The sequence below is a fragment of the Hylobates moloch genome, unplaced genomic scaffold (genome assembly GCF_009828535.3).
Source record: "Hylobates moloch isolate HMO894 unplaced genomic scaffold, HMol_V3 SCAFFOLD_5, whole genome shotgun sequence".
In the NCBI taxonomy this organism is placed as follows: Eukaryota; Metazoa; Chordata; class Mammalia; order Primates; family Hylobatidae; genus Hylobates; species Hylobates moloch.
The window spans coordinates 72,371,542-72,515,720 of NW_026652280.1; the positions used below are offsets into that span (position 1 = coordinate 72,371,542).

Consider the following 144,179-nt stretch of genomic DNA (forward strand, 5'->3'; position numbering starts at 1 on the left):
ATCATGATTCTTTTCCCAATGCTGGGTTCTACACAGGTCATTCAGACAGTCATCAGGTGCCCTCATGCAAGGAGTCCCCAGGGAAACTGCTCACCCCGCCTGAGGCGCCCAGGGAGGACTTTCTAGATGCCTTAAAGTCTTTGGGTGGCTGTCACACAAAATGGAAATGCTCAGCCCTAAATATGAACAAGATTCCTAACAATGACAACTATTCCACAATGGAACAGATCCCCTCAGTGTGTGTTTTAAATTCCTTGGCATTGGAGGTCTCTAGTCAGTGATAATGTAACAACAGAGAGGCTCTAAATTTCCTACACCGAGAGACTAGAATAGTATTATCTCTACGCTGTAAATAAGAATATGGGTTCATAGATGATGACTGTGTGTGCACAAAACCCCACACAATCTACCAAACTACTGAAGTGGATTTAGCATGGTTGCAGGATATGCAATTTATTTTTGCATTTCTATGTACTTATAATGCGCAAATGGAAACTGAAATTTTGAAAATACCATTCAAAATGGTATGGGCCCCAAATTCTGGTATGGGCCCTAAATTCTAATGGGCCCATTTTAGATTCTGAATTAAATTCTTTAAGATTATTTTGGAAAGGGGATTTGAAGAGAGCTATAAGAAGGAAGAGAGCAATAGGAAAGTTTCTTTCCTGTCAAACAGCAAGTAGTCACTAATTAACCACACCACACTCTGGAATAAATTCTGTAATCTCTGAATTTAGCAAACCATTAGAGAAATATTAAAGATACCCCCCAAATTTGCTAACGCTAACACTATGCCAACTTTGTTCCTGGAGACAGCTCTGCACAGAAGGAATGAGGGGAATCCAGGCGTGGGATCCCTGCTTATGCAGACCACAAGCAGCAAATCCAGTAAAACCTGGGACTGGCTTCTCACAATGGAGACACAGGGCTCCTCTCTCCCCCACTGTCCCTGGGAGGCTGTACCAGCTGTCACTTTGGAAGCTGTCTCAGAGCCAAGGATGTGGGAACTGTTAGCAGAGGAAACAGGCAAATGAGAGAGGAGAGAGAAAATACAAAAGGTGTAGGCTGAGCTGGTTCCCACTATGGGCCAAGGGGTTCAACCACACTCGAGAAACCATGCAGGCTGTGCCTCTGAAGGACAGGAGGCTGGGACATCTCATCTGCCCACTGCTGAGGAGTGCCCTTACAGGTTCATCTTCCCAGTCACCCTGCCTGTAGACTGAGCAAGCTCAGAAGGCTTCAGCAAAAGACCTGAGACAGAAAAACAAAGGCTTGGAAGTGCTTGGAAACTGCTGGTGCACAAAGGAACCACCCGCTCTGGCTGGAGCTGAAGTGTGGCGGCCAAGAAACACCCGGCTCAGATGCCTCGGAGACAGTGCAGACCAAGCGACAGAGAGAACGGGCAGGGGTGGAGGGGATGATGGCAGGGAGAGAGGGCAAGCGCTATGTCCAATGCCCACACCATTGCTTTCTGTCTGAACCCCCTCCTTGACGATGGTCTCGACACCACCCTGCCCTGGGCCTCCTTAATGCTCCAAAGCTGGTGAATTTGGGTAGTTCTCCATTGTACTTCAGTGCCACCTGACTGTCCCCAAACCCCTCCAACTTCTGAAGCTAAGCAATTCCTGGCTTTCTTTCACCCACTTATTTTAGTCATTTGTTTTGCAAACAGAAGTGTCAACAGCTGAGCAGAATCCACCTGGCCACACACTCACCTGGTCGCCCTCTCCCCACGGCCCAGGGAGACAGTCAGAAAGGCATGCTTGAAATAATCCCTTGGAACCTTCCAGAGACCCACCCAGAGTGGGCCATGGAATAAAGCCCCCATTCTGCTCTCCCATGATGACAGTGCACAGCATATGAGTCTGTTGCTGAGAACATTCTAATTAGATTTCCTTCACTACACTGTCTTGATGTTTTGTTTGAATGGATTCTAATTCAAACACACATTTTAAAACAGCTTCCCAAAAGTCTTAATGTCATGTTTCTGTCAAGACTCTAGCTTTTGCCTTAATAATGCAAACCTCATTCACCCAACTTTACACTTTCATGCTAAAAAAATCAGAAGTGCAAAAGCTCAGTTTTTGAACATAGCAGAGTGGTGACTAAAAATACTTTCAAAAGGACTTACTAGTAAGCACATACATTTTTTTTTATTATTCTAAAAAAAACTGCAGCTGTATATAGCGGCTCTTATATAACTTTCCCTGCTTACAAAGCCATTTTCATTTACAGAGTTGTATTTGTCTTCACTGTTACCAGTCATCTATAAGCACAAAACGTTCTGGCAACCTACACCAGCACCTAGAGCAAGCCACTCCATGCAGGCCCCAGGGGCCAGGGCTTCTGCGCAGTAGGTGAGACACTTTCTTTGGCGTGGGATTCCCAGGTGATCTGGCTCCTTGAATATTTCCTGCTTACAGTTAAAGGGCAGCACAGGCTTTGAATCTTACTAGATCTGGGTGGTCCGAATATTAGCTTCATCTCAAGTTAATTAATGTCCCTGACAGGTTTTAAAGTCTCATCTACAGAACAGCAACAGCAATACTTACCTGGCAGGACAGTTGTGAAGACCCAAGGAATGTGCACGCCATAGGGCCTGACATGTGGGGCTCCTCATGAACCATGGCTTTTATCGCTAAAACTTTTCATGTTCTAGGCTGGGCGTGGTGGCTCACACCTGTAATCCCAGCACTTTGGGAGGCCAAGGCTGGCGGATCACGAGGTCAAGAGATCAAGACCATCTTGGCTAACACGATGAAGCCCCATCTCTACTAAAAATACAAAAAGTTAGCCGGGCGTGGTGGCACGCGCCTGTAGTCCCAGCTACTTGTGAGGCTGAAGCAGGAGAATCACTTGAACCCGGGAGGTGGAGGTTGCAGTGAGCCGAGATCACGCCACTGCACTCCAGCCTCAGTGACAGAGCAAGACTCCGTGTCAAAAAAACAAAACAACCAAAAAAAAAACTTTCATGTTCTAGATTTAAAATTTTTTTGCCTGAATACAACAGATTTGTAAATGCCCTTTGCCTTTGGAATGCCCTCCACACTAAATGGCTGCAGCTTAAAATCTCAATGAAATAATCACAGCACTCTGGGAGGCTGAGGGGGGCAGATCACCTGAGGTCAGGAGATCAAGACCACCCTGGCCGACATGGTGAAACCCCGTCTCTACAAAAATACAAAACTTAGCTGGGCATGATGGCGGGTACCTGTAATCCCAACTACTCAGGAGGCTGAGGCACGAGAATCGCTTGAACCCGGGAAATAGAGGTTGCAGTGAGCCGAGATCATGCCATTGCACTCCAGCCTGGGCAATAGAGGAGACTTCATCTCAAAACCAACCAAAAAACAAACAAAAATACATCCCAGTGAAATAAACAGGTGCTGATTTTATGCCCAGCAATGAGTGCCACAGGGGCTTAGAGCACCGAGTGACAAGGCAAAGACCAAGTCACTGGGCCCAGAACTTCCTTTCCATGAGTTCAAGATCAGCCTGGCCAACATGGTGAAACCCTGTCTCTACAAAAAATACAAAAATTAGCCAGGCATGGTGGCGGGCGCCTGTAAGCCCAGCTACTCAGGAGGCTGAGGCAGAAGCATCACTTGAACCCGGAAGGCAGAGTTTGCAGTGAGCTGAGATGGTGCCATTGCACTCCAGCCTGGGCAACAAGAGTGAAACTCCATCTCAAAAAGGGCATTCCTAACTTCTGAGGGAACACCTATCAATTATCAGAAAGCCATTAGGAGATTATTATTGGCTGTACAGAAACCTAAAGAGGTGGCAGTCTTACGCTGCTGGGGTCATCAGAAGGGAAAGGAAAGGGAAATAGAAGGGAACCACCAAGCAGATATTGAAGCCAAAAGAGCCGCAAGGCAGGACCCTCCATTAGAAATGCTTATAGAAGGACCCCTAGTATGGGGTAATCCCCTCCGGGAAACCAAGCTCCAGTACTCAGCACAAGAAATAGAATGGGGAACCTCACGAGGACATAGTTTCCTCCCCTCAGGATGCTAGCCACCGAAGAAGGAAAAATACTTTTGCCTGCAGCTAACCAATGGAAATTACTTAAAACCCTTCACCAAACCTTTCACTTAGGCATTGATAGCACCCATCTGATGGCCAAATTATTATTTACTGGACCAAGCCTTTTCAAAAATATTAAGCAGATAGTCAGCGCCTGTGAAGTGTGCCAAAAAAAAATCTCCTGCACTGCAGACCGTACATTACGACCCCTGTATCTTTAACCTCCTTGATAAGTTTGTCTCTTCCAGAATCGAACCTGTAAAACTACAAATAGTTCTTCAAATGGAGCCCCAGATGCAGTCCATGACTAAGATCCACCGTGGACCCCTGGACCGGCCTGCTAGCCCATGCTCCAATGTTGATGACATCAAAGGCACCCCTCCTGAGGAAATCTCAACTGCATGACCCCTACTATGCCCCAATTCAGCAGGAAGCAGTTAGAGTGGTCATTGGCCAACCTCCCCAACAGCACTTGGGTTTTCCTGTTGAGAGGGGGCACTGAGAGACAGGACTAGCCGGATTTCCTAGGCTAAGAATCCCTAAGCCTAGCTGGGAAGGTGACCGCACCCACCTTTAAACACAGGGCTTGCAACTTAGCTCACACCCGACCCATCAGGGAGTAAAGACAGCTCACTAAAATGCTAATTAGGCTAAAACAGGAGGTAAAGAAATAGCCAATCATCTATCGCCTGAGAGCACAGGGGAGGGACAATGATCAGGATATAAACCCAGGCATTCAAGCTGGCAATGGCTACCCCCTTTGGGTCCTCTCTCTTTGTATGGGAGCTCTGTTTTCACTCTATTAAATCTTGCAACTGCAAAAAAAAAAAAAAAAAAAAAAAAACTCCATCTCAAAAAAATAAAATTAAAAATAAATAAATTCTATGTTTCTTCTACTTCATTACTTTAGTTATATAGTTGTTGTTTTAATGAAGCACACTGCAGTGGGGGCAGAGTTTATTATAGCCTTTGTAACAAAATGTGAAAACCCAGAAGGACCTAGGGAGAATAAATGGTTCAAAATCATTAGGCTTCTTGCCTTGCTTCCCCCACACCCTCTCCTGCCCTTCCTCCTTTCCTCTGGCTTTCCTTGTCTGAAGGATTTGGGGAAAGCACATGTGGATCTGGACCCTGTCACTCACCATTCTCTCCACTTGCCTAGCTCAGTCCTGAAGCAGCCCTGGATGCACCCAGGGTCCTCAGGCAGCCTCTCCTATTGATGGGCCTTCTCGTTCTGCATTCCCTCTGCTGACACTGGCCGATCCACCTCCTTCAGAAATGGTATGTGCAAGCACTTAGCCTTGTACCTTACTGACAATTCCACTCTAAACCCCAGAACACATTCTTCCTGTCTCTCGCTCTGATACCTCTTTCACCATCTGCTGGTCTCCTTCTGCGAGGGTTCCAGCCAAGGAGAACCGGAGATGGGAGAGGCAGGGTGCCTCAAACTGCTGGGTCCTCAGCAGCCTGATGGAGGGGCCACCGCTCCTACAGGGTTCTCACCACACTTGCTGTTTAACCACCATGAGTGACAAAGGCAAATGCCACACAGCAATTCTAAGCCCATCAGGTGCATGAGACACCAAACCCCGCTCACAGACACTGCGGAGGGCACAGCAGAACTGCCCACACAGCGTATGAGGGGCCAGGGTTTTTGTTTGATTTGCATTTTATTGTGGTAAAAATACTTAACATGAGAGCTACCCTCTTACCACATTTTTAAGCATATAATACAGTACAGGTTTTGTTTTAAGGTTGGTAATTTTCATGGAATTCAGAAGCCAACCTCTATATTTTGGTGAAAACTAACAGTTCTTAATCTGAACTACTCAGCACTAAAATTTTCCACAAATGGCAGCTTCTGATCACTTCAGATGTTCCAGTGATTGGTAGCAATTAAATGGAAAATTCCATCCTGAGCTGGCTCCAAGTATGCCACAAGTACAAGATCAGAAGCTATGACCACTGTCTGACCCTCCTCACAGCAGCAAAGCAGGAAACAGCAAACTCAGTTTGTACCAATGGGGCAATGGGGAATTTCCTGAGGTCAAATCCTCCTTGGATGTGTGAAGTATTTAAGCTTAGACGCAAAGAAACTAGATTTAATAACCGTTTCCATTATTTGCCTTCTAGTACGGATTTGGATGTTTCAAAGTAGTGGCCGAGCACAGCGGTTCACACCTGTAATCTTAGGGAAGCCAAGGTGGGAGGATTGCTTGAGGCCAGGAGTTCAAGACCAGCCTGGGCAACATAGTGAGACCTCCGGCTCTACAAAAAGCAAGCGAAGAAACAAACAACAAAACTGAAATTAGCTGGGCTTGGTGGTGTGCACCTGTAATCCTAGCTACTTGGGAGGCTGGGGTGGGAGGACTGTTTGATCCCAGGAATTTGAGGTTGCAGTGAGTTACGATCCTGCCACTGTGCTCCGGCCTGGGCAAGACAGCCAGACCCTGTCTCTAAAAAAATAATCAATTAAAAAAAAAGAAAAGGGGCTGGGTGCAGTGGCTCACACCTGTAATCCCAGCACTTTGGGAGGCCGAGGCGGGTGCATCATGAGGTCAGGAGTTCAAGACCAGCCTGGCCAAGATGGTGAAACCCCGTCTTTACTAAAAATATAAAAATTAGCCAGGCATGGTGGCAGGCACCTGTAATCCCAGCTACTCGGGAGGCTGAGGCAGAGAACTGCTTGAACCTGGGAGGCGGAGGTTGCAGTGAGCTGAGATCGCGCCACCGCACTCCAGCCTGGGCGACAGAGCAAGACTCCATCTCAAAAAAAAAAAAAAAAAAAAATATATATATATATATATACACACACACACACACACACACACACACACACACAGATACGTAATTTATATATGAAAATAGCTACATAACGGCTTTGCCAACGCCAAGCCCACCCAGAAAGTGACAGACATCACTGAACTGGCTCGCATAAGTCTCCCATCTCACAGTCCATCCCAGGTGAAGGAGAAAATGAAGCTGGAGCATGAGAAATTTTAATAAATACATGTTTCCTTCCTGCAGTCAGAAACTGAGGTCACAGAAGTGACTATCGTCCCATCCTATCACTTTAAGGACAAAAAGATGAAAAGAGATCTAAAAGAAGCTGAAAGCCAAAGAAGATGAAAGCACCAGCAGAGGAGGAAGGTAAGGAATATTTATAATAAATTGACTTGAGCTTCTGTCTCCAAAAATACAAGGGATTTCAGAAGTCCCAAAGCCTGGCCTCTTACCTGAATAAATGGCACCAAAGGAAAGCACTAAACTGGAAGTTGAGATCCCAATTTTAAATCCAGTTCTTTTGTCTTTCTTCAACTAAAAATATTGGTTCTAATGTGACCCATGAAATGTCAAATTCATTGGTTCTATAGGTGTACGGTTTGATTTATGTTGCAAAAACCTATTAATCTAAAATGTGTTTGAAATGCAATTAATGAATGTTTCTCAACAAAAATTGCATTAGGTTTTGTGGACATATTTGTTCAATAATATTCTCAACTTTTTGTTGGAATATGAGACTTTTATTTCGGGACCAAAAGAAGTGACCAAAAACTGCGACCCACTGTATCCTGCATCTTCTTGAATAATGAGAGGATAAGAAGCGCATGTTGATGCAACACTATGGCAACAAAGCCCTGTAATTCCAGCTCCAGGCTGCAGCTGAGCACGTGAGGACTTTTGGCACCCTTATCATAAGCAAGAGAACCAGAGTCACCACTATTCTTAGAGAAGCAAAGCAACTGCACTAATTAAGTCACCATATTAAGTGTCCAAAGAAAATACTGACTCAAATGGAATAAAATACACACTAGTCAAAATATGCTTCAGCCATTATAAAGTCACAAACCTTGTACACAGAGGAGCACAGACGGTAAGGCTGAAATACACATGTATGAGAAAATGCCATGTGTTCATTAAAAGAAAAAATCACAGGTTTTAGAGTTAAACATCTAATTGGTATAACAGAAGATACAGAATTGCCATGATTTCTTATCACATGCTTAGAATAGCCTTTATGGAACTATTAAAATAGAGGATAAGGCTGACTTTTGCCATATATTTGATTAAAAAATGAGGGGAAGTTAGTTTTATCAAAATAAAAAGGATGAAGTTTAGGTTTTAACGTTGTTTTTCTAAGAACTAAAAATGGCCTAGTATCAGTCAAATGCAGCTGGAAGTTCACTGTCCTCTTTCTGGAGACAGCGTGCCTATCCTCCCCTAGAGACTGCAACAGGGAGGCCCACACAGAAACGTCAAGCAGAACGTGTACCTGACATGCTCAGGGCAAATTTGTCTTTTTCTTTCTCACTTCAAAGTTTTTCTAACATTTACATTGTTCAAAATCCAAAAGAGAAGAAGCTGGACAGAGGGAGGGAGAGGGAAGGAAAAGAAGAGAGGTTGTGTTCAATCCTAACTTTCAAGGACAGTGAAAATCTGCTTTGGCTGCAGGCAGGACGTGTCTAATTGTACTCAACTTTTCTTATGGGGCACGTTGTCCCAGAGAAAATGCACTGAAACATGCTTCTACACAAGCACCCTTCATCTGTAGAGACTTGATACTCTGAGAATGCCTCTGGCGGCCTGTGCATCTCTCCACTATGACTGTCCAATCAAGTCACTGGAATAAAGAACAGGCTTCATGTTATATACACTGCCCTGGAGGTTTCTGAAATCAGGATGCATTCTTTCTACTAAGAAAATAATTCTTATCATAATTGCCATGAGATAATTACGATCTATAATTATTATTGTTGGTGACTGTCAATGATGCATAAAGAAGAATACAGCTTGATTTTCAAAGCCTAACCCTGAAGAAGCAAGACAATTAAAAGCTTGTTTTGACTAGTTAAAATGAACAAACTTGACACAAAAGTCACAAAGGAAAAATTCTACAGAGGGAAAATATCATCAACTGGCCTAACTCAGCATTTCTCAAACACAAGTTACAAGCGCCAAGTGCAGGGGAAAGATCTTTCAAGAACCAGAAGGTCAGGCCAAAATTCATAATTGCAGATGAATTCTGGGAAGAAGGTGTGGTCCCCCAGACCATTCAAGTCCAGAAAGGAAGAATGAGGTCTTGACTCCCATTGTCCTCAGGGAACATGATGCAGTATGTTCTGAAATCTCATTTAATACTAACTTAATATTACATAACATACAAATGATCCAAAAGAGAACAACGTTAACATCTGCAAAATGAATAGGTAAAATTCCCCACCTCTGGTTCTGTAGATTTCTAGTTCAGGTGGTTGAATTCCAAGGCAGGCAGCGAAGAGGCTCCCACTTCCCTGAGTGCACATGTGCCACTCAGTGCATCAGTATGATCTGATGCACTGAGACACCTCCATGCTCATAAGGACAACTGAGTAGTGAGCTTTCAGTAGCAAAAAATATAAGTGGCTTGCAAAAAAGATATTTAAACAGGTGCAAACAACTTTGATAACATTTAATCTATTTTATTTTAGGCCTTATAGAAACTCAATTTTGAAAATAAAAAATAAATGAAGGCCCCCATTTCAAAAAATGAACTTTGGCCAACAGAAAAAATATGTCCACATTACCTAACAAGTTATATTTTCAGAAGGAATCCTTTAATTCAGAAATGCGTATCTCACAAAAACATCATCTCAACGTATCATTTCAGAAAAAGCAGGAAAGATGACTTTTTTTGCCTCATTGGCTAAAAATCATCTTCTGTCCATTCCATTACAATTACTATCTTCTACAGCAGCCTGATTCACATCTGAATTGGTTAAGAAATCCTGAATGACCCAAACCCAACACTAAGAACACAGAAAGAAGCCCAATGTGTCAAATATACAATTTCCTTCTTTTCTTCAAACACCTTTCTGCTCATACTATTAAGATCTTTAAGGCCAGGCGCGGTGGCTCACGCCTGTAATCCCAGCACTTTGGGAGGCCAAGGTGGGCGGATCACAAGGTCAGGAGATCGAGACCATCCTGGCTAACACGGTGAAACCCCGTCTCTACTAAAAACACAAAAAATTAGCTGCGCATGGTCGCGGGTGCCTGTAGTCCCAGCTACTCGGGAGGCTGAGGCAGGAGTATGGCGTTAACCCCGGAGGTGGAGCTTGCAGTGAGCCGAGATCACAGCACTGCACTCCAGCCTGGGTGACAGAGTGAGGCTCTGTCTCAAAAAAAAAAACAAAAAACGTTAAAATTCCTGGAATTATCTTCTAAGATCATTGAAACAAGAGAGCCAGTATCTCCATTTCATCCTGAGCATAAAGCATTTGTAAATAAGTGTAGATTCTGTGACAAATAAACACACGATTCTATTTCAAGGGATAAATTTATTATTTTTACTACTGGGAGGTAGGTAATCTCAATATATGCATTCTTTTTCTCCTTTCTTGAAATCTGTAAACAGCACCCTGTTGTATGTACAAAAGGCTGTCTCAGTAAAATACATTTTTTGATGTGGTTGGTTTTGCTCTTATTCCTGAATAAACTAAATCTCTCACCTAATCCATCTTTCATTTCAAATATCAATTTGCTTAGCAGACCCTTTTTGTGCATTTTACATAGGCGAATCTCAGTCCTAGCTCCCTCCCCACCTGGTCAACACACCTTGCATAAATGCAGACATGCGTTTAGCCAGGCATGGTGGTGTGCACCTGTAGTCCTAGCTACTCAGCAGGCTGAGGTGGGAGGATCACTTGAGCCAGGAGTTCAAGACTGCAAGTGAGCTATGATCATGCCACTGCACTCTAGCCTGGGTGACAGAGTGAGACTCTGCCTCAAAAAAATAAATATAAATATAAATATAAAGGTAGATATATAAGACATGGGGCTGCTTCTGCCCAGCGCTCGCAGTTCACAGAGGTTATAGGTGAATTAATCCCAAGTGTAAGGTGTACTGTAAATGAAATGAGGTCTATTATACATAGCAAACTATACTGTATATATTCTCAATTATTTAACTTGACATATTGGTACTATATTCTGTTAGCCTGCTATTAATACTCCAAACTCAACATATTACAGGGGTCCCTGAAGCTTAAGGACTAGGTTAGCAATATGCTAGCAACAACATTTTTGTAACATTCCTGGTGCCAAGTAATACAACAGAACTTCTCACATCTTCAGAGAATTTTTTACTAGAAAATTTCATATCACTCAAGCAGTAACTCATTGTCTATTAGATAAACACAACATGATTATGAAACTGGATGGCAACAAAACTCAAATGGACTAACAAAAGATGTCTATGCAGGAAAAGCAAATTTTAGTTTCAGGATTATTAGTAATAAGAACCTCCAATTTATCCCCACTGGAAAATATGCAACATGAAAAGTAAAAGGAAATTGTTTTAGAAGAATTCCATATAACACAAGATTTTCACATAGGTAGTCTCCAGTGGTTAAAAAGAAAAAAGAAACAAGGAACGTGTTTAATATCTTAAAAAATAGCACTTAAACCTGCAAAAATGTGAATTATTTGATAAATACTTAAAAAACATGTTAATCATGTTTAGATTTGAAAATGTGGCATCAATGTGAAGCAGTGCATTCAACCTTCTGTATGAGGAGACAGCGGTGCTGCCTGCCCAAGACTGCAGAGAGCAGAGACACAGCTGCATCTCTCAGCACTCTCCCCGGCTCCCAGGAAGAAAGATTCCAATCACAGCATATTCATTTAAAAAGTATTCTAAATATAGTAATTAGACTCATCAAATGCAAACTTTTTTCCCCCTTTAAACTATTCTCTAAATTTGGCCAAACCAAGTACTTGATACAAAAATCCTGGCAAAGAGCAGGGGTCCCTGCGGGACTGTGTGGCAAACCCAGACATTCTCTTGCCTTAGCAGAGAAGTCATAACAAGGACAATCTAAAAAGAGGCCATTCCCTCATCCAATTAGCAACTGAAGGGTTAGAACTGAAATAATCACTGTTAGAGCATAGGAAACAGACACATACATACTCAAACACACCCCCACCACCCCCCGCAACGCTCACAGCTGACAATGGCTGAATTTCATTACAAGCAAATGATTTAATGATAGCTTTGTTAAGATGGTGAAACCCCATCTCTACTAAAAATACAAAAAAACTAGCCGGGCGTGGTGGTGGGCGCCTGTACTCCCAGCTACTCGGGAGGCTGAGGTCAGGAGTTGGAGACTAGCCTGGCTAACATGGTGAAACTCCACCTCCACTAAAAATACAAAAATTAGCTGAGTGTGGTGGCACATGCTTATACTCCCAGCTACTTGGAAAGCTGAGGGGGGAGGATCACTTGAACCTGGGAGGCAGAGGATGCAGTGAGCCGAGATCGCACCACTGCACTCCAGTCTGGGAGAAAGAGGGAGGCTCCATCTCAAAAAAAAAAAAAATCAACTAGAATGCTCAAACAAGGATATTTCCCTTCAATGTAAGACAAAAAGCAGCAGCCACAATTTAAAACTTGACTCCATAATGAAATCAGCATGAACTCTGAAACTAAGACATTGGGAAATTGCACTGGTTTGCTGAGGCAAGGCCCATGTCTACCTCAAGGAGTTAGCAGTCTCCATGACTACCTGACTCCATTTTTAGTCTCCCAAACCTTCTTCTGCTTGAGAACCATGAGCTTGAGTTACTGCTGACAAATATTTGATTTTAACCATGAATTTAAGGTTTAATGATTTTTTACCTTTCCTCTGAAAGACTAGTTGAAAAGGACACAAATGATTCACAACAGAGGTTTATGTTTGAGGTGATCACCACCAATACACACTTTGAAAAGTACCATCACCATATATATATTTGCTTTAAAAAAATTATGACAAGCTTCAGGTAAAAATAATTTTCAAAGGGTCCATTTTTCATTTACATACAATCAATACATCTTATTTACATATATATGACTGAATCTTTATTCTATTTTATTTTCTTCATATAAGATATTTTAACTGGTAGGTAACTGCTCTATTCTGTTTTTATAGAAAGACTAAATACCTTCTTATTTACAGGCAGTTTTGATGATGCTAGTTTGTCTCCAAATTACGTACTGAATATAGTTAAAATCTTAATGAATAACATAAAAATTAAGATCCAGTATTAACAGCCTATTTTATGGGTCACATTGGATATTCAAGGAGTCAGCTGCCTAGTGTGTGTCAATTACAGCTGCAACAAACAGAAATCAAGTGTGGTTCTGAAGACCTTGAAAAAGAAGTCTGACATCTAAGACATTAACCACTGCTTAATACTGCTACTGATGGGAAATTCTTACACTGGGTTCATTTCTTCCCTTGTAATAACACTGATTTTTCTAGTGATATTTAACTTTAAAAAGGTATTTTACTTCTTTAACCCTCAGAGAACTAGTATATTTCGGCAACTAACCAAAAAAATAATCAGACACGTATCTTTGCCCATAGTTTCCAAAGGGTTAAAGTGCAGGAATTTTCTATACTGCTATATAAGGCACCTTATTCCACTTTTTTCTTAAAGGAAACTTTTTCTTTGGTTTCTTGTAACTTTTCAGTGAGTCTATCTTTTGTTTCTTCCATTTTCTCTGTGATAAGCTCCTTTGTCTCTTCCATCCTGTCCTGCAGATACTCCTTGACGGGTGGTGGCGTGGACATGTAGCCATGACTGCGCAGATACTTCACAGTGACAGATGTTCCTCCCAAAGTCACGGTATACCGAGCAGGTGTTGCAATCTTAAGCAAAAAGCAAACAGAGGCAAATCAAAACCTGGCTATTACTGTCATCTTAAGCAAAAACAAGTTAAAATTAAAATTCTTGGTAATAACCCATCAGAATAAATTGCCTCATTGTTTCACAAAGCTAATGTAGTAATATCCTATATGGTTTTCCCTCCTAACAAGAGATATTTCTTCTGTAAAGTCATTTTATGAATCTTTGTCCTCTACACAATCCTGACTCAGATAACAGAATCATAGCACTGATGTTCCTAATCGCATGCTAGTAAACTTGGGGGACAGGTCAACCTGGAAATCAGAAAGAGGGCTCAGTACCAGTAAAAATAATAAAGGAACACGTTTCTATTCCTTAAAACCCCTGCCATCCTGCCAAATGCTTTCTATCTGGAGCTAAACTAGAACTGAATGTCTTCAAATGGTGACAGGCAGAGCATGAAGCCACTCTCTGTTGGATTTAGGTTAGCTTCACTTCCAAATCCCTTTCCTTTGACTTTTCCAAACCTATGCTACCTTCTCATCACAATCTACCCTGAGTCTCAAATCCTAGCCAGTAATTTACACGAGGCCAAAAGTAGTGAAATGGCACACCTGCTGCAGACATGCACAGGTTTAACATTAATTGGAACTTTTAGGACCAATACTAAATAGCAGATGACTGGTCAAAGAGAACCATAAAAGTAAAAAGACTGCATCACATTCTAAGTCAAAAATCAGGCTGGGTGCAGTGGCTCATGCCTGTAATGCCAGCACTTTGGGAGGCATAGGTGGGTGGGTCACCTGAGTTCAGGAGTTCAAGACCAGCCTGGCCAACATGGTGAAACCCGGTCTCTAATAAAAGTATAAAAATTAGCTGGGCATGGTAGCAGGCGCCTGTAATCCCAGATATTTGAGAAGCTGAGGCAGGAGAATCGCTTGAACCTGGTGGTGGAGGTTGCAGCAAACCGAGATCGTACCATTGTGCTCCAGCCTGGGCAACAAGAGTGAAGCTACCTCTCAAAACAAAACAAAAAAAAACATAGGTGTTGGCAGGTACAATGGCTCACGCCTATAATCTCAGCACTTTGGGAGGCTCAGGCGGGAGGATTGCTTGAGCTCAGAAGTTCAAGACTAGTCTGGGCAACATAATGAGACCCTGCCGTCTCTTAAAACAAAAAGAAAAAGAAAGAAGAAAAAGAAAAGAAAAATAATTAGCCAGGAGTAAGTGGCATGTGCTTGTAGTCCCAGCTACTCGAGAGACTGATGCAGGAGGACTGCTCAAGTCTAGGAGTTCGAGGCTGCAGGGAGCTGTGGTTGCACGACTGCACTCCAGCCTGGGAAACAGCAGGATCCTGTCTCAAACAAAACAAAACAAAATGCATAGGTGTGCTGTATAACAAAACTCTGAAAGAGCTGTCTGCTCTATCTCTAATTTCTCTCCTAAACTCACGTTAAGCAAGCTTTCACCCATACCACTTCACCAAAACTGCTTTCAAAGTCACAGTGACCTCTACAAAACTAAATCCAGTTATCAATTTGGAACCAGCCCCTGAACCACTGGAACCATCTCACACAGCTTTCACTTCCCTTCACTTGGCTCCAGGCCCTCAACTTGCTGGGCTTCCTTCTAGTTCATGGCGGCTTCTCATTTTTGCCAATTCCTCCCCTTTCACCCACCTCTGAACATGGTGTGACAACAATCAATCCCTGGACCTCTTATTTTCTCTACCTATCTCACTCTCTGGTCTTTAGTGCCATCTATACATGGATGATTCTTAACTTTAATCTCCAGACTGAACTTTTCCCCTGAATTCCAGTATATACAACCACCTCCATTTGCATTAAGATCTCAAACTTAATGCAGATGAGTCACTTAATAGGGATATGTTCTGAGAAATGTGTCATTAGGTGATTTTATTGTTGTGTGAAACTTCACAGAGTGTACTTACACAAACCTAGATGGTGTAGCCCTCTGCACACTCAGGCCACAAGATATAGCCTATTGCTCCTAGGCTACAAACCTGCACAGTACACTGCTGCACCGAATACAGTAGGCAATTACAAGACCACAGTATTTGTATACCTAAACTATCTAAACGTAGAAAAGGTATAGTAAAAATATGATATTCATAAAAACACGGACCTATGGGACCATCACTGTCTGCAGTCCATGGTTAACCGAAATGCTGTTGGGTGGCACATGACTGCACGTTCAAAACTGACCTTCGGATCTTCGACTGTCCTACTTCAAACCTGCTTCTCTCAAAGTCTGACTCATCTCAGAAAATGGCAATTCTATTCTTCCAGTTGCCCAGGCCAAAAACTTACAAGAAAGCTTCAACCCCTCTTTCTTTTCCATAATTTATATCCAAACCATCAGAAAACCCCAGCAACCACGTCTTTAAAACATATCGAGAATCCAACTACTTCCTGCTACCACCTAGGTTCTGGCCACTATTGCCTCTCAACTAAAATACTGTAATCACCTCACCTCACACCAGGTCCCTTGGCTTCTCCCCTGATCCTGCCATGGTCTGTTAATAGAGCAGCCAAAATGATTTTGATGGAACAGAGGCAGGATGCTTAAAATTGTCCAGTGGCTTTCCATGTCCTCAGGGTAAAAAACAAAGTCCTTTTAAGGGCCAACAAGGCTGTCCTGATCTGATGACACACCATTCTCTGCCCTGTTCACTGATTCCAGCCACACTGGCTTCCCTGCATCCCTCAAATACTCCCAGGATCCTGCAGCCTCAGAACTTTGTCTTTCGGATTTTCTATGTTTGGAATGCTCCTCCCTCTTGGAGGAGCAACTCTCTTACCTTCTCAGCAAAGTGTATCATCTCCCATTGAAAAACAAATACCACAAACATACCCCCATCCCTGGTTTCCTTTCTTAGCAGTTACCATCATCTACGTACACATACTTTGTGTGTGCATGCATTTCTAACTTCATCTTGTCTCCCCAAACCACTACCACTCACTACACTATCAGCCCTACGAGGCAGGTATTTTGCACTGTCTTCTTTGATTTGTTTATTCCCAGTACCTAGAATGGTACCTGGCACACAGTAGATGCTGACTAAAACTCTGGGTGTATTTCAAAGAGATTATGAGGCAGTCAGTGAATACATCCCGTAGCCAACTGCCACCAGACCATACATGCCATACTTCATTTGGGGACTTTGTCTTGTTGAAGCAGTAAAATCTGTGTCTGTTGTTCTATTTGAGCAACTGTGGGTTACAGATAATACATAGGAGAATCCCCTCCATATCTCCTACTTCACAGAGAAATAGTGAGGGGGAAGAAACACCACTGGCACTCATCTCCCTACCATGACGCCTACAGCTTCATTTTCAATCCCAACTCCACAAACACGCGCTGAGCATTTTATTCACCTACAAAACACAATACCAGGTGCAGTGAAAAAAAAACAAGAAAGAAGACATGATTCTGAATTCCTGGGAGCTCCTAATCAAATAAACACTTAACACCTAGCACAGACTGTGCTATCAACTGTCATGCTATGGGAGTGGGATAAGGAGCAATTAAATTAGGGAAGGTTTACATCAGCATGACAGTTTGACTTACTCGGGTTAAAATTATACCCACCATAATTAGAAACTTGATAATTTTTAAGTTTAATACACTTTAATGTAGAAAAACTCAACAATTAAATGTTAGCCCTCTGCATCAAAATTATAAGAGGAAATCTACCAAGATTTCAGAGGATGCTAATGAGGATGACAGAATGAAACAATGCTACTTTTGAGTAATGCTATAAAACTGTAATTCTTAGATATTCTTATACAACAGAAGTAAAATAAAACATCTAGCTTCTAAGTGTTTTCAACTTTCTTAGGTAGAAGTTTCATAGACCCTCATAAATGTTTGTCAGTTTAGAAAACGAGATTAATATGGCTAAACTCCACAATTTACAGTGAGTCTTCCCTTCCAAAATAAAGACCCATAGGCATAGAAGCTATCAAGATGATGCTGTCAGGCCGGGTGCAGTGGCTCTCGTCTGTAATCTCAGCACTTTGCGAGGCCGAGGGCGGGCAGATCACCTGAGGTCAGAAGTTCGAGACCAGCCTGACCAAAATGGAGAAACCCCGTCTCTACTAAAAAATACAAAATTAGCCAGGAATGGTGGCACATGCCTGTAATCCCAGCTGCTTGGGAGGCTAAAGCAGGAGAATTGCTTGAACCCGGGAGGCAGAGGTTGCGGTAAGCCAAGATCGCGCCATTGTACTCCAACCTGGGCAACAAGAGTGAAACTCCGTCTCAAAAAAGTTGTGTAAATCCAGAGAATAGTTATAAAGATTATCAACGTTTAAAATGAAACATGTTAGGTTAAAATCTAACAAAAAAGGGTTTATCATATGAGACAATTTGGATTAAACCTATTTTACTTGCTAATAAAAGATGAATTATTAAAAACAGTAAAATGGGGAGACCTCCTCTTTTGGCTTTGGAGGCCCCCCTCCTTCCGTCTCTGTACAGGGGAGCTTCTTCCTTCTCCCTTCCTTCTTGCCCCTTCTTGCCTATTAAACTCTCTGCTCCTTAAAACCACACACAAAAAAACAAAATAAAACAAAAAACAGTAAAATAAATGCTAAATTTTGCTAACAAGTCAGGTGGCATGCAGATCACTGAATAAGAAAAAACAAATATAATTATACTTAAAATAATTATATCTTCATTTATCAATGGGAGCAACGTCAAACAGATGACTACCACAGAAAATCACACAAGTCTAACAATTATCTGATCACAGCAAGTTATGAATGATCTACCAATTTTTAAGGCATTTCTTCCTAAAACCACATTTTTACTTCCACTTTATTTTGTTATCTTGTACTCCCAGATACTCGGGAGGCTGAGGTAGGAGAATCACTTGAACCTGGGAGGCGGAGGTTGCAGTGAGCCAAGATAGCATCACCGAACTCCAGCCTGGGAAACAAGAGCGAAATTCCATCTCCAAAAAAAAAAAAATTATCTTACATTATTCCATTATTCACCAGACATATCAGAGATGAAATACAGTGTTTCAAGTTACAAAATACAATTGGAAGCCAACGTGCAGTCTCATGGGAAAGTGAGCAGGTCACTGGTGAGTTCTGAGGAGCAATGGGTTTGTTACAGTACCCACCTTAAACAAGGCATATGCTGTGAGTGCATTTCCACTCTGGGAGTTTTTCAGGATGCTTACCACACTGTCAGGTAACCCAATGAGTTCTAGAAAAGGAACGACATTCACTCCTCTACAAAAAAAAAAAAGTAATTTTCATATGTACAAACTTTGAATGATATTTTCAAAAATTATCTGAAAATACCAAAACCACACTACAATTTTATTAAATTTTGCTTAAAACTTGATTCTACATCACTTTACCTTCACTCTAAGAGAACATCTTACTTGATGTACAATATGCAACATGCACACAAACATCACATCACACGGTATTTTACCACCTACAACTTCTATTTGCTTCATGTGGGCATCCTAGTATGTTTAGAAAAATAGAGGCAGTTATTAGAATAAAATTAACAGCTTTAAGTAAACTATGAGAAAAGGATCAGAATCATTTGCCTGGTCTTAGTTTCCTCAGCCAAATACCACTTCCTTAGAATGCTCCAACTCACATTTTAAGACCTAAAATTTTTACCTTTAAAATTACATGTTTTGTTTGTTTTGGTTTGTTTTGAGACAGAATCTTGCTCTGTTGCCAGGCTGGAGTGCAGTGGCGCAATCTTGGCTCACTGCAACCTCTGACTCCCCGGTTCAAGCAATTCTCCTGCCTCAGCCTCCCGAGTAGCTGGGATAACAGGCACGCAACCACCACGCCCAGCTAATTTTTGTATTTTTAGTAGAGACGGGTTTCATCACGTAGGCCAGGATGGTCTCCATCTCCTGACCTCGTGATCCGCCCGCCGCAGCCTCCCAAAGTGCTGGGATTACAAGCATGAGCCACAGTGCCCAGCCAATTACATGTAATTTTACGTGTAAAATTGCATTGTAAAAGCAAGAGATATTTTAACATCACTTTAGTGTGTTATTATGCAAAGAATAAATGACACTATGGGTTTGATGAAAACTTCAATTACTCTAAAAGGATGCTTCTATTCTATTAACAGACTTAAGGCAGGTGAAGGAGCAATTAACATATACCGTGACAAATTTCTGGAGACAGGAGAGAAGGCAGAGAAAGTCTCTAACCTGAGCCGTGACTTCTTTATTTCCAGTTTCCTGAGTATTAACATCCCTGAGCCTGGCTTCTTTATTTCCAGTTTCCTGATTATTAACATCCCTGAGCTGTGACTTCTTTATTTCCAGTTTCCTGAGTATTAACATCCCTGAGCCTGGCTTCTTTATTTCCAGTTTCCTGAGTATTAACATCCCTGAGCCTGGCTTCTTTATTTCCAGTTTCCTGATTATTAACATCTCTGAGCCTGGCTTCTTTATTTCCAGTTTCCTGATTATTAACATCCCTGAGCCCTGGCTTCTGTATTTCCAGTTTCCTGATTATTAACATTTTGCCACAATGGCTCTTGCTCTCTTTGGACACTGTGACCCTTCACCCCTAAATCAGAACGAAGACATTCACCTACATAAGCATCACATTTATAACATACACAGTAGTCTACAGTTAACATATAATCTAGATTACAGTTTCCTAAATTGTCCCAGTATGTCCCTTATGGCTATTTTTCCTGTCTCTCTAGTCTGCTTTTCTCTAGAAGTGCTTCTCAGCATTCTGTGGTGGAGGAGGGCGGGATGTCTTTCTTGACATTGAGATTTGTGAAGCATGCAGGCTGGCTACTTGGAAGGACATCTCTCAGCTTGGGTTTGTCTCATTGTTTCCTCAAGATGAGATTCACGTTAAGTACTTTCCCACGGGAGAACGACAGAATGGACACTGTCCACCTCAGCACATCACAACAAGGGACACATAAAGCCAGTCTGTCCATCCTTAGTGCAGTAGGACGAGCCGCAGACAAAACCCCTCAGACACTGAGTTAAAGAAGGAAGGGCTTTATTTGGCCGGGAGCATCGGCAAGACTCACGTCTCAAAAACCGAGCTCCCCAAGTGAGCAATTCCTGTCCCTCTTTATTTTTTTTTATTTATTTATTTTTTGAGACAGAGTCTCACTCTGTCGCCCAGGCTGGTGTGCAGTGGCACAATCTCGGCTCACTGCAAGTTCCACCTCCCAGGTTCACGCCATTCTCCTGCCTCAGCCTCCCGAGTAGCTGGGACTACAGGCGCCCACCACCATGCCCGGCTAATTTTTTGTGTTTTTAGTAGAGACGGGGTTTCACCATGTTAGCCAGGACGGTCTTGATCTCCTGACCTTGTGATCCGCCCGCCTCAGCCTCCCAAAGTGCTGGGATTAGAGGCGTGAGCCATCGCCCCCAGCCAGTCCCTATTAAGGGCTTATAACTCTAAGGGGGCCTGTGTGAGAGGGTCGTGATCGACTGAGTAAGCAGAGGGTACGTGACTGGGGGCTGCACGCACCGATAATCAGAACAGAGCAGAACAGAACAGAACAGAACAGAACAGGGATTTTCACAGTGCTTTTCCATACAATGTCTGTAATCTAAAGATAACATATTAGGTTCGATCTTTAACTACCAGGCCCAGGGTGTGGCGCCGGGCTGTTTGCTTGTGGACTTCATTTCTGCCTTTTAGTTTTTACTTCTTTCTTTGGAGGCAGAAATTGGGCATAAGACAATATGAGGGGTGGTCTCCTCCCTTATTAGTATTACTGACACTGCCTCTTGGTGAAGACAGGGTCGGTAGACCTCCACTGTAAAAGCAGCTTTCCCTATGTCATTAAGAAAGAGCATTGCCTAGATCTATTATGATTACGGTAGCGGTAAACTCTTAATTTATTTTTAATATTAATTAGGGAAAAGATGTCCCACTCTGACTTCACCATAATACTAAGCAGTCAGGGAGCACCCTCGGTAGATATGGCTGATCATCCTCAAGAAAAGACTATTAAAATTACTTATCATCAGAAGTCAGAGGAAACCAGAACAACTTAAGGAAACTTTAAAGAGATGAATTAGAAAATAAACTATGAGTCCAATCTCATTTCTTCTATCTTCATTCTTTCTTCTATCTTCAGTTTCAATTCTTTTTCAAATCTCTTTCTAGATAACAACTAAATCTCATTAAGATAACGTTTAGGCCAGGCGTGGTGTCAAGACTTGTCTCTATAAAAAACTAAAAAATAAAAGATCATACAAACAACAGACTGAGACTCCAAGCACAAGCTGTTTTGTCACTGGCCTGCATCCTTTGTCAGATAAAGAAGCAAGCATCTAGTTCCAATTTTTTTTTTTTTTTTTTAGGTGGAGTTTCGCTCCAGGCTGAAGTTGCAATGGCGAGATCTCGGCTCACGGCGACCTCTGCCTCCTGGGTTCAAGCGATTCTCCTGCCTCAGCCTCCCGAGTAGCTGGGATTACAGGCTCTGTAATTCTGTAGTGTAATGCACCACCATGCCTGGCTAATTTTTGTATTTTTAGTAGAGATGGGGTTTCTCCATGTTGATTAGGCTGGTCTTGAACTCCCGACCTCAGGTGATCTGCTTGCCTCAGCCTCCCAAAGTGTTGGGATTACAGGCGTGTAATCCCGCCCCCACTTATTTCTAAACTGTTGATGACTTTTCTTAAAAATAACTTTCATTTCCTCTGGAATTACTGAACGCGAAGTATTAATGAGGGTCTGATTCAAACAGAAACATCTACTGTTTGTCACTTTCTACTCTGAAGTGCCCACAGTCAGCCAGGAATCTGTGCTTCTCAAACTGCCAGCTTTACAACTGTTTCCATAGATGAAGAAACACACAAGGACAAAAGCACATTCACCGTCTGGATAAAGTGCAGTAGAAATCAATCAGGGTTTTGCCTCACAGTGGATCTGTAACTTTAGGAACTTGAGGTCTCAAACACAAGGCATCTAAATGCAGGGACCACATCATCATTGCTGAGCCACATTTGACCAAACTAAAGCACTTCTGGACATAAGACATCAGATCTCTGCAAGGCTTTGCCAGATAGGAGCGGCAACAAAGCTCAGTTTAAAATAAAATCTATTAGCATGCGCAATGTAGAACTCCCTGAAGTAAGTATTTCAAAAACCTGAGAACTTCATCACTCTGTTAACTAAATATAGAATGACATTTTGCTCTACGGTGCCTAGAAAGGCAGTAATGCGAGCTGTCAGAGTAACCAAGACAAACACTGGTCAGTAATGAGGCATGATGTCAAATGCCCATCTTTCCAGCTACAAACTATTTTTCTCCCTTTCTTTTAATAGTAAGTAGGCAACAGGCAAATAACACAGAACTTTTTCCAGCTAAAACAAACAAACGAACAACACTAAAATATAACTAGCCTCTTGTCAGGTGAATTGACAATCTGTATTTAGTATAATCAACTTCAATTTTTACAATACAATCATCCTACAGTGAAATATTCTAATTTCTTTTTCTTTCATTCATGAGTTTGATTTTTTTTAAGGATTACTTGTGATTAAGATCTTCATTTAGAATAAATCGACTTTCAAATTTTGAAGGATCTAATAACAACCTCAAGGAGGACTGTTCTGGAAAGCAACCCATCCTGCCCATTATAAATTCTCTATGTGATGCTATGACAGAATTGACCCAGTGATCGTGGTGGGGCAGTAGTGGTGGTCTGGCAACCCGATTCCTATGCTAACAAATAGCACCAAAGCAAGGTGTAATGGGGAAGGGTATTATTTTAAAGTAGACAGTTGTATCACCATGTTTACATATAAGCATTCTGCAAAAAAAGAGGGAGGAAAATAAAACTAAGAAAGTTGCATTTTACAGGGGATGACAGAGTATCACCCACAACTGCTTTGGATGCCACACAGCACTGAAGAAATCTTAAGCATTATTAAGATCACTAGATTATTCTGGGTCTACTTTTTCAGTTACAGAACTTTTACCAGAGAATAAGGAAAAGTAAAAGGAACAAAAATATTATTCTTAATAGCCTAAATGGGAATCTCATATTCAATTAATTAAAAGCTTGAATTTCTCCCTCTAAGGCCAGCCAGGAGGCTGAATGCCTTGCCTTATCATACATGGGCAACGTGACGAGGGCAAAAGAAACACATATGTATTTTTCATGTCATCTTTCACAGACTGAATCACAAAAATCCTCCATGACGCTAAAAAGAAAATTTAATATGCAGAAATCCATTCATTACACAGCAGGACTGAATGCCTACAATAACTTTTGATCAAAATGGTAACTTTATTTTCTGTCAAAAAACCAAGGGCAGTTTTGAAGACTTCTATAAATATTAAACATGTCCAAAAATGTCATTAATAAACAAAGAAACAATTCCATAAAATATACACCTAAAGAATCTTCTGCAAGGAAAGATACAATTCTTAAAGAAAATGATATGCAATGAAGAAGGATATAATTAAATAACAGGAACATAATGTAAAGATACAAAGTGAAACAGAACAGCATCAATTACACAGGTGAAAAAAAAATCCTTTTAGAAATTTTGTCAAGAAACCTATGTGATCCTGTGTTCCCAAAAAATAAGTAGTTTCTATTCCATCATCCTGGAAGAGCTACTTATAGCTTAGTCTGCAATAGGCTGCTTCTAAGGAGTGAGCTTTATGTACAACACTAACCATATTTTGTTAATGTCTTGATATCAAGCCATTAAATATAATCAAGCACTGAAAACCACTCAACTCTGGAAAGTATAAAATAATTCTCAACCCATTAGGAGAGTTTACTGAAGTGTCTAAGTCCTTCATGCACACCACGCCCGGACACTGAGGAATGGGCACTTGGCCGACTAGTGGCAGAAATGGGAAATCACTGGTCCTCCTGCGCCTAAAGCAGTGTGAAGCAAATAACTTACTTTAAGGGGAAGGCACAGTATTAACAAGAGAGATGCACTTTAAATTGTATGTTTCAAAACGCTGGGAGGCTAGACCTACTAGATTCATTTCTGATCAGAACAAAAGACCTTTCCTTGACACTTACTGGACTTCAGTAATATCAATACAAACAAATTAGCCGGACTTTGGCAAAATCTTGCGAATTTCCCACCAAAACCATACATAGGGCAAAATAGATATCTTTTCACATTTATGAACATTCTAAGAAATATATAATTATGGAGTCATGGTGCTGCCAAATTTCTGAAATTTGATTATTTTATATCTGTGCTCTCCTGAATGCCAGGATGAGATCTGCAGATAGGAGAGTGTATGCTTTGAGATCAGATGCACCTAATTGGGTTTTTAGTCCAGGCACCACTTCTTAGCAGCTGAGTTATTTTGGGAAAAGCTGAACTATTTTTACTTCTTCTTGCCTAATCTGTTTTCTCATTCATAAAATGGGTGTAACTGTAACTTGCTTTTTATGGTTGCTGGGAGGATTAAATAAGATGAAACAGTTAAAAACTGCACCAGTTGCTTGCTCCAAACAGTAAGCAAATGTTACCTATTATTATTAAAATGTGAAAAAAGCTATGAAAAACAGTTATCCTCTACTGATGAAAAACAATAAAGCATTTAAAAATCTAAAACTATCATTAGTACAATTAAAAAGATTAATATTCTGGTAAGACAGGGAAAGACATTCAACTAAGCAAAAACTTACTTCAAGGCTGCATAATAAAATGTTCCAAACCAAACACCAGAAGTTATTAGATGCACTGGAATCAGAACTTTTCCATACTGTCTAAACGTCTTCTTGAATCGTTGATAAAGACTAATAGATTTGTCTTGCAAAGGATCAGGCTCTTCCTTTTTTTCCGGAGTTCCCTGAGCTGTGGCACTGGATGAAAAAACCCTCCTGAACGAAACATGTTGCTTCCCTTGCTTATGGCGAAGGACTCCTGGTTGGGGTGGATGAGCATCCAATGGCCTCCTTTCCTTTGCAACACACTGGGCAGCAGATAAATGCAACCATTGTTTTTGAGGGCCTTGTACCAAAACCACTTTGGATTCAGCATTGTACAAAAGTAAAGGTCCCTTTACATTTTGACAGTGTCCAAAGAGACCAGCATTATGTGGTTCCAAGCATGTCCTGCGTGCCAGTCGAGATACAGTCCGTGGTACATTCCATTGCATTTTGAAGAGTGTTGATAGGTTTCAGCTTCTACAAAGACAATTTTTCAAAAAAATTAGGTAATACTTAGGTTTCCATTTTAAATCAATTCATTTGAAAATCAATCATTAACCATTAGGAGGTAAAAAGACAGACACTGCTACATAATCCACAAAAACTGATGTTAGGGTATAGAGTTTAAGCACAGTGTAATATTAAAATCTCATAAAGGCCAGGTGTGGTTACTCACACCTGTAACCCTAGCACTTTGGGAGGCCAAGGTGGGTGGATCACCTGAGACCAGGAGTTCCGAGACCAGCCTGGCCAACATGGCAAAACCCCATCTCCACTAAAAATACAAAAATTAGCCAGGTGTGGTGGTGGGCACCTGTAATTCCAGCTACTCAGGAGGCTGAGGTAGAAGAATCACTTAAACCCGGGAAGCAGAAGGTGCAGTGATCTGAGATCGCACCACTGCCCTCCAACCCGGGTGACAGAGCAAGACTCCGTCTCAGAAAAATAAAATAAAATAAGCCAGGTGAGGCGGCTCACGCCTGAGGTCAGGAGTTCGAGACCAGCCTGGCCAACATGGCAAAACCCTGTCTCTACTAAAAATACAAAAATTAGCCGGGTACAGTGGCGCGTGCCTGTAATCCCAGCTACTCGGGAGGCTGAGGCATGAGAACTGCTTGAACTCAGGAGGTGGAGATTGCAGTGAGTTGAGATCATTCCACTGTACTCCAGCCTGGGAGACAGAACAAGACTCCGTTTCAAAAATAACATAACATAACATAACATAACATAACATAACATAATAAAAATCTCATAAAACACACCATTTAAGTATGATATGGTAAACTAGTCCAGCTGACACCATGGGGAATAATGTTTTGAGGCCTCTTATTCTATAGAAGCAGTGTAGTATAGTGGAGGAAAATTCAAGATCTGGGTTCTGATGCTTTGGGGATATAATTCCACATAATTCCTTTTCAGACTCCAAGCCCAGGTCCACTACTAAAATGAAGATTACAGGATTGTTACCAGGAATTACACAAAATTTCTGATGTAAAGACACTTTTGTAAACTAATGAGCATCATAAATGTTATTTATGATTACAAATGTTAAGATCTGATGAATTGTTGATATTAGTATTATTTACACTATAATGCCTTCGGACTAAGTTATCAAGTTATAAATCACTTATGTTATTGAATGGCGAGAAGAATTGCCTGGTATTTATTTTCTTCCCCACCCCCCCATATCAATGGTGGAGAGAAAAAAAAAGTGTACAGTGATGTCTCACTATTTGATCTGGCATCAGCACAGAACAAAGATTTAGAAGACAGCGAGACACAGCAGCTTTGGCTTGTGGTTCCAGCTACTCAGGAGGCTGAGATGGGAGGACACTTGAGCCCAGGTATTTGATGTTGTAGTGCATTTGTGAACAGCTACTCCACTCCAGCCTAGACAATACAGCAAGACTGCAAGCCTTTTTTTTTTTTTTTTTTTTTAAAGAATTATAGAGACTTCCAGATAATTACTTAGCCTCTCTAGACAAAGGTTTTCCCAGTGGTAAATCTAATTATAGTAGCCATTACCATATAGTCAATCAGTCCTCTTCCTTCAACATCAGGTGGTACCACACATGCCTTCCCACTCCCAACGCCAGCTCTACCTTACTACTAACATGTTGAGAACAGACAATTGAACTATATCCTAAATAACAGACAGTGAGATCTGAACTAGCACCCCTATAAATTAGCACTCTAATAAATACAGATACTCCATTTTACACGAATATTCTTTATCTGGTGTACAAAGTTGACTGGCAAAACAAAAACTGCCATCATATAAAAACATTCAGGCTGGGCGCGGTGGCTCACGCTTGTAATCCCAGCACTTTGGGAGGCCGAGGCGGGTGGATCACGAGGTCAGGAGATCGAGACCACGGTGAAACCCCGTCTCTACTAAAAATACAAAAAATTAGCCGGGCGTGGTAGCGGGCGCCTGTAGTCCCAGCTACTTGGAGAGGCTGAGGCAGGAGAATGGCGTGAACCCAGGAGGCGGAGCTTGCAGTGAGCCGAGATCGCGCCACTGCACCCCAGCCTGAGTGACAGAGCGAGACTCTGTCTCAAAAAAAAAAACATTCATCAGTAATTATCCACCTATAAAAATTAATTCTGACTCATCCCTCCCGAATGAATAATTAACATCAGCTCCTAACAGACTCTCACAGATAATCTGACAACAGTACAAATGAGTTGATAAGGGAAACTGCAAATCTTGCAAAATAAACAGGCTCCCAAGAAGTCTTTTAAAAAGTGATACTGGGCTGGGAGCGGTGGCTCACGCCTGTGATCTCAGTACTTTGGGATGCCAAGGCAGGCACATCACCTAGTGAGGAGTTCGAGACCAGTCTGGCCAATATGGTGAAACCCCATCTCTCCTAAAAATACAAAAAAAAATTAGCCGTGCATGGTTCTTTTCCTCAGAGAAAAAACTGCCATCATATAAAAACATTCGGGCTGGGCGCGGTGGCTCATGCCTGTAATCCCAGCTATTTGGGAGGCTGAGGCAGGAGAATCACTTGAACCCCGGAGGCGGAGGTTGCAGTGAGCCAAGGTCGCGCCACTGCACTCCAGCCTGGGCAACAGAGTGAGACTTGTCTCAAAAAAAGAAAAAAAAAACTGATACTGGAGATTAATTTCAGACAAAGCAGACTGCAAACAAACATTCTTTGATTATAAGAGTTAAAGAGGGCCATTGTATAATAACAAGAATGAAAAGAAGACATAACAATCCTAAATATGTATATACCTAACAAGAAAGGATCAAAATAAATGAGGTGAAAACTGACAGAACAGAAAGGAGGAAAGAAATCCACTCTTAGAGACGTCAATACTCCGGTCAACAACCTTGATAAACCCAGCAGACAGAATGTCTGTAAGGACAGAGTTAAACTAAACAACAGTGTTAATCAATTTGATCTAATTGACATTTATAGAATACTCCATTCAACAACAGCAGAATACACATTCCACTCAAGTTCACATGGAACATTCAACAAGCAGACCCCATGCTGGGCCATTAAGTATACTGTAACAAATTCTAAAAACTGAAAATCATGCAAAGTTATGTTCTCAAACTACAAGAGATACTAGAAACCATTAACACAAAGATAGCTGGGAACTCCCCCCACCCCCAATTATGCGGAATTTAAACAACATACTTCTAAAAAAAAAATCTTCAAACTTCTAAAAAGAAATTTAAAAATATTTTGAAGTAATTGAAAACAAAAATACAACTTAACAAAATCTGTGGGATGCAGCAAAGCATTGCTTTGAGGACTAAACTTTGACCTTTTTCCTCTTGCCCAAATTCCTATCTAAGGGGTCTGGGGAGTCACACCCTGCAAACCATGAAATTCCATCAGAGGGGTTTTATTTAACCCTATATAAATGGCTACTTTCCAACTTGACTCTGGCATAACATCACATGACAGAGAAGGAAATCAAAATATTTTACCCCAAAACATGTTTCTTTGCCATATTTTCAAATGACCCTGCAAAGCCATTTTTTTTTTTTTTTTGGTGGAGAAAACTGTATTTGTAAAGACTCTATTAACATAATCGGATCCCCGCTTCCAGGTCCTCTCAATCCTGAAGCGGTTAACTGGGAGTCTAGCACCTTTTAAAGGTCCGAATAGGAAACATTTGCCATTTATTGTCTCTAAGGGTGGCCACCTTTGAGACTTCATCTTCACCTATCAAGGTTCATCTACCAAGAACCTTGGTATCCACAACCCCTTATCTTAATTCAGACACTCTTTTTCTATTGATTCCAGGTCTTTAGATAGTAACTCTTCCAACCAATTGCCAATCAGAAAATCTTTTAATCCAGTTATGACCCATATGCCCCCACTTTGAATTGTCCTGCTTTTCCAGGTGGAACCAATGTCTGTGTATACCCTACATATACTGACTGATGTCTTATGCCTCCCTAAAATGTTTAAAGCCAAGCTGTAACCAAACGACCTTAGGCACTTGTTCTCAGAACTTCTTGAGACTGCCTCAGACCTTGGTCACTCATTTGGTTCAAAATAAACCTCCTTAAACATTTCATAGAGTTTGACTCTTTCATCAACAGCTTACAGGAGGAATGCACATATTAGAAAAGAAGTAAGATCTAAACTCAATAAGCTAAGTTACCTCCTTAAGAAACTAGAAAAGAGGAGCAAGCAGAAAGAAACAATAAAAATCAGAGCAGAAAGCAACGAACATGAGGAAAAGAAAACAAAAAATATCAACAAAACCAAAACCTAGTACTTTGGGGAAAAAAATGAATAAAATTCATAAATCTCTAACCAAGATAAACTAAGAGAGAAAACAAATGACCAATATTAGAAATAAAAGAGGAGTCATAACAACTGATCCCACAGATATTAAAAAAGCAATAAAGGAATACTATGAATAACTTTAACTCTATGCCTGTGAGAAAAGATCTTATCTGAGGAATGCAAGTCTTTTTAACTATCAGGCCCAAAGAGACATTAAAATGAGACCGAAATCACGCCCCACCTCCCCTCACCAACCCACCTCCTCTGAGCTGTGTATTCACCTCTTGAAACTGCTTGTTATTGCCATAAGTAACTATGAATTAACCTAATAATGCTATAATTCACAATCTATAGCTTAACAACGTATAGCCAATAACTCAATGCTACGTCTGTAAACCAGTGAGAATTCCTGACAAACAACTCTTTATTAGTTCATTCCCTGTCCCCCACAATTTTGCCTTTAAAAATCCACTTACTTATAACTGCTGCTAGTAAGTGTGTATATTCAGGGCAACTTGAGTCTATGCTCCTGGGTTGCAATCCTCAGGCTTTGCCCAAATAATCTCTTTACTTACAATAATTTTGCTTCAGCTTGTTTCAGGTTGACATCCACAAATTTGATAAGTCAGATGAAATGGACCAAGTCCTCAAAAAGACAAACTGCCAAAACCCACACAAGGAGAAATAAAAGACTTTACTAACCTTATATTCATTATTCATTAAAGAAATGGAATCAAAAATTAATATCCTTTCCAAAAACAAACAAAAAAAGAACCCAGGCTCAGACTGACTAGTGAATTCTACCAAACATTTAAGGAAAAAATAATACAATTCAGAAAACAGAGGCAGAGAAGACTTACTAACTCATTCCACGAGGCCAAAAGTGGCCCTAATACCAAAACCAGCTACATATAATCCAAGAAAGGAAAACTACAGACTAATACTTCTTATAAACATAGAAAGTAAAAATCCTCAACAAAATAATAGCAAGTCAAATCCAACAATGTCTAAAAACTATCATACACCCTGACCCAATGGGATTTAATCCAGATATGCAAAGGTATATCTAAGAATCAACTTAAAGGTATATTTAAGAATCAACTGAGAATAAAAATGAAATTGTAATCTCCCAACTGACTGAATGGACCTCTCTTGGCCAAGGGGACCCTGGTGAAACCTTGGAAGCTGAGTTCAGGTCACACGCCTGTTACAGGTAGTTAGACAGGTATGGCGCGGGCAGGAGGGGGCTCTTTCCCACCCACTAGAGATGTCAGGTGATGGTTCAGCAATTATCACACTACCTTTCTAAAAGTGATAAATTGGCAGCAGGGGCCAGAGAGAGGCCATTTCCTGATGGCCCACACCTGTTATACTAAAGCGTTAATTGAATGCACCAGGGAGAAGCAAAAAGGGCTTCCAATAAAATCTCAGGTATTGGACGAGTGCGCCGGGCACATGCATTAAGAGACAAAATGGCAGAGTATGACCTCCCAGGGTCACTCCACAGGAAAAGGGAAGAAAGCCTCAGATGGACGTGTATACAACTTCCTAAACACACTGCTCGTCCTCACTTCCCAAGTGTAAGGAGGGCACTGTACATGCAGGTAGCCCACCCTAAGGAGAATCATGGGAAAAGCGTGCAAGACACTGGAAGTGGGTCTGCCTATAAAGTCCTAGGATCACGGTTAAACACTGCACTTACCCTTCACATGCCCGCTTGGGTCTTTCCCAAGCATACTTTCTTTCTTGTTCTAAAGCTTTTTTGAAAAATCTTCCACTACTTCTCTGAAACTTGCCTCGGTCTCTTTTTCTTCCTTATGTCCATCAGTCAAATTCTATCTTCTGAGGAGGCAAGAAATGAGATTGCTGCAGACCCGTATGAATTCGTCACTGGTAACTTTTGGATACCTTCCACCACTAACACACCCTTCAATATACCCCATCTCACTAACCTCCATTAGGCTTTCTTCCCTAGGAGATAAACAGAAACCAGCTCTCCAAAAGACTCCACACTGATAATGTCGATTACTAGCTTATCTTCCCATGTACAGAACAAAGACAAGATGAGATTAATTATTCTGATACAATGACAGGGACAGGAGGCAGAGAAATTCTAGGCAGACAGGGACAGGTCCCTGGCAAAACCCCACCTTTGAGCAGGAAGCCTGAAATCCACAGCCCAAAGTGAGAACTTCCAAATCTGTGTGCTCGCTCTCTCCCAATTGGTTCGTTTGTTTGTTTGTTTGTTTTTTGAGACGGAGTCTCGCTCTGTCGCCCAGGCTGGAGTGCAGTGGTGCGATCTCGGCTCACTGCAAGCTCCGCCTCCTGGGTTCAAGCCATTCTCCTGCCTCAGCTTCCCGAGTAGCTGGGACTACAGGCACCTGCCATCACGCCCACCTAATTTTTGTATTTTTAGTAGAGACGGGGTTTCACCATTTTAGCCAGGATGGTCTCAATCTCCTGACCTTGTGATCTGCCCGCCTCGGCCTCCCAAAGTGCTGGGATTACAGGCGTGAGCCACCACGCCCGGCCCAATTGGTTCTTTCTGAATGTCTTTTTACCAATCGAATGTTGTCTTTTCCAAAACTACCTACAGCTCGGCCCCATCCTGTGCCTACAAAGACCCCAGACTCAGCTGACAGAGGGGAGAAGTGGCTGGGCATCAGGAAAAAACAGCCGGACCTCAAGAGAGGCACCTTGACTTCAGAGACGATGGCTGGATGAGGCAGAGAGGCAACTTAATTTCAGGGGAGAGCGACCTGCCCTTCTCAGCCCCTTTCCAGCTCATCTCCCTGCTGAAAGAGGCTTTCATCACTCAATAAAATTCTCCATATTCATCATCCTTCAATCGTCTGCATGACCTCATTCCTCTTGGGCACTGGACAAGAATTCAGGAGGTGCCAAGTGTGGGTGCCCAAAAAGGTTGTCACTCTGGCTCTTTGCCCTCACTGGCAGAGAGCAGCCACCCCATGTGACGAGCCAAAGGGTCCACTGAGCGGATAACGCTGCTGTCTGTAGATGGCGGAGCTAAGGCAGCACTGGGGCCTTGGGGTCGCAGGCACCCCCACCTAGATGCTGCCACAAGGCCTGCACGGAGTTTGCTCCAGCTGGTGCTAAAGCAGCTGGTTCCTGCACTCACTTGCCTGGGCGCTTTCTCCTGTGATAGGTGGAGCACAGCAGACCCGAGTGAGCAGAGTTTGCTCCTGCTGGCACCAAAGTGGCCAGCCAGTTCCCACGCTCATTTGCTCACATGCTCCCTCCCGTGAGGGGTTGAGTGCGGCAGGCCGAGTAAACAGGGCACCCCTGTCGCGAGTCCTGTGAAGGGATCAAGAAAATCTCCTGCATCAGTTCCTTCATCCCTCCCTGAGGCATCTGCTTCCTCTGTTCCCTTTTCCTTCAAAGGTTCACCTTATCTTGTGTAAAACGTACATTTACCGGGCACTAACCAAACCCTCACAAATATGCCAGTATTCCTGTCACTAAACCTCCTGAGAACCAAAAAATCAGCCACAGATGTGTCTGTAATTTGTGTTTTTTCCAGGCACGCCTTTGAGATGGCCCAATAAGCCTCCACTGACTGTGACACCTACCTCAGTCACTCATTTTGGTTATCACAATCAATGTAACCCACCATAACAGGCTAAAGAAATCATATGATCATATGAATTAGTGGGGCAGCAAAAGCCTGACCAAATCTAACACCTATTCCCAACACCTATTCATGATTAAAAACAAATTTCTCAGCAAACCTGGAGGGGAACTTCTTCAACCTGATAAAGAACATGTACAACAAACCATTGCTAAACTCATGCATACTTAATTGTGGGAGGCTGGACACTCGCCCCGTGGCTGGGAACAAGGCAAAGATGACAGACAACCTCTACTGCCACCCTGATTCAACATCATACTGCAAGTCCCAGCTAGTGCAACAAGGCAAGAAAAAAAATTTAAAAAGTATACTGATTGGAAAGAAAGATGTAAAACTTTTTATTGCATATAGTATGATGGCCTTTGTAGAATATCCAAAAGAATCTATTAAAAGACTCCTAGAAGTAATTAATTGGCTGTGGTTCCAAGATGGCCAATAGGAACAGCTCCAGTCTGCAGCTCCCAGCATGAGTGACACAGAAGATGGGTGATTTCTGCATTTCCAACTGAGGTACCGGGTTCATCTCACTGGGGCTTGTCAGACAGTGGGTGCAGCCCATGGAGCAGGGCAGGGCATCACCTCACCTGGGAAGTGCAAGGGGTCAGGGAATTCCCTTTCCTAGCAAAGGGAAGCCGTGACAGACGGTACCTCGAAAATTGGGACTCTCCCACCCTAATACTGCGCTTTTCCAACAGCCTTAGCAAACAGCACACCAGATTATATCCCGTGCCTGGCTCAGAGGGTCACACCCCCACGGAGCCTCACTCACTGCTAGCACAGCAGTCTGAGATCAAACTGCAAGGTGGCAGCGAGGCTGGGGGAGGGGCATCTGCCATTGCTGAGGCTTGAGTAGGTAAACAAAGCAGCAGGGAAGCTCGAATTGGGTGAAGCCCATCACAGCTCAAGGAGGCCTGCCTGCCTCTGTAGATGCCACCTCTGGGGTCAGGGCATAGCCAAACAAAAGGCAGCAGAAACTTCTGCAGACTTAAACGTCCCCATCTGACAGCTTTGAAGAGAGTAGTGGTTCTCCCACCACGGAGTTTGAGACCTGAGAACGGACAGGCTGTCTTCTCAAGTGGGTCCCTGACCTCCGAGTAGCCTAACTGGGAGACACCTCCCAGTAGGGGCTGACTGACACCTCATACAGACGGGTGCCCCTCTGAGACAAAGCTTCCAGAGGCAGGATCAGGCAGCAACATCTGCCATTCTGCAATATTTGCTGTTCTGCAGCCTCCGCTGGTGATACCCAGGCAAATAGGGTCTGGAGTGGACTTCCAGCAAACTCCAACAGACCTGCAGCTGAGGGTTCTGACTGTTAGAAGGAAAAGTAACAAACAGAAAGGACATCCATACCAAAACCCCACCTGTACATCACCATTATCAAGACCAAAGGTAGATAAAACAACAAAGATGGGGAGAAACCAGAGCAGAAAAGCTGAAAATACTAATCAGAGCACCTCTTCTCCTCCAAAGGAACGCAGGTCCTCACCAGCAACAGGACAAAGCTGGATGGAGAATGACTTTGACAAGTTGAGAGAAGAAGGCTTCAGACAATCGGTAATAACAAACTTCTCCAAGCTAAAGGAGGATGTTTGAACCCATCGCAAAGAAGCCAAAAACCTTGAAAAAAGATTAGATGAACGACTAACTAGAATAAACAGTGTAGAGAAGTCCTTAAATGACCTGATGGAGCTGAAAACCATAGCACGAGAACTACGTGATGCGTGCACAAGCTTCAGTAGCCAATTTGATCAAGTGGAAGAAAGGGTATCAGTGATTGAAGATCAAATGAATGAAATGAAGCAAGAAGAGAAGTTTAGAGAAAAAAGAGTAAAAAGAAATTAAGAAATCCTCCAAGAAATATGGGACTATGTGAAAAGACCAAATCTACATCTGACTGGTGTACCTGAAAGTGATAGGGAGAATGGAACCAAGTGGGAAAACATTCTTCAGGATATTATCGAGGAGAACTTCCCCAACCTAGCAAGGCAGGCCAACATTCAAATTCAGGAAATGCAGAGAACGCCACAAAGATACTCCTCAAGAAGAGCAACTCCAAGACACATAATTGTCAGATTCACCAAAGTTGAAATGAAGGAAAAAACGTTAAGGGCAGCCAGAGAGAAAGGTCGGGTTACCCACAAAGAGAAGCCCATCAGACTAACAGCTGATCTCTGGGCAGAAACTCTACAAGCCAGAAGAGAGTGGGGGTCAATATTCAACATTCTTAAAAGAATTTTCAACCCAGAATTTCATATCCAGACAAACTAAGCTTCATAAGTGAAGGAGAAATAAAATCCTTTACAGACAAATGCTGAGAGATTTTGTCACCACCAGGCCTGCCTTACAAGAGCTCCTGAAGGAGGCACTAAACATGGAAAGGAACAACTGGTACCAGCTACTGCAAAAACATGCCAAATTGTAAAAACCATCAATGCTATGAGGAAACAGCATCAACTAACGAGCAAAATAACCAGCTAACATCATAACGACAGGATCAAATTCACACATAACAATATTAACCGTAAATGTAAATGGGCTAAATGCCCCAATTAAAAGACACAGACTGGCAAATTGGAAAAAGAGTCAAGACCCATCAGTGTGTTGTATTCAGGAGACCAATCTCAGAGACACACATACGCTCAAAATAAAGGGATGGAGGAAGATATACCAAGCAAATGGAAAACAAAAAAAAGCAGGGGTTGCAATCCTAGTCTCTGATTGACTTTAAACCAACAAAGATCAAAAAAAGACAAAGAAGGCCATTACATAATGGTAAAGGGATCAATTCAACAAGAAGAGCTAACTATCCTAAATACATATGCACCCAATACAGGAGCACACAGATTCATAAAGCAAGTCCTTAGACACCTACAAAGAGACTTAGACTCCCACACAATAATAATGGGAGATTTTAACCACCCACTGTCAACATTAGACAGATCAAGGAGACAGAAAGTTAACAAGGATATCCAGGACTTCAACTCAGCTCTGCACCCAGTGGACCTAATAGACATCTACAGAACTCTCCACCCCAAATCAACAGAATATACATTCTTCTCAGCACCACATCACACTTACTCCAAAACTGACCACATAGTTGAAAGTAAAGCACTCCTCAGCAAATGTAAAAGAACAGAAATTATAACAAACTGTCTCTCAGACCACAGTGCAATCAAACTAGAACTCAGGATTAAGAAACTCACTCAAAACCGCTCAACTACATGGACAGCTTGCTCCTGAATGACTACTGGGTACCAAATGAAGGCAGAAATAAAGATGTTCTTTGAAACCAATGAGAACAAAGACACAACATACCAGAATCTCTGGGACAAATTTAAATCAGTGTGTAGAGGGGAATTTATACACTAAATGCCCACAAAAGAAAGCAGGAAAGATCTAAAATTGACACCCTAACATCACAATTAAAAGAACTAGAGAAGCAAGAGCAAACACATTCAAAAGCTAGCAGAAGGCAAGAAATAACTAAGATCAGAGCAGAACTTAAGGAGATACAGACACAAAAAAACCCTTCAAAAAAATCAATGAATCCAGGAGCTGGTTTTTTGAAAAGATCAACAAAACTGATAGACTGCTAGCAAAACTAATAAAGAAGAAAAGAGAGAAGAATCAAATAGATGCAATAAAAATGATAAAGGGGTATCACCACCAATCCCACAGAAATACAAACTACTATCAGAGAATACTATAAACACCTCTACACAAATAAACTAGGAAATCTAGAAGAAATGGATAAATTCCTGGACACATACACCCTCCCAAGACTAAACCAGGAAGATGCTGAATCCCTGAATAGACCAGTAACAGGCTCTGAAATTGAGGCAATAATAGCCTACCAACCAAAAGAAGTCCAAGACCAGACGGATTCACAGCTGAATTCTACCAGAGGTACAAAGAGGAGCTGGTACCATTACTTCTGAAACTATTCCAATCAACAGAAAAAGAGGGAATCCTCCCTAATTCATTTTATGAGGCCAACATCATCCTGATACTAAAGCCTGGCAGAGACACAACAAAAACAGAATTAGACCAATATCCCTGATGAACATCAATGGAAAAATCCTCAATAAAATACTGGCAAACCGAATCCAGCAGCACATCAAAAAGCTTATCCACCACGATCAAGTTGGCTTCATCCCTGGGATGCAAGGCTGGTTCAACATATGAAAATCAATAAACATAATCCATCATATAAACAGAACCAAAGACAAAACCCACATGATTATCTCAACAGATGCAGACAAGGCCTTCGACAAAATTCAGCAGCCCTTCATGCTAAAAACTCTCAATGAACTAGGTATTGATGGGCTGTATCTCAAAATAATAAGAGCTATTTATGACAAACCCACAGCCAATATCATACTGAATGAGCAAAAACTGGAAGCATTCCCTTTGAAAACTGGCGCAAGACAGGATGCCCTCTCTCACCACTCCTATTCAACATAGTGTTGGAAGTTCTGGCCAGGGCAGTCAGGCAAGAGAAATAAATAAAGGGTATTCAATTAGGAAAAGAGGAAGTCAAATTGTCCCTGTTGGCAGATGACATGATTGTAGATTTAGCAAACCCCATCATCTCAGCCCAAAATCTCCTTAAGCTGATAAGCAACTTCAGCAGGATACAAAATCAATGTGCAAAAATCACAAGCATTCCTATACACCAATAACAGACAAACAGAATGCCAAATCATGAGTGAACTCCCATTCACTATTGCTTCAAAGAGAATAAAATGCCTAGGAATCCAACTTACAAGGGATGTGAAGGACCTCTTCAAGGAGAACTACAAACCACTGCTCAACAAAATAAGAGAGGACACAAACAAATGGAAGAACATTCCATGCTTATGGATAGGAAGAATCAATATTGTGAAAATGGCCATACTGCCCAAGGTAACTCAGATTCAATGCCATCCCCATCAAGCTACCAATGACATTCTTCACAGAATTGGAAAAAACTACTTTAAAGTTCATATGGAACCAAAAAAGAGCCTGCATTGCCAAGACAATCCTAAGCCAAAAGAACAAAGCTGGAGGCATCACACTACCTGACTTCAAACTATACTACAAGGCTACAGTAACCAAACTATACTACAAGGCTACAGTACAGCATGGTACTGGTACCAAAACAGAGATATAGACCAATGGAACAGAATAGAGCCCTTGGAAATAATACCACACATCTACAACCACCTGATCTTTGACAAACCTGACAAAAACTAGAAACAGGGAAAGGATTCCCTATTTAATAAATGGTGCTGGGAAAACTGGCTAGACATATGTAGAAAGCTGAAACTGGATCCCTTCCTTACACCTTATACAAAAATTAATTCAAGATGGATTAAAGACTTAAATGTTAGACCTAAAACCATAAAAACCCTAGAAGAACCTAGGCAATGCCATTCAGGCCACAGGCATGGGCAAGGACTTCATGACTAAAACACCAAAAGCAATGGCAACAAAAGCCAAAATTGACAAATGGGATCTAATTAAACTAAAGAGCTTCTGCACAGCAAAAGAAACCACCATCAGAGTGAACAGGCAACCTACAGAATGGGAGAAAATTTTTACAATCTACCCATCTGACAAAGGGCTAATATCCAGAATCTACAAAGAACATAAACAAATTTACAAGAAAAAATAAACCCCATCAAAAAATAGGCAAAGGATATGAACAGACACTTCTCAAAAGAAGACATTTATGCAGCCAACAGACACATGAAAAAATGCTCATCATCACTGGCCATCAGAGAAATGCAAATCAAAAGCACAATGAGATACCATCTCATGCCAGTTAGAATGGCGATCATTAAAAAGTCAGGAAACAACAGATGCTGGAGAGGATATGGAGAAATAGGAACACTTTGACACTGTTGGTGGGACTGTAAACTAGTTCAACCATTGTGGAAGACAGTGTGGCGATTCCTCAAGGATCTAGAACTAGAAATACCATTTGACCCAGCCATCCCATTACTGGGTATATACCCAAAGGATTATAAATCATGCTGCTATAAAGACACATGCACACATATGTTTATTGCGGCACTATTCACAATAGCAAAGACTTGGAACCAACCCAAATGTCCACCAATGATAGACTGGATTAAGAAAATGTGGCATATATACACCATGGAATACTATGCAGCCATAAAAATGGATGAGTTCATGTCCTTTGTAGGCACATGGATGAAGCTGGAAACCATCATTCTGAGTAAACTATTGCAAGGACAGAAAACCAAACACCGCATGTTCTCACTCATACATGGGAACTGAACAATGAGAACACTTGGACACAGGGTAGGGAACATCACACACCGGGGCCTGTGGTGGGTCGGGGGAGGGGGAAGGATAGCATTAGGAGATATACCTAACGTAAATGACCAGTTAATGGGTGCAGCACACCAACATGGCACATGTATACATATGTAACAAACCAGCACATTGTGCACATGTACCCTAGAACTTAAAGTATATATATAAAAAAGACTCCTGGAACTAATACGCAAGTACAGTGATTTTACAAGATCAAATATATAAAAGTTAACTGTCTTTATAGATACTAGCAATGATACATAAGAATTTGAAGTTAAAAAATACCATTTATATAATAATATACTCTCCCAAAATAGGTAGTATAAACAACATATGTATGAGACCTATATAAGCAAAACCTCAAAACTCTGAAAGAAATCAAAGGTCTAAATAAATGGAGAGATAGTCTACATTCATAGATAGACTCATTATTGTTAAGACAGCAGTTTTTGTCAGTATGATCTACAGATTCAACAATAATATCCGAATCAAAATCCTAGCAAACTGTTTCTTATATCAACAACCTGATTCTAAAGTTTATATGGAAAGCCAAAATACCCAGACTAGCCAACAAAATACTGGAGAAGAACAAGGATTGACATTTGTTAGCAGACTCACATTATTAGACTTCATCAAAAAGCAGGATCTATGAAATAAAAAATTGGTAAGTTGGACTTCACTAAAAATAAAAAACATCTACAACTCTGCAACACATACTGCTAGGAAAATGAAAAGACAAGTCACTACGCAGAAAATATTTGTAAAACATTTACATAATAAAGGACTTGTATCTAATACAGTCATGTATCACATAGCTTCAGTTTTAGCCAGTGATGGACAGCATAAAAGATGGTGCCATAAGATAAGAGAGTGGAAAAATTCCTATTGCTTAATGACATTATATTCACGTGTTTGTGGCGATGATGGTGGAGGTAGAAGACAGTGATACTGATGATCCTGCCCCTGGGTAGGCCCAGGCTAATGTGTGTTTGTGCCTTCATTTTTAACAAAAAGTTTAAAAAATAATATAAAAATAAAAATGTTAATAGGCAAAAGCTTATAAGCATAAAAAAAAGGTAAGCTAAGGTCAATTTATTACCAAAGAAATTTTTAAAAATAAACTTAGTGTAGCCTAAGTGTACAGTATTTATGAAGTCCACAGTAGTATATACAGTTATGTCCTAGGCCTTGACATTCACTCACTGACTCACCCAGAGCAACTTCCAGTACTACAAGCTCCCATTCATGGTAAGTACCCTGGTATAGGTGTATCATTTTTTATACTGTATTTTTACTGTAACTTTTCCCCATTTAGGTATGTTTAGACACAAAAATATTTACACGTTACAATTGCTTACAGTATTCAGTAATGTGCTGTAGAGGTTTGTGGCCTAGGAGCAATAGGCTTTACCATCTATGTTTGTGTAAGTATACCCTATGATGTTCTCACAATGACAAAATTGCCTAACTATGCATTTCTCAGTCCACATCTCTGTTAAGCAACGTGTGACTATATACAAAGAACTCTTAAAACTCAACAATAAGAAAACAACCCATTTACAAAATGGGAAAAAGATCTGAACAGAGCCCTCATTAAGATCTACAGATGGCAAAAACACAGAAAAAGATGTTCAATGCCACATCATTAGAAAATTGCAAATTAAAAACACTAAGACACTACTACAAACTTATTACAATGCCTAATATCCAAAAACATTAACACCACCAAATGCTGGTGAGGACGTGAAGCAACAGGAACTCTCACTTATTGTTGGTGGGAATGCAAAACGGTGCAGCCACTTTGGAAGAGAGTTTAACAGGTTCTTAAAAAGATAAATATACTCTTACCATACAATCCAACAATTGGCCAGGCATGCTGGCACACACCTGTAATCCCAGCTACTGGAGAGGCTGAGGCACAAGAAGTACTTGAACCTGGGAGGTGGATGTTGCAGCCTGGGAGACAGAGTGAGACTCTGTCTCCAAAAAAAAAAAAAAAAAAAATCCAACAGTTAAGTTCTATTTACCCACATGAACCGAAAACTTATGCCCCAAAAAACCTGCACATAGATGTTTAAAGCAGCTTTATTCATAATTGCCAAAACTTAGAAGCAACCAAGATGTCCTTCAATAGGTGAATGGATAAACAAATTGTGGCACCTTCATACAAACAGAACATTATTCAGTAGTGTGCTATTAAGCCATGAAAACACATAGAGGAACTTTAAATGCATACTGCCAAGTCAAAGAAGCCAGCTTAAAAAGGTTATTCTGGGAAAACACACTTTCTATACTCTCACACAACACCAAAATAGTTTTTGGTCAGGTACAGTGGCTCACATCTGTAATTCTAACTTAAGAATTAAGAACTGGCCAGGCGTGGTGGCTCACACCTGTAATCCCAGCACTTTGGGAGGCTGAGGCGGGTGGATCACCTGAGGTCAGGAGTTCGAGACCAGCCTGCCCAACATGGTGAAACCCTGTCCTTACTAAAAATACAAAAATTAGCTGGGCGTGGTGGTGGGCGCTGCAATCCCAGCTACTCGGGAGGCTGAGGCGGAAGAATTGCTTGAACCCAGGGGGCGGAGGTTGCACTGAGCCGAGATCACACCACTGCACTCTAGCCTTGGTGACAAGAGTGAGACTCCATCTCAAAAAAAAAAAAAAAAAAAGAATTAAGAATTAATTCAGATTAAGAGTATCTGAATATCTTAGGATCCTGAGAATATCTGAGGATCCTAAGATCAAGATCCTAAAATCAAGAATTAATTCAGATTAAGAATATCCAAATATCCTAAGATTCATTCCTTTCTACCTCTTTCTTTTTATTTATTGCAGAGACAGGTTAGTCCAAACTGCTTTTGTAAGCCCCCTGCCATTTTGCAGACCTTGGTCAGAGTGAAACATTCCGCAGGGGTTCAGGCCATGAGAAACACCCTGCCTAGCCACCTGACCACAAGGCACAGGAACATTTTTATCATACCCTGTCAGGCAAAGGCCCAACTGAAGGAGCATCCCTAACATATCTTGCTGGGCAAAGGGCCCAAGGAACATCCTTGGCCAAACCGCCAGACCATAGAAACATCTTATCAATATCCTAAGGGGCAGCAAGGTGTACCGCCCAGACCCCTCCCCCCGATACCTATAAGTACTCCAGCCTGTAAGCGGCAGTGAGCACTGGCATTAAACAGGTCCCCAACCTCTCAGGTTTATGCTGGACATAAATGCCTGCAGTTGCTGTAGAGCCGCCCTCTTTCTCTGTGTGTGTGTCTTTCTTTAACTCTCGTCTTCCCTTCAAATCCTAACAATAGGGACTCGCTATGTTGCCCAGGCTGGTCTCAAACTCCTGACCTCACGCAATCCCACTTCAGCCTCCCAAAGTGCTGGGATTACAGGCATGAGCCACTGCCTGGCCTCAATCTCTTTCTTAATCATACTTTGGCTGCTGTTTTAAATCAAATTCAGTTTGCTGCTTAAAGTAAAAAGGTGTGCAAGTTTGTTGACAGTATTTTCTGGGTTCTTACTTTCCTACTCCCTAATGCACTGATGGCTCCAATTTAATTTCTACTATATAATCCATCTCCTTCAGCCTATTCTGCTTTGGGGGCTTTCTAATACCACATTTGAACCACATAAACAAGCTGAATTAAGGATGAAGCCACTACCAAATTCTTAATTTTCAGAAAAGATTAAATTATGCCCCCCTAGTGAATTCCTATGGAAGTTCATTAATAATTCATTAATTTCCAGAGCAGTCTTATATGTCAAGTGTACCACTTATAAAAAAAATCAATGATTTTTCCAAAATCACTAGATAAATCTATTCATTTATACAAAATATTTATATCTTTATATCTTTTCAGAGGACCTAAGCCATGGTTATTATCTGTAATGGTGACATAAACCCAGAATCCACAGTTCCCTTGCATCCTTTCCTTTTCACTTCTGACAGGTTGCAATAAGAATGGAGGCTTTTGCCATCAGAAAGACCTGAGCGCCAACATTTTCTTAGCCTTCTCCTTATCAGTAAAATTAAGTTATCCTTTTATCACATGGTATTTATGAGATAAATGAGCTGGTTAAGTGTCTAGCACTTACTATGCTTTACCAATAATTATTAGTTCTAGCTCCCTTCTTCATCTTCTCATCTATGACCTGGTCAAACCAAGCTCGTATTCTTCCTTCATCTAAACTTTTGCCATTATTTAATTTGGGTGACCATGCAAAATCCTACACTAAGGGTGAAAAAACTCTTTTTCTCTCTCTACTCTCACAATCAATGGAGAATACTTCTACAACTAAATGTGAAGGAGTTTTCTCCACACATCAAGCAATTCCCCAGAGGACACCAACTGGGTACCCTATAATTCAATTCCAACACTGTCTTATTTAAGAGTCAGAATCCACAGATCAAGGGCTCAGTCCCACAAGACTACTCCTACTCCCCACTTCCGATGCAAATCACAACTAGTAAGTTGTTACCCATACCTCTCAACAGGCTATACATTCAAGTTCCCACCTTGGGTTCAATTAATTTGATAAACCTTCTATTGGAGAAACTAACAAGACTTACAAGCCAGATTTTAGGCAGAATTATAGTTAGGCCCTGACTAGGATGCATGCACTGGTACACTCTGGCCCACTTCCCTGTAGCTGCTGAGAGTCACATAGCATGCTGAACCACCTGCTCCCCACTGTTCCTATAGACAGAATCTCTGACACCGGACCTTTTAACCTAAGAATTGGTTAAGGTGTTTTCCAGATCCTGAATTCCAGCAAAACAGCTGACACCAAACTGTCTGAAGACCCCCACCAAGAAACTAACTCAGCAAAGGAATGTAGTTTCTTCATCTCCCTGTCACCAGACTTTACCTCTCACTTCTCGATTAATCAGCAATCCCCACACTCTAGCCCATCACTTGTCCAGAATCCTTAAAATCTTCGTCTCCAAACCTCTCGGGAAGGCAGATTTGAAGTTCTTAAAGCAAAATAAATATGGCCTAAGAAGGACTCCATACTTCTATATTTGAGTCCTTGTGGACGAACTGTAACCTAGCTTAAGAGGCAGACAAGATTGAAAACCAAACTTAGGAGTATGCACCTGTACAACAGCTGAGTCTTGACCAATTCCAGTGGCCAGCCATACTTCAACCACTCATAGACTGCTAAGTGTTCGAATAAGGCAAATGCCAAATTGTAGCCAATCCAGCTGTTTCTATACCTTGCTTCTGATTTCCATATATCATTTCCCTTTTTTTGTCTATAAATCTTCCACCACATGGCTGCATGGGAGTCTCTGAATCTGCTTTGAGCCTGGGGGCTGCCTGATCTGCAAATCGTTCATTGCTCAATTAAACTCCTTTAAATGTAATCCAGCCTAAGCTTTTAACAGATGGTGTCAGAAGTGGGATCCGAACTAGAGCTTCTAATGATCCCCAGGAGCACTGAATGAACAAGCAAGGCACCTGCTAGACCCACTTGTGTCCTTTGATCTCTCAGAGCAGCTGGGGATCATGGTAAGTTCTCTCTCAGATTTCGGAGCTCTACAGATTTGTGTTTTGAGCTCTCGAGTTTCTCTGAGCAAATTTCTGGTCCAAACTGGGTTTGGAAATCGCAACAGAAATTGAACTGGGTTCAGGATCAGATTGGATCTGGTAATTAACTGGTTTGGATCCAGTTAGAGGCCTCTTACATCTGACTGGGTCAGAAAGAAACTGGTAGTAAATGGTAATATTGCAGGGGGTGTAAAATTTGGCTTTTAAAAATTTGCGAGGATTTTTGTGTTCTACCCCTTCGTTTCATTTTTCTTGTGTGTTTAGGTAGGGAAAAAAAAAAAAATCATTGGCTAAGTTAATCAAGGGAACCTGAGACTAAAGCCAACATTTTAGGCAAAAACAGGATCCTTAATTTCCGGAAATCTAAGTTCCTTCCAGCTTATACATTAGGCACAGAAAGCAGCAAAGTCTTACAGAATGGCAAAATCTTACTAAAGCTAACTTACAGTAGAACGTTCTGAATAAACCACAACACACTGAAGTGAATTTAAAAATGAGGGCTCTCAGAAATTAAATCTACTAAACGTTTAGCTTAGTTATTATCTAGATCCAAAGGAAACAGACTGCAGTACCAATTGGCTGACTTTGGATAAGTAATGGGGTACATTTTACTTGAGTAAAGGATGGAACTGGGTTAGAGGCCCTCCCCTCAGTAAAGTCTCTCTTGGATAAAACATCGGTTAAAGATGACAGGGCCCAATCAGGGGCAAATTTGAACCCTGCCAGTTCAGTAATTTGGTGTCCCCATGCAGCTGGTTGGGTGGCAACTTGCAAAATCAAGATACTTTTACCTGTGGTTCCACAAAACAGAAAAAGATGATTTTGCTTTGTGTGGCGGCTTGGCCCCCAGGTCTGTGGTGCAGCCAGCCAGGTCACAGGGCCACTCAGAGGAAGGCAACTCAGAAGCCTGGCATGCCAGCAAAAGGGTAAGACTTTCTTACCAGTCAGACTTCTATCTCTCTCTCCCTGTGCAAACTGGTTGAATGAATGGTAAAAATCACTATTTATCTCCTGTAAAGTTTTGAGTAATGGGAAAAAGGATTTATGAGGCTAGTCTTAAGCTGTAGCCAATTTGGTATGCTTATTTATGTGTCTTCCTGCATCATTCTGTCATAAAGACAGCTAACTTAGAATAGAACATGGGCTTGAAACCCCATAAGCCCGCTGCTCAAGATGGCCCAGTAAGCTGGTCAGTAACGCTTTGCTGCAGGTCCCTCACACAAACAAAAAACTGTACGAGGTCTCCATCGTGTTTTATGTCCTTGGGAGCTTGATCCTGTGACCACATGGCTACACTTACTCTTGGTCTCTGCCTTCCAGGGAACAGGAATTTTAAGGTTCATGTCATAGGTAGCTCTAAAAATCATCCTGAGTAGTTAAAAGCCTTTGCAAGCTCAAAATTAACTACTCTAGACTCCTTTTGGAAAGGGCAATGGAGGCTGCCCAGTGCTGTAGCTCAGTAGCTAAGGTTTTCTCTTTCATAGTGGCGACCTGTGTCCAATACCTGGTTTAGGGAATGAGTTCTTTCTTGTTTGATATCTGCATAACCGTTACCATTTGTTGATTCTCTTCCCCTCCAGGAACCGTGGAATTATCCTTTCTAAGAGCACCTGTGAGGTTGCTTTTGCTAAAGTTTAAATGCCAACAATATCAGCCATTTGGCCTGGCTAAAGTTGGGTAATAGGAAATTTAAAAGGACTTTTAAAAAAAAGAGCACTGTGGTTAAAAGTCAGCTTAATTACAAGCAGATATTCAAGCTCTAACAGCATGGGACCCCTTGGGAAAAACAGGAGTTACCAGAGACCCCATTTTGGGAAAAACTTGTTTTCCTCATGAAATCCCAGGAATTGGAAGTGGATAGATTCCTTTCAAAATCTAAGGCTCTGTACTGTTTTGCATTGCAATATCTAACATTTTTTACTTTTGGGGGTATCAGCAATTACTTCACATTATGAAAGAGCTTTGGTATGTAATAATTAGGTAGGAAATATACTTTAGGGATGTCTGGTGCCAGCTATGGGGAAATACTGAGCTCTGCACGTTTGGATCAGAGAAGCATGCTCTGGGCAACCTAGGAAGTATGGAGATGTCCCCAACCCCACTGAAAGATAAGACTCCTATAGGGGATGGGCTAATTACAAATGGGCTGATTGGTTTTGGGTTGCCATACAATTAAATGCACAGTAAAAGCATTGCACTGTCTTTTCTAATAGTAGCTCCCTCTCTTGGGGGACTCATAAAAATGGGACCCTTAATTTTGGGGATCTGTTTTTGCTTTCCAGCTGTGCCTGCTTATTAGGCACTAGAAACTGCATGTTTCCCTAGCCAGTTCTTCCAAAGAGTCCACCCTAAAGCCAGTAATCCAATTAAGAAACTTAGAAACTAGGAAATAAAAAAATCTTAAAACTACTTAATTTTTTTCCATCTATCTGTGTAGTTATATATGTGTTGTGTGTATACTGTTTACGTAAAAAAGCTCTAATTAATTGGCTTAAAGAAAAACAAGCACTTAAACATTTTGAAAGAAAATAAAAACTGTAGTATCTTTTAGTTCACATAACTTTAGTGATCTTTGGGAAATAAAAACAGCTTGGAAGGTTATTAGTGAAATAAAAACTTTTGGTCTAAATTGTGCAGGTCAGATATTAGGTTTCCTAAATGCTTTAAGGTCATAAACCACTTCTTTGACTTTTAAAAAAGAGATTTTACATAAGAAACAATCTTGTATGGTAAATTCTTTTCCCAAAGTAAAATAACTAGTTGTTTAAAAAGAGGCATGTTTAGGACAGGTCAAAGTCCAAGCATGTCACAGATGGTCTAAGTCATGAAAGAAATTTATGCACCAAAAGTAAAAGCTGCTAAGAGTTACCATAATAACATGTAATTAAAACTACTAAAAAAATAGTTTTACATGCAAGGCGTGTGAGGAAGGTGAAATGTGTTTTCGATAAAAGATTATAAGAAGGCATGGGAGTGTAAGTTTTTGCCTAGAGGGTGAAGGGGTTTTTTAATTAGATAACATAAAACTAAAGGTTTAAGTTGCTTAAGGTTTATAAACACTAATCTTGTAAAAAGAAATTCTGTTTGTGAACATATTGACTAAACTTAAAGGGGTGTTATCCAGCATTCCATAAATTAAACCTTGAAATAAAAACACAATAGGGTTTTCTTAAAGCACTGATTTACTCTTTCAAAAATATTGCAAAGGGTTATATAAGGTTTATAAAAATCTCACCTCATGGTCAAATTGGTTAAGTATAATGTAGTGTTTTAAACCTTTAACATATTTGATAGGCTTCCGCAAATCAAATTTCAGCTTCAAAATTGTCTTTTCTAACTTCCAACTTTGGGATACTACAGAGGGCCCCTGAAGCATCCAAAAGAGAGGTAAGCACAGGATTATTTGACATGTTAAGTTTTAACTTTGAAATGTGAAGAATTGTCAAAATAAAAAATTATGTTTAACTCTTTCAAGTTATATTTTAGTGAATGTTAATATATATTCCAAAATTGTAAGGGATTTCTAAAATGTCTGCATATATGCTATCCACAATTACAGTTATTATGTTGTTATAGACCACGGAAATAACCACATTTCCTTGTCAACTGTGTCTTTATAACTATTTAAAGTCATTTCCAGTTAATTGCTTAATGCTTAATGCGGTTTCTAAAAACTTCATAAGCATGTAAAATCCTAGAATATGGTGTCTTTTAGGAGATTCATGAAAGGATGGAAAGCACCCTAAAAAGCACTCTTGAATACAGGTTTCTAATAACCTTAGAATCATATCATTTAATCTAGGTAAGAATTCCTGGAACTTTAATAAAAAGACTGACTGGTTCATAAAACTGCTAACCCAAGTAGACAGAAATTAATTGAACACCAAGAAAATACTTTGCCAGATTTTCACATTAAATCAGCTGGTACTGAAATTGTTTAAATATACAATTTAAATGAACTCCATAGTCTAAGTCAAATTGCCTATGATAACCCATCAGTTATCAGTGCTATGTACCTAATTTGGAAAAACTGGCATTCAAGAGGACATAAGTCTAATGTTAGTTAAGCATGGACACATGGAGAACCAGGATAGCCACCTTGTCCTTCCTAAGTCCTTACAGCTTTTGTTACTAAAAGTTATGCTTTCCATGACTCATCATGGAAAAGATAAAATAATTCAAATTAAATATATTGGTGTGGTACCTTATACATTGCTAAAATAATTTTTTTTTTTAAGACGGAGTCTCACTCTGTCGCCCAGGCTGGAGTGCAGTGGCACGATCTCGGCTCACCGCAACCTCTGCCTTCCAGGTTCAAGCGATTCTCCTGCCTCAGCCTCCCAAGTGGCTGGGACTACAGGCGTGTTCCACCACGCCTGGCTAATTTTTGTATTTTTAGTAGAGACAGGGTTTCACCATGTTGGCCAGGATGGTCTCGAACTCCTGACCTCAAGTGATCCTCCCGCCTTAGCTTCTCAACATGCCGGGATTACGGGCATGAGCCACTGTGCCCAGCCTGCTAAAATAATTTTATAACCAATGTTTAGTTTGTCAAACCCACGTGCCTGAGAAGACAACAAAAGCTTCAGGTATATTTGGCTACCTGATGGGTCATTTAAACATTTGTAAAGGGATTTCATTCAATTGTCATTTTCAATGCATGTTTTCTGGTTGTATAAAAGCTTTCCCATGCAAGAGGACTGAAGTTATAACACTAAGTTATTATGCCACAGTGTATTTTTATGGTTCACTGAGGAAAATCAACCCTTTCACAATCTAGACCCCAAAGACTGAATATTCTGAGAACATCAGAGAAAGATTGTCCTTGCTATCCATACTGCAGCAAAACTTCAGGACCTTGTATTTTGGCTTCATAATCTCACAATAGAGAAGGGTCCCTCCACAATCTTGGAACTGTACACCCATTGGAACCCTCAAGGTAAAGCTAACTAGGGAAATTTCTCCCCAGAAAAAGATGGCATCCTTGATGTGAACAGCTTTTCCCAAGATCACAGATCAAGAGTTCTACTACCATGAGACTCTTATCTTTAAATACTTTTCCCTTATTTATGCCTCTATGAACAACAGAAATGAAAATGGGGGGGGGGGTCGTCTGTTGTGTGCACTTATGGGGTATACTTTTATTTGAAAATGATTTTGCAGCCAGCCTTATATATGGATAACCTTATACCTTCATAGATAAAACATGAAGCCCCAATGTAGGTAAGAAACTTTAATGGTACATATGTTGCCTCATAATCAGTCAGAAACAGCACATTGATTCACTCCTCTTAACCCACATAGGTTAAAGAGAACATTGCCAGGAGGCCTTCACTCTTCTAGAAGGGCATCGTTTGTTAGGTCCTTTTTTCACAGTTTGGAATAAAAGAGGGAATGATTTAAAATGTATCCTTCATGATAGGCTTTATAGCAGTTTCTACTGTAAAGGCTATTGTTGCACAACAGACTTTAAATTCTCTTGTGAAGGTTATGCTAAATAATAGAAGCGGCTAAACAGAAAAGTATCTGTGCAGCTGCTGGCACTTGTGGCCTATGAAGAAATACATCAAATGTAGATTATAAAAATTCAGTTGTAGGGGATTAACAGAAAAAACCACTTAGTTAAGCGAGTAGACTCTTCATTTAGCTCATTCTTTGATCTATTTGATTTTAGGTGGTTTGGTTTACTGGGACCCTGGGTAAGAAGCATACTCCAAACTCTTGGTATTATCCACCCGACAGTCATGATAACAGTCTCCCTGGTGTGCTGTATTCTCTCAGAGATTTTAAATGTTTGCATGCAGCCATCTCTAAAACGTCACATGGTCTCTCTTCAACTGGAATGACAAGAGCTGAAAGAAATGTGCAGCCATGAGGACACCATAAGCTATAAATGACATGCTGAAACTGGAAACCCAAAATAATGGTAAATGAGAGTGGCACTAAGGCCCTAAGTTTTGGTCACACTCTCACCTAAGTGAGAACCAGAACAGAAGGGGAATTTTTTAAATTATAGGAGGCCATTGTTTTGGACTGAACTCATGCACTAGGCCCCAACAGACCAAACCAAACAAAAGTGGAGCCACTTCTGTTAAATCTGACATAATCAAACTAAAACTTTAAGGAAACACATAGATCCTACACCAGAACAGAACAGGTTTTGTTTTTCTCCTATAAACAGGACATTCCGGCATAAGGAGGTACCCTCTACTCAGTCCTTGTTCCTGCCTTTGCAAAACTCAATTCTACTGTTTCCCAGTGGTTTTCAAAACCAAGTAAGTATATTTATGATGGTAATAGTGACATCAAGGACTAAAGTTTTGGTCAATCTCTCAAAATTGAAAGAATGACCAAAAGAGGGGAACTGTTAAAGCAAACTAAACATGGCCTGAGAAAGACTCTGTACTTCTACATTTGAGTCCTTGTGGATGAACTGTAACCTAGCTTAATAGGCAGACAAGATTGAAAACCTAACTTAGGAATATGCGCCTGTAACAACAGCTGAGTCTTGGCCAATCCCAGTGGCCATACTTCAACCACTCATAGACTGCTAAGTGCTCAAACTGTGTTCAAATAAGGCAAAGGCCAACCTGTAACCAATCCAGCTGTTTCTATATCTCACTTCCAATTCCTGTACATCATTTCCCTTTTTTTTTTTTGTCTATAAATCTTCTTCCACCACGTGGCTGTGCAGGAGTCTCTCTGAATCTGCTGAGATTCTGGGGGCTGCCCAATTTGCGAATAGTTCATCGCTCAATTAAACTCCTTTACATTTAATTCAGCTCAAGTTTTTCTTTTAACGTTTCCTTTCATCTTCTCATTTTGCTGCCCTATTATTACTGAACTCTTTCTCTGCTGTGGTTCCCATTGTTTCTGCATATTGGTTGTCGCCTTGCAATGGGCAATAGAACCTGGTAGTCCTTTAACACTGGGTTTAATTAATTTGCTAAGAAGGATTTACTGGATTATTATAAAAAATATTGCAGAGGATACAGATGAACAGCCAGATGGAAGAGATGCAGACGGTAAGGTATTGGGGGGTGTCTGGATGTCCATGCCCTCTCTGGGTGTGCCACCCTTTCGGCACCTCCATGTGCTTAGCAACATAGAAGTTTTATCAAGTCTGTTGTTCAAGAGTTTTTGTAGAGACTAATCCCCAGCCCTAGCCTTTCCTGGAGGATGGTGGGTGAGTCTCAAAGTTCCACCACTCTAATACTCTGTATTTCTAGTGAGTCGCCCCATTCTGAAGCTACAGAGGCCCTACCCTAAGTTAGCTCATTAGCATAACCTGTTAAGGGGATCATTATTAATAAAACATACTCCCATCACTCAGGAAATTCCCAAGAGTTTTAGGTGCTCTGAGACAAGTATGGGGGAAAAAGACCAAATATATTTCATATTATACTATACCTAGCTTCTTCAGCAATTCATTTCACTGGTCATGCCCTTGGCCTTGAAATCATCTGGTACTGCTCCACAAGTGAAATTCTGAAAACTACACTATCTCACTTTCAGCTACCACCCTCCATTCCCTTCTTTTCTCTAGAGCCTAGTACTAGCACCTTGCCCAACCCTGTCCTTTCCCTAGTTCAAATCTAACAGTTTCTCCTGGTTTCACGCTGAAATCTTTAACCAGCCTAGATTCTACAGCACATTACTTGAATCACTACCTTGCCCTTCAGCAAAATCCAACCTTCAGCCAGTCCTATTATCTGTTTCTTCCACAACCACATCTCAATAACTAATCACTGCTAACAAAACAACAGAGTAAAATAATGCCAGCATACATTGATAGTACATCATCATATCTCAGACTGGCTCTGTCTGCTCCGTGACAGTCCATGACAATTTCTGATCAGATTCCTCTCACACTCCACTCAGAAACTATTCCATACCTTTCCAAATCTCTTCAAGCCTCATATATAAGCTGACCATATATCCGACATCTAAGTCAGATCATGACTCTCCTCTTTTTAAAACTTTCCCATTTTTCTTTGAGTAAGAGCCAAAGTCCTTCAACTGTCAGACCAGGTCCTAAGTAATCTGTACCCCCTCCACACACCCCTACCCATGACGGCATCTCTCTCAGTGTTCTTGCTCGCTCTGCTCCAGCCACACTGGGCTTGCAGCTCTGCCCAAAGGCTGAAAAGGTGCCTGCTTTAAGACTTCTTGCAGTTCCCTCTCCTTGGAACAAGTCATTCTCCAGATACCTACATGGCCAACTCCTTCGCCTCCTACAAGCCTTTGTTCAGTTGCCACTTGCTCTGTAAAGCCTACCTTGACCATCTTATTTAAAACTATAGCACCCCTCATTTCTGGCCCCAATATCCCAGTCTTCCTTACCTTGCTCTATTGGTTTCACTTTTCCTTCACCTCTTATCTTCTAACTTCTTATATAATTTACTTACTTATTATGTTTACTACTTACGGTCCCCCAAGAGTAGAGTTTTTTCACTGTTTTTTTCACTGCATCCCAGGTGCCTAAAACTAAGGCTTGCTGGCACACAGGAGGCACTCAATAAATGTTTGTTGAGGGACTAAATAATTAGATAAAACTATTCCCTCCTCCCTTTGAAAGTGAACCAAAGTTACTGACCCCATTTTCCTTGTATTTTTCTACTGCCATTCTCTTTCCTGTCCCTTCGACTGCTCACTCCATCAAAAGTGCCTGTGCAAAGATTATGTCAGTGAGAGAAATCTAGCATGGCTGACTCCATCGTGCTGCTAGCCTCACTAGCTGGCTGTCTTCACTTGTTCCTGGGTGTAGAGCAAGCTAACCAGGGGAGGAATTTAGTTGATAGTTTAACTTTGAAGCCAAGATAATATCCCTCCCTAAAACTGATGTCCTTCTTGTATGGGGACTGAAATTGCCTTGTAAAACTAATGAAAGGTCACAAGATTAGAATTACGGGAAGGGCCTAAATTCTGATTAAACGTAGGCATAGTTTCTTTTTTCTCTTTTTTTGAAACAAGGTCTCACTCTGTTGCCCAGGCTGGAAGTACAATGGTGTGATCTCAGCTCACTGCAACCTCCACCTCCCAGGTTCAAGCAACTCTCCTGCCTCAGCCTCTCGAGTAGCTGGGACTACAGATGTGTGCCATCGTGCCCAGCTAATTTTTGTATTTTTTGTAGAGACAGGGTTTCACTATGTTGCCCAGGCTGGTCTTGAACTCCTGAGCTCAGGTGATCTGCTCACCTCAGCCTCTCAGAGTGCTGGGATTACAGGCATGAGCCACCGTGCCTGGCCTAAATGTAGGAATAGTTTCTATAACCCCTTACTGTTCAGGAGTCATGGGGCCAGCGGTCACAAGATGTGTGACTTCCCTAATGGTTCCTATGGATAACATCATTATTGTAAAATCTAAGATTGGTCTTCCTAAATATTTTTTATACTGACTCCACCTGGACTTGTGACTCATGACTCAACCAGTCCTACTGCCCCCATCCAGAGATAGGCTGGGCACACAAAGACCGTTTTCCACACCCTATGATTTCATCCTCAAAGCAATCAGCAACACCCATCCCCCAGTCCTGTGCCCACCAAACTATCCTTGAAAAACCCTAACCTCTGAGCCTTCGGGGAGAATGATTTGAGTAATAACTCTGTCTCCTGCATGGCCAGCATGACATTAATAAAACTCTTTGTGTACTCCAATAGCACAGTCTCAGGAAACTGGTTTTTTCCATGAAGCGGACAGGAAGAATCCATTGGGCAATTACACCACTGGCTTCTTTCCTTCATTGTTGTATAGATACGCCATCAAGAAAGTAGGTCTTTATGTGATGTTTGCCCAATTTCTCTTCTTCCTGTTACCAGCAAAGTGTCTTAAAACAACAGCCTTGGCCTGGCATGGAGGCTCACGCCTGTAATCTCAACACTTTGGGAGGCCAAGGCAGGTGGATCACCTGAGGTCAGGAGTTTGAGACCAGTCTGCCAACATGGTGAAACCCTGTCTTACTAAAAATACAAAAATTAGCCGGGCATCGTGGTGAGTGCCTGTGATCCCAGCTTCTTGGGAGGCTGAGGCAGGAGAATCTCTTGAACCCAGGAGGCAGAAGTTGCAGTGAGCCAGGATTGTGCCACTGCACTCCAGCCTGGGCAACAGACAGGCTCAGTCTCAAAAATAAAACAAAAACAAAAACAAAAAACAACCCCCCCAACCAAAAAACAAAATAAAACAAAACAAAAAAACCAGCCTCCTCTTTTTCACTACCTCCCATACCAAAATGCTCCTATTAAAACCAGCAATGAGCTTCTATTGATAACCTTTCGGGCCTTTCATTCTGTTACACATAATTACCCCCACTACTTGCGTCCTACTTGTTCAAAGTCTCTCAGACTTTCCTTTCTATAACTCCAGCTCCTTTCTTCTGCTTTTCTTATCCTGGAGGTTCCTTCCTGGTCTTGTTAATAGACTCCTTTTTTCTCTTAAACCTGAACGCAGGCTCTATACATTTTATCTGGGCAATAACTTTTATATCCATTAGGTGATGAACCCCAATTTATGTTTCCTGTCCAGATCTTTTTCTGACTCTCAGCATCCACCTGGATTGCTCAACATCTTTTGTATCTGGGACACAAAAGATCCTACATGGTACTCAATGACTACCTCTTCCTCCCACTCCCCAAATATGTACCTCCTTTGGAGCCCAAGTCGTCCAAGACAAAAAGCTGTATCAAAGTCAGCCAAGGATCTTCCTATTCCCTTGTACTCAGCAATTTATCAAGTCTCCTAAAATCAGTACTGTGGAGAGTACTGTGCAAACTAGAGAAGCTGTGTAAGAGTAAAGAGAAATGGTCAAGAAGATGAAAACGACAAAGAAAAGTTCACAAATATACAGATTCAAAAGAGATCTTAGGTTTCTAAAACTGTAATTAGAAAAATAATGGTGAAAAGACCCGAGACTGCAAAATCAACAGGTTCAATATGTTTAAGGCAAATTAAATTTCTTACATGAACTTGTTTAAATTATAAGAAAAATATACTATTAAGACACAGGGAAAAACAGCTTGTCTTCATAGACCTAACTATCATGCTGGCCTTAGACTTTTCAGCTTTATTACGAACCAGAAAACAACAGCAATTAGTTGCAAAACTTAAAGAGAAAAGTATGTGACCTAAAAATTGTAAGAAAATTCAATTTGACAGTCATGTTAAAGACATTTTCAAGTATTTAAAAGCTCCCAAATCCTGCACACATGCTATGATCTGAATATTTGTGTCCCTCCACATAGGAAGTCCTAACCTCCAAGTTATGGCATTAGGAGGTAGGGCTTTCGGGGAGGTGATTAGGTCATGAGGGCAGAGCACTTCTGAATGAGAATAGTGGCCTTATAAAAAGAGACAAGAGAGCTCATGGACCCTCCACCATGCGAGGTTACAGTGAAAAGAGGGCTGTGAGCCAGCAAGTGGGCCCACACCAAACACCTTTATCTGCCAGTACCTTGCTCTTAGACTTTCCTGCCTCCAGAACCACGAAAAATAAATTTCCATTGTTTATGAGCCACCCAGTTTACAGTATTTTGCTACAGCAGCCTGAACGGACTCAGACACCACATATCCTTCCTCAGAAATTCCATTGATACAAGGACTCAAAACTAAGTTCTTCAAAACATGAAAGCTGCGGTATACAAAGACTGATAGCAATGTGCTAACCAGAAAAAGGACAGATAGTGCTTGTGGACTTGGAACAGACAGGTCACCTACTGAAGTAGCTCATTTGCCGCCCTGGCTTTCCTCCAGCCCAGCTCTCTTTTTCGTTGTTACAAACCCCGGAGATGTTAACAGCTAAGATGCTCAGATCCTGAAGGGATGACTTGGAGATACTCTTATCTCTACTTAGAAGTTTGAACTACACATCTATAAGAAAGCCTCTTTCCTTACAGCAAAACTTTTTTTACCAATAAAAAATTTAACTTTTTTGATGTTAAAACCATTACCTTGTCCTTAAAGCATAAATTAACTTTTGCTGTTCTTGCCTACGTCTAGAATGTATGTTTGTATGTTGATACACAAATTCAACATAACTTAACAACATAACTTACAATTTCCATACCTGAGATAAGATTTTATGTTCTGCCACTATCATCCTTTATGGCCTTTTGTCCAAGTTAGCATGATACATTTCTTCTATTCTTAGTTCCCCTCTTCCTTACTACTGATTTAAAATCTCTCAACCTTCAAGGTACTTCTTAAACTAGGTAAAATTCACACCAATACTAAATCATCCCACGTGTACATATATATAAATAATCCTGAATAAATTTAAACATGTGAATTAACAAAAACATACTTGCAGTTTCTGAAGGTAATGCCTGGTGAGTGAGCACAGACCATCAAACGATGTCTGAGGACAGACATCTTTCCTATCATCACAGTGAAAGGACAATGATTCCTCTACAGTCATTCCATCTTCCACTGCTTCCGTGATTAGTAGCGGGCAAGTACTTCACTATAAAATACACACACACACACACACACACACACACGTTTAGAGACAGGGTCTTGCTCTGTCACTTAGGCTGTAGTGCAGTGGCACGATCATAGCTCATCAAAACCTCTAAACACCTGACTCAAGCGATCCTCCTGCCTCTGCCTCTCAGGTAGCATACCACAGCTCCTGGCCTGAAATATTTACTAAGCATCTCCCAGTTGCCCAACATTACTCTGGGAAATTTAACTCTTAGTTTTCTCAACTAAATTATAACTCCTCCAGGGGTATGAACCAGGGGATTTTCTTCTATATCTTCAGAGTACCTAAAATCTACCAACGTAAAACAGTTGCAAAAGAACTTAACAGTGGAGCTTTTCACTAACCCCCCTACCAAAGAGTGGACATTACACAGAACTGTAACCCTTTTGGCACCTAGAACAAGTTAGTATAATACATGTTTTCACTGTCTTTAAGTAGTTTACAATCTAGTTATAAAAGGGTAATTAAATATTCCAAGATAGGAGACATGTCAGACATGAGTTACAAGTTTATAAACATACTATGTATTGGGGAAAAAGGAAAAGGCTAACTGAACTGCAGTGATCAGTTGAAGGCTGCAGGATATCTTTGAAAGAAAAACTTCGGAGCATTGGAAAAGAAGATGGAAAGTCATTCTAGGTTAAAGTGGAAATGGTACTTGGAAAGGCACAGAGTGTCAATATGTAAAGATGGGCCTTTTCAGGGTAATGAGAAATGAGGCTGGAATTCTAGAGGATTTTTTAATTCCTAAGGAGTAACTGAAGTTCTGAGCAAGAAAGTGATATGATAAAAGCAGGTTAATATACAGCAAGAAGCATAAAGTGAACTCAGTTGCTTCTGAAACTGTATTTTACTTTATAGAGAAATCTGCTCAAAACAATTATCTGGCTGTTCAGTCTTGTTTGACCTTGGATTTTGTACATGGGAGCCAGCTGAGAACTGCATGAACTTAATTTAGATCCTGGATTACTGCTTTCTGTATTAGATGTAATTTTGCATTCTTTACCATTACCTTATGCATACACCATTAAAGAGTTACCAAAAATATGAGTCTGAACAGCTGGATAAGAAATAATTCATTATCTTGGGGAATTTAACACCCCATAATTGATATGGTTATTCTCTTACTCTTAGAAGCTTAGATTGCCCCCAGTTTTAATGCACTATAAATAGCATCCTCATATATAACATTTTTGTCCATATTTTAAGTTCTTCAAGAAATTCCTAGGAGTAGTATTACCAGGTTATTGAAGATATATTGGTTACTGGATATATATATACACACACACATACATCTCCAATAACCTAGTTATATAATGTGTATATATATATATATATATATATATATATATATATATATATAATCTCATATATAAATATTTATTTTTTTAGAGACAGGGTCTTGCTATTTTGCCCAAGCTGGAGTACAGTGGCTATTCACATGTGTGATCCCACTACTGATTAGATGAAAGTTTTGACCTGCTCAGTTTCTAGACTAGGCTAGTTCACCTCTCTTTAGGCACTCTGGTGGTCCTATGCTCCAGGGAGGTCACCATATTGATACCGAACTTAGTGCAGACACCTGATCAGCACTGCACACTACAGCCCAGAACTCCTGGGCTCAAGTGATCCTCCCACCTCCCCACTAGCTGAGACTACAGGGGGACATAATTATTTTTAAGATACTTAATATAACAATTCTTTAGCCCTAATTCTGGTTTGACAGATACGGCCTCAGAATAGTGGAGACAGGATTATATCAAGCACATCTGTGATTGCACTAATACATATTTGTCTATATTCCCTGAAAAGTTTAGCATACTCTACTAGAATGACAAACTGGGCAGTCACTTTCATTATACGGTGAGAATCATTATCATGGGTATGTTACCACCACATAAAGTTGTTCACATTACAACATTTTCCATATTCTGAACTTCAAGGTATCACCAAAGTTGCAAAGAGTTATTTACACAACAAAAAATAATTTGTACTTTCTTAATGGAAAAAAGTATATTTTTAAAAACAGCTCTGATATTTTTAAGTCCTAAGTAGTATCAAACATTATATTCAATCACCTCAACATGAATGAATTCCTATTTCCCATTTTGGCTAAATTTCAGATCCTATAATCCCCAACATAAGATGAAAACCTAGTAAAGCAGGTGCTATCCTTGTTTCTACTGCAGCTCAATGCTTATGCAAAAACTTTACCTGAAACAATTTAGAGCAGCTCTGTTCAACAGATTTTTCTGAAATGATGAAAATGTTCTATATCTGTGCTGTTCAATAAGGTAGCCATTACACACAGCTGCCTACTCAACACCCGAAGTGTAACTAGTGTGACTTAAGTACTAATTTTTCTATTTTATTTAATTTTAATTACTTTAAGTTACAATAGCAACAAGTGGCTGATGGCTACTGTATTAGACAACATGGCTTCATAGTATACAGAAAGACTTCCACTTTAAGATTTTCTATAGTTACAAAAAAGAACAATAGATAAAACAGTGTTAACTAAATTACTGGTTAGATAAGGTAATGGAAAGTGTTGGCTGCCTACTAAGCATCCACTCCCCTCTTCCCTCTTCAGAGGCCCTGTTCTGCTCAGGTAGCTGTCTACCAGCGCCCCCAGCTCCAATGATGGATCCCGATCAAAAGGATAGGGCTCATAGCATTGTGTGGCTGGCTGACTGTTATTGGTCCAGGGACGGGCATGTGACTTAGGGGAGTCTAAGGATTTTGAGAACTTACATTCCATGGTTTGGGGACCCAATTCCCTCTCCTAAACTGGGGGTGAGCAAGGAAACATATGGATTCTGGGGGTTCTAGCAGACACACTGTAACCTTAAAGTGACATGGTTTGGCTCTGTGTCCCCACTCAAATCTCATCTCAAATTGTAATCCCCACGTGTTGAGCGACAGACCTGGTGGGAGTAACTGGATCGGGGCGGGGGGGGCAGTTTCCCTCTTGCTGATCTCATGATAGGGAGTTCTCACGAGATCTGATGGTTTTAAAAATGGTACTCTCCCCTGTGCCCTCTCCCTGCCTCCTGCTGCTGCCTTGTGAAGAAGGTGCCTGCTTCCCCTTTGCCTTCCACTACTATTATAAGTTTCCTGAGGCCTCTCCAGCCATGATGAACTGTGAGTCAATTAAACCTCTTTTGTTTATAAATTATCCAGTCTTGGGTAGTATTTTTACAGCAGTGTGAGAAATGGACTACCACAGGGAGCCTGCCTAAGGACAAAGCTGACATGGACAAGGCAGAGCGGGAGCTCTGAACTGAGGCACTGAGTGTGCTCTGCTTGCAGACTTCTTGTTACTATGTCCCTCTTTATTGTTAATGCCAACTTGAATCCAGTTTCTGTTACTTGCAGCTGAAAGCAGCTTACTGATGAAGCAAGGCGGGGGTGGATAGATAGCATCCAATACTCTAAGGCTCTCCAGAATGCAGGAAATACCATCTGCCCTTTCTCACATTATATGTTAATCCCCCCAAGCAATGTTTACTATATGAAGTCTTTCATACTTGAACTGATAAAGGATCATTTTGAACTAGAGATTAGTACTCGAGATTAGTGCCACCTGTCACCTACATTCAAGTCTAACTTTTTTTGTTTGTTTTTTTTTTAGAGACAGTGTCACTCTGTTGCCCAGGCTAGTCTTGAACTAGCTCAAGTGATCCTCCCACCCTAGCCTCCCAAAGTGCTGGGATTACAGGTGTGACCCACTGTGCCCAGCCCAAGTCTAAGTTTTGAACTTCACCACTGCACTGCTAACTACAAAGCAGTGTTCGCAGAATTATTTGAATTCTAAAGCACTTTGGACTTACGTTGGTCAGCTGCATGACAGACTCTGAAAGGAAGGAAAAATACAGAATGTTTAGAAATCTACTATCAAAAGTCTGCCAAAAAAATAAAGTACAGAGAGGTGAATAAGAGGAAGATACATTTTGAATTATGGATTAGACAGCAAAAAGCATACTCCAGTGAGTCATTTGTTAACATAAAGGTTAATCAACTTGCACGAAAACTGCAAGGGCCCAATGCACCAGAATGTCAGGTTTAAAAAGCAGTCTAACAGTCTCGAGAAAAGACTTATGGTATAGTAGACTAAATGGTAGAAAAGATGGAAAGGACTCCATCTTAACAGGCTGGAGAGAGAGTCTTCTGCTGGCCTCAAGGAAACAAAGTACCATATGATGAACTGCCTACGGACAGGGCCGCACACAGGGAACAGCCTCTAGTCCCTGAGGGAGGCCACCAGTCAACGGGAAGAAGATAGCGCCCTCACTCATATAGGCACAAAAGATGAACTCTGCCTACAACCTGAATGAGTTTGCAAACAGATTCTTCCATAGTTGAACCTCCAGATGAGAATGCAGCCTGCTTGACACTTTGAGACGCTAAGCAGTAAACCAGCTAAGATGTGCCCATACTCCTGACCCAGAAAAACTGCGAGATAATAAACCTGTGTGAAACCTGTGTTGTTTTAAGCTGCTAAATTTGGGGGTAATTTGTTACACAGCAATAGAAAATACAAGCCTGTTCTCCTTAAGAAACCTTCCCAACCCACTGCATGAGTAAGGATTATTTTCATCTTCTCAAAGTCTTTGTTACAGGGACTACAAAAATGGAAGGCCACACAGACCCTGAGTACAACTGTATAAAAGCAGCAACCTTAGGTTTAGTCATAGTTGTCTGCATTAGAACTACAGAATGTTAAGACTTGGAAGGAAACTGAGAGGCCCCTTAGTACCATCCTTTATGTTTACAGATAAGGAATGCAAGGACATGTAATAGTTCATAACTTGTTCCTGATCACATAGCTGATTAAAGGCCAAAAAAAAAGAGAACTGCTAATCTAGTGAATTTCCCACATCTTCACAAATTGCTCATATGTATAAATTCTGTCTTTTCCCTGAAAATAAAGGATTGAGAGCCAAACTATATAAATTTCATTTCTATCTTCTATCATGAAAATCAGTTTTAACACAAATTTATTGTTACTAGTTAACTAAAACATGCTTAGCGATAGGAATTTACTTGATAAATAAGGCCTATGTTTGTTAAACCAAAAAAAGACATATGAGAAATTATACATATATTTTACACCAAGTAAATCGCAATAGAACCTGTTTCAGCTTGGCTTTGGTGAAAAATACTAGTAACCTTCTCTGTGGGGTTAACTAGTTTTGTCAGTGTTTACCGTATCAAGCATATTTCAGAAAATGTCATTTGATCATTAGAGTACCAGATGCCATGTTGCAATAAAGAGCTCTTGTATTCTGGCTCCAATTTTAAAATATCTTTTTAAAAACTTGCATTTACAGTGATGAACATGGCAAGAAAAGTAAAATAAAAACTTGCATTTAGAACTTGACATAGGTCTGCTTTATTTTATAGAGTGTGCCACACAATAAAATTTTTCTTAACATTATATATGACATTCATTTGGCAAACACTACATTACAAACCCATCACTGTTTATCTAATTCCTCTAATTTTAAGAAATGACTCAAATTACAATGCAGCTTACTAAGCAGCTCAAACTAGAACAAGAATTGCAGTATTTCAAATAGCAAGGAAGAGTGACTATAATTCATGCTTATGTTAAAAATCAAGGAATCCAAATAAAATACCATGTTTAATTCAATTTATCAAGTCCAAGAAGTTGCAATGTGGAAGAAGTAAAAATGGGGAAGCCCTAATTTTTAAGTCTGCCTTGAAAACAATTTTTTCTTATCAATGAGACTTTCTAATAAGACTTATCTTGCCATTGGCATCCACAAAATCTAACCACCCACCTCCACTTCTCCGGGAGGATCCCTTCCTAATGTCTGATGCCTCTTCCCTCACCTCCATTCTTTGCCCACTGCTGCACGTGCTTAAAGCCCAGCCACCCTTTCACCCACAGAGGTCATAGACCACTGCTACCATGGTTAATTCTCAGAAGTAATAAACTCAGAACCTGAAAGCACAAAATGCCTATAAGACTGTTCACTATTTCAAACTTCTGCTCTGGTTTACATGAATTAAAAAAAAAAGTCACTATTTTTTCTGCTGTACCAAGGCAAAAAAATTCTACAATCACATTTAAAGGCATGGACTAATGACTTCACATGACATTGCAGTAGCAGCTTCTGCTGTGTTAAGAGAAGCTAAAAATTAGCAGGTTCTGTGCTGAGCACGGTATCATCTCATTTATTATATAAAATCACTCCATGAGGAAATTAAAACACAAAGTTTGGTCACTTACTCAAGGATGACATACTTAGTAAATACAACATAACCAGGATTTGAACACATGCCATCTGCTTGTGCTCTTAACTGCTGAAATATTCTAGTCATTTTTCTAGACAGGTTGCATAACTTGGTGGCCCATGGTTAAGCGTAGAGTTTCTATTAAGCCCAGTAGCAAGCCCAAAAGCTGTTTCTTAAAAGAGCGGTTACCTGCAAAGGATGGAAAGGCTTTGCGCCAAAATCCTAAGGTTCTATACTGTAATTACCTCCTATAAGGCCTGCCAAAGGTTCCTAACAGCATTTCAATCTGCCACTGACATTTCAAGCACCAGAAGATCTGCTGGGTCATACAGCCTGAGCGGCAGAGCAGTTTGCACAGCAGCCTGTACCTGTTGTAGAGGCGTCTTTTGTTCTGGGATCCACTCAAAACTAGCAGCATTTTGGGTCACTCAGTAAACAACCTGAAGTAGCACACCCAAATGAGGAATTTGTCACCTCCAAAATCTAAAGAGGCCCACTTGACCGTGCTTCTTTTTGTTATAGGTGGGAACATGCCCTACACCACACCAGTGGACCCCTAGAAATTTCACAGGTGGAAGGCCCCTGAATACTTGTTGGATTTCCCACCCTCTGACATGCAAATGTCATACCAGTAAGTCTAGAGTAGTTGTTCCTTCTTGCCCACCAGGTCCAATCAGCATAATGTCATCAATGTGATGAGCCAGTATGATGTCTTGCGGAAGGGAAGGGCAATCAGGGTCTCTATTTGTTTGCTATAGCTGCTGTAATAGAGAACCACAAACTGAGGAGCTTACAAAACAGAAATGTACTGTCTCCAGCTCTGGGGTTAGAAGTCCAAGATCAAGGTGTCAGTAGGGTTTGTTCCTTCAAAGGGGGTGAGGGAGAATCTGTTTCATGCCTCCCCCCTTGCTCCTGATGGTTTGCTGGAAATGTGTGACATTTCTTGGTGTTCCTCTACTTCAGTTTCATATGGCATTCTCCCTGTGTGAATGTCTGTGTTCAAATTCCTCCTGTTTATAAGGACACCAGTTGTGTTGGATTAGGGGCCCAGCCTACTACAGTATGACCTCATCTTATCTAATTACATTTTTAACTACCCTATTACCAAATAAGGTCATACCCTGAGGTACTAAGGGCTAGGAATCCAACACATAAATTTTTAGAAGACACAATTCAACTCATAACAAGATCACAGAGATCTTGTTATGACATAGTGTTGGAGAGTTGACATTCCTGAGGTAGGACAGTGAAGGTGTATTTCTGGCTTTGTTAGTTGAAAGAAAACTGCTTTTGGTGATCTTTACTAACAGATACTAAGACAAAGCATTCAGCAGATCAATAACTGCATGCCAGCTACTAGGGGATAGGTTCTCAAGTAATGAAATGACATCTGGAACAGCAACTGCAATTAGTCACCACTCAGTTAAGTTTATGATAATCCACTGTCATTTTCCAAGATCAATCTGTTTTCTGCACAGGCCAAATAGGAGGGTTGAATGTGAATATGTCAGGAATCATCACCCCTGCATCCTTAAGTGCACTAATCTCTGCAGTTCCTCCGGGAATGAGGTATTGCTTTTGGCTTACTATTATTCCAGGAAGAGGCAGCTCTAGCGGCTTCTACTTGGCCTTTCCTACCACAATAGCCCTCACTCCACAGGTCAGGGAATCAGTGTGGTGATTCTGCCAGTTGCTGAGTATGTATATACCAGTTATGCATCCTGGAACTGGCCAAGTAACCACAGGATGAATATGGGGACCCACTGTGAGGAGGACCTGGGTTAAACTTCCATTGACCACCTAACCTCAACAAGTCCCTACTCTGAATGGCGGGCCAAAATGACACTTTGAGTGTCCTGGAATTAGTGTCAGTTCAGAGTTAAGAGTTCAGTAATCCATGAGAAGTCTAATTATTTCCTCTTCTCCAATGCACACTTACCCTGATAAGCCATAGGTCCCTTCAGGAAAAGCTGAGAAAAAAATTAACGGTACAAATTCTTGGCAGCACAATGGGGTCCTTCCTCAAAAGGATCCAGCCTCCCCTCAGTCAAGGGGTTCTGGGTCTGTAAAATGACTCAAATCTGGGAATTGATTGAGGGACCGTGACTCTTTCTTTGGTAATTAAAGTAAGGCTTCCATTCACTTGACCTAGAACTCTTCTGCTTATAGAGATCAAGCCAGAATTCAGTATACTGCCCATCGAGTTCTCTTCTAGGGACACCATGACCACCTACCCAATGCCGTAGGACCCCCAAGTCAGGCTGTTAAGACTGCTGCTTTGACTCCACTGTCCCCTATGATGGCAACACACCCACTTACTCTTTGGTGATCACATCGTCCCTGCCATCCGAGATCCAACCATCCCTGCTGCAGCTAAGGACCCCCAGTCAGTGTCAACAGCTCCCACTGCAATCTCTGACCTGAAGAGAAGAGCAACCCCAGAGCTCTTTATGGATTCCTGAGGAGAACCGGCAATGTCTTGCAAGGTAACTACCTCAAGGGAGGTCATTACAGGTTCTTCAGGCAAAGCAGAGTTAACCTCCTCAGAGGTGGAAGAATTGCTTCTACTGGCAAAAAAGGGTGAGTCAAATTTAGGAGTTTAACATCCCCAACTTCATCAGGATGTTCCCATATGGCCCTATTCCAAATGTGCGGATCCCATTCCTTCCCAATCAGTACCCTCATTTTAATAGCAGACCAAGGTGAAGAAGGGAATTCAGTTAGCACTGTAATTCAGCCACCTACAGGATGAGACTCTGGATTTGGTTTTCACCAACCCTCAACTCTGCAGCTACAAGAGATACGGATTTCTTTAGCGCAGACACAAAAACTTTTCAGGTCACTTATGTGGAGCTTCAATCGAGAATTTGAAGCCTTAAGCTCCCCTTTTCTTTTCTTTTCTTTCTTTCTTTTTTTTTTTTTTGAGACAGTCTCACTCTGTCACTCAGGTTGTAGTGCAGTGGTGCGATCTGGGGTCACTGCAACCTCTGCCTCCTGGGTTCAAGCCATTCTCCTGCCTCAGCCTCCCAAGTAGCTAGGATCATCCTTTTCTTTTCTCACTTTACCCAGCACAGTTAAAAGCAACCAGCCTATCTTATTATACTCATTAATTTGATTAAAATGTTCTAAGGTATCAAATACCTGATCATTCTGAATCTTGTCTATAAGCATGAGTGGGAGTATCTAATAGTGATCTTTTGCATATCTCTGTTGCCATATCACACCAGGGACTATCAGTGCCCTCTTTTCTACTGGGAATACTCATTATTGCCTTTAAATCTGCAGTTTAGAAAACCAATTCCAGAAACACTATAATCAATTCCGAAAAACTCATCCTTAAGATTCTGCTCACAAGAAGTACTCTCAGCACCCAAATCAGTCAGGGCTCTACAGAGATACAGAACTGATAGGAAAAAATATATAGATGTAGATAAAAACGTAAATATCTTCATTTACATACAGACAGATACAGAAATATTGGTATTTTAAGGAACTGGCTCACACAACTGTAGGGGCTAGCAACTTCAAAATGTGTAGGGTAGATCTACAGACAGGAAACTTAGGCAGGAATTGATGCTGCAGTCTTGAGGAAAATACTGTCTTCTTCAGGACACCTCAGTTTTGGCTTTTTTAGCCTTCAATTGATTGAATGAGGCCCACCCATATTATTTAGGGTAATATTTTTTAGTTTAGGTCAACTGATTACAGATGTTAACCACGTCTTCAGAATACCATCACGGCATCAACCAAACTAGTATCTGATTAAATAACTAGGTATTATAGCCTAGCTAAGCTGACATAATAAAACTAATCATCACACACAGTATTACTCAACAAAATCTTATTTTCAACTGAAGGAAAACCCTTTTAAACAATAATATTTTATTTGTTCCAGAAGGACAATGAAATTTCAGTAGGACACTATCTTAGGAAACTATAACATTGTTTCTACATTTTTAAAGCAATCTCTATGTTTCAAAAATATGATCTTCAACTCTATAACAGAAATCACACTTTAAAATTATACCTCTGAGAGAAGTGCTCTCACTTTCTTACAAATGGGTTGAAATAAATCCTGCACATCCTTTCCTTGTCTTGGTGGAGCTCACATTCCAGCAAGATAACATCCCTACCTACCTATTTTCTCTCAGGACATCATAACCCAGGCATTAAGAAGTATCAAAACACTTTCTGAAAATCTACTATTTGCTAGGCAACGTCCAGTTCTGAGTATGACCTTCTAGCCAGCACTGTTTCATTATTAGCAGAGTCTGGTCAATCAGCCAGACTGCCTGGGTCCAAATCCTGATCCTACTACTTAACAAGCTGCATGATCTTGGCCAAGTTACTTAACCCTCATCTGTAAAATAAACACTCATAACTATACCACTGGGTTCGGTTAGAATTAAACAAGTGCAAATGAATAAAGCACCAAGCTTGGCACCTAAAAGGTACTCAAGTATTAACTATTATTATTTTAATGTCCAGAAAACCAGAGATTACTCAGGTAATAATGAGGGAAAAATAACACCAATGGTAACTTTAAAATCATTTTTATCTGGCTCATTTACTTCTTACATTAACTGCTTTCAAGAATCCTTCCCCTCTATTCTCAAATGAATTTACACGACTTCTAGTTAAGTTTTATAAAAACTAAAAAATGTAATCTCTATATATCCCAACATCGTGGAGTTTTCATAAACACATAGTTAAGAGGCTTTTAATCTAATAACTTTTTTTGTTTTGTTTAGTTTTTTTTTTGAGACAGAGTCTCGCTCCGTCGCCCAGGCTAGAGTGCAACGGCGCAATCTTGGCTCACTGCAACCTCCGCCTCCCGGGTTTAGGCGATTCTCTTGCCTCAGCCCCTTGAGTAGCTGGGATTACAGGCACGCGCCACCATGCCCGGCTAATTTTTGTATTTTTAGTAGAGACGGGGGTTTCACCATGTTGGCCAGGCTGGTCTCGAACTCCTGACCTCGTGATCCAACCGCCTCGGCCTCCCAACGTGCTGGGATTACAGGAGTGAGCCACTGCACCCGGTGTTTAAAAACATTAAAACATGTTTATAAAAGTCAAAATTACACTCATTTTTTGTAAAACTACAACAGCAATTATCTCAAGAAACTTAAGCATCAGGATCAGGGAATGTAATTGCCTGGTTCTAATGCTAGTATATGCCTATAATGCATTCGAGCTCTAAGACCTACACGTTTGCAGTTGTCAATATTCATGAAATGAGATTAATTCTCAACTTAGCTCATTTCATATAATAACAAATACAAGCAGTCATCAGAAATTGATGGCTCATCCTTATTTGTAAAAAATAGGCCTCATTTTTGGTTCAAAATTTGTAAGGGGTCAACAACCTCAGATGGGCTAATGCTCACAATTTAGAAGTGAATAGATTGGAAAGTACAACGCTGCAAATGCTGCCTTCCCCAAAGCCAGGTCTATTCATTAATATACCTGTGTCTACTGACAAGAAGGCAGGCTGGTAAAGCACATTTTCAAAGCTGTTTTATAAATGGATCAATTTTGGTAAAGAGTAATTCAAGACGGATTGTAAATCTGATCAGTTTTACAACCTTGGAAGGTGGGGACTTGACGCATGACGTTAATATGCACACGCTTCAATAATCTATCCACGGATAGTTTTGACCCTGATCTCTGGTTGAAAGTCCTCAACTATGGAGCTTTCGAATTTCAGTACAGTAGGCGCTTTCACTCCCCAGTAGAAATCTGGGGTGATGGCCAAAAAAAGTGTGTCTGTCTCAAAAAAAAACCACACCATGCCAAGTTCAGCCAACGTAGACTAATGCATCCTTGGGTATTTGTCAAGAAGAGGTATAGGCTGTCCCTTTTCTCAGACTCTAACAGGTAAGAATGGCCTCTTGTGGCTTCCCAAATACGGCGGTAAGCACCAATCTGCCAGTCCTTAACAAGAAATTGCTAATTTTTAAAGCCATTCCGACCGCGGGCGCTTCCAGGCCCCTCTTCAACTGGCTTCCGAGGAAGGGAAGAGAATATGGTGACGGGTTACAGCAGAGGAGGCTGAAAAACAGTCCCAAAGCAAGATTTGCCAGGACACTAGCTCGACCCGGAAGGGCGGGGGGACCTCTCTCGGCCGCCGAGGTCTGTGCGGTCGGCGAGTGTGGACGACCCGAGTCTGGCGGTGGTACACCGCCACAGCCCGAAGAGCGGCGCACGCGGAGCAGTTGCCGGGTTCGCGCCGCGCGTCAGCTCCTGGACACACGCCCAGGGTTGAAGGTGCCCTCTAGACCCCTCCCGCTGCCCCACAGAGGCCTGGGGCCCATGCTACCTCTCAGGACGCTGGAGCCGCCGCCGCCGCCGCTTCCCGCCGCGCAGGCTGGACCACAGCTCCTCGGATGCCACGGCGGTGTCACTCAGCAGAGCAGCCCGACCGAGCGTGGGTCGGCGTGCTGGAACCCGCGGGGCTCAGCCAGACGCTAGCCCCCTACCGCCCCCGGCCCCGCCAGCCGCGCCCACTAGCAACGTGCTCGCGACCGCCAGTGCCCGCTCAGCGAAGCTTCTGCATGCCGCGCGCGGCACGTCGGGACTCGTAGTTCCGGCGTGGAGGACGTGCGTCGCGGCAACCCTTGCCTGAGCGTCGCCACGTGACTCTCCCACCCCGGAAGTGACGTAAGCAGACACGCGTGGCGCGGACCGCCGTTTCCGCAAACAGAATCGCGTTTGGCTGTGCTGGTGAGTGTGACGGCTGGAACTCCGGCTCTTCTTTTCTTTGTGTTTATCCCTTGGCCGCCGTGGAGGGGTGAAAGTGGCACTCCAACCCCCGACATGGGCTCACTTGGCATTAGCCCTGTGCTTCACTACCCGCCGCGTGGGTCTATTGCCTTGTGTCCTCAGTCCCAAGCAAAATGGGAACTCCTTGGGATGGGCGGGCGCTGTTCCTCCTCCAGACTGGGCGAGCCCGGGTGGGAGAAGCAGTTCGAGGAGCTGCTCCAGCTCTCGCCCCAGGGCTGTGCTGGGGAAGGGCGTGGAGTCCGCAGGTTTGTCTTCAGCGGCGCCTCGGAAACCTGAACCAGAGGTTGAGTAACAGGCCGCGCGAATGACGGAGGGGGTGAACTTGGCTGGAGAAGTCCCTTCTCGCCTCTCTGTCTCCTCTCGGGCCCCGTAGTAGAGGGTCAGGCGGGCGGGTTGGGGCTTATAAGAGCTTATCCCGCTTGGACTTTATCCCGGCGGCCCTGGCGGCCTGCTCGGTCGTACCCCTGAGGAACTGAAATGACGCAGAGACATAGCTTGCTTCGGAGGTGTGACTGGAAAGTCGGGTCGAAATGTCCGTGTGGTTATTTATCGCGTGTCCATCTCCATGTCGGTCGACCACCTCTGGAAGGTTTCTTCTCCAGGATTCTGAGGGACAGCTCTCTTCCCTTTGGAGTGTTTTCATTATTCCACTTTGAGTTTGGTTTGGTTTTTTTTCCCCCATTTGTTAAATTGATACATAGAAGTTGCACATATTTGCCGGTACAGGTGATATTTTGATACATGTATACAATGTGTAACGACTTAATCAGGGCAATTGGGATATTTGTCATCTCAAACATTTATCTTTATGTTGGGAACATTCCAATTTTTCTTTTAGCTATTTTGAACTACACAATAAGTTATTGTTAACTGTGTCCACCCCACTGTACTATCAGACACTAGATTTTATTTCTTTTGGGGTTTTTTGTACCCATTAACCAATTTCTCTTCTTCATCCCCCTCTTCCTGCTACCCTTCCCAGTCTGTGATAACCACCAATCCACTCTTTACCTCCATCAGGTCCACATTTTTAGCTCCCACATGAGTGACAACATGATATTGTCTTCATGTGCCTGGCTTATTTCACTTAACATAATGACATCCGGTTTCATCCATGTTGTTGCAAATGACAGGATTTCATTCTTTTTAATGATTAATATTCCATTGTGTATATATGCTACATTATCTTTATTCATCTGTTGGTGGACCATTAGGTTGATTCCGTATCTTGACTATTGTGAATAAACTTGAGACTGCAGATATTTCTTAGATATACTGATTTCCCTAATTTTGGATCTGTACCCAGATTTGCAAAACTATTCATCGGACAGGGGCTTAACAACCAGAATATAAAAGAAACTCCTCTCAGTAGCAGTAGTTCTATTTTTTTGTTTTTTGAAGAACCTCCATCATACTTTTCCCAGTATGTAAATTAGTGGCTGTGCTAATTTACATTCCCCCTAACAGTGTACAAGTGTTCCCCCCTTTCTGCATCCTCATCAGTATCTTTTTTGTTTGTTTGTTTTTTGTGACAGAGACTTGCTCTGTTGCCCAGGCCAGAGTGCAGTGGCTTGATCTCAGCTCACTGCAACCTCCACCTCCCGGGTTCAAGTGATTCTCATGCCTCAGCCTCCCGAGTAGCTGGGATTACATGCGCACATCACCACGCCTGACTGATTTTTGTATTTTTGGTAGAGACAGCATTTCACTATGTTGGCCAGGCTGGTCTTGAACTCCTGACCTCAAGTGATCTGCCCACCTCCGCCTCCCAAAGTGCTGGGATTACAGGTGTGATCCACCGTGACGGCCTCAGCATCCATTTTTTAAAAATCTTTTTGATAAAAGCCGTTTTAACCAAGATGAGATGGTATCTCATTGTGGTTTTGACTTGCATTTCCCTGATATTACTGATATTGAGCATTTTTTACATATATACCTGTTGGCCATTTGTGTGTCTTTTAAGAAATGTCTATTCAGATCTTTTGCCCATTTGTAGTAGGATTGCTTCTTTTTTTTGCTATTGAGTTGAGTTTCTTCTATATTCAGGTTGTGAATCCCCTGTCAGATGAATGGTTTTGCAGATATTTTCTCCCATTCTGTAGGTTATCTCTTCACTCTTGTTTCCTTTGCTGTGTAGAAATTTTTAGCTTGATGTAATCCCATTTGTCTGTTTTTGCTTTTGTTGCCGGTGCTTTAGAGGTCTTACCACAAAAATCTTTGCCCAGACCAGTGTCTTGAAGCATTTCCACAATGTTTTCTTCAAGTAGTTTCATACTTTCGGGTATTAAATTTTTCAGTCCATTTTGATGTGATTTTTGCATATGGTAAGAGAGAGTGGTCTAGATTTCCCAGCACCATTTTTTGAACAGGCTGTCTTTTCACTATGTATGTTCTTGACACCTTTGTTGAAAACAAGTGGCTGTAAACATGATGCTTGGTTTTAAACATTCTTACTCATTTTTGTGGTCATCTGGAATGCTGTGTCATTTCTTCTGACCTAATTATGTTTTTGTGATGTCACATCTGTGATATCGTAAAAGTGACAGAAGTAAAATTCATGCTTAAATCTGAGTATTAATTTTAGGTAATAATTATAGCTAAAGATAAGTCACACTTCTTTATTTGAATTTAAAGCCAATTTCCATTAGGAAATCAATGGCGGAGGAGGAGAAATAGGAATTTGATAAGTTGGTAGCCAGTTTTTCTAGATAATCGTTTCAAGTATTTGTTCTGAAAATTACTTTTCTGATTTGTTGTTGTTGTTCTCTGATTCAGTTCTATTTGGTACCTCTTGGTATTTTGTTACCCTCAAATGGTGGGTCATGAAAACTAATAACCATTGAAACCCTTACCCATTCATAGTGACTTGTTACCCATTCCTCTAAGCAACTTGATTTCTTATTCTTTTTGATTATCCAAAAGGCTTTTTATTTGTTTACTTTTTTTTTTTTAAGCACAAACACGTCCTTCGTGAAAAAGCTCTTTTTTTTAAGTGGGATCTCACTTTGTTGCCTAGGCTGGAGTGCAGTGGTGCAATCATGGCTCACTGCAGCCTGGACCTCCTGGGCTCAGGTGATCCTCCTACTTCAGCCTCCTGAGTAACTGGGACTAAGGCATGTGCCACCATGCCCAGCTATTTTTTGTAGAGACGGGATTTTGCCATGTTGCCCAAGCTGGTCTCAAACTCCAGAGCTCAAGCAGTCTGCCCACCTCGTTCCCCCAAAGTGGTGGGATTACAGGTGTGAGCCACTGTGCCCAGCGAAAGCTTAACATTTTAATAGTGGTATATAAGCTATAAACATCTTGAAAACATGATTTACATTGAGCTTCTCCATAGTAGGAGGTCACTAAATTTGTTGAATGGCTTAATAAGTGAACCACCATAATTCTTGCCCAATAGATAGTTCAGTTATTTCTCTCTCTTTCCCATCTTAATGTAGGTCCAAAAACATATTTGAAAGAGACTTCATGGTCATCAAACTGCAGGCTGAGTCCTGAAACTTGTCTAAAGCCATTTCTACTCTCTTCACTTTCTACCTAATTGGAATACCCATTATGAAATATGATTTCAGAAATCTTGCTGTAGAATCCCAAACTTTTTCTGTTCTTGATGCCCTTAGTGTCCATAGGCCAAAAGAAATATAACAGTTCCATTTATTAAGTAGTTTACCCCAAAGAATTTAAAAGTATTTATGATCTAACAACTTTATGTCTGTTTAAAAAATTAACACACATAAATTGGGGGGAAAGGTAATGTTTGTGTTTTATTCTTGATTAATCACAATCCCTTACTAACAGGATGTGTGAACCTATTGGGTACTGTACAACTTCAAGCCTCGAAATCAGATAGGCACCACCAACCTCATTTCCTGTTTCACCTTGATTTTCTGTGATACCAAAATCTCAGCTTCACAAAGTAATTGAAAGGTATGTAGTGCAATCTATTCAGCTGGAACTGTGCTGTACTTAAAGCTGGTAGTTTCTGTGATATCTTCCACATTAGGTTCTGTGGTGCCTGTTTGTTATGGTGCCAACCATGCAGTTTGGGAACCAGGGTTATAGACTAAGGATCAGAACCGAAATGGAACTACTGCATGTGTGTCCCCACTTCATTTGTCAGCTTTAATGCCAACAGTGACGTTTATGAATAAGATTATAGAATTTTGGGGGGATTATAATTAGTACTACCATACTCAGAAATTCATACATAATATCAATTAACATTTTTAAATATTCTCTCTACAATGAGATTTTTTTAAACTCCTAGTTGATCAAATTCCAGTTAAAATTATTTTAGGCCAGGCGCAGTGGCTTACACATGTAATCCCAGCACTTTGGGAGGCTGAGGCAGGCGGATCACCTGGGGTCAGGAGTTAGAGACCAGCCTGCCCAACGTGGGGAAATCGCGTCTCTACTAAACATACAAAAAATTAGCTGGGCGTGGTGGCAGGTGCCTGTAATCCCAGATACTCGGGAGGCTGAGGCAGGAGAATCACTTGAACCCCAGAGGTGGAGCTTGCAGTGAGCCGAGATCATGCCATTGCACTCCAGCCTGGGTGACAAGAGTAAAACTCCGTCTCCAAAAAAAAAAAAAAAAATTGTTTTAAAGTCTTAGTGTTTACAAGTAATACCAATTTTTTCCCATTCTAGTGTTGGTTCATGAAGTTTTACCGTCAATTCAAGTAATCATAAATGGCAAATTCTACAAAAGCAGAGGAATATGAAAAGATGTCTCTTGAACAGGCAAAAGCGTCAGTGAATTCTGAAACAGAGTCTTCATTCAATATTAATGAAAACACAACAGCTTCTGGGACTGGGCTTTCTGAAAAGACTTCTGTCTATAGGCAAGTAGACACAGCAAGAAAGAGAAAAGAGTTTGAAGATGATCTTGTAAAGGAAAGTTCTAGTTGTGGGGAAGACATTCCATCCAAGAAGAGAAAACTTGATCCCGAAATTGTCCCAGAGGAAAAAGATTGTGGTGATGCTAAAGGCAATTCAAAGAAAAGAAAAAGAGAAACCGAGGATGTTCCAAAAGATGAATCTTCTGTTGGAGATGGCACTCAAAATAAGAGAAAAATAGCACTTGAGGATGTTCCTGAAAAGCAGAAAGTATGTTCAGTGTATTTTCTTTTATTCATAATAGAATATGTAAGTTTGAAATGTGGAACACCTGTGGATTCATACTGGTTTTTACATAATAGCTTAAGAATGTTCTATTTTTAATAGATACGGTCTTAAGACAAAGTAGGCTTTTAATTCTTACGATTTCTGTTAAGGTGAAACGTCTCCTGCTAATGAGATAGATTTTTTAGTTTTTGTTTTTATTTTCTAATGAGATAATCTTTATCTTATTTTAGAATCTTATTTAACTAGAAAGTTTTTTTTTCCGAGACAGAGTCTTACACTGTCGCCCAGGCTGGAGTGTGATGGTGTAATCAAAGCTCACTGCAGCCACAGCCTCCTGGGCATAAGCAGTCCTCCGGCGTTTTTAAAAAGACTAGAGTATGAGATCCAAATGATTTACCTATTTTTCTTTTTTATTAGGTGTTCAGCTCCAGTTTTTTTGTCAGAAGTTATCCTTAAAGGGATAACTTTTAAAATTATACCTAGCTTTACATCTGTTTATTAATGTAATTCCTTAAACTGTTTTCAACTTCTTATTAATGTATTTTACATACTGTTTTAGTTAAGTGAATGCAAATGCCTAATATTTAGCAAAGATATTATAGAGCAAGTTGTTTTCATCTGGAAGTACCACATTAGAAAGGAATTTGAGGCAGAATCTGGAGTTAAAGAGTACTTTAATGAGTAAATAAAATTCTGCCGTTGGCCCTTATGAGGAAAGTGACTGATAGTGAGGCTTTTGTCATTAATGGAATGTGAATTCTTGTAACAGAGGGGAGCTTTTTATTTTTCTTTTTGAGACAGAGTCTCGCTCTGTCTCCTAGGCTGGAGTGCAATGGTGTAAACTCGGCTCACTGCAACCTCCACCTCCCGGGACCTCCACCTCCCGGGTTCAAGCGATTCTCCTGCCTCAGCATCCCGAGTAGCTGGGACTACAGGTTCCCACCACCATGCCCGGCTAATTTTTGTATTTTTAGTAGAGATGAGATTTCACCATATTGGCCAGGCTGGTCTTGAACTCCTGACCTTGTGATCTGCCCACCTCGGCCTCCCAAAGTGCTGGGATTACAGGCATGAGCCACTATGCCCGGCTGGGAGCTTGTATTTTAAACATGGTTTTCAAACTTTTACTAGCCCCAGAACCCCTTTTTCAAGTGAAAATCTTACACTTAAACCTGTTATGTAAAATAGGTCAAGGATTTGCTGAAAGGCCTTTCAGCACATCAGTGAGATTCAGCACTTTGGCTGCAAAGGGAGGTAGGAGGATCCGAAGCCCTTTACCGATCATGGCATTTTTACAGGATTCCTAGGGCCTCAGAAAGCACAAATTGAAAACTGTTGGGTTACATATAACATGTATAATAGCGTTATTATAATAGACATCACTAACACTGCACATAGCCTACTGAATTCTAATCTCTCTTTTTTTTTTTTTTTTTTTTTTTTTTGGAGACAGTCTCGCTCTGTTGCCCATGCTGGAGTGCAGTGGCCCAATCTCGGCTCACTGCAACCTCCACCTCCTGGGTTCAAGCGATTCTCTTGCCTCAGCCTCCTGAGTAGCTAGAATTACAGGTGTGCACCACCATGCCCAGCTAATTTTTGTATTTTTAGTAGAGATAGGGTTTCACCATGTTGGCCAGGCTGGTCTCACACTCCTGACTTCAAATGATCCTCCCACCTGGGCCTCCCACACTGCTGGGATTACAGGTATGAGCCACCTCACCCAGGCCTAATCTCTTTATATACATTATCTTATTTAATTTTCACGACAGGTTTATGATAATAATGTAATTACAGCTTATTCCTAATTTATTCCTTTGTAGAAACACCAAACATTGACTATCATTTATTGAACTGAATAAATCAGAACTCTGGAAGAGTACTGGGTTTATTAAGACATTGACACTAAAATTATGCAGATGAAATACCACAATGAAAATTTTGAACCTAGAGATGTTTTTCAAAATAAGGTCATATGGTTTGGGTGTGTCCCTACCCAGATCTCATCTTGAATTATAGCTCTCATAATTCCCACATGTGTGGGAGGGACCTGATGTGAGATAATTGAATCATGGGCACACTTCCCCCATACTGTTCTCATGGTAGTGAATAAGTCTCACGAGATCTGATGGTTTTATAAGGGGTTTCGCGTTTCATTGACTCTCATTGTCTCTTGCCTGCCGCCATGTAAGACCTGCCTTTCACCTTCCACCATGATTGTGAGGCCTCCCCAGCCACGAGGAACTGTGAGTCCATTGAACCTCTTTTTCTTTATAAATTACCCAGTCTCAGGTATGTCTTTATCAGCAACATTAAAATGGACTGATACACAGGGACACAGAAAACAAATCTTAGGTCTAATGATAATTAGTGAGACTTCTGTGGTTAATTGCCATTGTTTAGTGAAGTTTACCAATTCTAATAGTATTTTATCCATTCACAGGTCAAATGTTCTGAGGCTTATTTTTACCATGTTCTGATTCTTGATTTTTTTCTATTCTCTTTTATTTTCAGAATCTGGAAGAAGGACACAGCTCAGCAGTGGCTGCCCATTACAATGAACTTCAGGAAGTTGGTTTGGAGAAGCGTAGTCAAAGTCGTATTTTTTACCTAAGAAACTTTAATAATTGGATGAAAAGTGTTCTCATTGGTATGATTGTGTTTTGCTGTTTAGCTTGCAATTTTTCATTATAGCTTATGTTTCCTTTTTTTCTCCCCACTGGTTTAACCAACACCAAGCTACTGAGTCTTTAATTACTATTCATTTAATTATCAAACCTTGACTTTATAAAGCTAGAGCCAAGACTAGGTCTTGAAGACAAATTCTTCTAATATTTACTTTTGGTTGACTGCATAAGATTTTAATGAGTGTTTAGTTATTATGTTAATCAGGCTTTCAGAAGGCAATATTTTTTTTAATGCACAGAATTAAGGTTACCTAGTACTATTAAGTAATGATTGTATTTCACTCTAATAGTTTTGGAGCAACTGCATATTGTTGGTTAAACATTCAGGTTTCATTAAGTCAAGAAATAGGCAGTGTCTTGATTTGTTTAGGCCTTCAATTAGTTGGTAAAGATCATGTGTATTACACTGAGGAGAGATAAAGACATTCAACTTTTTTGAGCCAACATTTTATCTATGGAAACTCACCTTTGAAATTAAAATGAAAGTGAGCAGAGAAAATATGATTCAGAATACAATTCTTGTCAGCACCATAAGATAGGGTAAAAAAAAGAGTATGATTATTGCTCTGTATATTTAGTGCATTAAGTAGACTCTTAGATAAATTTAGAGAACTTTAAAAAGTGGTTTGTTTTAAAATTTTTCATAATAAAGATTTTTTTTCAAGCCAGTCAAAGAAGTGAGAATGCTTTCTTAATTATGCTAGAAAGAATAAAGTGCTAATTATGGGTACTTCCTACTAGTTTCGATGATAATTTACTAATTTTCAAAGATAAATTACCTATTCTGAGAAGTATTAGCAGTAGGAACTAACTAGGCTTACTTGGAACACATTTTAATATTTTGTATATCACTTGTTTTTAACATTCATGTTCTATTACAAAAATATTTATTTGACTCTGCCATGTGTCAGCTTAGGCTAAATGAGTGTTCACTTTTTTTTTTTTTTTTTAAGATTAATGTAATGGCATTTTCAGTCTCTACTCATAAGTTTCTCTCTCTACCCTAGTCCTAATTTCTTTTCAGCCTTTCTCTTCCTTCATTATCCTCAATGATGCAGATAACTTACTGGATTTTTTATGAATTCTTATTTATTCGTGTATTTTTTTATTGAATAACTTTTTCGAGTCCATATTTTCCACATTGTTACATGTATTATTTCTATAATCAGAAAAGAGGTATTTTTTTTAAAGGACTGAAGTCGTAGTTGGCAAAATTGTCTCTCAGCATATACAGGGTATTCTTTCCTTCTTCAGCTGTTCTAGCAGCTCTCTTGATATGTGCTTTGCACCTGTCTTTAACGTCCTAATACAATCAGTGTGATCTGTGCCAAGCTTTCCTCTGGCATTTTCCTTTCTCAATACTCATTCTTTGTCACTCATTTTCTCTTTCTTCTTGGTGCTTGTAGCTTGGTAAGTAAACAGTTGAGTATAGTTCTTGAATGTGATAAAGGCTTTTTTGTAATTGTTTCTTGATGATTTCCTCTCTCGTTAGTCTTACTGTATATAAATGAAGAGATTTTATAATTGTTTTTCGCTCTTTCAGTATTTTTATGCTATTAATTTTCATGGCAGAAAGTTAAATATTATGGAACACTTGTGCTTCTGTTGAAGTTACTTTAAGTTCCTGCAGAAGGTGAAAGTACTTGTACAGGATATTTTAGCCATCAAAATAATACACACCTGAGCTAGAAAGTGTTCAACTCAGTGATAAAGACAAGGAGAATGTATCTAGGATTCAGTATTGTATCAAGTTTTAGAACTGTTGAATACTTAAACTTGCCTGAGAATATTAATATGCCTTTAATTGACGTTTGAACAATTTGCCTATTGATGTTTGGGTGCCTACTGATTTTATCTGTTGGCTGTTAATGTCATTTAGCAGACTGGGGTCTACCAAATTCTGATGATGCTAAAACTAAAAGACATAGTGCTTTTTTTTTCTAGTTTTTATATTTCTCTTGGTGGTAAGCCTGACGTCTTTGATAATCAGGCTCTTTTATCATTCCATAACAACTTTGATTTACTTATGTGTCTACTGTTAAATGCCTAGCTATGGAAAGAGAAAGCTACAAAAAAATTATGAATAATTAGTTTTTCTCATCCTTACTTAGCTTTTTCTCTCATCCTGAACAAGTGTTGTGTTGTCTTATATTAGAATTTTAAATATCTGCTATTTAAAATTCATTTTTGAAAGTAACATTCAGGCCGGGCATGGTGGCTCACGCTTGTAATCCCAGCACTTTGGGAGGCCGAGGCGGGTGGATCACGAGGTCAGGAGATCGAGACCACGGTGAAACCCCGTCTCTACTAAAAATACAAAAACTTAGCCGGGCGTGGTGGCGGGCGCCTGTAGTCCCAGCTACTCGGAGAGGCTGAGGCAGGAGAATGGCGTGAACCCGGGAGGCGGAGCTTGCAGTGAGCCGAGACTGCGCCACTGCACTCCAGCCTGGGCGACAGAGCGAGACTCCGTCTCAAAAAAAAAAAAAAAAAAAAAAAAAAAAAAGAAAGTAACATTCAAAATGCTGCCTTTATTTTCCAAAACACCAGACACGTACTCTTTAATGATAGAGGATCAGATTAATCAACTCTTAGTCATATTTTTAGTTACTTATCAAAAGTTACAAATTACACAAATGGATGTGTAATAGTTTATGTTACATATTGGGCAAAAGATAGTAGGTTATTAGAGGTAACAGTTTATACTTCAGTAAAATTGCAGAAGAGGTAGTTTATTGTGACTGACTTCTCTCTTTTAGGAGAATTTTTGGAAAAGGTACGACAGAAGAAAAAACGTGATATCACTGTTTTGGACCTGGGATGTGGTAAAGGTGGAGATTTGCTGAAATGGAAAAAAGGAAGAATTAACAAGCTAGTTTGTACTGGTAAGATAAATAATGGTATGGGAAAGAATAATTTGTAGTCAGATAAATGGAAAATAAGAAGGATTGTCTCTAATTGCAAGATATCTGGGACTATGCATGAGATGGGTTTTTTTGGTTTTTTTTTAATTAATTACGGCCCGATGCGGTGGCTCACACCTGTAATCCCAACACTTTGGAAGGCCGAGGTGGGTGGATCACTTGAGGTCAGGAGTTTGAGACCAGCCTGGCCAACATTGTGAAACCCTGTCTCTACTAAAAATACAAAAAATTAGCTGGGCATGGTGGTGCACACCTGTAATCCCAGCTACTCAGGAAGCTGAGGCAGGAGAATCGCTTGTACCTGAGAGGCGAAGGTTATAGTAATACAAGATTGTGCCACTGCACACTAGCCTGAGTGACAGAGCGAGACTCTATCTAAAAAAAAAAAAAAATTAGTTACAAGACTTTCCTGATAGTTTCATAGTAAGATTAATAAGTCTGGGATAACATTTCCTTCCCAAAAGGAAGGAAGCTATCAGAGATAGTTGGAGTCATGTCTAAAGGGCAGACTTGAAAAGGTTTCCATTGGCAAAAATAGGACAATTTTAACATTAAAAAAAAAAATAGCAGTTGGACACATCAAATCAGAAAAAAACATTGTTCACCCTTGAAGGTTGCTAAGAAACTATTCTGAAACTTATAAATTAAGGGGAGGAAATCAAACATTTGTAATCAGATGGTTAAAAAGGGCAGTTCCTTTTTTTAATCAGATAAATCAAAGAGGAATTATAGAATTAGAAAATCATTATTTTTTTCATTCTTTATGAAATAATAGATCTAGGCAATAATTTTTTTTTTTTTTTTTTTTTGCTACCAAAGCCATTGAGGGAAAAGTCGATAGTAACACAATGAATCAATCAATCAATCACCTTAGCCCAGTGGTTAGTCTTAACACTGAAGTGGGACAAGCAGACGTCAGCGTCTTTCCGATGTGGTGAGTTAAAAGAGATACATACCCCCACTACTGAAGTACTGCCCAAATTAGCAGTTCTCAGATTTTTTGGTTTTATGAGCCCTGTACACTTAAAAATTATTGAGGACCCCAGAAAGCTTTTTTGTATGTAATTATGGTAAGTAGCTACTGATATTTACTATATTAGAAATTAAAGCTGAGAATTTTGAAAATATTTTTTAGTTCATTAAAGTAAAAGTAGCAAGGCTGGCTTTTACATTTTTGTAAATCCCTTTAGAGTTTGAAATTACAGGAGACAACTAGGTTCTCACACCTGTTTCTGCATCCAATATGTTGTGATTTTATTTTGGTTGATAAGTAGTTGTAAAATAAAGGAGTATTTTAATAGCCTTTTTTGATAATTGTAGATATTCCTCTTTGTTACTACATCAAAACTCAGTAAGTGGTAGTTTCTTAACGAGTAGTTACAATATGGAATCTGAAACCTTACTGATGAACTTTTTATACTGTATAACATTAAAATCCATTAATCTGTCTTGCACTTCCTGCATGATTTTATAGTACTTGGAAAATACTGTTCACTAAAGTTATGCAGATCTAATTGTTGAGAATCAAAAAATTACGTGTTTAATATCACTGCCAATCAGAAAAGTATTGGGAAGAAGTCCAGCCCACAGTGATCAATACGAGTTTTCAAGGTTGTAATTCTTATTTGAAAGTCAATTTTATTTTTGGCAACAAATACACTGTCGCTTGTTTCCCTTTAAATCAGCGGTCCCTAACCATTTTGGCACCAGGGGCCGGTTTCATGGAAGACTGTCTGTCCACAGAAGTGGGGGGATGGAATTCTACCTCGGATCATCAGGTGTTAGATTCTCATAAGGAATATGCAACCTAGCTTGCCTGCCACTCACCTCCTGCTGTGCAGCCTGGTTCCTAACAGGCCATGGACCCGTACTGGTTTGTGGCCCACGGGTTGGGGAACTTTTAAGTGACAGGTTCACTTTGTTCATTTTCAAGAAAATATGTGCCAAATACTCAAGTCTGCATAACCATAGTTTGTCAGTCATTCAAGTCAAAATGATTTTCTCAGAAAAAAAAGTGGCCAGTACAGCTCAAAACTCAGAACAGTCATATCAGTACTGCTCTTGAAGATGACCATCAAACTTTGTTAGGTAGCAGAAATGTTTTGTTACTTCCCATTTCATCACACAACATTTTAAAAAGTGTGTATTCAAAAGCCCAGGTTTAATAAAATTAATTTTCACAATTTTATCAAGGGCATTCTTAAATGAAACTGTTTTTCTCCCCCTGCGTATTGTATAGTGGTGAAGAATACATGAAGTACTGCCAGTACCATTTAGTGCTGCTACTTTGTATTTGTAATAAGATCCCATCGCCTTTGCATCATCAGTGTGAATCTTTAAACAGGGAAAAGGGCAGGCTGAGCACAGTGGCTCATGCCTATAATCCCCAGCACTTTGGGAGGCAGAGGAGGGTGGATCACTTGAGGCCAGAAGTTAGAGACCAGCCTGGCCAATGTGGTGAAACCCCATCCTCTACCAAAAATACAAAAAATTAGCTGGGCATGGTGGCACACAACCTATAATCCTAGCTACTCGGGAGGCTGAGGTATGAGATTCACTTGAACCCTGGAGGCAGAGGTTGCAGTGAGTGAAGATCACACCACTGCACTCCAGCCTGGGCAATACAGTAAGACTCTGTCTTAAAAAAGAAAAAAAGAAAAGGGCAAATAACATTTTATTATAAAAATATATCCTTGGTATTTCCAAAACTGGGCTTATTGATAGTGTTAGGTTTTATAATTCAGATTGGAATAAAACTTTCTCCTTTTTACTTTGAATAAGCATTTAAAAATCATGATAGAACTTTTCTAGCATCCGTACCTATTGAGACGCTTTTAGTTCCTCTTGAAAACTGTAGGGTATTTGCGTCGGAACAAAGCCCTTTTCTTTTATTTTAAAGGAAATAAAACCTTTTCACTAGTACCAAGGCCGACTTTTATGCCAGAGTTTGTCAGTTGAGATCAATATCTAGATTTCTGGCATTCTGTGTTGCTACTTACTAATACCCTTCCATCCTTCCAGATATTGCCGATGTTTCTGTCAAACAGTGTCAGCAGCGGTATGAGGACATGAAAAATCGTCGTGATAGTGAATATATTTTCAGTGCAGAATTTATAACTGCTGACAGCTCAAAGGTACAGTTTCTTTCTTTGGTCAATTTATTTTTTACGTTTTTAGTTTGGGTAAATAATTTGTTTTAAAAATCAACTCAATTTTTACTTTTTAAAAAAAAATTTATTCTATTTTTTTGAGACAGGGTCTCACTCTGTCGCCTATGCTGGAGCACAGTGGCGTGATCTCAGCTCACTGCAACCTCCGCCTCCCAGGCTCAAGTGATTCTCCTGCCTCCCAGCCTCCTGAGTAGCTGGGACTACAGGCACATGCCACCACACCCAGCTAATTTTTATATATTTTGTAAAGATGGGGTTTTGCCATGTTGCCAAGGCTGGCCTTAAACTCCTGAGCTCAGGTGATCTGCCTGCCTCCCATAGTGCTGGGATTACAGGCATGAGCCATGGTGCCCGGCCACTCATTTTTTAAAATGGATTTTGAAACTTTAAAAACCTTGGGACATGCATTTTCACTTTCGTCTGGAAATTCTATTATGATAAATTCCCTTAAATGACTCACTGAATACTTGTAATTTTTTGCTTTTGAAATTAGCTGTTGCTTTTCTATATGGACATCATTTATTTTCCAGTATTTTGAAATAGGACTGAACTTATACTGTGTTTTGTTCACCTTGTAATTTATTAGTTTCCCAACATATCAGAGCCTGTTTGGTTTTTTCCTACCTTCCACCTGTTTCTGAATTTCTTAAAAAGAACTGCTTCAAGGGTGAAAGTCTCACCATGAACTTTTTGTTCTTCATTGACTTACTGGCTCATTGAACTGTTATAGATACCTTTAATCATACACATTTTGTTTGAAATTTGAAAGTGAAAAAGATAAGTGCGAGTATACTGCCAGAAAGTTGTAATACCTTTAAAACATTTTTGCATTTTTTAAAAAATGCCAAACGCCAGACAGATGTTGTTTTTTAACTCAAGTTATTGTAGAATGTCATTTTATTTTAGCTGTCAAGTAAAGTGATGAAAGGATCAACTTGAAATGTCATAATTGACTAATATATTTTAAACATGATTTCAGAATTCCTCAGTTTTTAAATACTGTGAAAGTGGGAATCAAATTATTCTGTTAAACTAGAATACGTGCATGATTTGTGTGTGTCCTTTATTGTACAAGGGAAAGAATAGGCTGAAGATTGTGAGGGAAAGGAAGAACCTTATATTCTAGAAGTTAATTTACTAAAAAGTTTTTAATCTGTGTTGTAGTTACCTCACAATCATAACTCATTTTAATTTGTTTCAGGAACTTCTGATTGACAAATTTCGTGACCCACAAATGTGTTTTGACATCTGCAGTTGTCAGTTTGTCTGTCATTACTCATTTGAGTCCTATGAGCAGGCTGACATGATGCTGAGAAATGCATGTGAGAGACTTAGCCCTGGGGGCTATTTTATTGGTACTACTCCCAATAGCTTTGAATTGATGTAAGTACTTTTAAATATATTGTGGTTTATAAAATATTCAGTATTAAGTAGCAAATGTTTATCAGAGGTAGATTTTATTAAAATACGCTATTTTAATCTTATAAGTGTTGAACACTTTCATAAGATATTTGAGTAGACATTCAAAATTTAAATTCAATAGACAAATTTACAGATGAACTTTTAAAAGTTCATGTTTTATGTGTTTTAAAAGTTCATGTTTTATGTGTTAAAAGTTTTATGTGTAAGTTAGAGACTGAAGTTATACTGATAGACAAACTGCAGGTCAGATGGACAGGCACAGAGATTAACCAGCTGTCATGAGAGTGATACCTACTTCCAGCTTAATTTTATTGGTGTGACTGTTGGTGATCTTTTAGTATATTGCTTCTTAAAAGTAGCTCAAATCAGGAGAGTGCAGTGGCTCATGCCTATAATCCTAGCACTTTGGGAGGCCAAGGCAGGAGGATTGCTTGAGGCCAGGAGTTTGAGACCAGCCTGGACAACATAGTGAGACCTTGTCTTTACAAAAAATTTACAAATTAGCTAGCATGGTGGCACGCCCCTGTAGTCCTTGCTCAGGAGGCTGAGGCAGGAGGATCACTTGAGCCCAGGAGTTGGTGACTGTAGTGAGCTATGATCACACCACCACACTCCAGCCTGAATGACAGATTAAGACCTTGTCACTTTAAAAAAAAAAAAAAAAAAGGGTAGCCCAGATCTAATTAAAAAGCTAATCAAGTGTGCATCATGTAGTTTTTCACATGCATAATCTGATCAAAATAAGTCTACACTAATCACAATTTTAATCTTTTTATTTTGGTTGGGGGATAACCTTGATAGAAGACGCCTTGAAGCTTCAGAAACAGAATCATTTGGAAATGAAATATATACTGTGAAATTTCAGAAGAAAGGAGATTATCCTTTATTTGGCTGCAAATATGACTTCAACTTGGAAGGTGTTGTGGATGTTCCTGAATTCTTGGTCTATTTTCCATTGCTAAATGAGTAAGAAGTCATTAATCTGTTCACTCTTTTCTTTTTGTCTTAAGGGAAAGAAAAGGGGGGAAAAGCAATATTTCTTTTACTCTTTATTTTAAATGAGGGCCAAAGAAAAAGTATAATCTTGTTTTTTTGTTTTTGTGTTTTTAAAAAAAAAACAACAACAAAAAAATGACTGGCCTCACATCTAGGGGATTATTGCCATAGGTCTCATAGAGCCTAACTTAGTTAGTTTTCTCTCATTCCTGGAATTTTTTAATCCTGTGGGTGAAAAAGGGAACCAGTTGCCTTCAGCTTGTGGCACAAAATGCCTGACACTGCAAATAGCAAAAGTTTTTTTTTTTTAGTGACTGCTGGTAACTTTGATGATAAACAATGAGTCTTCATGAATCAAAGATCCTCCTATTGACAGAGATGAGTATTAAAAGTTGTTTGCATTTCACTATAGCTTTGAAATTGCCTATGTCTCACAGGCAATGTTGATGATAAAATCCTGATTCAGGAATGTATTCTCCCATGTGGCTGAATCCCTAGGAGTCCTGGCAAACTGTAGACACAGGAAAAGCTGGGGGTAACTGGGCCTTACCAGGTAAGGCTTCAAGGCCTTGTGATACACCTTGGTTTCCAGAGTTTGCCTGGTAGGGAGAGTATAAAAGTCAGCTTAAATGTAGGCCATGTCATGATTGATTGAACTTGATTTTCTACTTTTTAGAAACAAAAATCTTTTGTTTTGGATATTAACTGAGAAAAAGAAGAGGTATATTGTCTGCTTACTTCTGCTTGGTGATTATTTTAATTGTAACTCAGTCAGTCTGTAAAATTAGGGTTATAGTATTTTCAGGAGTTCTATAACAGCTTATTCAATAATATAAGAAAGCCAAGTAGCATTGTGACTGAACATGAGGAAAATACTGTGCATAATTTTATAAATATAAACCATTTACAAAATTTAAAAATATCAATTACATTTTGCTTTTTAATTTTTAAAACTAATAAACTGGGGAAACGTTACTGCTCTTCAACTTTATTTAAAAAAGAACTTAATTGTGGAATGTTGTTGAGTATGTTTAATATGTTAGCTTGAGATTTTAGTTAACAGTTTGGTGATTTTAGTATAATCAAAAAGATAACAAAACGAAAGATTTGTTTTAAATGTTAAACAAGACCTAGCGGTCTTTTTTTTTTTTTTTTTTTAACTTAAATTGCCTAATGATAGTAAACCTAAGTCATCAGTTTAATATCTAATTTTTTAAAAGATTATTTATTGAAACAGTATTGGATGAAACAGAATCTGAAAATGTGTGGGGATTTTGAGATGCCTTTTTGCTATTTCATTAAGAAACTTAACAGAAATAAGCTTTTTGTGTGGCAAAACTTATTCAAATTGGGCCTCAATTCTTTGAATCATGATATTTTTTAGGTGTAAAACTTTGTTTCATTTCTAAAGGCTTATTTTAGAGATTTACAAAAGAAAATGAACTGCCTGGAATAAAAGACTTAATTTTGCTCATGTTGCCTTTCCAAGGAGGATTAATTGAAGTAATAGAATCCTGCCTTACATATACCTCTTACATAGAAACCTCAGTGGCCCTTCAGTGTTTGCCCTTACCCTATCCCCTCAAATGCCACCCTGTACACGAGCCCTCCCACCTAATTTTCAGGGTTTCTCCCCTTCCTTCCCCTCTTCCTTTAACTGCTGCCTGAAGTCATCTCCAGGCTCCCTCTTGTTGTCTACAGATATATAATTATAAACTTGGCAAATGCAGTGAGGAAAAAAAATACCTGAGAGTCTAATGGAGAGACCTAATATAATTGAAGATTTAAGGAAGGTACCTGTAAAGAAGCAATGTTTGAGTCAGGATCTAAAGGATGGAAAAGTAGGTGGGCAGCTGAGGACTGGAGGGAAGAATGCCTCTGACAAGAGGACAGCATGTGTGAGGGCCCAGCAGTGGGAAAGCTAGGCTAGTCCAAGATGTTGAAAGAAGGCCCATCCTGACTGACAGTGGGGGCTATCCCAAAATGAGGCAGCATTCCTTTACAGATGAATGCCTTCGAGACCATGTTCTGTGTCCTAAGTGTACTGGAGCCCAGTGGAGGGTGTTAAGGAGGGTGGTGGTGACATGACTCAGGTCCGCATTTCTGAATGCTTAATCTGGCTGCGGTTGGAAAATTCATTGGGGGAGAGTAAGAATAGAAGCAGGGGACAAGCAAAGTGAGTTTATGGACTGGTACCACTGAGTGGTGATGGTGACTGAAGCAGCAGGATGGTGCCAAATGCAGGAGGTAAGAAGTGGACCTATTTGAAATTGAAGTTTTCTAGGTAGAATAGGACTTAATGATGTGTATTGAGCACAGTGGGTAAAAGAGAAGGGGAGATGGCATGGATCACTAGATGGATTTACTGAAATGGCAAAGATTGGCAGAAAAAGAGCAGTGATGTTCAGCCTTAGATGTGGAAAGTTAGAGAGTGCCAGTGACACATGCAGGTGAAGATTTCTAATAAGCGGTAGAATCCATGAGTGATGAGAGACAGCTGAACTACCGATAGCTGGGGGGTGGAAGTGAGTAGGGCTCTGGACTGTACTCTTCAGAACCTTGAAGTTTAGAAGTTGGGGAAAAAAAAGCCTGTAAGGAAAAAGAAAAAAAAAAAAAAAACCTGCAAAGAAGCAGTTCATGATGTAGGGGAAAAATTAATAGTGTATCTTGCCAGAGAAGTCAAGAGATGAAAGTGAATCTTTAAGAAGGAAGTCGGCAGCTGTTTGCAGTGCAGCTGTGAGAGATCAAGTAAAGTGAAATGGAATCAGTAGAAAAGAGTTTCCTACACTTCTTCTTCCGCATCTCACAGCTGTGGAGACTCTCATTTGCTTCCTGACCTTTATGTTATACTAATAGAGGTCTCTGAAACCCCTGAGATTTAGAATGCATGTTTCTTTTAGGTGTGATACGTTACTCTTGATTCATTTTGTATTACTCTGTTGTGAATTTATCAAGGAAATGGTAGCTTTTTTAGTTAAGTCCAGAAGATGTCATTGCTGTACAAAAGTAAGTTGAGGAATTACAAACATGTGGAAGCTTTTTCATTAAGTATTCTTTTTTGGACAGAATGGCAAAGAAATACGATATGAAACTAGTCTACAAAAAAACATTTCTAGAATTCTACGAAGAAAAGATTAAGAATAATGAAAATAAAATGCTGTTAAAACGAATGCAGGCCTTGGAGGTGAGTATTTAGAAAAGATGTAAAAATTCCAGTCATGGTGAACTTGTTCGGCTGTTCTTGAGATCCTTGCAAGGCCATCTGAACATGAAATAGTTATGTGTATTATGCTTTTCAGCACCTAGGACAGAGCTTGATACAGAAACTGCATGGTGAGTGCTCAGTAAATACTTGATGAAAGAATGAGTACTGCTATTACCAAATTCTGTTTTCTGGATAGTACTGCTTTAAAATAGGATTTCTCAGCCTCAGGACTATTGACATTTTGTTCTGGATAATTCATTGCTGTAGGATGCTGTGCATTGTAGGATATTCAGTAGCATTCCTGGCTTCTACGCACTAGATGCCTTCCAGTAACACTCTTGTCCCCAGTTATGATAACCAGAAAACTCTCTCCAGACATTGCCAAATGTCCCCTGCTGGGCAAAATTGCCCCAAGTTGAGAACCAGTTCTTTACAACAGTGCCTTTTGGTTACGACAGTAATTTAGAACCTTCCTGGCCAGTGTCCAGACAAGCTCAAACCATACATAATTTTATTGTACGGTAATTCTTTAGCAGGGTTCCAGTCTTTTAGACTATGTTGTTGCTAAGACCTCTCCTGTCCTAATGCAGCGGTGGAGGTATCTATATAAGCTTCAGTTACATAGCCATTGATTGTTTTTCCTTTTTCTCCTTACCAGACAGTGTTTGGTTGGACAGACCTAAAATATTCAGTGAGCATTTTTGTTATTGATCAGTAGAATCATATTCATCAAATGGACATTAAACTTCTTTAGAGAGTTTATTCAGTTTAAGTACTTTAAGCATACTCTGACTTATTTATCCTTATAATTACTTCCATGAAGTAGGCAGAACGGTAACTTTTCACTTTTTTTTTTCTTTTTAATGACAGGATCTCGCCCTGTTGCCCAGTGATGTGATCACAGCTTACTGAGGCCTTCACCTTCTGGAAGGTGATCCTCCCACCTCAGCCTCCTGAGTAACTGACTACAAGTGTGTGTCACCACACCTGTCTCAGTTTTAAACTTTTTGTACTGATGAGGTTTTGCCGTGTTGCCCAGGCTGGTCTCAAACTCCTGGCCTCATCAAGCGATCCTCCCGCCTTGGCCTCCCAAAGTACTGGGATTACAGATGTGAGCCACTGTACCTGGCCAGTTTTCACATTTTTTTAGTGGGCAGCCTGAGGCTCAGAGGATAAATGACTTACTCAAGGCCTTACTAACCTTTAGATTTTCTTCAGTATTTGTAGATGATACTCAAACAAAAGTCTCCTGTTGAAGTTACACCTGCACCCAGCCACTCCCACAATGTTGAGTGGGAGGACTTTCTATAAATTCGAAATTGTCTTTTAAGAGACATAATCAGTAAAATGTTATATTCCTTATTAGTTATATTTCCTATACTTTAGATCTAAGAATGTTTTTATTGGCTTTATATTAGGAAGGGAGGCTTGTTTTGTTTGTCTTAAGGAAGAGGAGAAAACTAGCAAAACTGTGTGGATAAGTCCCCCCATCCCACATATACAGCATATCTTTAGCATATTGCCTTTATTTGATGGTGCTTTGCATGACAGTGGTCAATTGTTTAGCCTTTCTCTTAGCATATGGGTAATGAATTCACTTGTGTAATGTATGCCAAAATGTACTTAGGTATAGTAGGTATGGGATAACAAGAATTTTATGGCATGTTATTTCAGTGAATAATGCAGTCCATGGTGGGAACTGCAGTATTGAAGCATTCCAAGTGCAGTGAGTATATAAAGGGCCTTTTGGGAAGGAAGAAGATTGGTAGAGGACAGGCAGAGAAACCGGAGTGCACAGGGGATGTTTGAGGAAGTAGCACTAATGGCCTTCACAGTTCTTCAGCAGTCTGCCTTCTCTCCCAGTACTGCTCTTGGGGATATGACCTGTTACCATGGCTGTCTGGGGACAGAAGCAGTAATAGCATGTAGTTTGAAAAATCCTTTGGTTTTCCTGCTTCTTGACCAAGTCACTCTGGTGGGCGTGTAAAGGACTTGGAGCAGGAAAGGATATGACCAGATAAGAGTTAGGACGCTACTTGGGTGGCATAATGGGGGACGGTTTGGAGGGACTTTGAGACCAGACCAGAGGTGGAAAGAGCAGTCGGATGCCACTGCTTTCGACCAGGTCAGAGGTTTAAATGGATCTGTTTCTTGATATTTGCCCCAAAAAGTCTTTTCCTGAAGCATCCAGCTTTTATCTGGGTTCAGCACTAGAACCCAGTACAACTTTTCTGCTTTCCTGGAGCGTTGGAACAGAGAGAAGAAAGAATGAAAAGACATAGGCCATGGAACTGTAGGTCCTGACACCTGTTTTCTTTTTTTTCACCAGCAAACATGTTCTAGGGACAGTTCTGGAAAAGTAACTCCTTTTAGAGGAGACACTAAGATATATATGTTTTAATAAGTTTTGGGCCCGGCACGGTGGCTCATGCCTGTAACCCCAGCACTTTGGGAGGCCGAGGCGGGCAGATAACCTGAGGTCAGGAGTTGTAGAGCAGCCTGGCCAACATGGTAAAACCCCGTCTCTACTAAAAATACAAAATTAGCCAGGTGTGGTGGTGCATGCTTTGAAGGCCGAGGCAGGAGAATTGCTTGAACCCGGGAGGTGGAGGTTGCAGTGAACGAAGATCACGCCACTGCACTCCAGCCTGGGTGACAAAACTGAAACTCTGTCTCAAAAAATAAAATAAATTTTAAAAAATAACGATGTTTTACAGCTTTGTAATCATGTATTGGTTGGTCTTTCAAAATGGTCAGTAGAGAAGAGAAGCTTCTTGGAGGAAGTTGAAGAACAAGTTTACAACAAAATAGTTTGGCAGGCATTCAAAAATGAAGTTCTGAAGCTTTGTGATATGGTAAAACTACAATATATGGAATTAAAGTACAAAAAAAACTGATTGATAGTCTGTTCTTTCTTACAGCCCTGTGTTGGGATGTGATACAAAGTAAAGTGGTTTATGCTAATGATACAGCAGTCCCAAATAGCCGAATACTTTTAAAACAGCAAATAAATAGGTTAATTTCTAATGCCTAAACTTGCTGCAGGATGTTTATAAAGAAAAGAGACAAAGAGGATTGCAAAGCAGGTATTCATAGATCATTTTCTTAAAAGTTTATTAGGGAGTTGTAAGTTTAAAGTGCTTCCTTTCTAGCTGGTTTGTTGCAATAAGACAAGTATAAAGAATTATAAATGAATTATTAAAAATACAAGCTTTGTAGAGTAGATGGTTCTATTAAATGTTTTATGTAATTTATTGTGTTTTGATTTGCATGTATCTGGTTTGTTTTTTGGTGAGGGAGTGGGGGAGACAGAGTCTCGCTCTGTCATCCAAGCTGGAGTGCACTGACACCATCTTGGCATCTTGGCACACTGCAACCCCTCTCCCCCCCGGGCTGACCCCTTCCCCAGCCTCACCAAAACCCGGCCTAAGTGATCCTTTCACCTCCGCCTTCTGAGTAGCTGGGACTACAGGCGCATGCCACCACACCTGGCTACTTTTTTGTATTTTGTGTAGAGACAGGTTGTTGAAATGTTGCCAGGCTAGTCTCGAACCCCTGAGCTCAAGTGATCTGCCTGCCTCGGCCTCCCGAAGTGCTGGGGTTACAGCATGAGCTACCGAGCCAGGCCTGATTTACATGTATTAAAAGGCAAAATGCAGATACTATAAAGGGATATCACTTAAAATGGATTAAAAATAGCACTTGAAGTAACTTGGATAAACATTTGGCCAGCATACCCTTAAAAACACAGCATGTTTTTCTGACCCTTTTCCAGAGTCTTAGGTAAATATGGGAAATGTCTGTATTTTGGAGGCTGGGTTATTAAACAGGGTTCTATGTTGACTTGACTTTTTTATTTGTATTATTTGTAATTGCTATTTATGCTTTTCATGGCTATTAAATTGCCATCATTTTAATATTTAGCTCTTTTTATGACATCTTTAAGCTCTGTATTTATAGATACAAAGCCTTTGGCTAACAGTAGAGAAGGTGCAAGTGTTTGCTGCTAAATGGTTCTTGGTGGTGATTAAATTATGTAGCTTCTTCCAGCTGTGAATATCCTAAGACTGTGATAAAAGTTGACCATAAGGCTGGATGTGGTGGTTCACACCTGTGATCTCAGCACTTTGGGAGGCTGAGGTAGGAGAGTTCTTTGAGACCAGAAATTTAAGACCAGCCTGGGCAACGTACTAAGACCTTGTCCCTACAAAAAAATTTTTAAAAATTAGCCAGCATAGTGGCTTGTGCATGTAGTCCCAGCTACCCAGGAGGCTGAGGTGGAGGATCGCTTGAGCTCGGGAGACCAAGTTTGCAGTGAAGATCCTGCCACTGCAATACAGCCTGGGAGACAGAGCAAGACTCTGTCTCAAAAAAAAAAACAAAACTGCTAGTTTACATCTGATCTTTGACAAACCTGACAAAAACAAGCAATGGAGAAAGGATTCCCTATTTAATAAATGGTGCTGGGAAAACTGGCTAGCCATATGTAGAAAGCTGAAACTGGATCCCTTCCTTACACCTTATATAAAAATTAACTCAAGATGGATTAAAGACTTAAATATAAGACCTAAAACCATAAAAACCCTAGAAGAAAACCTAGGCAATACCATTCAGGACATAGGCATGGGCAAAGACTTCATGACTAAAACACCAAAAGCAATGGCAACAAAAGCCAAAATAGACAAATGGAATCTAATTAAACTAAATTAGATGTACTTCTGCACAGCAAAAGAAACTATCATCAGAGTAAACAGGCAACCTACAGAATGGGAGAAAATTTTTGCAATCTACCCATCTGATAAAGGGCTACTAATATCCAGAATCTACAAAGAACTTAAACAAATTTACAAGAAAAAAACAACCCCATCAAAAAGTGGGCAAAGGATATGAACAGACACTTCTCAAAAGAAGGCATTTATGTAGCCAGCAGACACATGAGGAAATGCTCATCATCACTGGTCATCAGAGAAATGCAAATCAAAACCACAATGAGATACCATCTCACGCCAGTTAGAATGGCGATCATTAAAAATTCAAGAAACAACAGATGCTGGAGAGGATGTGGAGAAATAGGAAGACTTTTACACTGTTGGTGGGACTGTAAACTAGTTCAACCATTGTGGAAGACAGTGTGACAATTCCTCAAGGATCTAGAACTAGATACCATTTGATCCAGCCATCCCATTACTGGGTATATACCCAAAGGATTATAAATCATGCTACTGTAAAGACACATGCACACGTATGTTTATTGTGGCACTGATTCACAGTAGCAGAGACATGAAACCAACCCAAATGTCCATCAGTGATAGACTGGATTAAGAAAATGTGGCACATATACACCATGGGATACTATGCAGCCATATAAAAGGATGAGTTCATGTCCTTTGTAGGGATGTGGATGAAGCTGAAAACCGTCATTCTAAGCAAACTATCACAAGGACAGAAAACCAAACACCACATGTTTTCACTCATAGGTGGGAATTGAACAATGAGAACACAGGGACACAGGGCAGGGAACATCACACACTGGGGCCTGTCATGGGGTGGGGGCCTGGGGGAGGTACAGCATTAGGAGAAATACCTAATGTAAATGATGAGTTGATGGGTGCAGCAAACCACCATGGCACATGTATACCTATGTAATAAACCTGCACATTTTGCACATGTACCCTATAATAGTATACCCTAGTATAATAAAAAAAAAAATTGGTTTAAGAGAGGATTCCTTTTTTTTTTCCCCCGTATTTCAAAAGTATGTATAGTTTGTATTCCTGAAGTAGTACTTACGGATTATTCTCCTAATTATGTTATTTCAGTGATGTAGCGTGTTTAATTCTGAATTGTAAATTTCAGTTATTAACATAACTAGGACTTTCATTTGTTTCCCCAGCCATATCCTGCGAATGAGAGTTCTAAACTTGTCTCTGAGAAGGTGGATGACTATGAACATGCAGCAAAGTACATGAAGAACAGTCAAGTAAGGTTACCTTTGGTAAGTTTTAAGAAAGTATTTTATAGAGAATGAAAAAAAGAACATGCTTATATGGAGACATAGGAAATTATTTCACTTGTTTACAATACTTGGGCTCACTGACTGACAAATCAGTTGTTTCCACTAAGTGATGTTGACTTGTTATAACCACAGAATATGGAATAAAATTTATTTCAATGGACTGAGAATGGAGTGCTATATCTAAGGCAGTGAGGATAGTGAAAAAATTACAGGCTTGGTTTGCAAGTTCCCTGCTAATGTAGGCAACCAGTGAATCACAGCATTTCATACATAGAATTCAGCGGTCCAGAAATTTAAATGGGAAAAAATTACACCTTCACTTATACTAATTTCTTTGTAAAAGTTTACATTTTAAAAATGATTACTTACAATAGTACCACAGTGGTATTAGCTGCTGCTGTGACTTTGTCATCAGTAGAAATTACAGATATTTTCATAGCACATTTTTGCTAATATCTTAGAATATTGTTTTCATTTATGACGTCTGGAAAAATCACATCACTAGAACTGCCACTAGATCTTGTTATTATAGTTAATGGTGTGTGCAAAGCAACACATATCTTTAATAGCTACATAAATATAATTTATTTCCTTTGTGTAATATGTGCTTTATTTTGTTATTCCTTTGAAAAAAACACAAAAATTGTATTTTTTCCACCAGTGCTGTTTGATGTTTCAAGATAGGCCTTTTTTATTTTTTCATTTTCCAAATTAAGAATATAAGATAGGGCCAGGTACGGTGGCTCACGCCTGTAATCCCAGCACTTTGGGAGGCCGGGGCGGGTGCATCATGAGGCCAGGAGATCGAGATCATACTGGCTAACACAGTGAAACCCTGCCTCTACTAAAAATACAAAAATTAGCCAGGCGTGGTGCCGGGCCCCTGTAGTCCCAGCTACTCGGGAGGCTGAGGCAGGAGAATGGCGTGAACCCGGGAGGCAGAGCTTGCAGTGAGCCGAGATCACGCCACTGCACTCCACCCTGGGCAGTAGAGCCAGACTCTGTCTCAAAAAAAAAGAAAGAATACAAGATAGGCTGAGCGCGATGGCTCACGCCTGTAATCCCAGCACTTTGGGAGGCTGAGGCAGGCGGATCACAAGGTCAGGAGATTGGGACCATGCTGGCTGACATGGTGAAACCTTGTCTCTACTAAAAGTACAAAAAATTAGTCAGGCGTGGTGGCGGGCACCTGTAGTCCCAGCTACTCGGGAGAGGAGGAGAATGGCATGAACCCAGGAGGCAGTTTGGAGTGAGCCGAGATCGTACCACTGCCCTCCAGTCTGGGCGACAGAGCAAGACTGTCTCAAAAAAAAAAAAAAAAAAAAGAATATAAAATAGATGCATTTTCTAGTTACACACACACACACACACACACACACACACACACACCACACACTATGCCCTCTTCACACACATTCACCCTGTGGATGAGAATTTGGCAGGAGGATAAAAGTGTGAGAAGATGACTTTCAAAGTTAATCTCACTGATTTCTTTTATATGCTCAGGTCACAATATGATTAACAGTGAATTGAATGTGTATTTACAGTGAAGTTAGGGTCTTTTGGCCATGTCTGCCAATTATTTAGAAATAAGCATATGTTTACTTCCATATCGAATCTAAAATTTTCTTTTTCTCTTTTGTAATTTTAGGGAACCTTAAGTAAATCAGAATGGGAAGCTACAAGTGAGTATATCATCAGAATAGATTAACTGATAATTTCAAAGGTCCTGTTTCAAAGTGATCATTAAAACCTGAAAAAAGGCTGGGCACTGTGGCTCACACCAGTAATCTCATTATTTTGGGATGCCAAGACAGACAGATTCCTCGAGCCCAGGAGTTGAGACCAGCCTGGGCAACATGGCAAATGCTTGTCTCTACCAAAAATACAGAAAAATTAGCCAGGCATGGTGGCATGTGCCTGTAGTCCAGCTACTCAGGAGGCTGAGGTGGGAGGATTCCTTGAGCCTGGGAAGTCAAGGCTGCAGTGAGCTGTGATCACATCACTGCACTCCAGTCTGGGCAACACAGTGAGACACTCTCTCAAAAAAAAAATTTGAAAACTTTGAGTTTTTCTGACATTTTAGGTTGTGTTTGTGTTTACACACACACACATACGTATATCTCTACGTATGTCTAATCCTCCTTTCTTGCACAGCTGTGTAGCACCAAGAGAAGATACACTGTACACAGGGTCTTCCTCAGCATAAACTTTAGTGAGCATGTGTAAACATTCTTATTGCCTATTTGTTACTAAGTAGCCATCTCCATTTGAAGTGTTTACCTCAGATTTCTAGTGGAATTTTTGGCTTGTAGAATACTTGCATGTCTTTTTTTTTATTTGGCCACTCTGATGTGACAGTGCCTAGGCATAATAATACTAGAACAGTCAATGAAACATCCATGAGCAGGATGTGTTAGAGGTGTGCACAATAGGGGACAAATGTGGTGCAAAAATATTCTGAAGTGAAGTTCCTGTGTTCAGAAGAGAAGCCAGAAGCACAGCAAATCTGTGAAGGCCTGTGGTTCTTCAGCAGTGGGTGTTGAGGAAGTCAGGTCACAGAGCCTCATTGTTACTGTAGGAATCCCCTTACATGGTGGTTGATGATGTTGAGGCACAAGTGGTCATTAAGGACAATCCATTTGATAAACATTATTGATTTACATGAAGTTCTGTGAAAGGTAAAGTAAAATAAAGATGTTAAATCTCTACCTTCTAGAAGTCTACACTGTAATGGAAGGAACAGGCACAAATAAACATACTACTAGGCAAACTTTTAAGTGCTAATGATACTGTAGTGGGGAACAAAGGTGAAAGAGAGCTTAATGAAAACTAATGACATCTGGGATGTAGTAGTAATATTGATATTACTGAGTGTTGAACACGTGCAGGTGCATGTGATGTTTTTAATCCTTATAATAACTCACATGTTGTAACTCATTTAATCCTCACAATGACTTTATGAGTAGAGTATTATATGTCCTTTCACAGATGAGAAAAACTAAAAACTTAGCTAAGATCACAGAGCTAACCTGTGGTTAGCTTACCTAAGTGATCTGTCATTTTAACTCTGGTTTCATGGAAGCCTGGCAAAAGGAAAATCTAGTAAGACTTCCTGAGTTGGATAGAGAAGAGGAAAGGAGTCAAGCAAGACCAGTATTTTGAGGCTTTTTGTCTCTGAACATTGGTACTATTACTAGAAATCGGACTGGAGGATGTTATACACATATGATCATGCTTGACACACTGGTGAGCATGTGCATAAACTATGAATTTTATTACTTTTTCCCTGCAGTGGAGACTGGTTGCCTGTCTTAGACATCCTGCTGGTCCCAAAGTAGAGTGTAAATTTTGATCACGAGTCATCATGATGGTGGTACTGGCTGTGGCTTAGAACTGTATTTTTATATTATTAAGTGTGGACTTTAGTCATCATGTACAAATGAAAAATTAGATGGCCCCAGACAATTGGAAGAGATGGGCTGGACATGTGAAGAGAGCAGTGGCCAAATTGCACCTCGGGTGTAGCACCCCAGGATTGTTTGGCTGTTTGATGAATTGCTCTGTTCTAAGCTAGAGGGCTTCGTGGGTTGAGCGTATTTTGCATGCCATCACGAGTCTAAAAGGCCCAGGCTACATTTTAGACTTCTACTGGTGTGATCATTAAGCTATCACCAGAACTGCTGCTCCTCTAGAAGATGGCTTTAAATGAGAAAGGAGAGAATTGCTATTGATTTATTTCTGGAAGTGGAAGTGGTTCACGATTTGATTTTTTTTAAATCCCAATGGAAATGCCTGCATAGAAGGCATTTTATACAGTAAGTGGGACTTTTTAGGAGTTTCAAGTTAGGAAGAAAGTTGGTATTATGTATTGAAAATCAGACTCTAGCATGTTAGTGGTTTCAAGTGACCCTAAATGAGGACAGGACAGGACTGAGGGGTTGTTTGCAATTGGTATGGGCGTGTGGGGGGTGAGATTTGGCAGGGCTGGACTGCACAAAGGTCACACAAAGTGGGGGACAGCATGAATGATACTGGCCAGCTGTAAGTGCTGACATGCTGTGCATGCTGATGTGCTGCAAGTGCTGGGGACTGCTTTGTCTCCTTACCTTCTGGCAAGAACCGCAGAATTGATGAACACCCTTCCTGTTTTCTGTACAATCACTGTGCTACTAGCCACATTTCATTTCAACTAAAAGAAATTGGAAACCAGTAAATAAGGAGCAGATAGTAGCATGACCAAAGTAGTATTTTGGAAAAACTGCTATGGTATTCCTGTACAAGTTGGGTTGGAAGAGCAAGAAGCTGGAGTCTTGGGAGGCCATCAGGCAGTTAGCTGTGTTCATCTACCTTCCCTTCAAAAGAAGTCATCTCAAGGAGTGAGGCCTCCAGCTTAGATGGACTTGATATTGACTCACTGTTGAGTATCTTAGCACATGCCCCGAACATCCTTGTGATGTTTTCAGGATTTGTCACCTTTTCAGGTATTTTCTTGCCCTAAAATCTATTGGTATTTTATTAGAAGATATACAGGCATATCTTGGAGATACTGCAAGTTCAGTTCTAGACCACCACAATAAAGCAAGTCACCCAGATTTTTTGGTCTCCCAGTGCATATAAAAGTTATGTTTACACTGTACTGTAGTCTGTTAAGTGTGCAGTAGTGTTGTGTGTAAAAACAATGTACATACCTTAATTTAAAAATACTTCATTGGTAAAAAAATGCTGATGATCATCTGAACCTTTGGTGAATCCGAATCTTTTCTGCTGCTGAAGGGTCTTTCCTCCATGACGGAAATACTCTCGATGGATGGTGGTTGCTGAAGATTGGTGTGGCTGTGGCAGTTAAGACAATGAAGTTTGCCTCATTGATTGACCATTCTTTCACAAAAGATTTCTCTGTAGCATGCAGTGCTGTTTGATAGCGTTGTAATATTAATATTCAAAATCCTCGTCATTTCAACAATGTTCCCAATGTGTTTATCAGAAGTAGATTCTATCTCAAGCTCATCCGTAAGAAGCAGCTCCTCATTTGTTCAAGTTTGATCATGAGATTGCAGCAATTCAGTCACATCTGCAGGCTCCACTTTTAATTCTAGTTCTCTTGTTGTTGCCATCCTGTCTGCAACTACTTCCTCCACTGATGTGTTGAACCCCTTGAAGTCATGCATGAGGGTTGGAATCCAGTTCTTCTAAACTTGTGTTCATGTTGATATTTTGACCTCATCCCATGAAGGATGAACATTCTTAATGATACGTAGAATGCAGAATCCTTTCCATCAAGTTTTTAATTTACTTCATCCAGATCCATCAGAGGAATCACTATGGCAGCTATAGCCTTACAAAATGTATTTCTTAAATAATAAGACTTAAAAATGAAAAGTATCCCTTGATCCATGGGCTGCAGAATGGATGTTGTATTAGCAGCCATGAAAATAACATTAATCTCCTTGTACATCTTCATCAGACCTCCTGGGTGACCAGGTACATTGCCAATGAGCAGTAGTAATATTTTGAAAAGAATTTTATTTTTCTGAGCAGTAGGTCTCAACAGTGGGCTTAAAATACTCAGTAAACCGTAATGTGAACAGATATGCTGTCATCCAGGCTTTGTTCCATTTATAGAGCATGAGCAGAGCAGATTTTACATAATTCTTAAGGGCCTCGGGATTTTTGGAAGGATAAATGAGCATTGGCTTCACCTTAAAGTCACTAGCAGCATTAGCCCCTAACAGGAGAGTCGCCCTGTCTTTTGAAGCTTTGAAACCAGGTATTGACTTCTCTCTAGCTATGAAAGTCCTAGATGGCATCTTCTAATAGAAGACTGTCTCGTCTTCATTGAAGATCTTATTTAGTGTAGCCACCTTCATCAATGATCTTAGCTAGGTCTTCTGCATACCTTGATGCAGCTTCTACATCAGCACTTGCTGTATCATCTTGCACTTTTACATTATGAAGGTGGCTGCTTTCCTTAAACCTCCTGAACCAACTTCTAGTTTCAGACTTTGCTTGTGCAGTTTCCTCAACTCTCTCATCCTTCATAGAATTGAAGAGAGTTAGGGCCTCTGAAACAGGCTTTGGATAAAGGGAATGTTGTGGCTGGTTGATCTTTGCAGACCACTCAGACTTTTTCTGAAAATCAGCAGTAAGGCTGTTTGCTTTCTTATTCCAGTGTGTTCATTGGAGTAGACTTTTATTTTAAGAACTTTTCCTTTGCATTCATAACGGCTGATTTCAAGCCTAGCTTTTTGCCTATTTTAGCTTTTTACATGCCTTCTTCACTAAGCTTAATCATTTCTAGCTTCTGATTTAAAGTGAGAGATGTGCAAGTCTTCCTTTCACTTGAACATGTGGAGACCATTATAGGATTATTAACTGGCCTTATTTCAATATTGTTGTATCTCCAGGAACAGATAGGCCAAGGAGAGGGAGGGAGAGAGATGAGGGAACAGCTAATTAGTGGAGCAGTCAGAGCACACATGACATTTGTGAGTTCTCCATCTTATAAAGGCACCTCTATAAAGTTTGTGGCACCCCAAAACAATTACAGTAATAACAGCAAAGATGACTGATTACAGATCATCATGACAAATAATAATGGAAAAGTTTGAAATAATGCAAGAATTACCATAATGTGACATAAAAACCCGAAGCGAGCATGTGCTGTTGGAAAAATGGTGCCAGTAGACTTGCTTGATGTGGTGTTGCCACAGACCTACAATTTGTAAAAAACACCAATTTGTAAAGCTAAATAAAGCTAGGTATGCCTTTAATAGGTTTCAACTTGATTCAGAACAAGGAATCCTAAATTCATTTAGCTGTCTTTGAGTCAAAGCAGGAAACCTTATTTCAGGGAGAGAGCTCTTGGGGCCAATACAAGCAAAATAGAAATAATATCTCTTAGGTATTAATTGTCATAGAGCTTTTGGCTTACTTTCTTCACAAGGCCCTACAACACAATAATTGGATAATTGGGTGAATTGTTAACATGTCATGTTATGTATGTTCCTTTAATTCTAGTTTTCTAAAATATCTTTAATATTCTTAATTCTAGTTTTCTTTGTTATACTTTTTATTTAAAATTTAATTTTATTATAATTTTAATTTGTTATACTTTTAATTTAGTTATACTTTTATGTTTCTTACCTTAAACTGATTTTTAGAGCTGTTGAACTGGTTTTCCCATGGGCTGCAATGTCACTGAGTATTATAGTAAGTAGATAATTGTTTTAAAGTAAACAAATGCCATCCCATGTCTGCCTAAAAATGATTCAAATAATGGAGGAACTCTTAGAATTAACGGGGATTTTCCTCTTCAGAAGCTGCTTGAGAGCCTAAGAATTTTCACCAAATTATGAACAAGACAGATTGTTTTATTTATTGTAATCATATGAGAAACTAAACTCTTATTTATTTCCTCTTTAGGTATTTACTTGGTGTTTGCCTTTGAGAAACAGCAGTGAGCACGTAGGCAGGAGTCCCAGAGGGGCTGTGTTTTGTCCTGCACAAATTTGAACAACTCATCTCGATATATTTGATATTTCTCTGTTTGTTGATTTTAATTCTAAATGTGCAGGATGCTGCCAGAAACTCCAGTGTAGAAATCCAACATTTGCTGTCTGTGACAGATGAACTTTCGCATGTATATATAAGAATGAGTTGGGACCTCTGTCTTTAAAAATCTATTTTTAGGTAATGTTCTAAGGTTTCCATTTGCCTCTATGATTTTAGCTCATAAAAATATAATATGACTTGTTAAAGCAACTAAACTCTTTCCACAGTGCTCAGATTTGTCCTGTGTGTGTTTACGGTATTCAATTTATTGCAGTTGTAGAATTGGTCAGAGAGCATTTTCATAGTATGCTCATTTCTATGGTTTTGTTATATAGCATTTTTCAACATTTAATGGTCTGTACAGTTGAATGTAAGTGTTCAATATGTATTGTTAAGTTATAAGTTTAAAACTCAATTTCAGATGCTCATAAAAGTTACTTAGCTAAAATTTTAGCAATTTATTGCATTTTGAAATAATCATTAACATGCTGCAATTCAGGAGCTGGTTAGAACATCTTAAGTGGCAGCATAGAATTTTGGAATTTTGGGGCTTTCTTTTGAGAAATTGCTACCATAGCAATTAATATTTCCAGTTATCAAGATTGTGATTAGACACATTTACCTTTCTTCATTGAACAAATGGTGCCATAGTTATTTTTCTCAGAATTTAGTGAAAATCCCTCCCATGTAAACATGTTGCACATTTTTTCCAAATTTATACACGGAACTGCAATAGGAATATTCTCACCATCTGATGCCGTGTACCCACTTCAGAAATAAGCAATACCTGTTCCTCTGTTACAACCTCAGCACTTTGCACCATAGGAGCCATTGTTAAAATTGTCACTTGTGTAATTGACTGCTTTTCCAAAACTGGTACTTACGTGAACTGTTGTCCTTACTTTACACCACCATTCGGAAAACTTGCCAGTTTTTAGATGTAGATGTAGTGAAGAACTTCAAGAATGAAGCAGAGCAATTGAGTATTCTTTTTTAAATTATTAAGCCATGATTTACAAAAACATTACTTTCTGTATTAATTCACAATACTTGTTTTAAAAACATAGTGTCTTCGTTAGTGTACATCTGTTAACTGTTCATGGTGTAAGAGTTGCAAACTTTTAGCAAGAAAATATGGGTTTCCTCATTTCAGTTCCTTCTGCAGCCTGTGAATCTCCACAAAGTGTTACCAGTTTACAAAAATAAGTCTTTTTGCCTTAAGTCATTTGGGAAATAAGTAATACTGCATCTGACTCTGGTGGCTGTCATTAGCTAGGAAAGGTTTGTAAATGATGTCAGTGAGGTAGGGAAAGGAAGTCTTCCTGTCACATATGCAGGTTCGTTTTCATTTTAGGGCAGTGCCAGGAAGTATATTGATAGCTTTGTAGGTACAGGAAAAGCATCATCATTATTTCCTCTGTTCACATTTACTGGTCTTAATTAACAGGTAATAATAATACATGTACTTTTAGCCTGAAACCTCCTCCACGCCATGGGTAATCTGGGGGAGAGAAGAATCCTCCAAACGATGGAGTAGCCAGTGGTAATACAAAGCAGGGAGAACAGAAAGGTAGAGTTCCTAAGTAAGGCCTTCAGTGAACAGAAAGGAGCAGAGAGCAAGATTAGATCTGAGAAGATGCTCTGGGGACCGAACCCACTGTTGTTGGTGTCGGGGAGGCTTACTGGAGCCACACCTGCAGGCACTGTGTTTAGGCACCACCTTCCTCCTTGAGCTTTGCCTGTCTCTTGCCTTACCAGTTCTTCCTCCACCACCCCGCACCCCCCTCCCCCCCGCCCCAAGCCCCTGTGTCTCCTTGTTACAATTAAGTTTCTGGACATTGACTTACGAACTGTTAGGAAGAGGACTAGAAAAGGCATCCCCTGCCTATCCTCTCCGATCACCAAGGTGGAAGGGAGCTAGTAGGACTCTTCCTCGATAAACCTTGCGTCTAAATGTTCGCTATTCTATTCAGGACTTATGGCAACTATTAGGGGGGCATGGCTTTCCACCGTCGGGCCAGGAAGAGCACCTGTTGCCGCAAGCTCAGTGAAGTGGGGCACTCCCAGACCTGCCATGCAGTTTATCCTCTGAGAATGGAATTAGAAATGAAGACCTAACCAGCTATTGGTGGGAATGACGGAACTGGGGATTGCAATGATTGATCTGGGAACATGGCTGGATTGTGATTTAACCAAGAATGCTGATGTTGAATTCTTTGGGCCTAGAATATACTTGAGAAAGCACTAGTGGCTTGTGTTCAGGGAGAGGAGCTGGCAGTTTTTAACCACTTCTGAGGGAGCCGTGTTCTAACCCGCGGAAAGTATTGCAATTCTGTGAGAGTGACTCTCTGCAGAGTCACTGCACCATCAGGCTTGGCCCTGCTGTGCCTTCAGTACCCAGGCAGGCTCTCTGGGTCCAGGGTTACTCTCCAAAGAAATTGGCCTTCAGCCGGAGAAAACATTGGGTGGAGACTCTCACTTATGTTAATGCATTCTTGAAATGACTGAAAGGTAGATTGCCAGCACAGTGAGTTTCCCAGCCTGCTCCCCCATCCACACTTGGAAATTGAGGGAGCATGACGGCTGTCTGACTTCACATGTTAATAGAGGATCAGAGCAGAGTTGGGAGTATACTGGTCAGCATCACAGAAAAGAAGACAAAGTTGCTCAGCCATGAGATGGCCAGGTATCCAGTTTTGTTAACTCTCTTGGGAATTTCTTTTTCAGCCTGTTTTTTAGCTTAGTGCCATTATGTCATTTTGATTTGTATTCAAGCACTCTTCAAGAATCTTTGTGATGAAGGTTTGGCTACTTGTATAGGTCTGCCTGCAGGGTGAAAATGCCAGTGTGAATATTCTAGCTACCGAACATTGTTTTTTGTTGAAAAACTGACTTTCTGTTGTCTACCTCAGGTCTTGTGCATTTGGGTTATCTCGAGCCAGTCACCACAGAGGGTCTCTAGGGTCTGCAAAATAGAGGCCAAATCCAGGGACCAGGCCCCAATAATAGAAGTTGTACCAAAATGCCTGTGGTACTTGATGGCCTGTTGGTCAAATAGGAAGTACAAGTGTGTGATGTTAGAACCTCCCTAGTTGCTGCTATATCAAACACTGCACACTTGACAAGTGTTTTCATTCCCCACCCTCTGACACAACGACATTCCTAATTCTTTGAAGGCAACCAGTGCGAAGGCTACTACACTTGTGTAAGGATATTTAGCAGATACATACAGGACTGGATCCCAGGGCACTGTCAGTTCTTCCCTCCCTCTTGTGCTTCTCAGTTTGTCCTCTGCTCCCATGTAGGCCTAAAGTCACCCCACTCCTTAGTGCCTGTGCCTCACCACGGTACTGAGGAAGCACAGGACACCCAAGGGTACTCTCCATAGTTTGGCTGTGGAGACTTGAGCAAGCCCTAAAATACGCTGCTCCCTGGACTTCTCCTGGGTTGTGCTTTTTTGGGGGCAGCATACCTTGGACAAAGCTGAGCCGACAGCTAATGTTTATTAGCCTCCTACCTAAGTCAGTCACTTTGCTAAATTCTTCACCTGTGGTAACTCATTTTGATTGTTATAACATCTCAGCACCATTATTCCCATTTTAATGATGAGGAAACTGAGTCATAGAGAATACAGACTTGCCCAAAGGACAGCCAGGATTTTCACACCCCCTCCTCAAGTCGGGCCTGCCCTCCAAGTGCTTGTTATATACCTCCACGGGTGTCAGCCCAGATGACTCCTCACCCATCCACCACCTGCAGCTTGAGATGCTGACTATTAGAGCTCCATCCTTTTGGTTCAAAACGTTGATACTTACTTAGATGTTCCCTGGGAGGAGTGTTTATTTCTGAGTAAGGGGCTTTGTTGAAAGAGGGGGTTAGAGAGAGCAAGACAGCACTTGAGTGCACTGGCAGGAAGCAGAGGTAAGACTTGAATTTCAGTTTGGTAGACCACCTCCTTTAGCAGCCCAACCTGTAGCAAATCTAGTTTAGCCTGCATGATAGGGAAAAGGGTTCTCTTCCCACCCTCACCATTTGCAAGTGGCAGGAGCTGAGAATGCCAGTACGAGAGTGTAGCCAAAGTGAGAGGCTGAGAGAGGAGACATTTTTTTCAGTTTTGAGTCGAGTATCCAGACAGAGGCAAATCATTTTGTTTAACTTTTTATTAAAGTGTAACTATAAAAACACATCAGTGATTTTTCACAAATGGAGCACGTGCATACAATCGGCACCCCAGAAGCCCCCCGTCAGATTCCTTTCCAGTTAACTACCTCTCCAAGGGAAACCACTATCCTGAGTTCTAAGAGCATAGATTAGTTCTGTCTGGTTTGGGGAGATATATAAATGGAATTATGCATTCTTTGTATCAGGTTTCTTTTCACCAATATTATGTTTGTGAGATTTTTGTTGCATGTATTTGTACATGGTTTTTCATTCTCATGGTTGTATAATATTCCATTGTGTGAATAAACCACATACTATTTATCTGACAGCTGTTTGGTTCATTTATCATTTGGAAACTAGTACTGATCCAGATATTCCAGTACATGAATTTTGGTGCGCATAGGTACATACTTCTGCTTAGGAATGTGCTACAGTTTGAATGTTTGTCCTTCTAGATCTTATATTGAAATTTGATACCCAGTGTTGGAGGTAGGGCCTAATGGGAGGTGTTTGGGTCATGGGGGCGGGTCCCTGATGGATAGATTAATGCCTTACTGTGGTGGGAGTGTGAGTTCTTGCTCAGTTAGTTCCCAAGGACAAGTTAATTGTTGTTGCCGATTAACAACGACACCTGGTTGTTGAAAAGAGCCTGGCACCTCCCCTAGTTTTGCTTTCTCTCACCATGTGATCTCTACACACCAGCTCTCCTTTGCCTTCCACCATGAGTGGAGGCAGCCTGAGGCCCTCATCAGAAGCAAACGTTGCAGGATCTCACTGGGCCTTTGTCTTCTATGCCTACATGTCCGCTGCTCGGTTACTCTCTACTGCTCCTTTGCCTTTGCTGTGTCACCCTGTTACCTGCAAGTGTTGGGAGATGTGTAGGGAAGATACCAGTACACTCCAGAACCAGGAAGTGGAAACAGAGGAATACCAGAACATTGAAGATCAGTACAGTAATGCTTAGAGAAATCTAAAAGAGTTGGGGATGGTGCCAGGAAGAGCATCTCTCACCAAGAGACCAGACCATCAAGAAAACTGGCACACCATGAGCAGATCTTTGGAAGGAGGGTGTTGAGAGTGGACAGAGGGAAAATACAGACACTGGGCTCAAGGGGAAGGAAGCTGGGAACCCTGCCCAGGGCAGGTGAGCACTAGGATTTGTTCCTGGTCCCCAGTGGCTCCTGGGTAAGGGGTGAGTTAAATAGACGAGTGACCCACTGTCACCATGGACCTCCAGAATCCTAACTGCAGGAAACCCCACAACCCCTATGGACATTTAAGCTGACAGGGAGAGTTGTTTGGAGCAGTGGCAGGGAAAGGACTCCAGCCTTTGCAGAACCCAGAGGGTTTGGCATGGGAATGGCTACAGCGGAGTGCAACTAAGGACACCCATCCCCTAGGGCTCACCACACTCCTTGTAGGTTTTTTAGTTTTTGTACATAGAGGTGTTTGTAACAGTCTCTGAGGATTTTTTGTATTTCTGTGGGGCCAGTGGTGACTGGCTTTGTCAGCTGTCACACCTGGACAGAGCAGGGTGGTCTTGCCCTTGGGACAAGGCCAGTCTACCTGAGTGCCCCTGCTTCTCTAATCTGCTGGCCTCTCTGGGATCCCTGCCTGGCCATGCCCATTTGCAGCACAGCCACAGATGCCCAACCAGGGTGCTCCCCAGTGGCAGCGAACATAGCTCCTTTACAGGCAGACCATACCTAACTGCTAGAGAGTTCCAGCAGACTGGCCCCTACCGGTGGGCACACACACACCAACAGCCTCCTCCCACCACAACCTCCCTGCACCATTTGCCAGCACCCACGGGTGGTCTCACTATCCTGCTCCCACCAGTACCCGACCTCTGCTGACACAGGCACACCCCACTGTGCCGCCACTTACACCACAGTCAAACCCTCTAGGGCATCAAAGAAGATAAAAGCAGGCCAGGCATGGTGTCTTACACCTATAATCCCAGCACTTTGGGAGGCCAAGGTGGGCGGATCACAAGATCAGGAGTTTGAAACCAGCCTGACCAACATGGTGAAACCCTGTCTCTACTAAAACCACAAAACTTAGCTGGGCATGGTGATGCATGCCTGTAATCCTAGCTACTCAGGAGGCTGAGGCAGGAGAATCTCTTGAACCTGGGAGGTGGAGGTTGCAGTGAGCTGAGATCACACCACTGCACTCCAGCCTGGGCAACAGAGCAAGACTCCGTCTCAAAAAAAAAGATAAAAGCAAAAAACCCTATAAAAAAAAAACAAACAGCAATTTCAAAAGATTAAAGGAACATCAGCACACACAGGTGAGAAAGAACCAGCGCAAGAATTCTGGCAACTCAAAAAGCCAGATTGTCTCCCTACTTCCAAACAACCACACTAGTAACCCAACAATGCTTCTTAACCAGGCTTAAATGGCTGAAGTGACAGCTACAGAATTCAGAATTTAGATAGGAACAAAAATCATTGAGATTCAAGAGAAAGTCAAAACCCAATCCAAGGAATTGAAGGAATCCAATAAAACAATATGAGAGCTGAAAGACAAAATAACCATTTTAAGAAAGAACCAAACAGATCTGCTAGAGCTGAAAAACTCACTGCAAGAATTTCATAATATGATCAGATTTATTAATAGCAGAATAGATAAACTGAGGAAGGAATCTCAGAGCTTGAAGACCAGTCGTTTGAAACCTAGACAAAAATGGAGAACAAAGAATAAAAAAGAATGAACAAAACCTCTGAGAAATATGGGATTATATTAAAAGACCTATGACTCAAACCTATGGCTCATTGGCATCCCTGAAAGAGAAAAGAGAGTAAGCAAGTAACTTGGAAAGCATATTTGAGGATCTCGTCTACGGAAATTTCCCCAGTCTCACTAGTGAGGTCAACATTCAAATTCAGGAAATGCAGAGAACCCCTGCAAGGTACTACAAGACAACCATCCCCAAGACACATAGTCATCAGATTCTCCAGTGTCAAGATGAAAAAGTATTAAAGGCAACTAGAAAGAAGGGGCAGGTCACCTACAAAATAAACTCCATCCGACTAACAATGGGCCTTTCAGCAGAAACCCTACAAGTCAGAAGAGATTAGGGCCTTATATTTAGCATTCTCAAAGACAAGAAATTCCAACTAAGAATTTCATATCCAGCCAGACTAAGCGTCATAAGTGAAAGAAGATTATTTTCAGACAAACAAATGTTAAGAAAATTCATTATCACCAGACCTGCCTTACAAGAGGTCCTTAAAAGAGTACTAAATATGGAAATAAAATATTGTTAAGATCCACCACATAAACACACTTAAGTACATAGCCCATTGACACTATAAAGCAACCACACAAGTCTGCATAACAACCAGCTACCGGCATGATGACAGGATCAAATCTGCACATATCAATATTAACCTTGAACATAAGTGGGCTAAACACCCCACTTAAAAGACGCAGAGTGTCAAATTGGATAAAGAAGCAAGACCCAATTGTATGCTGTCTTCAAGAGATCCACCTCATATGCAATGACACCCATAGGCTCAAAGTAAAGGGATGGAGAAAAATGTATGAAGCAAATTAAAAAAGAACAGGGGTTGCTATTCTAATTTCAGACAAAACAGACTTTAAACCAACAAACACAGAGAGACCAGGGCATTACACAATGATTAAGGGTTCACATCAACAAGAAGAGTTAACTATCTTAAATATGCACCTAACACTGGAACAACCAGATTCATAAAACAAGTTCTTAGAGACCTTCAAAGAGACTTAGATAACCACACAATAAAAGTGGGAGACTTCAACACCACACTAACAGTATTAAACAGATCTTTGAGGTTGAAAACCAACAAAGATATTCCAAGACCTGAACTCAACACTTGAGCAAATGGACCTAATAGACAACTACAGAACACTCCACACAACAACAGAATATACATTCTTCTCATTTGAACATGGCACCTACTCTGAAATTGACTATACATTGGCCATAAAACAATTCTCAGAAAGAAAAAAAATATGAGAGCAAAAACATATCAATTACACTCTGAGGCCACAGTGCAATATAAATAGAAATCAATATTAAGAAAATCACCCAAAACTATACAATGACATGGAAATTAACCTGTTCCTGAATGACTTTTGGGGAAACTATGAAATTAAGGCAGAAATCAATAAATTATTTGAAATGAATGAAAAAACAAAGATATAATGTAGCAGAATCTGGGACACAGCGAAGAGTGTTAAGAGGAAAGTTTACAGTGCTAAACACCCATATTAAAAAGTTAGGAAGATCTCAAATTAACAGCCTCACAGCATACCTAGAGGACCTAAAGAAACAAGGCCAAACCAACCCCAAAGCTAGCAAAAGACAAGAAATAACCAAAATCAGAGCTGAACCAAATGAAACTGAGATGTGAAAAACCATACAAGAGATCAATGCAACCAGAAGTTGGTTCCCTGAAAGAATAAATAAGACTGATAGACTGCCAGCTAGACTAATAAAGAAAAAGAGAAGATCCAAATAAACACATAGATGACAAAGAGGACATTACCACTGACCCCACAGAAATACAAAAAATCCTCAGAGACTATTACAAACACCTCTATGTACAAAAACTAAAAAACCTACAAGAAATGGATAAATTCCTGGAAACACACAACCCTTCAAAATTGAACCAGGAAGAAATTGAAACCCTGAACAGATCAATAACAAGTTACAAAATTGAATCAGTAATAAAAAGCCTGCCAACCAGAGTCCAGAGCCAGGTGGATTCATAGATGTATTCAACCAGACAGATAAAGAAGGGCTGAGTGGCAGTGGCTCACACCTGTAATCCAGCACTTTGGGAGGCTGAGGCAGGCGGATCATGAGGCCAGGAGATCGAGACCATCCTGACTAACACAGTGAAACCCTGTCTCTACTAAAAATACAAAAAATTAGCCAGGCGTGGTGGCAGGCACATACAAAAAATTAGCCAGTGTGGTGGCGGGCACCTGTGGTCCCAGCTACTCAGGAGGCTGAGGCAGGAGAATGGTGTGAACCCGGGAGGCGGAGCTTACAGTGAACCGAGATCACGCCACTGCACTCCAGCCTGGGTGACAGAGCGAAACTCCAACTCAAAAAAAAAAGAAAAAAAAAGGCCGCGCAGTGGCTCATGCTTGTAATCCCAGCACTTTGGGAGGCCGAGGCGGGCGGATCACGAGGTCAGGAGATTGAGACCATGGTGAGACCCTGTCTCTACTAAAAATACAAAAAAAAAAAAAAAAAAGAAGGGCTGGTACCATTACTACGGAAGCTATTCCATGAAAAATTGAGGAGGAGGGACTCCTCTCTAATTCATTCTATGAGGCTAGAATCATTCCAGTACCAAAGCCTGGCAGAGACACAACAACAACAAAAACTTTAGGCCAATATCCTTGATGACTATAGATGCAAAAATCCCCAACAAAATACTAGCAAACCAAATCCAGCAGCACATCAAAAAGCTAATCCACCACAAAAATGGAGGCTTTATCCCTGGGATGCGAAGTTGGTTCAACAAACACAAATCAATAAATGTGATTTATCACATAAACAGAAATAAAAACAAAAATCTTATGATCATCTCAATAGGTGCAGAAGAGGCTTTCAATAAAATTCATGATACCTTCATGTTAAAAACCCTCAACAGACTAGGAACTGAAGGAGCATACCTCAAAGTAATAGAGCCATCTATGACAGACCCACAGCCAACATCACACTGAACAGGGAAAAGCTGGAAGCATTCCCCTTGTGAACCAGAACAAGACAAGGATGTCCACTCTCACTACCCTTATTCAACATAGTACTGGAAGTCCTAGCCAGAGAAATAAGGCAAGAGAAAGTAATAAAAGGGATCCAAATATAAAAGGAAGTCAAACTATCTGTTTTCAGATGATGTGATTTTATACCTAGAAAAGCCCATAGCCTTTGCCCAAAAGTTGCTTGATCTGATAAGCAACTTCAGCAAAGTTTTAGGTTACAAAGCCAATGTACAAAAATTAGTAGCATTTCTATGCACCAACAACATCCACACTGAGAGCTAAATCAGTAACATAACCCCATTCACAATAGCTACAAAAAATTAAAATACTCAGGAAATACAGCTAGCCAGGAAGGTGAAAGATAGCTACAATGAGAAGCACAAACCACTGCTGAAAGAAATCAGAGACAACACAAATGGAAAAACATTCCTTGCTCATGGATAGGAAAAATCAACTGTTAAAATGGCCATACGGCCCAAAGCAATTTACAGGTTCAGTGCTATTCCTATCAAATGACCAATGACATTTTTTACAGAATTAGAAAAAAAAGTATTCTAAAATTCATATGGAACCAAAAAAGCCTGAACAGCCAAGGCAATCATAAAGAGAACAAAGCTAGAGGCATCACATTACCCAACTTTATACTAGAAGGCTACAGTGACCAAAACACCATGGTGCTGGTACAAAAACAGACACATAGAGCAATAGAACAAAATAGAGGACCCAGAAGAAAAGTTGCACATCTACAACTACCTGATCTTCAACAAATTTAACAAAAACAAGCAATTTGGACAGGACTCCCTATTCAATAAATAGTGCTGGGATAACTGGCTAGCCATATGCAGAAGATTGAAACTGGACCACTTCCTCACACCATATGCAAAAATCCACTCAAAATGGATTAAAGACTTCAGTGTGAAACCCAAACCTACAAAAACCCTAGAAGAAAACCTGGGAAATGCCATTTTGGACATAGGCCCTGGCAAAGATTTCATGATGAAGATGCCAAAAGCAATTACAACAAAAACAAAAACTAACAAATGGTAACTACACAAAAAACTTTCTGCACAGTGAATGAAACTATCAACGGAGTGAACAGACAACCTACAGAATGGGAGAAAATATTTGCAAAATATGCACCCAACAAAAGTCTGTTATCCAGAGCCTATAAGGAACTTACACAAATTTACAAGCAAAAACCAAACAACCCCATTAAAAAATGGTCAAAAGACATGAACAGACAATTCTTGAAAGAAGACATACAAGAAGCCAGCAAACATGAAAAAATGGTCATTGTTACCAGTTATCAGAGAAATGCAAATCAAAACCACAATGATATATCATTTTCACACTAGTCAGAATGACTTTTGTTAAAAAGTTAAAAAAGAAAAAAAGATGTTATGAGGCTGCAGATAAAAGGGGGCACTTATACACTGTTGGTGGGAATATAAATCAGTCCAGCCACTGTGGAAACCAGTTTTGAGATTTCTCAACTACCATTTGACCTAGCAATCCCATTACTGGATATATGCCCAAAGAAATATAAATTGTTTTACCATAAAAACACATGCATGCACATGTGTATCATAACACTATCCATAATAGCAAAGACTTGGAATAACCTAAATGCCCATCAATGGTGGACTGGATAAGAAAAATATAATACATATACACGATGGACTACTATGCAGTTATAACAAAGAATGAAATCACGTTCTTTGCAGCAACATGAATAGAGGTGGAGGCCATTATCTTAAGCAAATTAACACAGGAACAGAAAATATGTTCTCACTTCTAAGCGGGAGTTAAACATTGAATACACATGAATACAAAGAAAGGAACAGTACATACCAAGGCCTATTTTAAGGTTGGGGGTGGGAGGAGGCTCAAAAAACCTACCTATCAGGGAAGTCCCATTCTGGCTCCCCTCTCTCTTGCAAGAGAGAGAGCTGTTCTCTTTTCTTTTTCTTTCACCTACTAAACCTCCACTCTTAAATCAAAAAACAAACAAACCTACCTATCAGGTACTATGCTTATTACCTGGTTCACAAAATAATCTGTACACCAAACCCCATGACATGGAATTTACCCATATAACCTGTACATGTATGCCCTGAACCTAAAATAAAAGTTGGAAAAAAAAAATGAGCAAACGTTGGTACCATGCATCTTGTACAGACTGCAGAACCATGAGCCAAATAAACCTCTTTTCTTTACAAATTACCTAGCCTCAGATATTATTTTATAGCAACATTAGATAGATTAAGAATGGAATTGCAGGGTCATAGTACATACATCATGTTCATTTTTAATGAATACTGCCAAACAACTTTCCAAAGTTCCAATTGTCCAACATCTTCAGCAAACTTAGTAGTGTCAGTCTTTCATGTTATTCTGGTAGGCGTGTAGTGGTACCTTATGGCATTAGTTTTCATTTCACTGATTATTCATGAGGTTGTGCACTTTTCAGGTGATTATTGGTTTTTGTCCTGGTGTGAAATAGCTGTTCAAACTCTTGCTCACTTTAGGAGGCTGAGGGTTGCTTGTCTTTTTTATACTGACATGTTAATTTTTTAAAATATATTTTTGTGTTCTGTATACAGTTCCTTTGTTCAATATACTGTGTTGTGAGAATATGTTTGATGAAAAAAGCTCTTAATTTTAAGGTAGTACGTTTACTGATGTTCTTTATGGTGAGCATATTTTGCTTAAATGTTTGTCTGCTCCAAGGTCATGAAATGTTCTGTATTTTCTTCTTTTTTTTTCATTTTTTTTATTATTACTATTTTTAGACAGTGTCTCACTCTGTCACCCAGGCTGGAGTGCAGTGGCATGATCTTGGCTCACTGCAACCTCCACTTCCCAAGTTCAAGCGATTCTCCTGCCTCAGCCTCCCGAGTAACTGGGACTACAGGCTCATGCCACCACGCCTGGTAATTTTTTGTATTTTTAGTAGAGATGGGGTTTCCCCGTGTTAGCCAGGATGGTCTCGATCTCCTGACCTTGTGATCCGCCCACCTCGGCCTCCCAAAATGCTGGGATTACAGGCGTGACCACCGTGCCCAGCCCTCTATGTTTTCTTCTAAACTCTTGTTTTAAATATTTAAATATGAAATCTTAATGAATTGATTTTTATTAATAGTGTGAGGTAGGGTTTAAGCTAAAAGTTTTTCCTTATGAATTTCCATTTGGCCAAGCATCATTTTTTTTCTCCAAGCAACATCAGAACAGACCACCACCATTTTTTGAGAAAAATCATCCCTTCCTTGCTATACCAGTTTTACCTTTGTCATGTGTAAGGTGATCATATATGTGTGGGTATATTTCTGGAGTCCATTGTGTTCACTGGGCAGCTTGTTTCTTCTTACACCAGTAGCATACTATCTTAATTATTATGTTTTTATAATCAATCTTGATAGTATATTGTGTAAGGCCTCCGTATCTGTTTCTTGGTTCTTTGCATTTCCTTCATGATTTTAGAATCAGCTTGTAGACAGGGCAATCTTGATATGCATTTGCTGCCACCCACCAAACGCATCATTCAACTGCCTCTACAGTTTTTACCAGACAACTAAGAATAATTTATTCCTCTTTTCACCCTAAATGTAACCACTTAAATGAGGCATTCTAAGCTTCCTAACAACACATGAACAAGCAGGACTGAAGCAGCCTCTTGAGGCACAAATCCATAGGTACCTAGGAAATTTAGCCATACTTTCTTTATAAGGCCATTCTTGCATGGCTATAAAAAATACTCAAAACTGGGTAATTGATAAAGAACAGAGTTTTAATTGGCTCACAGTTCTTCAAGCTGTACGGTAAGCATGGCAATGGTGTCTTCTTGGCTTCTCAGGAAGCCTCAGGGAACTTTAAATCATGGTAGAGGGTGAAGTGGGAGCAGGCACATCACATAGCGACAGCAGGAGCAAATGAGAAAGAGCTGGTGAAGGGAGAAGTGACCCGCATTTTTAAACAATTGCATCTCATGTGAAATCAGAGGGAGAGCTCACTTATCACCCAGGGGATGACCCAAACCAGTAATGAAGAATCAGCCTCCATAATCTAAACACCTCCCACCAGGCTCCATCTCCAGCATTGGGGATTACAACTCAATGTGAGATTAGGGCAGGAACAAATATCCAAATTATGTCATTCTGCACCTGACCTCTCCCAAATATCATGTCCTTCTCACATTGCAAAATAAAATTATGCCTTCCCAATAGTCCCCCAAAGCCTTAACTTATTGCAGCATTAACTGAAAAGTCCAAAGTTCAACGTCTCATCTTGCACAAAGCAAGTTCCTTCCAACAGTGAGCCTGTAAAATAAAAAACAAGCTATTTACAATGGGGGCATAGGCACTGGATAAACATTCCTGTCCTAAAAGGGAAGATCTGGCCAAAAGAAATGGGGCTACAAGCCCCACACAAGTCTGAAACCAAGCAGGACAGTCATTACATCACAAAGCTCCAAAGTCATCTCCTTTGACTCCATATCCTACATCCAGGGCACACTGGTGCAAGAGGTGGGCTCCTGTATTAGTCTGTTTCTTACACTGCTATAAACACACTACCTAAGACTGGGTAATTTATAAACAAAAGAGCTTTAATTGACTCACAGTTCTGCATGGCTGGAGAGACCTGTGGAAATTTACAATCATGGCAGAAGGTGAAGGGAAAGCAAGGTATATCTTACTTAGTGGCAAGAGAGACAGCGTAAGGGGGAACTGCCAAACACTTTTAAGCCATCAGATCTTGTGAGAACTCACTCACTATGATGAGAACAGCAGCGGGGAAACTACCCCCATGATCCAGTCACCCCCCACCAGGTCCCTTCCTCGACAGGTTGGGATTACAATTCAAGATGAGGTTTGGTTGGGGACACAGACCAAACCATATAAGTTCCATAGGCCTTGGACAGCTCTGTAAATGTGGCTTTGCAGGGTGCAACCCTCCCAGCTGCTTTCACAGGCAGGAGTTGAGTGCCTGTGACTTTTCCAGGCACAGAGTGCAAATTGCTGGTGGATCTATGATTCTTGGGTCTGGAGGATGGTGGCCCCCTTCTGACAGCTCCATTAGGCAGTAGCCAGTGGAATCTCAGTGTGGGGACTCTAATCCCACATTTTCCCTTGTCACTGCCCTAGTAGAGGTTCTCTGTGATAGTTCTGCCCTTGCAGCAGGCTTCTGCCCGGACACCTAGGCTTTTTGATACATCCTCTGAAATCTAGGTGGAGGCTGCCAAGCCTCATTCACTCTCACATTCTGTGCACCTGCAGGCTTAACACCACATGAAAGCCATAAAGGCTTAATGGCTTGCATTCTCCAAAGTGGCAGCCTGAACTGGCCCCTTTAAGCCCTTGCTGGAGCTGCAGTTGCCTGGATGCAGGCAGCAGTGTCCTGAGATTTCACAGTACAGCAATGACCTGGCCCTGGCCCATGAAACCATTCAGCCCTCCTAGGCCTCAGGGTTTGTGATGGGAGGAGGGGGCTGCTGCCAAGGTCTCTGAAATGCCATTAAGGCCTTTTCCTTATTTTCTTGGCTATTAGCACTTTACTCCCTTTTAGTAATGCAAATTTCTCTAGCAAGTAGTTGCTCCACAGTCTGCTTGAATTCCTCTCTCTCAGAAATTCCTCTCTGTCTCTGAGAAATTCCTTCCAACGGATACCCTAAATCATCAGTTTGAAGTTCAAACTTCCACAGATCCTTAAGGCATGAATGCAATGCAGGCAGGTTCTTTGCTAAGGCCTAACATGCACGACCTTTTCTCCAGTTCCCAATAAATTTCCCATTTCCATGTGAGACCTTGTCAGCCTGGAGTTCACTGTTCATATCACTATCAGCATTTTGATCACAACCATTTTACCAGTCTCTGAGAAGTTGAAAACTTTCCCTTACCTTCCTGAGCCCTCCAAACTCTTCCAACTTCCGCCCTGTACCTAGTTCCAGAGTCACTTCCACATTTTAAGGTATCTTATAGCAATGCCCCACTCCTTGGTACCAATTTTTTATGTTAGGCCTTTCTTGAATTGCTATAAATACCTGAGACTGGGCAATTTATTTTAAAAGAGGTTTAATTGGCTCACAGTTATGCAGACTGTACAGAAATCATGGCAATGGTATCTGCTCAGCTTCTGGGGAAGCCTCAGGGAGCTTTCAATCATGGCAGAAGGCAAAGTGAGAGTTGGCACATCATATGGCAAAAGCAAGAGCAAGAGAGAGATAGTGGTGGGGAAGTGCCCCACACTTTTAAACTACCAGATCTTATGTGAACTTAGAACGACAGCTCACTTATCACGAAACGGATGGCCCAAGCCATTCATGAGGGATCTGCTCTTATGATCCAATCACCACTCATCAGGCCCCATCTCCAACAGTGGGGATTACAATTCAACATGAGATTTGGGTGGGGCAAATATCCAGACTATATCACCTTCCCTCATCAACCATGGCTTCTCAGATTTAAAGGTAGATTTCCTACCACCCTTATCGGTGGGATACAATTTACTTTGTAAAAGCAAACACTCGGGGAGTAGTCAGCAAAGAGCAATTGGCCACTTACATAAAGGTTAGGTGTCAGGAGGTAATAAGCCTGCAGAAAGAATTGTAAAGGCAGAAATGTCACAACGTGGCTTGTAACTCTTTTTTTCTTCGAGACGGAGTTTCACTCTTGTTGCCCAGGCTGGAGTGCAATGGCGTGATCTCAGCTCACTGCATCCTCCGCCTCCCAGGTTCAAGTGATTCTCCTGCCTCAGTCTCCTGAGTAGCTGGAATTACAGGCACGCACCACTACGCCCGGCTAATTTTTTGTATCTTTAGTAGAGACGGGGATTCACCATGGCCAGGCTGGTATTGAACTTCTGACCTCAGGTGATCCTCCCGCCTCAGCCTCCCAAAGTGCTGGGATTACAGGTGTGAGCCACCACACCTGGCAGCTTTTCTCCAGACAACTTTTCATATTATTTATAACTATTAATTTTTCCAGCAATGGCAATCCAATCATACCAGTAAATTGAATGGAATGTTTAAGAGATTTTTCGTAAGATTTTTTCTTTCTTTCTTTTTGGCATGTATCACTTCTCCTAAACTGGTAATAAAATGAAGTTACCACTATATGCAAATAAATTGCCCTTCTCACAAAAGTGAATATATCACTTTTAATCACATGGTAAATCTTTTCACTATTTTTTTTTTTTTTTAAGAGATAAGGTCTTGCTCTGTCACCTAGGCTGGAGCACAGTGGTACAATCATAGATCACTGCAGTCTTGAACTTCTCAGCTCAAGCAGTCCTCTTGCCTTAGCCTCCCAAGTAGCTAGGACTACAGGCACATGCCATCACACCTAGCTAATTCAGAAAATTTTTTGTATAGACAGGGGTCTTGCTATGTTGTCCAGGCATGTTGCAAACTTCTGGCCTCAAGCTATGCTCCCACCTCAGCAGTTGAAAGCACTGGGATTACAGCCATAAGCCACTGTGCCAGGCCTTTTCTGTTATGTGATGATTACAGTGATAGCTAATATTTTAAAGCAGATACCATTAATTACATTATCTTTTAACTCTTGCCAGCATTAATACAAAATAAATGCTGTATTATTATTATTTTCTTTTTTTTTTCTTTTTCTTTTTGAGATGGAGTCTTGCTCTGTCCCTCAGGGTAGAGTGCAGTGGCATGATCTTGGCTCACTGCAAGCTCTGCCTCTTGGGTTCACGCCATTCTCCTGCCTCAGCCTCCCGAGTAGCTGGGACTACAGGTGCCCGCCACCACGCCTGGCTAGTTTTTTTTCTTTTTTTGTATTTTTAGTAGAGATGGGGTTTCACCGTGTTAGCCAGGATGGTCTTGATCTCCTGACTTCGTGATCTACCCGCCTCAGCCTCCCAAAGTGCTGGGATTACAGGCATGAGCCACCATGCCCGGCCTATTATTATTTTTTTAATGATGCTGGTGAAAAAAACAAAGTTGAATGGAGCTAAATGACCCAAACTCAGTGAATGAGTGTTGATGCTGAACTTCCATCCAGACCTCTGAGAATACAAACCCAAATTTCCTAACCTCACTATATTGTGTGTATTGACTATGTATTTATGGTCATCTGAACTCCAAGAAACCTTTAGAAATTATATAGTCTTTCACCTTTACTAGGAAGCATTTGAAAGTGAACACTTAAAGCATCAGATGGATGAAAATGGATTTAAATTTAGCACCAGTTATTGAGATCTCTTGGTGAACTACTCATGATTTATCAAAGAGGCATTCCAAGAATAATTATTTTTATTTACATTGTCTTCATTCCGGGATTTTACTGTACATGGCAGATAATTAATTTTACACTGTATTGGCTGAATGGTATTAGAACTTTTCCAGATTTTTCTTTTTTAGAAAACTTAAACAGAAATATTTTGAACAACACAGGTTTGAACTGTGAGGATCCACTTTTCTGCAGATTTTTTTCAACCAAACATGGATTGAAAATACAGTATTCACGAGATGTGAAACCCACATATACAAAGGGCTGACTTTTCATATACATAGGTTCTACAGAGTTAACTCTGGGACTTGAGTATGCAGGGATTTTGGTACACTTGAGAAGTCCTAGAACCAATCTCCCATGTTTACTAAGGGATGACTGTATATAATCTTTCAAATTTCTTATATGATAGAATATAATTTTAAGTTATGTATGTTTAATTTAGATCAACATATTAAAGTCCTATAAATGTTGTTTATAATGTCTTTCATATATAAATGGATAATTTTTTTCTAGTTTTTTTCATTTACTAAGTCAAACACCTTTATTTTAAATTATGAAAATATTAGTATAATTTGTTAAATATCATTTGAAATGATACAGTGTTTCGTTTGGATGCAAAATATATATTAAAATATATTTAACTTTTAATTTTTAAAATATATTTTACAGGTTATGCCATTAACTTAACATATATTTTTAAAGTTAATGGCATAACCTGTAGAATTAATGGCAATTTCAATCTATCCACATATGTTCTAAAAAACACACAGGTGGCCGGGCGCAGTGGGTCACTCCTGTAATCCCAGCATTTTGGGAGGCTGAGGTGGGTGGATCACAAGGTCAGGAGTATAAGACCAGCCTGGCCAAGATGATGAAACCCTGTCTCTACTAAAAATACAAAAATTAGCCAGGCGCGGTGGCAGGCGCCTGTAATCCCAGCTACTTGGGAGGCTGAGGCAGGAGAATCGCTTGAACCCGGGGGGCAGATGTTGCAGTGAGCCAAGATTGCACCACTGCACTCCAGCCTGGGCGACGGAGTGAGACTCTGTCTCAAAAAAAAAAAAAAAGAACAAAACAAAAAACAAACAAACAAACCCCCACATAGGCTAACAAGAAGAGTAAATAAAAATTACCCATAGCTCACACATACAGCTTACCTAGGAGACAGAATACTATAAACTACAGTTTCCATTGAAGTAGTTGGAGGTTGGGGTGGCGTAAATAGAAATAGTTCCAGAGTCTACACCAGAGCAGTTTCAGAAGGAGACAGTACATAAAATAGAGAGGGCAGTAATAAAATAACCATCAGAAATTGAGAGTGCCACCCTGAGTAGACGAGTGATGAGAACGATAAATTTTTCCTGTGGACTCATGAAAACAGCTATTATCTGGCAAGCCCAGCAGGTGGGCCAGGGTACAGAATGACCACTGGTAAATTTAGATAGTGACAACGCATGAAGAAAGTCATCAGAATGATTTGATCAAAAAGGCTTAGTGGAGGCAGAATAGAAAACAGGTTTGAAGCTGGGCACGGTGGCTCACGCCTGTAATCCCAGCACTTTGGGAGGCTCAGGCAGGTGGATGACGAGATCAGAAGTTTGAGATCAGCCTGGCCAACATGGTGAAACCCTGTCTCTACTAAAAATACAAAAATTAGCTGGGCGTGGTGGTGCGCATCTGTAATCCCAGGTACTCAGGAGGCTGAGGCAGGAGAATTGCTTGAACTGGGGAGGTGGAGGTTGCAATGAGCCAAGATTGCACCATTGCACTCCAGCTCTGGGCGACAGAGCAAGACTCCATCTTGGGAAAAAAAAAAAAAGAGAGAGAGAAAGAAAAGGAAGGAAGGAAGGGAGGGAGGGAGGGAGGGAGGAAGGGACGGAAGAAAGAAAGAAAATAGGTTTGATTGTTGGAGAAGATCTCAAGAGGCAGTATTTGAGCTCAGACCCGAATAATCATATAAGGCAAGAATGCCCCAATCTAGGAGAATAGCAAATGCAAAAGCTTAAGTCAAGAATAAGACTGCAATTTCAGAAAATGAGAGTAAGTTATTTGAGTTAATTGAGTAAAGTGATGAGTGTTATATAATGGATGCATAGAGATAGGGAGGGACCAGGTAATGTAAGACCCTGTAGGTGGTGGAAAAATCTGGATATTTTTCTAAAGTCAATGGAAAGCCACAAGGGGTTTATGAGATATGAATGTAATCATCCATTCTATGTTTTTGGTAACCAAAGCAGCAGGATATTGGTATAAAAATAGATACATTGACCAACGGATCAGAATGGAGAACTGAGAAATAAAGCCACGTATTTACAGCCAACTCATCTTCAACAAAGCCAACAAGAACTTACACTGGGGAAAGGACACCCTCTTCAATATGGTGCTGAGAAAATTGGAGAGCCAGTTGCAGAAGAATGGCACTGGACCCTTATCTCTCATCATATACAAAAATCAGTTCAAGATGGATTAAAAACTTAAACGTAAGAACTGGAACTTTAAAAATACTAAAACCTAGGAAAAACTCTTTTGGACTTTGGTCTAGGCAAAGAATTTATGACTAAGACCTCAAAAGCACAGGCAACAAAAACAAAAATAGACAAATGGGACTTAATTAAACTAAAAAGCTTCTGCACACAAAAAGAACAGAGTAAGAGAAAATTTGTTGAATGGGAGAAAATATTTGCAAACTATTCATTCAACAGGATACTAATATCCAGAATATACAAGAAACTCAACAGGAATTCCATTAAAAAGTGAGCAAAGGGGCTGGGCGTGGTGGCTCATGCCTGTAATCCCAGCACTTTGGGAGGCTGAGGCGAGTGGTTCATGAGGTCAGGAGATGGAGACCATTCTGGCTAACATGGTGAAGCACCATCTGTACTAAAAATACAAAAAATTAGCCAGGCATGGTGGCGGGCACCTGTAGTCCCAGCTACTCAGGAGGCTGAGGCAGGAGAATTGCTTGAACCCAGGAGGCAGAGGTTGCAGTGACCTTAGATCACACCACTGACCTCCAGCCTGGCAACAGAGCGAGACTCCATCTCAAAAAAAAAAAAGTGGGCAAAGGATATGAATAGACATTTCTCAAAAGAAGACATACAACTGGCCACCAGGTATATGAACAAATGCTCAACATCACTATCAAAGAAATGCAAATGTCAATAAATTTTAAAGTATTAAAATCATATACAATATTTTTTTCTACCACAACAGAAATTTATAAAAGAAGAAAATTTGGGAAATCCACAAATATTTGGAAATTAATACACTTTTATTTTCATGGACCAAGAAAGAAATCACAAAATATATTAAGTGGAATGGAAAAAACACACCAAGACACATGGGATGCAATGACAGCAGTACTTAGAGGGAAATTTATAGCTACAAATACATATTAGAAAATACAGATGTCACGTCAATAAACCAAGCTTTCACTCAGTAACTGGGAAAAAAAACTAAAGACAAGAAGAAAGAAGCAAATAATAAAAGATTTGAGTGAAAAATCAATGAAATAGATAACAGAGAAGCAATAGAGAAAGTTGGTGAAATTAAAAATGAGTTTTTTAAAAAAAATTCAACAAAACTGACAAATCTTTAGCTAGACTGATCAAGAAAAAAAGACAAATTAGTAAAATGAGAAATGAGAGGACTTCACTACCAAATTTATAAAAATTAAGGGACCATAGTGGAATAACATGAACATATTTAGGTCAACAAATTTGACAACTTAGATGGAATAGACTAATTTCTCCAAAGACAAAAATACCCACAAAATACTAAAAATGACTCAAGAAGAATGAGAAAATCTGACTAGTACAAAAATGTAATTAGTGCCTTAAAATCTCACCAAAAAAACCCAGGCCCAGATGGTTTCACTGGTGATTTCTCTCACATTTAGAGAAATAATACTAACCCTTTATAAACTCTTCCAGAATGGAAAGGAGAAGGGAACAATTCCCAACTCGTTCTATGAGGATAGTATTTGCATATCAGAGGCAAAAAAGGGCATTATTTTTTAAAAACCTACGGACAAATATTTCTTAAAAACGTAGATGCACAGATCCTCAACAAATCTCTAACAAGCAGAATGCAGCAGCATATACAAAGAATTGTACACCATGATCAAGTGGAATTTATTCCATAGTGCAAAGGTGACTTAACACCTGAAAAGTAATATATTGCACCGTACTAATAGAATGAAAGACAAAACCACATAATCATCTCAATAGATGAAGCATTTTTACAAAATCCAACATCCCGTCATGATGACATTCAGTAAAACTGGAATAGAAGGGAGCCTCTTTAATCTGATAAAAGCATCTACAAAAACCTACAGCTAACATCATAACTAAAGATGAAAGAAAATAAGAAACAAGGCAAGGATGTTCAATCTCACCACTCCTATTTAACATGGTACTGCAGGTTTTAGCCAGTGTAATAAAGCAAGAAAATGAGATATGTATAGACAATCCTTGGAAATTCACAAAATTATGAGTTCAGCAAAGTTACATGATACAAAATCAATATGCAAAAGTACTTGTATTTCTATATCTTATCAATGAACAAATTAAAGATGAAACAAAAAATTTAATCAACAATAATAATAACGCAGGAATAAATGTAACAAACAAAGTGTAAGGCTTGTACACTGAAACTAGAAAAAGTATTGCTGAGGGAATTAAAGATCTAAATAAGTGGAGGGATATTTCATGTTCGTGGATTGGAATGCTCAATATTGTTAAGATGTCAGCTGTCTTCAAATTAATCTATGGATTCAACATAATACGCATAGAAACTCCAGCAGATTTTTTTTTTTGCAGAAATTAACAACCTGATCTTAAAATTTATAAATTAACGCAAATGACCCAGCATACGCAAAACAATTCATAAAAGGAACAAAGTGGAAGAACTTATACTTCTTGATTTAAAAAATTACTATAATTCCAAATAAGACAATGAGTGTAGTATTGGAATAAAGATAGACATCCAGATCAATAGAATGAAATGTACAGTACAAAAATAAACCCTTGTATTTAGGTCCATTGATTCTCAAGAAAAGTGCCAACACATATGGGGAAAGAATAGTCTTTTTGACAAATAATGGTGAAACAGTTTTAAATCTTATCTCACACTATATGCAAAAATTAATTCCAAATGGATTTAAAGCCTAGTTTAGGAACTTTAGAAGACCATAGGATCTTTAGAAGAAAATGTAGAGAAAAATCTTCATGACCTTGGGTTAATCAAAGGTATTTTGGATATGACACTAAAAGAATACATTAGAAAAAAATAGACAAATTGGACTTTGTCAAAATTTAAAACTTTGTGCATCAGAAAATGTCATTAAGAAAATAAATAGACAATCTGTGTAACGGTAAAAAATATGTGCAAATAATATTTATGACAAAAGTCTTCTATTCAGAATATACAAAGAACTTTTACAACTCAATAATAAGGCAAACAATCTTGTTTACAAATAGCCAAAATATTTGAATAGATATTTCACAAAAGGTATGAATGGCAAAAGGCACAGGAAAAGATAGTCAACATCATTAATCATTCAGAGATTCAAATTAAAACACAATATCACTTTTCACCCGTTAGAATGGCATAATCAAAATAAACAGACAATAATAAGTATTGGGGAAGATATAGAGAAAAAGGAGCTCTTGGCTGAGTGCAGTGGTCAAGCCTGTAATCCCTGCACTTTGGGAGGCTGAGGCTGGCGGACCACGAGATTGGGAGGTCGAGACCAGCCTGGCCAACGTGGTGAAACCCCGTCTCTACTAAAAATACAAAAAATAGCTGGGCGTAATGGCGGGCGTCTGTAATCCCAGCTACTTGGGAGGCTGAGGCAGGAGAATCATTTGAACCCCGGAGGCAGAGGTTGCAGTGAGCCCAGGTCGTACCATTGCACTCCGGCCCAGGTGATAGGGCAAGACTTTGTCTCAAAAAAAAAAAAAAGAAGAAGAAAAAGAAAAAGGAGCTGTCATACACTGCTGATGGGAATGTAGAATGGCACAGCCACCACTTTGGAAAGCAGTTTAAGATTTTCTTAAAATGTTAAACATAAATTTACCATATGACCCAGCAATTCCACTCCTGGATATCTACCCAAAGAAAATGAGAACATATGTCCACACAAAGACTTGTTTAGGAATCATAACAGCTAAAAGCATTATTCACAACAGCTAAATGCACATGTCCATCAAGTGGTGAATGGATAAACAAAATACAAAATATCCTTATAATGGAATATCATTAAATAATAAAAAGGAGCTAACTTGTTATCCGTGGGTGGACCTCAAAAACACGCTAAATGAAAAAAGTCGGATTTGAAACATTACATATTGTATGATTCTATCTACAGGAAATGTCCAGAAAAGACAAGTCTACAGAGCAGATATCAACAAACATTTGGCATAAAGGGCAATACAGTAAATATTTTAGGTTCTGCTGGCCATAAAACAAAGCTCTCTTACAACTATTCAATTCTGCATTTTTCAGGAGAAAGCAGCCACAATGTATATGTAAATGCATGGGCAGAACTGTGTCTTCATAAAACTACAGTTGATCCTTGAACAACACAAGTTTGAACTGTGTGGGTCCACTTACATATGAATTTTCTTTCACCTCTGCTACTCCTGAGACAGCAAGATCAACCCCTCCACTTCCTCCTCTTCCTCAGCCTACTCAATATGAAGATGACAAGGATAAAGACTTTTATGATAGTCCACTTCCACTTATTTGTGATAGTCCATACTATTATGAATCGTAAATATGTTTTCTCTTCTTCATGATTTTTTTATAATGTTTTCTCTAGCTTACTTTATTTAAGAATATAGTAGATAATACATATAACATGCAAAGTGTATGTTAATCAACTATTTATTTTATTAGTAAGGCTTCCAGTCAACAGTAAGTTATTAGTAGTTATGTTTTTGGGGAGTCAAGTTATATGTGGATTTTTGACTGTGCATGAGGTTGATGTTCCTAACCCCTGCGTTGTTCAAGCATCAATTGTATTCATAAAAACAGGCCACAGACTGGATTTGGCCCATGACAGTAGTTTGCAGACTCCTGCTATAGAGGAAAGAGTACATTAATGGCCTGGAGCTGGGTGGGGGTGAGGAGGGTGACAACTGCAAGTAATTGAAAAAGGTGAAGGGGAATATTTTGCAGATAACGGGAGTCTGCAAACTACTATTAAAGAAGAGCAAGAGAAGAAAAGTCAAAGAAGAATATGCAACAGAGAGGATTCTGTGAAGACAATGGAGTAGGAAGCACCAGGAGTAAACTCACATGCCCAGGGAAAGGCACAGACTCAGAAAAGACCTAAGAAATCTTTAAGTTTACACCTCAAGCTAATCCTTGGCACAGAGAGAGCCTACAATAATAACAATCAATACACAAATAAAAACAATAACAAAAAACCCGCCACAGTTCTCTCTCTGTGCAGCAGTCTCCTCTCTGGTGCTGTGCCTGGAAGTGCTGCAGCCACTCTGACTCCCAGCTCTGCCTGACTCCTGGCTAGCTGGCTAGCCCAACTAGCGGCCTGCCTCCCTGAACTTCCAACTCTGCTCCTCAACTCAAGGAGGCTGCCTGTGTTCCCAGCTCTGTGCCATATCCTGGGAACTCTCTAAGCAGTAAACTGAGGCAATCATAGGACTCACCCGGATAGTGAACCTTGTACCAAACAGGTAGTTTTTCAGTCCTTGCCCTGGCCCTCCCTCCCTACTTTCGGAATCCCCAGTCTCTACTGTTCCCATCTTTATGTCTGTGTGTACCCAAGGTTTAGGTCCCACTTATAAGCGAGAACACGCAATATTTGGTTTTCTGTTTCTGCATTAATTCTCTTAGGGTAATGGCTCCCAGTTGCATCCATGCTGCTGCAAAGGACATGATTCCATTTTTTATGGCTGCGTAGTATTCCACAGTGTATATATACCATATTTTCTTTCTTTTTTTTATTATTATACTTTAAGTTTTAGGGTACATGTGCGCAACGTGCAGGTTTGTTACATATGTATACATGTGCCATGTTGGTGTGCTGCACCCATTAATTCGTCATTTAGCATTAGGTATATCTCCTAATGCTATCCCTCCCCACTCCCCCCACCCCACAACAGTCCCCGGTGTGTGATGTTCCCCTTCCTGTGTCCATGTGTTCTCATTGTTCAGTTCCCACCTATGAGTGAGAACATGTGGTGTTTGGTTTTTTGTCCTTGCAATAGTTTGCTGAGAATGATGGTTTCCAGCTTCATCCACATCCCTACAAAGGACATGAACTCATCATTTTTTATGGCTGCATAGTATTTCATGGTGTATATGTGCCACATTTTCTTAATCCAGTCTATCATTGTTGGACATTTGGGTTGGTTCCAAGTCTTTGCTATTGTGAATAGTGCTGCAATAAACATATGTGTGCATGTGTCTTTATAGCAGCATGATTTATAATCCTTTGAGTATATACCCAGTAATGGGATGGCTGGGTCAAATGGTATATACCATATTTTCTTTATCCAATCCACCATTGACAGCCACCTAGGTTAATTCCATGTCTTTACTTGCTTTTTAGAATCAATTCCTTACCCATACTTTTTCAAAGTTGTTTTTTTCTAGCCTTTTGAAATGAATGCTCAATTCAGTGATTTTAATCTATTCTGTATAAATATTACCTCCTTTAAGGCTATGAATTAGCCTCTGAAAACAGCTATATAGTCAGCCCTTCATATTCATGGGTTCTGCATCTGTAGAGTCAACCAATTGTGGATCAAAAATATTTGGGGAAAAAATGATGATTGTATCTGTACTGAACTTGTACAGACTTTTTATTCTTGTCATTATGCCCTAAATAATAGAATATAACAAATGTTTGTAAAGCATTTGCATTGTATTAGGTATTATAAGAAATCTAGAGATGATTTACAGTATACAGGAGGATGTGCATAGGTTATATGCAAATACTGTACCATTTTACATCAGGCACTTGAGCATACATGGCTTTTGGTATCCATGGAGAGTCCTGGAACCAATTCCCCATGAATACAGAGAGACAATTGTATTAGCGTATTGGTTGTTATGCTTCAAGCTACAAGGAATGGAAAACAACTACAAGTAGCTTAAACAAGAGAGAATTATTATCCCATTGTATTAACTATATTTTCTTATCTTCTGCATTCATGATAATCTGGCATTTGAGGACTTGATTCTGGAGAAACTGCCCCTCCTAGGGTTAACTCATTCCTAAAGAGCAAATGACTCCCCTGCAATCACACCTTTTTTATATAAACCAACCGATCCAGAGCCCACAGTTATACCTACTTCATAGGACTGGTGTAAGGAGTAAATTATTATGTATGTATGTATGTATGTATGTATGTATGTCTCTATCTGTCTATCTATCTATCTATCTATCTATCTATCTATCTATCTATCTATCTATCATCTATCTATCTATCTATCTATCATCATCATCATCATCATCATCATCTCTATGTATAGGCCAAGTTAAAAACATATAGTGGATTCTCAATGTTTATTTCATTCTCCTTTTATAGTTGTAGCTAATATAAAATCAAAAACTTTTCACATCTTGATTCTTTTTAACAACAGTTATTTGAGATATACTCCGCATAAATAAAAGTTCACCCTTTTAAAGTTTATAATACAGTGTTTTCTTAGTATATTCACAGAGTCGTGCAACCATAACCACTAATTTTAAAACATTTTAATCACCCCAAAAAGGAACCCTGCACCCATAAGCAGTAAGTCCCTTTTTTCCCCTCCCCTAGCACCCGGCCACCATTAATGTACTTTCTGTCTTTATGAATTTGCCTATTCTGGACATTTTATGTAATTGGGATCATACACTATGTGGCCGCTGTAACTGGCGGAGATTTTTGTTGGACTTGTGCTGAGTCTGTAGGTCCATTTGGAGAGGATTGCCACATTGGTAATATTGTGTGTTCTTATGCATGCACATGGGATATCTTTCCATTTATTTAGATCTTTAATTTCTTTCAACAATATTTTGTAGTCATCAGTGTACAAGTGTTAGACTATTTGTTAAATTTATTCCTAAGTGTTTTATTCTTTTTGTTGCTATTGTAAGTGTAATTGTTTTCTTAAATTTTCAATTATTCATTGCTAGGATACAGAAATACAATTGAATTTTGTGTATTATTTTGTATCCTGCACTTTTGCTGGACTTATTTTTTTAGTTCTAATAGCTTTTTAGTGGATTTCTTAAGATTTTCTATATACAAGATCATGTTATGTGTAAACAGAGATAGTCTCACCTCTTCTTTTCTTATCCAGATACCTTTTATTTCTTTTACTTGTCTAATTGTCCTGGCTAGAACCTCCAGAGCAGTTTTGAATAGAAATGGCAAGGATGGACATGCTTGTCTTTTTCCTGAGCTTTGGGGGAAAGCATTCAGTCTCATCATTAAATATGATGGTGGATGTTTTCATAGATGTCATTAGTGAGGCTGAGGATGTTCACTTGTCTTTCTAGTTTGTTGAGTGCTTTTGATCATGAAAGGGTGTTGGATTTTGTCAAATAGGTTTTCTGCATTGGTTGAGATGATCATTTGATTTTTTTCCTTGCTCTATTAATGTGGAATATTGCATTGATTGGTTTTCATATTTTGAACCACCCTTGCATTCCTGGGATAAATACCACTTAGTCATGACGTATAATTATTTTAATATGCTGCTGGACTTGGTTTGCTGGTATCATATTGAGAACTTTTTATGTCTTTATTCATAAGAGATATTGGTCTATCTCTTATGTTTTTCTTGTGATGTCTTTGACTATCAGGGAAATATTAGTTTCATGGAATAACGTGGGAAATGTTGCTCCTTTCTTATTTTTCTGAAGAGTTTGTGAAGGACTGATGTTAATTCTTCTTAAGCCATTTGGTATAATTTATCAATGAAATGATCTAAGCTGGGGTGGGAAGTTTTTTGATTACTATTTAAATATCTTCACTTATTACGGGTTATTCAGATTTCCTATTTCTATTTCTTCTTGTGTCAATCTCAGTAATTTGTGTCTTTGCAGGAATTTGTCCATTTCATCAAGGCTATCTAATATTTTGTCATGTGTTGTTCATAGTATTTCCTTATGCTTCATTTTTATTTCTGCAAGGTTGGTAGTGATGTCCCTCTCTTTCATACTAATTTTAGTAACTTAAGTCTTTTTTCTTTTTCCCTTGGTCAATCTACCTAAAGATTTGCCAATTTCATTGCTCTTTTCAAAGAACCAACTTTTGCTTTCATTGATTTTCTGTTTGTCCAGTCTCTAGTTCATTTCTTGTCACTCTAGCCCTCATTACTACTTCATTATTTCCTTCTGCTTATTTTGGTTTTGTTTGCTATTTCTCTAATTCCTTAAGGTATAAAGTTAGGTTTTGTTCTTTTGCCCTTGTTCAGTCTACCTAAAGGTTTGCCAATTTCATTGCTCTTTTTAAAGAACCAACTTTTGCTTTCATTGATATTCTCTGTTGTTTGTCTAGTCTCTAGTTCATTTCTTGGCACTCTTGCCCTTATTATTATTTCATTATTTCTTTCTGCTTATTTTGGTTTTGTTTGCTATTTCTCTAATTCCTTAAGGTATAAAGTTAGGTTTTTGATTCCAAAATCTTTGTTTTCTAATATAGGCATTTTCAGTTATAACTTTTCTTATCCTAATTACTGCTTTTACTGTATCCCATAAATTTTTGTATGCAGTGTTTTTGTTTTTATTCATCTAAAAATATTTTCTAATATCCATTTTGATTCATCCTTTTACCCATTGGCTACTTAAGAGTGTATTGTTTAATTTTCATGTATCTATAAATTTCCCAAAATTTCTTCTGTGATCAATATCTAATTTTATTCCATTGTAGTTGGGCCATATACTTGGCATGATTAAAATCCTTTTAAGTTTATTAAGACTTGGCCGGGCGCAGTGGCTCACACTTGTAATCCCAGCACTTTGGGAGGCCGAGGCGGGCGGATCACGAGGTCAAGAGATCGAGACCACGGTGAAACCCCGTCTCTACTAAAAAATACAAAAAAATTAGCTGGGCGTGGTGGCAGGCGCCTGTAGTCCCAGCTACTCGGAGAGGCTGAGGCAGGAGAATGGCGTGAACCCGGGAGGCAGTGAGCAGAGATTGCGCCACTGCACTCCAGCCTGGGTGACAGAGCAAGACTCCGTGTCAAAAAAAAAAAAAAAAGTTTATTAAGACTTGTTTTATGGCATAACGTATGATCTTTCTGGAAAATGTTCCATATGCACTTAAAAAGCTGTACATTCTGCTATTATTGTGTGAAGTGTTCTGAATAGGTGTGTTAGGTCTAGTCAGTTGATTGTGTTCAAGTCTTCTACTTCCCTGTTAATTTTCTTCCTAGTTGATCTATCCATTATTGAAATTGGGGTGTGGAAGCCTCCAACTATTTTTTTTTTTTTTTTTTTGAGACAGGGTCTCACTCTGTCCCTCAGGCTGGAGTGCAGTGGTGTGATCATGGCTCACTGCAGCCTCAGCTTCCTGGGCTCAAGCGATCATCCCACCTCAGCTTCCTGAGTAGCTGGGACTACAGGTGCGCACCACCAAGCCCAGTTAATTTTTTGTACTTTTTGTAGAAATGGGGTTACATCCCCTGTCTTACTAAAAATACAAAAAAAATTAGCCAGGCGTGGTGGCGGGCACCTGTAGTCCCAGCTACTCAGGAGGCTGAGGCAGGAGAATGGCGTGAACCCGGGAGGTGGAGCTTGCAGTGAGCCAAGACCGTGCCACTGCACTCCAGCCTGGGTGACAGAGCAAGACTCCGTCTCAAAAAAAAAAGAAAGAAAGAAATGGGGTTACACCACGTTGCCCAGGCTGGTCTTGAACTCCTGGGCTCAAGTGATCACCCACCTTGGCCTCCCAAAGTGCTGGGATTACAGGCATGAGCCACCACGCCTGGTGCCTCGAACTATTATTGTTGAATTGTGTATTTCTCCCTTTATTTCTGTGAGTTTTGCTTCATGTATTTGGGGGCTCTGTTGTTAGCGTATAAGTGTTTATAGTTATGTCGTTCCAATAGATTGACACCTTTACTATTGTAAAATGTCTTCTTTGTCTCTAGTAACAATACTTGTCTTAAAGTCTGTTTTGTCTGATACAAGTATAGCCACTGCAATTCTCTTTTTCCTTATAACAGCTTTATTGAATCATATATCATATAATTCACACATTTAAAGTATAAAATTCAATGGGTTTTAGTTTAATCTGCGCATACAGACTTGTAAAATCTTCACCAGGTTCAATTTTAGAACATTTCCATAACTCCAAAAAGCAAACCAGCTCACTGCCGCCTTGACTGCCAGGGCTCAAGTGATACTCCTGCCTCAGCCTCCTAAAACGCCAGGATTACAAGCATGAGCCATCACGCCCAGCCAAACATAAAGCTTATGCTAGGTTGCTGGTTTCTGACAGCATTTCAAGCAGCCCTCAAGCTGCTGCTGCCATACCATGACTGTGAGGGGAGGGATGTTTAAAGCTAAATGAACGGGTGTGAGATTCCATCGCGTCACAGTCCATCGAATGCATTGAAGTGTCATAAGTGTAACTCAGTGAATCACCAAGCAGAGAACACACCCATGTAATCACCTTTGTCAAGAAACAGAACACTATTAGCTTCCAGAAGCCTCCCTCATGCACTCCCACAACGACTATTCTCTTTCTGCCAAAAGCTGCTCTACTCTGACTTCTAATGCCATAACTTAGTTTTCCCTGGTTAGGAACTTCAGATAAATAGAACCATATGGTGTGTAATCTTTTAAGTCTGGTTTCTTTTGTCCAATATTATGATTGTGAGATTCATCCATATTGTTATTCGTACCTACATTTTATTCATTTTCTGTGATATAACGTGCCATTGAATGAATATATCACAATTTTTATCTATTCTACTGTTGATGGATATTTGGGTTACAGTGGGCCCTCCATATCCACAGGTTCTGCAAATTCAACCAACCAAGGATGGAAAATATTTGGAAAAATAACAATACAAATATACAAATTTAAAAAATACATTATAATAACTATGTACTTGGCATTTACATTGTATTGGGTATTATAAGTAATCTAGAGATGACTTAAAGTATATGGGAAAATGTGCATGGGTTATATGCAAGTATTATGTGATTTTATATGAGACTTGAGCATCTGCAGATTTTGGTATCCTCAGAGGTCCTGGAACTAATCCCCCAGGAATACCAAGGGACTACTGTATTTCCATTTTCTTAGTTATTACAGTTATTACAAGTAATGCTGCCGTGATCATTCTTGTATATTTGCTGTATATATGCACAGCGTGCATTCTTTTTCTTTCTTTCTTTCTTTCTTTTCTTTTCTTTTTTTTTTTTTTTTGAGACGGAGTCTTGCTCTGTCACCCAGGTCGGAGTGCAGAGGCATGATCTCGGCTCACTGCCACCTCCGCCTCCTGGGTTCAAGTGATTCTCCTGCCTCAGCCTCCCAAGTAGGTGGGATCACAGGTGTGTGCCACCACACCCAGCTAATTTTGTTATTTTTAGTAGAGACGGGGTTTTGCAATGTTGGCCAGGCTGGTCTCGAACTCCTGACATCAGGCGATCTGTCTGCCTCGGCCTCCCAAAGTGCTGAGATTATAGGCATGAACCACCCCGCCCAGGCCTACAGGAGTGCATTCTGTTTGGTGCACTCCCAGCAATGAAACTCCCTGACTGTTGAGTATTGTATATTCCACTTCAGTGACTGGACAAATTTGCACACTCACTGGAGCTGTATAGAAGTTCTTGTTGCATTACTTCTGTGTCAACACTTGGCATTGTCAATCTTTTTCATTTTAACTCTTTTGGTGTGTGTGTAGTGGAATCATTGTCAATAGTATCTTTTAAAAACTTTTATTTTCTATTTGTTGCTGATACATAGAAATATGTCTATTATTTGTATTTTGACCTTTCATCCAGCAAGCTTACTAAACTCACTTATTAATTCTAAAAATTCACCTGCAGATTTGTTGGCTTTTCCACATACCTAATCATATGATGTGTGAATAGTACCATCTTTATTTTTTCTAATTTTTATTTCTTTTTATTACCTTATTCTGTGTAGGGTACACAGTACAATGCTGCGTAGAAGTGTTGGTAAGAAAGCATTTGACAAGGTTGCATTCTGCCTTTCACCATTACACGAGACATCCACTTCAGGGTTTTTGTAAAACATCATTTATGAGAATAAGGAGGTTATTTTCTATTTCTTGTTTTCTAAAAGTTTTCATCATGATGAATGTTAAATTTCAAGTGCATTTTTTGATCTACTGAATGTAGACCAAAAATAAAATTTGAAGGCCCCCTGCAGCCATCTAAATGGACTCCCTCGTTGACCAGGACACTCTAAAATTTAACCTGAAACACTGGTGCAGGCCATGGCAGGAAGTGGGGGTCTGACATGCCTCATGCTACCCTCCTCCCTTTTGGATTTCAGGAAAAGGCGATCAGCATTGAACATCAACACAGACCTTAAGTATGATAAGAAACATTTACAAAATCTATTTTTTCTGAAGCCTGCTACCAGGAGGTTTCATCTGCATGATAAAACTTTGCTCTTCAAAACCTCTTTATTGCAACCCAGAAGTTCCTTTCTATTGATAGCCAATTGCCAATTAGAAAAATTTTAACTCTACCTATAATCTAGAAGACCCCCGCCACACTGAGTTGTCCCACCTTTCTGGACCCAACCAATGCGTACCTTAAATGTATTTGATTGATGTCTCGTGACTCCCTAAAATGTATAAGCCCGAGCTGCGCCCTGACCACCTTGGGCACATGTTCTCAGGACCTCCTGAGGGCTGTGTCATGGCCCATGGTCACTCATATTTGGCTCAGAATAAATCTCTTCAAATATTTTACGGAGTTTGACTCTTTTTGTCGACAGTTTGTTGTTTTTGTTTTCATTTGTAGTCTTTCTCATCAGATTTGTGTTCCTTGACAGAGTTGGGGAGAGGTATGCTTTATTTAGGGTGTGTCCAGTGCCTGGCAATTTTATTTGGCATTTAATAAATACTTGACAAATTAATAAGAATAAGAGCTCTCTGGACAGCTAAACTACAAGGAAATGTTTGAAATCGTTGCTAAAAGAGAGGTCCTTAAGCTGTGGGTCTGGGAAGAAAGTTCCTCTGGGCAGGGACCCTCATCCTATTGCAAGCAGAGTTTCTTGTGAGTAGGACTACCGTCTGCGGGGCCCTGGCCCGTTCTCTTCATCAAGATTTCCTCACAGCCAGTTACCTCCTCCTGCTCCCATTTCAGCTTCTTCTGAGGTTTATCCATGTGGCATCGCTAATGGTCTCCCTGCTAGAGGGAATTTTGTGACAATGGGACCTTGTTTATTTTACTGCTGTATCATGATTGCCTAGAACACTGCCCAGGTGGTCAGCACATACTTGCATAGTGCATCACGTGCTATTTTTCCCCCGGGAGAAATGTTCAGATTTTTTGTTTTGTTTTCTTTTTTTTTTCTATGGTTTTCTTTTTTTTTATATTGTACTTTAAGTTCTAGGGTACATGTGCACAACATGCAGGTTTGTTACATATGTGTACATGTGCCATGTTGGTGTGTTGCACCCACTAACTCATCATTTGCAATAGGTATATCTCCTAATGCTATCCCTCCCCCCTCCCCCCACCCCACGACAGGCCCCAGTGTGTGATGTTCCCCGTCCTGTGTCCAAGTGTTCTCATTGTTCAGTTCCCACCTTTGAGTGAGAACAGGCGGTGTTTGTTTTTTTGTCCTTGCGATAGTTTGCTGAGAATGATGGTTTCTAGCTTCATCCATGTCCCTACAAAGGACATGAATTCATCCTTTTTTATGGCTGCATAGTATTCCATGGTGTATATGTGCCACATTTTCTTAATCCAGTCTATCACTGATGGACATTTGGGTTGGTTCCAAGTCTTTGCTATTGTGAATAGTGCCGCAATAAACATACGTGTGCATGTGTCTTTATAGCAGCATGATTTATAATCTTTTGGGTATATACCCAGTAACGGGATGGCTGGGTCAAATGGTATTTCTAGTTCTAGATCCTTGAGGAATCGCTGCACTGTTTTCCACAATGGTTGAACTAGTTTACAGTCCCACCAACAGTGTAAAAGTGTTCCTATTTCTCCACATCCTCTCCAGCACCTGTTGTTTCCTGACTTTTTAATGATTGCCATTCTAACTGGTGTGAGATGGTATCTCACTGTGGTTTTGATTTGCATTTTTCTGATGACCAGTGATGATGAGCATTTCTTCATGTGTTTTTTGGCTGCATAAATGTCTTCTTCTGAGAAGTGTCTGTTCATATCCTTTGACCACTTTTTGATGGGGTTGTTTGTTTTTTTCTTGTAAGTTTGTTTGAGTTCTTTGTAGATTCTGGATATTAGCCCTTTGTCAGATGAGTAGATTGCAAAAATTTTCTCCCATTCTGTAGGTTGCCTGTTCACTCTGATGGTAGTTTCTTTTGCTGTGCAGAAGTACATCTAATTTAGTTTAATTAGATCCCATTTGTCTATTTTGGCTTTCCTTGCCATTGCTTTTGGTGTTTTAGACATGAAGTCTTTGCCCATGCCTATGTCCTGAATGGTATTGCCTATGTTTTCTTCTAGGGTTTTTATGGTTTTAGGTCTAACATTTAAGTCTTTAATCCATCTTGAATTAATTATTTTATAAGGTGTAAGGAAGGGATCCAGTTTCAGCTTTCTACATATGTCTAGCCAGTTTTCCCAGCACCATTTATTAAATAGGGAATCCTTTCCCCATTTCTAGTTTTTGTCAGGTTTGTCAAAGATCAGGTGGTTGTAGATGTGTGGTATTATTTCTGAGGGCTCTGTTCTGTTCCATTGGTCTATATCTCTGTTTTGGTACCAGTACCATACTGTTTTGGTTACTGTAGCCTTATAGTATAGTTTGAAGTCAGGTAGCATGATGCCTCCAGCTTTGTTCTTTTGGCTTAGGATTGTCTTGGCAATGTGGGCTCTTTTTTGGTTCCATATGAATTTTAAAGTAGTTTTTTCCAATTCTGTGAAGAAAGTCATTGGTAGCTTGATGGGGATGGCATTGAATCGATACATTACCTTGGGCAGTATGGCCATTTTCATGATATTGGTTTTTCCTATCCATGAGCATGGAATGTTCTTCCATTTGTTTGTGTCCTCTTTTATTTTGTTGAGCAGTGGTTTGTAGTTCTCCTTGAAGAGGTCCTTCACATCCCTTGTAAGTTGGATTCCTAGGTATTGTATTCTCTTTGAAGAAATTGTGAATGGGAATTCACTCATGATTTGGCTCTCTGTTAGTCTGTTATTGATGTATAAGAATGCTTGTGATTTTTGCACATTGATTTTGTATCCTGAGGCTTTACTGAAGTTGCTTATCAGCTTAAGGAGATTCTGGGCTGAGATGATGGGGTTTTCTAGATGTACAATCATGCCATCTGGAAACAGGGACAATTTGACTTCCTCTTTTCCTAATTGATTGGATTATTTTGTTTTCTTTAAATTCTTCAACGGGGTATGACCTTCTCCCCAGGTCAAGAGCCACTGCTTTTTCTCAAATCATCTCTTCTGTCCCTTGATCCTCCAAACTGGTGTGCTGCTTGCCACAGTGAGGGTGACTGGTCTTGCTCTGCTTGGCTTCTAGAGGGGCTCAGGGTGCCCCCATGAGGGTATGGAAGTGGGATCAGTGAAAACCAGGCAGAGAGTTGCAGCCATTCCCAGGAAGAAAGGCAGAAAGGCCCTGGGCCATGTGAAAGAAACAAGGAGGGTGGAACAGAGAGGATTGTGCAAGCCTGGCTGGTGTGGGAGCCCCGTGAGGCGCCTTGCAAGGACAACAGGAGGCCACTGCAGTCTGAGGTGCCTGCGGGGCTGAGGCCCCCGGGGTCCTCCAGGGCCGGTAGAGGGCGCTGCTGCAAGCTCCCGCAGAGTGTCTGTAGGCCTAGCCACCACCCTTCAGCTGCTCCCCTAAGACACCGTGATATACGTTTTCCTCTTAATTTGTGTTGTGTTGGTGACAACTGCATGCACAGTACCACCTCCCTGACTTGTTTTCTCCTTGGCTGCTGACTGCACAGACCGAGACTGGTGGCAGAAAATGGCGAATTCTGGGAGAAAATAGTGTTTTTCTAAGTCAAACTTTCTGCCATTTCCACGTTTTCTATGCTATGTAAGTCAATCCATTTATGTTTTGAATTTTAAAAGATTTTGGAATGTTTGAACAGAGAAGCTTCCTTGCACACATGATTTTTCAAGATTCTAGGGAATTTTTATCTACCATGGGAGAGAGAAATATTTCATATGTCTAGTCAAAATGAAAATAAATACCAATTACCCATGTATCTCTCTCTCTCTTGCCCAAGTTCTTGTGAATCTTAATGGAATTCCCCTGGCAGCATGCAGCTTATTGGATCTTGGAGGCAGGAAATACTCAACATATTTAAAGCATTACATTGTCCAACAGGTGAGGAATGGGGGAATACTTATATCAGTTACTTGGGCACAGTCCAGTTAACTAGAGAGGCTGTATGTGTTTTGAAGATCTAGTTCCTTGAAGCTATGTACATATGTTTTAATAATACCAAGACGAGCAGATGGCATTTTTTTTTCTAAGGGTCAGGGGTCAGGGTGGCATAGGGAAGCTGTTTCCCCACAAGGGAAAGAGGGGATTTGTCAGAAAACCAGACGATGGCCAGAGGCCAGGGACCTATTGTTTTCCAGTCACAGGACATATATCCTCTTGGGCCCAGGTTGAATTGCTCAGGGTCTCAGTATCCAGGAAATGAAGCTGTGAGAAGAGTGAATCAGAACATGAGCTCAGGACTTCCAAGTTCATTGAGAATTCACCAAGGAGCCCCGGAATTAGACAGGAGCAGTAAGGAGTAAAAAAAAGGAAAAAAAAAAAAGCGGTATTCTTCAGCATTATGGACATTGCATCCATAAGGGGGCTCTTGGCGACAAACGAGGTTTCACTTGTAGGCAGCGTGGGCTGTCATTCTCAGGGAAAGAGCTGTCTGCATCAGCTTGGTAGAAAACCCACCTGAGTTTATCCAGATAGGTTCTACTAGGTAAGGTTGTCAGTCTTTCTCCCCCCCTAATTTTTCCCCCCTTACTGGCTCTTTCTGCTATCAGAACCCTTCTTGATCAAAGCAATGAACCCGAAACCAACAACTTCTCACACTCCCCACCTGCAGCCACAGACCTTGGCCACCACTGCCCTCTCACCCTCATTCAATCCTCTCTTTTCCTCTATCACTAAGACTTTTGTAAAGAGCTGTGCTGCATGAATAAAACTGGAGTTCTGCTAATGAAGAAGAGAGGAAGGGAATGATTAAGACCTACCATTGATAGCACAATAGGGTGACTGTAGTAAATAAAAACTGTACATTTTAAAATAACTTAAAGAGGCCGGGCATGGTGGCTCAAACCTGTAATCCCAACACTTTGGGAGGTCGAGGCAAGTGGATCACCTGAGGTCACGAGTTCGAGACCAGCCTGGCCAACATGGTGAAACCATGTCTCTACCAAAATTACAAAAATTAGCCAAGCGTGGTGGTGAATTCTTGTAATGCCAGCTACTTGGGAGGCTGAGGCAGAAGAATTGCTTGAACCCGGGAGGTGGAGGTTGCAGTGAGCTGAGATTATGCCACTGCACTCCAGCCTGGGAGACAGAGCGAGACTTCATCTCAAAACAAACAAACAAAAAACCTTAAAGAGTGTAACTGTATTGTTTGTAGCTCAAAGATAAATGCTTGAGGTGATGGATTCCCCATTCTACAAAGTGTGCTTATTTCATGTTGCATACCTGTATCAAAACATCTCATGTACCCTATAAATGTATACACCTACCATGTACCCACAAAAACTAAAATTAAAAAAGAAAAGAGGAAGGGCAGCCGCTGCAGTGACGCAGAAGCTCCTCGCCTCCAAACCGCAAGCGGCTTCTCTGCTGCGCCTTGCTTGAGCTTTTCAGGGGCATCTGTCTGTGGGAGCTTCCCTCCTCCCTTGGCTTCTGCGGGGCCCCTTCTCATCCTCCTCTGTTCTCTCACCTGCCTTCTTCACACACAGTGGCTGCCAGGCTCCTGGAGGTGCTGGCCTGGTCCTCTGCTCTGTTTCTTGGTGGCTCTTCCAGAGTTCCCATTGTCCACACCTTTGGCTTCAGGGCCCACTGCCCTGCTGATGACTCTCTCCATCTTTCGTCTCTGCTGAGACCTCTATGTCCATGGCCTTCCAGACATCCCCATGTTCTGGCTCTCAGGCAACTTCAATTTCACATGGTCAATTGCGGCCCTTCTCTTTTATGCTGAACCTGCTCTTCCTCTTGCAATTCCTCTTCGGGTGAGTGGAGCCAGGAGCTTCCCAGTTGCCAGGGCAGAATACAGAGTATCATTCCTTCACTCAGCCCACACCCAACTGGTCACTGTAGGAGACACCCCTGTGCCGCCTTTAATGGCTGCTGCACCCATCCCCCAGGGAGCTGCCTTCGGGGACCACGCCTAGGAGACTGCATTTTCCCTCACCCTGCGGCAGTCTGCAGCCATAACTGACCCATGTGAAAGGCACTGCAGCCAGGCTGCTTGCCTCGCACAGCACAACCTCTGTGGTGCAGCAGACCTGCTCCAGGTCTTCCCTGAGGGGGATGGAGGCTAGACTTCTCCCAAACCACAGGGATGCTGAGCTGCCTT

The 144,179-nt window shown here is 40.4% G+C and overlaps 2 protein-coding genes across 7 annotated transcripts; one reads left to right on the forward strand and one right to left on the reverse strand.

The window, feature by feature from the left end:
- Nucleotides 1–12,717: 12,717 nt before the first annotated feature.
- FAM210A (family with sequence similarity 210 member A) lies at nucleotides 12,718–70,954 on the reverse strand. 4 transcript variants are annotated; one of them, XM_058438691.1, is made up of 5 exons: nucleotides 70,722–70,932; nucleotides 26,632–26,809; nucleotides 25,346–25,846; nucleotides 18,827–18,938; nucleotides 12,718–13,697 (listed from the first exon to the last, which is right to left on the reverse strand). In XM_058438691.1, exons 3-5 carry the CDS (start codon nucleotides 25,816–25,818, stop codon nucleotides 13,464–13,466), a joined length of 819 nt encoding a protein of 272 aa, XP_058294674.1. In that variant the 5' UTR covers nucleotides 25,819–25,846; nucleotides 26,632–26,809; nucleotides 70,722–70,932; the 3' UTR covers nucleotides 12,718–13,463. The 4 variants fall into 4 exon arrangements, with proteins under 4 accessions (XP_058294674.1, XP_058294676.1, XP_032008777.1 ...); XM_058438693.1 differs by lacking the exons at nucleotides 26,632–26,809; nucleotides 70,722–70,932 and adding exons at nucleotides 61,972–61,994; nucleotides 65,032–65,310; XM_032152886.2 differs by lacking the exon at nucleotides 26,632–26,809 and having other exon boundaries at nucleotides 70,722–70,954.
- Nucleotides 70,955–71,068: 114 nt separating this feature from the next.
- RNMT (RNA guanine-7 methyltransferase) lies at nucleotides 71,069–108,765 on the forward strand. 3 transcript variants are annotated; one of them, XM_032152889.2, is made up of 12 exons: nucleotides 71,069–71,125; nucleotides 74,984–75,112; nucleotides 75,836–76,294; nucleotides 78,824–78,959; nucleotides 81,753–81,878; nucleotides 84,939–85,051; nucleotides 86,289–86,470; nucleotides 87,311–87,475; nucleotides 90,572–90,689; nucleotides 96,604–96,705; nucleotides 98,378–98,411; nucleotides 104,152–108,765. In XM_032152889.2, exons 3-12 carry the CDS (start codon nucleotides 75,878–75,880, stop codon nucleotides 104,187–104,189), a joined length of 1,431 nt encoding a protein of 476 aa, XP_032008780.1. In that variant the 5' UTR covers nucleotides 71,069–71,125; nucleotides 74,984–75,112; nucleotides 75,836–75,877; the 3' UTR covers nucleotides 104,190–108,765. The 3 variants fall into 3 exon arrangements, with proteins under 3 accessions (XP_032008780.1, XP_032008782.1, XP_058294656.1); XM_058438673.1 differs by lacking the exon at nucleotides 71,069–71,125 and adding an exon at nucleotides 71,335–71,430; XM_032152891.2 differs by lacking the exon at nucleotides 74,984–75,112.
- Nucleotides 108,766–144,179: the final 35,414 nt, after the last annotated feature.

Coding starts and splice junctions, on each gene's coding strand:
- RNMT (XM_032152889.2), top strand. CDS start 75,878: ATGGCAAATTCTACAAAAGCAGAGGAATATGAAAAGATGTCTCTTGAA. Junction 96,706..98,377: donor GTCAAGTAAGGTTACCTTTG/GTAAGTTTTAAG, acceptor TTGTAATTTTAG/GGAACCTTAAGTAAATCAGA. Junction 98,412..104,151: donor ATCAGAATGGGAAGCTACAA/GTGAGTATATCA, acceptor TTTCCTCTTTAG/GTATTTACTTGGTGTTTGCC.
- FAM210A (XM_032152886.2), bottom strand. CDS start 25,818: ATGCAATGGAATGTACCACGGACTGTATCTCGACTGGCACGCAGGACA. Junction 18,939..25,345: donor TTTTATTATGCAGCCTTGAA/GTAAGTTTTTGC, acceptor TTTTTTTTGTAG/AGGAGTGAATGTCGTTCCTT. Junction 13,698..18,826: donor CAGCATATGCCTTGTTTAAG/GTGGGTACTGTA, acceptor TTTTTGCTTAAG/ATTGCAACACCTGCTCGGTA.